The 118277-nt window shown below is 44.1% G+C and overlaps 2 protein-coding genes and 2 long non-coding RNA genes across 10 annotated transcripts; 2 read left to right on the plus strand and 2 right to left on the minus strand.

Moving 5' to 3' along the window:
* Positions 1 to 8908: 8908 nt before the first annotated feature.
* Positions 8909 to 102719, minus strand: GLYATL2 (glycine-N-acyltransferase like 2). 6 transcript variants are annotated; one of them, XM_069553238.1, is made up of 9 exons: positions 102688 to 102719; positions 102259 to 102376; positions 98836 to 98897; positions 48877 to 49117; positions 17337 to 17453; positions 14063 to 14170; positions 12804 to 12930; positions 12532 to 12709; positions 8909 to 9673 (listed from the first exon to the last, which is right to left on the minus strand). In XM_069553238.1, exons 5-9 carry the CDS (start codon positions 17412 to 17414, stop codon positions 9268 to 9270), a joined length of 897 nt encoding a protein of 298 aa, XP_069409339.1. In that variant the 5' UTR covers positions 17415 to 17453; positions 48877 to 49117; positions 98836 to 98897; positions 102259 to 102376; positions 102688 to 102719; the 3' UTR covers positions 8909 to 9267. The 6 variants fall into 6 exon arrangements, with proteins under 6 accessions (XP_069409339.1, XP_069409335.1, XP_069409336.1 ...); XM_069553234.1 differs by lacking the exon at positions 98836 to 98897 and adding an exon at positions 38958 to 39113 and having other exon boundaries at positions 17337 to 17625; positions 102259 to 102709; XM_069553235.1 differs by lacking the exon at positions 98836 to 98897 and adding an exon at positions 38958 to 39113 and having other exon boundaries at positions 102259 to 102708.
* On the plus strand, positions 77703 to 90298 carry FAM111B (FAM111 trypsin like peptidase B). Of its 2 annotated transcripts, none has more exons than XM_069553232.1 (3): positions 77703 to 77822; positions 79350 to 79465; positions 86560 to 90298. In XM_069553232.1, the coding sequence occupies exons 2-3, from the start codon at positions 79385 to 79387 to the stop codon at positions 88690 to 88692; spliced, it is 2214 nt and encodes a 737-aa protein (XP_069409333.1). In that variant the 5' UTR covers positions 77703 to 77822; positions 79350 to 79384; the 3' UTR covers positions 88693 to 90298. The 2 variants fall into 2 exon arrangements, with proteins under 2 accessions (XP_069409333.1, XP_069409334.1); XM_069553233.1 differs by having other exon boundaries at positions 77724 to 77822; positions 79353 to 79465.
* A 509-nt stretch (positions 102720 to 103228) lies between the features above and the next one.
* Positions 103229 to 105038, minus strand: LOC138420089 (uncharacterized). Its single transcript, XR_011249185.1, has 2 exons — positions 104833 to 105038; positions 103229 to 103870 (listed from the first exon to the last, which is right to left on the minus strand). It is a non-coding gene; the product is annotated as an uncharacterized lncRNA (long non-coding RNA).
* On the plus strand, positions 104778 to 113585 carry LOC138420090 (uncharacterized). Its single transcript, XR_011249186.1, has 3 exons — positions 104778 to 105032; positions 107318 to 107414; positions 111421 to 113585. It is a non-coding gene; the product is annotated as an uncharacterized lncRNA (long non-coding RNA).
* The last annotated feature ends 4692 nt before the right edge of the window (positions 113586 to 118277 follow it).

The following is a 118277-nucleotide window of genomic DNA, read 5'->3' on the forward strand; positions in this document are numbered from 1 at the left end:
TGAGGTGTTCATTGGAAGAACTGATGCTAAAGCTGAAACTCCAGTACTTTGGCCACCTCATGCGAAGAGTTGACTCATTGGAAAAGACCCTGATGTCGGGAGGGATTGGGGACAGGAGGAGAAGGGGATGACAGAGGAGGAGATGGCTGGATACCATCACCGACTCGATGGACATGAATTTGAGTGAACTCCGAGACTTGGTGATGGACAGGGAGGCCTGGAGTGCTGTGATTTATGGGGTCGCAAGGAGTTGGACTGGACTGAGTGACTGAACTGAACTGAACTGAACTAGGTGGCTCATAGCTTTTCTTCCAAGGAGCAAGTGTCTTTTAATTTCATGGCTGCAGTCACCATCTGTAGTGATTTTGGAGCACAAGAAAATAAAGTCTGTCACTGTTTCCACTGTTCCCCTATCTATTTCCCATGAAGTGATGGGACCGGATGCCATGATTAATTTTCTGAATATTGAGCTTTAAGCCAACTTTTTCACTCTCCACTTTCACTTTCATCAAGAGGCTTTTTAGTTCCTCTTCACTTTCTGCCATAAGGGTGGTGTCATCTGCATATCTGAGGTTATTGATATTTCTCCCAGCAATCTTGATTCCAGCTTGTGCTTCTTCCAGCCCAGCGTTTCTCATGAGGTACTCTGCATATAAGTTGAATAAGCAGTGTGACAATATACAGCCTTGATGTACTCCTTTTCCTATTTGGAACCAGTCTGTTGTTCCATGTCCAGTTCTAACTGTTGCTTCCTGATCTGCATACAGGTTTCTCAAGAGGCAGGTCAGGTGGTCTGGTATTCCCATCTCTTTCAAAAATTTCCACAAGAAATACCTGGAGTAACAGGCAAATTTGTCCTTGGAGTACGGAATGAAACAGGGAAAAGGCTAATAGAGTTTTGTGAAAAGAATGCACTGGTCATAGCAAACAGCTTCTTCCAACAACACAAGAGAAGACATTACCAGATGGTCAACACCGAAATCAGATTGATTATATTCTTTGCTGCCAAAGATGGAGAAGCTCTATACAGTCAGCAAAAACAAGACTGGGAGCTGACTGTGGCTCAGATCATGAACTCCTTATTACCAAATACAGACTTAAATTGAAGAAAGTGGGGAAAACCATGAGACCATTCAGGTATGACCTAAACCAAATCCCTTATGATTATACAGTGGAAGTGAGAAATAGATTTAAGGGACTAGATCTGATAGACAGAGTGCCTGATGAACTATGGACAGAGGTTTATGACACTGTACAGGAGACAGGGATCAAGACCATCCCCATGGAAAAGAAATGCAAGAAAGCAAAATGGCTGTCTGGGGAGGTCTTACAAACAGCTGTGAAAAGAAGAGAAGTGAAAAAGGCAAAGGAGAAAAGGAAAGATACAAGCATCTGAATGCAGAGTTCCAAAGAATAGCAAAGAGAGATAAGAAAGCCTTCCTCAGTGATCAATGCAAAGAAATAGAGGAAAACAACAGAATGGGAAAGACTACAGATCTCTTCAAGAAAATTAGAGATACCAAGGGAATATTTCATACAAATATAGGCTCGATAAAGGACAGAAATGGTATGGACCTAACAGAAGCAGAAGCTATTAAGAAGAGGTGGCAAGAATACACAGAAGAACTGTACAAAAAAGGTCTTCATGACCCAGATAATCACGATGGTGTGATCACTCACCTAGAGCCAGACATCCTGGAATGTGAAGTCAAGTGGGCCTTAGAAAGCATCACTAAAAACAAAGTTAGTAGAGGTGATGGAATTCCAGTTGAGCTATTTCAAATCCTGAAAGATGATGTTGTGAAAGTGCTGCACTCAATGTGCCAGCAAATTTGGAAAACTCAGCAGTGGCCACAGGACTGGAAAAGGTCAGTTTTCATTGCAATCCCAAAGAAAGGCAATGCCAAAGAATGCTCAAACTACCACACAATTGCACTCATCTCACATGCTAGTAAAGTAAAGCTCAAAATTCTCGAAGTCAGACTTCAGCAATACATGAACCATGAACACCCTGATGTTCAAGCTGGTTTTAGAAAAGGCAGAGGAACCAGAGATCAAATTGCCAACATCCACTGGATCATGGAAAAAGCAAGAGAGTTCCAGAAAATCATCTACTTCAGCTTTATTGACTGTGCCAAAGCCTTTGACTGTGTGGACCAACCTAGATAGCATATGAAAAAGCAGAGACATTACTTTACTGACAAAGGTCTGTCTAGTCAAAGCTATGGTTTTTCAGTAGTCATGTATGGATGTGAGAGTTGGACTATAAAGAAAGCTGAGTACCGAAGAATTGATGTTTTTGAACTGTGGTGTTGGAGAAGACTCTCAAGAGTCCCCTGGGCTGCAAGGAGTTGCAACCAGTCCATCCTAAAGGATATCAGTCCTGAGTGTTCATTGGAAGGACTGACGTTGAAGCTGAAATTCCAGTACTTTGGCCGCCTGATGTGAAGAGCTGACTCATTGGAAAAGACCCTGATGCTGGGAGAGATTGAAGGCAGGAGAAGGTGACGACAGAGGATGATATGGTTGGATTGCATCACCGACTCAATGGACATGAGTTTGAGTAAGCTCTTGGGGTTGCTGATGGACAGGGAAGCCCAGCGTGCTGCAGTCCACGGTGTCACAAAGAGTTGGACACGACTGACCGACTGAACTGATAAGATCACAGGCCTTGGAGAAGGAAATGGCACCCCACTCCAGTATTCTTGCCTGGAGAATCCTGTGGTCAAAGGATCCTGGTAGGCTATGGTCCATGTGGCTGCAGAGAGCCAGACCCAACTGAAGTGATGCAGCATGCATGCCTGAGATAGCCATAGAGACAGTCCTGCCCTAGGGGTGGCTCTTGGCCCAAGCTGGCTGCCCTGTTGGGTCTTAGATGGCAATGCCAGGCCAAGTCCTGTGCCCCAGAAACTAACACAGGATTTTCTAAGTGATCCGTAGAAGGAGGGGAAGTCCCGAGCCCTGGTGTCAGGAACTGGGGCGGGGCAGGAAGGGAAGGTGGTGGAAGGGGTGGGTGTATTAGTGGAGCAGCAGGAGTGGCTGAGACATCTAGTTCAGCCCCAGGAGTTAAGGTTTGAAGCTCCGTATCCTCAGTCTCATTCCCTTCGTTTTCTCTCTTTCCCTGACGTAACAGCCACAGGCTTGCACATAAAGGGTCTCATTCTTCCTTGCTTCTTCACAAGAGAGCCGCAGGGGAAGCTCTGTAAGGCTGTAAATAGCCATTGGTCCTTTCTAACCATTAAAAGGATACACTTTTGCTTTGGCACCAAGCAACCAGGTGGAATTCTAGGATGGGGGCTTTTGGTGATTTTAAGAACCAAGTGGAACCTTTCTCTTTTCCCTGGGAGTATGCCACTCTTGGACGGGAGGAGCTTTTCCCCCCTGTTCCTTTCCTCCATTTGACATCAGTAAAAGTTTTGAATATCACGAAATTGATTTGGCTGTAAATGGAGAAAAATTTCCTGTTGCTTAGTCATTACGTCGCGTCTGAGCCTCTTGCAGCCCCATGAACTGTAGCCGGCCATGCTCCTCTGCCCATGGGATTCTCCAGGGGCAAGAACACTGGAGCGGGTTGCCATGCCTCCTCCAGAGCATCTTCCCAAACCAGGCACTGAACCTGCACCTCCTGCGCTGGCAGCCAGATTCCTCACCCCTGAGCCACCCAAGAAGCCCTGGAGCAACAGCACCAAACAAAAAGAGACGGAAACCCTTAAAGGACAAACAGAAAATCCTAGATACATCTTCGAGTCTGGTCTTGTGGTTTTACATATACCAACCACACCGGAGAGCACAAACTATGTAGTTAACATGGCCAGGTGGACAGTACGTGGTAACAGGGCCCCGTGCTGACCTCACCTAAAACCCCTCTTGGAGACCCTAACACATGCTGCGGCCGTGCTTTGTTACAATAAAATATCCCCCTTTCAGTCAGGGGTTCATGGCCCTCATTAGGTCGCTTACCCAAAGTGTGCCCGGGGGAATCTTCTTCACGGGTAGTGAAACATTCCCCTCTTTTAAAGCCAAATTCAAGACCACAAAACACAAATGGCACACAAATGCTAGCCTCAGAGAAAAAAACGAAAACAGAGACTGGGTCACAAACGGGGTAAAGTTCAGCAGCTCTTTCCTCTTCCCCACGGGGCACGCCTCCTCAAATACGAAACCACTGACTCATTCTGGAGGAAAAGCCCCTACAGAGAGGAAATAAAGCTTCGGGGGGCGCACACTGGGGCGGCCTACCCCACTGCAGGCCGTTTGTCCTCTCCCCTATGTTGATTCCTTCCTCCAACTGCCAAGCGCTGGGTCAGCCAGTGCCACCTTGGGGAATTGTGAAGCAACAACTGGCATCCGCAGCTGCTTAGAGTCTCACCCAGAAACCTCCCAGGGTGGCGAGGGGGCTGGGGCATCTGGCCACAGGCAGCAAGGCCCCTGGTTGGCTCCGCAGGGTGTGTTACCTAATGCAAGCTCGCACTGCTTGCCGTCTTGTAGCCGTGAGTTCCGGGAACGCTCGCTCAGGACGATGCCGAGTGGAGTGTGGTCTATTACAGCGGCGGGCCCGAGGCAGAGTCTCCTCCTAGCCAGGGACCCCGACCGGTTTCTGCGAAAACCTTATATACCCTAAGTGTACATGCCCAAACCCACCTCCCCAAACTCCCTGAAACTAGTCTGAGCAAAGGAAAAGAAAGATACAATCAGTTAACCGGTGTACCTTAAGCCTAGGGAGTTAACACTGGACAGTTATCAATAGGCCTGTGGTCATACCCCAGTAAGCATAATGGAATGTATGATTCTATTTGGTCACACAGATCATTAGGGTATTCTTTTAGGCGATGGACAGTCTAGGTACGAGCCCTGGGGCTCTTCCTTCCTGGTGCCTGGTTTTCCAGTTGGTATGTTGTTTCCATAGATCCTGGGTGTATAACTCACAGTCCACAGTCCGGCCCAGGATGGAGTCCTGCTTTCAGGATGGAGGCCTGTTCTGTTTCCTCCTTCATTAGCACTGTATGCCAACAAATCGAGAAACAAGTTGTTGGGACAAGGAAGAATGACTTTATTCAGAAAGCCAGCAGACCAGAAAGATGATGGACTCAGACCCCGAAGAATCCTCTTTCCTGAGTTAGGATTCAGGCTGTTTTCATGCTAAAAGGGAAGGGAGTCAAGTCAACCATTTCCTGGTTCCAATCAGACTCAGAAGGGATGTTGTTCCTTCCTTCCTGCAGCCACTCACAGGTGGGCCTAGTCGGGGATGTTTCCTGTGAGCTAAACAAAGGTATTTTAGTTTAACACTCCTTATCTTGGAGGCAGGGTTCCCAGAGATGGGCCATTATATATAATTCAAGCTTACATGCAACATCCCTTTAGTGGTTAACTTGCAGAATACAAACGTTCTTCCCTAGCACAATAAGATGACATTTTAAAAATGCTGAAAGCCTGAAATTTCATATCAAACGAAATATCCTTGCAAATATCCACACAAGCAAAAAAAAAAGTTTCAGATAAACAAGGCATATCTGCCCTACAAGAAAAAAATGGTCTGTAAACCAAAAGGAAATTAAATTCAAAGATATTTTGGAACTGCAGTTAGAGAGACTATTGACAATATAAGTGGTTTAAAGCTATGTTTCTTTCTTTTCTTAAATTCTTTACAAACAATCGACTGTTTTAAATTCAAATATAGTAACTGTTCGGGGCTTCCTTCGTGACTCAGAGGCAAAAGAACCCACCTGACAAAGCAGAAGACACAGGTTTGATTCCTGAGTCGGGCAGAGCCCTTGGAGTAGGAACGGCAACCCACTCCAGTGCTCTTGCCTGGAGAGTCACGTGAACAGAGAAGCCAGCAGGCTACAGTCCACGGGGTCACCAAAGGGTCGGACACGACTCAGAGACTGAACAGTAAGAACATAATAACTGTGCAGCAGTTACAGTAAACGCAGGAGATGATGCTTTAACAATAGCACAAAAGGGGCAAATGGAATTGTTTCACCTTCGATATGAAACGGGATAACATTAATTAAAGACGGAATGTCTTGGAGAAGTGAAGTCAGTCAGGCCCTCCTGGCCCACTGTCTCACGGCCTCACACTGCGTGTCTATGCTCTGTGAGCAGCGATACTGCTCACCCTGGGGGCACCAGGCCACAGGCCACTCTTGTCTGCCTTAGTGTATCAGTAGTCTTTGAAGCAGAGAAGGCGATGGCACCCACTCCAGTGCTCTTGCCTGGAAAGTCCCATGGATGGAGGAGCCTGGAGGGCTGCAATCCATGGGGTCGCTAAGAGTCAGACATGACTGAGAGACTTCACTTTCCCTTTTCGCTTTTCACTTTCATGCATTGGAGAAGGAAATGGCAACCCACTCCATTGTTCTTGCCTGGAGAATCCCAGGGACAGGGGAGCTTGATGGGCTGCTGTCTATGGGGTCGCACAGAGTCGGACACGACTGAAGTGACTTAGCAGCAGCAGCAGCAGTCTTTGAAGACTCGCTGCCGCTGCTGTTGCTGCTGCTTCCTGGGGAGAATAAATGTGTCTGAAGTCCCCACAGCTCCTTGAGTCTTCTTCCAGCTTCCCTGATCTGCAGTTCCGTTCAGCCACTCAGCCGACTCTTTGCGACCCCATGGACTACAGCATGCCAGGCTTCCCTGTTCATCACCAACTCCCAAAGTTTACTCAAACTCATGTCTGTTGAGTCACTAATGCCATCCAACCATCTCATCCTCCGTCATCCCCTTCTCTTCCCACCTTCAATCTTTCCCAGCATCAGGGTCTTTTCCAATGAGTCAGCTCTTCGCATCAGGGGGCCAAAGTATTGGAGTTTCACCTTCACCATCAGTCCTTCCAGGGGACACCCAGGAATGATCTCCTTTACAATGGACTGGTTGGTTCTCCTTGCAGTCCAAGGGGTTCTGAAGAGTCTTCTCCCACACCACAGTTCAAAAGCATCAATTCTTCCATGCTCAGCTTTCTTTATAGTCCAACTCTCACATCCACACATGACTACTGGAAAAACCATAACCTTGATGAGACAGCCCTTTGTTGACAAAGTAATGTCTCTGCTTTTTAATATGCTGTCTAGGTTGGTCATAACTTTTCTTTCAAGGAGTAAGTGTCTTTTAATCTCACGGCTGCAGTCATCATCTGCAGTGATTTTAGAGCCTCAAAAAATAAAGTCAGCCACTGTTTGCACTGTTTGCCCATCTATTTGCCATGAAGTGATGGGACCGGATGTCATGATCTTCGTTTTCTGAATGTTGAGCTTTAAGCCAACTTTTTCACTCTCCTCTTTCACTTTCATCAAGAGGCTCTTTAGTTCTTCTTCACTTTCTGCCATAAGGGTGGTGTCATCTGCATATTTGAGGTTATTAATATTTCTCCCAGCATTTGGCATGGACCAAATGTCTTATGGACTTCTTGGATAGGACCAAATACCCTGCAAGGGCAATGACAAGTGTCCTTGTAAGAGGGACACAGAAGGAGATTAGAATACATCAGAGGAGACTATGTAAAGATGATGGAAGTACGGAGAAAAAGTAAAGTGAGGTAGGATCACAAGCCTAGGGATGTGGGAAACTTCTTCAGGCTCAAAAGGCAAGGACATAGATTCTCCCCTAAAGACTCCAGAAGCTGGCTTTGCCAACGCTTTTATTTTTATCCCATAAGACCCATTTAGGGCTTCCCTGGTAGCTCAGAAAACAAAGACTCCTCCTGCAATGAAGGAGATTGGGTTTGATCCCTGGGTCAGGAAGATCCCCAGAGAAGGAAATGGCCACCCACTCCAGTATTCCGGCCTGGAGGATTCTATGGACAGCGGAACCTGGAGGGCTACAGTCCATGGGGTCACAAAGAGTTGGACACGACTGAGCAACTAATGTTTTCACACTTTCACTTTCAAGACCCATTTTAAGTTTCTGACTACCAGAAACATAAGGTAATAATGGTTGCTTTAAGTCACTAAGTTTTAAAAATAGTTTTAATTGCAGTATAGCTGATTTACATGGTTTACAATTTTGGGTTAGTTTCAGGTGTACAGCAAGGTGACTCTGTTATATGTTTACGTATATCCACTCTCCTTAGATTCTTTTTCCATGCAGGCCATCACAAAGTGTCAAGTAGAGTTCCCTGGCTCTACAGTAGATCCTTACTAGTTATCTATTTTATATATAGGCGTGTGTGTATGTCAGCCCCAATCTCCCAATTTCTCTTTCTCCTCCCTTATCCCCTGGTGACTATAAGTTTGCTTTCTGTATCTGTGACTCTATTTGTTTGCTAGATAAGTTCATTTGTATCCCTTTTTAGGATTTACCACATATACATACATCATGTGGTATTTGTTTTCCTGTGTCTGACTTACTTCAGTCAGTGTGACAGCCTTCAGATCCACCCAGTTTGTTGCTAACGGCATTGTTTTCCTTTCCATGGCTGAGCAGTGCGCTGGCGCGCATTCTTACCGCATCTTCTTCATCCACTCCTCTGCTGATGGACATTTAGGCGGCTCCCGTGTCTTGGCTACTGTGAATAGTGCTGCAGTGAACACTGGGGTGCATGCGTGTCTTTTAAATTTTTGTTCTCTCGGGATATATGTCCAGGAGTGGGACTGGTGGATCATACGGTAGATCACGTCACTGGATCATCAGTCACTAAATTTGTGGTGATTTGTTACAACAACAGTAGGAAACTGATACAGCATAGATCTACAATCTTACGGAAATATGAAGTTAGACTATACAACTCAACTGAACCAAGTTTCTGTGATAAAAAGCTCGTCAGAAAACCAAACTTTCACTGATGGCCACATAATTTAATTCAGTATAGTGCCTCAAAGGACTTTTGAGGGCACCCAAGACCAACAGCAGTGATGCTGAAGCGTTTTGAGAGATCCTTTGGGAACCTATGTAGGAAGAAGAGAAGAACACCAAAGAGACTTTCAAAGGAGACATTTTATTCTCAAATTAGAAGCATGAAAAAGCAAAATTCTTCCCTGAAAGAAGCCTTCTTCAAAGAAGAAAATGGGAAATGTTAGCACTAATGATTGACACTGGGTAATTTCAACTCTGAGACATTTCTCACCGTAAAGGAAAAGCATGACAGCAAGGAGCCAAGCTTCTAATGTTTTGGAATACAAGAGAAAGAAGAGAAAACTATTACAGAAGTGTGGCCTGGGCAGTGCCTGAGCCCCAGATAAGTGGATGGTTTTTGCTGCTCGTGTAGACTACATTTGTTTGCACTGATGTTTTTTTTCCCCTGATAAGGAACACTTGAAATGGACAGTAGCACCATCAATATTTCTTCGGGGTGCATTTCCATTGGTGCCAGCCACAAAGAGCATTCCTGAACCCAAAACTGAGCAATACCTGTTGAGTTTTTTCTTTATCTTCTGCCACGTGGATATAAAATGGCATTTTTTTGGAAAAAAAATATGCTATGCTGTGGCAACCCATTTGCCACATGTGGCCTTGGCCTCGGTATTTGGGGAAAGTGTAACCCATTCTTATCTCACAGGACTGTTCTGTCAGAAACCAAGAGATGGGGTTCCCTTCTGCACTCAGAATACCAAATCCCGCAAAATTCTGGAGACAGCGCTCAATATATTTCAAGCTCTTCTCATTTTTTCCCAACTCCCAGTGCTCATTCACGAGCTTTGCGTGCGAGACATCCAAGAAGATGCTCTGAAAGGTTTCTTTCCTGCCAAGAAAAAAATGTGCATTTATTCAGTCAACATTTAGAAAGCATCAGGATAGCAGGAAACATGACACTTCCCTTTCCTTAAGGATCCACAGCCCAGAGGAAGAAATAGGTGTACCCTTCACACACACACACACACACACACACACACACACACACAACTATTTATATGCCTGCTTAAAAATGTTCCCAAATAATTGAAAGTGAGAAAATCCTCAGTCATTTATGATACATTTAATAGCAGAGAGTCGGCTAGATATAGTATAGCGTATCTCAAAAAGCCCAACCAAACACCCCAACAAAGGAGAATAACAGTATATGTTCCTAAAAGAACAAGGACTGTTAGCCGTGCAACCTTCTATGTGGCTGAATTTTCTTTAAAGCTTCTTGCATAAAAAATGCAGGATTGAGAGGTGCAAGCTACGATGTATAAAAGGGATAGGCTACAAGGGTATACAGTGCAAGGAAACATATTCATTATGCTGAGATGACTTTTAAATGAAATTTAGCCTAAAGAATTATGGAGCCTCTTCTATACTGTACACCTGAAACTAATATGATGTAAATCAACTAACTTCCATTTAAAAATTTAGATTTCAAATTATACTTCACAAAATATCTAAATGCACAAGATAATGTTTCTTCCAACAGATAGTTCAACAAAATGTACATCATAGGGAGATGAGAGCCATGTTGATCTTATGGCTTCATGTGTCCCAAAACCCATCAGCACATACCACTAGAGAAGTACAAAAATGCAGTTTCAGGAGCAGAAACATAGGAAAAAAGGATATTGGATTTTTGTGTGTGTGGTAATAATCAGGATTTCAGCCCTGATTCTATTATTGGACAAGTTACTCGAGACTGTGTTTTCTCATCTGCAAAATCAGAATAACATCTTCTGCGGGAAGGAGTGGCTGGCGCAGAAGGAAGATCTCAAAGAAGTTTGACCCCTTCTCAAGGGGGAAGGGTTTCCAGGACTTGTCAGTTTCAAAGTCACGTCACATTTTCCACTGGGTGGGGTCACGAGGGCTCTCAACTGCCCACACATGGGTGAGGCTTTCTCTCTGTCATCCTCAAACTGACTCTGGTGCTACTTCCTCAAAGATCTCCAGCATCCTCACATGACTTCCTCCTGTGCTACAGTTAAAGCCAGAGGGGCAAGACATCCAAATATATATTGGGTTTAGAGGAAATAAAGAACTGCCTTAGGACAGGCACTTCATTCCAGATGTCCAGTCATAATGTCAAGTATTATTTAATCCCTATCTACCATTTTTCTGCATGCAAACATTTCTTTTATGATTCTCACGGGAACACAGTTGAGCCAGAGCAGGGTTCAAATATTATTGACTCCCCTGGCTAAATCGATTCTACGTGTTTAGTGTATATTTAGATTTTATTTATTTTTTGATGTAGCGATACAATTGTTAAGCATAGATGGATGTCAGTGGGAAATAATTGTCTCCTTTTTCTCTGATTCCTTATCACACAGTCCCCTTCCCCAGAGGCAACTAGTGGTATGATACATTTGTGTAACTGTCCAGAGGCATTGCTTGGAACTCTAGATGCGCTCTGCTGTGAGGACACACTGTCTACACGATCCTGCCCATCTTAGTTGTTGCTGATGTTGTTGCTTTACTAAGAATATGTTTTTGTTGTTGCTGTTGCTTCAGAATATATTTTTGTTATTGTTTCCTTCTTAGTTCACAGAGGGCTGCTGCATTCTTGTCAACGGCTGTACATTATTCCAGCGTTTGGACTGTACCATAGGAAATCTACCCATGTCCCTACTGAAGGATGGGTTTTTTAATATGCTATGCTATCATATGTTCGTACATCACGCACACCAACCAATTTGGTAAAATCTTCCATTTAATGCACGTATGGTTTTACCAAGGCACTTCAATTCTAGGAGTTCAGTTTTCAGTAATACTTATACAACTTGTGTGATGATCTATTTGTGAAGACATTTATTGCAGAATTTTTGTTATCAGGAAGAACTGGAGAGAAATCAAGTGTGTAAATACGGGCACACAGAATTGCACATCTCCCTCTTGTGGTAATCTATGCAGCTGTCAAAATAAATGAAGGGTGCCTGTATGAGCTTACGTGAAAGATGTGTGTAACACATTGCTGGGTGAAAAGGGTGAATGGCAGTGTAGTCATGCATCTGGTGTAGAGAAAAAACGAACAAGACGACTCTCACATGCAGAGTTCTAAAAGCAATGCTAAGAGTATCTACCCACGGACAGAAATCCAAGTGGGCAAGCCTTCACTTTTTACTTTGCATATTTGTATCCTTTGCATAGGGCTTCCCTGGTGGATCGGTGGTAAAGAATTTTGCAATGCAGGAGATGCAGGTTTGATCCCTGGGTTGGGAAGATCCTTTGGAGAAGGAAATGGCAACCCACTCTAATTTTCTTTCCTGGGAAACCAGTGGAGAGAGGAGCCTGGCAGGCTACAGTCCATTGGGGTTGCAAAAGAGTCAAGTACAACTTGGCAGCTACACACACACACACACACACACACACACACGGAGTTTGCATAGTATGAAGTATTTTTCCGTGTGTGTGTCAAAAAATGAATAGTTTCAGTAAAAGTTTTTCAATTCCACCATGATGTCCAATATTCTTCTGGGAGCACTCTTGTGAGATCTAAGGAAGTTGAAAAGAACCTGCTCTAACGAAGCTCCTGCCCAAGCTCAGCAGACATTACCTAACACAGTTCCCTTTCTCACCTGCGAAGCTCTGAACACCATGATTATTTAGCCTCAGATCCTACATTTACAAGTCCGGCCCATAGTGCAACTGAACTATTCTATCAGAAATTTCAGAAGCAAAAGGTAAAAATCTCACCTTTTATCTTCAAGCACTTTGGGAGTTTTTAATAACTTCATCAAATCCATCTTGTCACCACTCGATGCTTCGAGTGTTGGTTTTTCAAACACAAAAAGCATGGTTCTCAGATAATCCACCTGTGCTGATTTTGAAGCTGCAACTTTCTGTAATGCCTCACCCAAGCTCTCTTGACAACCTGTGGAGAGGAGAAAAGCAAGCATCACTTCACCCCCTTTCATATCTACTATGAATTAAATGAGACATCTTTGGCTTTAATTTAGACCAGTCACCTTGGATCTGGAAGGCTTGTTCCCAGTTGATGACCTGCGGGCACGCTAGGACTTCCTCTAACTTGTCAGGAGCTTTGGTGAAGATGTGGTAAGTGTTGGTATAATGATCCAGGTCATCCTTCATCTCCTGACGTAACAAATACCAATCACATTTACACAGTGATGTCGTCCACAAAATGCTCTGCCTGTGTCCCAAGTGCTAGAGACTAATTTGCTGGATGGGCTTTGGTGCTGTTGTGTGAGAGAGGTGCAGACATTTCCGTGGACTCCCCTGTAGAAGAAGCCACTGGAAGGGGCTCCTTCCTGGTGGTGCCCTGGAGTCAGCTGCCCTTGGGGCGCCGGGCAAGCAGTCCCAGTGTCTGAGATGGAAAGTGCAGCAGAAAGAGTGGGTGTTCAAGGCCCCAAAGAATGGGGGCTTGCAGGGTGGAGGGAGGCACACAGAACAGGGCTGGGGTCCAGGCTCCTGGTCTGTGAGAAGGTGACGCCTCGGCTAATTCTGAAAGTGAATCCCCAGGCGGCACTAGTGGCAAAGAACCCCCCTGCCGGTGCAGGAGATGTAAGAGATGCGGGTTCAATCCCTGGGTTGGGAAGATCCCCTGGAGGAGGGCAGTGCACCCCACTCCAGTATTCTGGCCTGGAGAATCCCATGGACAGGGGAGCCCGGCTCGCCCCCGGGGGCCGCTGCAGGCGATGCTGCGTTTAGCACTCCTGTATGGATAAGGGGGGTGTTAAGGTATCGCTACTCTGGGAAGGATGGGATTCGCGACTCACACTCCCCTGAAAGATGAAGACGCTCTTATGAAACAAACATGGCCTCTACTGTTTCACAACCCTCTGACATCGTCATTTTTGTCAACTTCTTCTGTGTCAGGAAAGCAGCGGTCTTAGACCCCACACTCAGCACTGCTCAAAGTACTGTCGGGTTGCGGTCATCGAGTCATAAGGAAAGCAGAACACTTCCTGACCGTTTGCAACCGCAGGCATCTAGGATGAGGAGGATGCCTCTCATCGGAGGCTCGACAGGAGAGAGCTGACTGAATGGAATTCTAGAGCAACTTCCAGGTCCCGGACCATTGGCTCTGAGGTCCACTCCCGCGCTTCGTCTCGCCATCCTGCCCTCTCCTCCAAGCAACCCTTCCCAAATCTGCATGCATCAGGCGTGTCAAGATCCTCCCCCAGCCCCTGCCGGCCCCTGGCTGCAGCCCCTCGTCCCCATCCTGAGGGTGAGCGGCCTGACCCTCAGGAACCAGGGGCCTCACCTCCTTCTGAGGCCGTATGATGACTGTCTGATACTCTGGCCAGGCGTCCACCAGCACCTCCAGGTTGAATGGGTTTTTATTTCTAATGTGGAAAAGGGTGCCATACACCTACAAAGCAGAAACAAAGCAGGAGAGGATGAAATTTCTCTTTGAGACAGGGTCTTGCCGGTGGCACGGAAGTAAAAGCAGGAGTTAGAAGGACTTGATGGGGGACTTCCCTCATGGTCCAGGGGCTATGACCCCCAGCCCCCAGTGCAGGGGACCCAGGTTCGATCCCTGGTCAGGGAACTGGATCCCACATGGTGCAGCTAAGGGCTCACATGCTGCTGCGAGAGATCCCATGCACTGCAACTGAGGCCCGGTGCAGCCACAGAAACAAATAAACGTGTTTTAAAAGGACTTGAAACGGCAGGACTGGTGTTTCCAGGATGGCACGTTGGGCTATTCGTCTAAAGACATACTGTAGAACGGTGCAGGAAGGATCCCCCCAAATCCAAGTGAACAACAAATGAACTGGCTTCTCTAACATGTATTCATTCATTTTTTGAAAAATCCATACTATTGATATTTTTCCTATTTTAAACATTAATACCACACCATTGATTCAGCATCTGTCTATTATATACTAAATTTGTGTCAAATATGGAGAATTCAAAGGTGGATATGATGTAGCCGCTGCCTTCAAGTTAAGTCTACAAGGGCAAAGAAATACACAGTCTGTCTTAAAAAACCACGTGTTCTGATTGGTCTGTGCACATGGTCAGGTGGGGTCGCAAAAAGGCAAAGTCACTACCCGTCCAGAAGTGGTGGGAGACTTACAGAAAAACTAACATTTAAATTGGACCATGATACTTCTGCAAAGTGCACTTTTAGAAGAGGTACTTTTGCTTATGAGAAGAAACCAGTGAGTCCTCTAAGAATAATAGAAGGGAGTGTCCACTCCTTTTCCAGCCAGTTTGAGTTAGGAGCGGTTACCTCGTAGCAGAGCAGTGCTCACATCTAGGTGGTTCACCCAGGGGACAGAGAGGCTGACCACGGGGCTCACGTTGCGGATGCTGGTAGCACTGAGAGCTGGAGAGGGCGGAGGCCTCAGCAGAGAAATGCAAAGACTGATGTGAATGTTAAGTTAATGTGAAATCTTGGCAGAGAACGTTTTAATAAATAGATGCCTTACGAGTGTTTAAAAGATGCTTCCATATTTCAAAATATAAGATGTGTGTTTGACATTGTGTCTGGGAAGGAAGGGCTGGAACCTGGAGCCTTTGGGACCTGCTGTTCCCAGCCTTCGCAGGACTGCTTGATCCTCATAAGCCCAGATGTTGGCCCAAAAGCAAAATTTGAAAGTTATTTTGTAAGCCATTTTGATGTCCTTGACCCACAGCATGCCTGCTAAGAAGCAAGAGGCATTGTTGCCTGGATGAATAGACGGTGTGTTTCAGGCCTGAGACGTCTGAGTCAAAGAGCTTGATTTTCATTGAGCATTTCTCTGGTGATTTTTCTAGTTATCCCTGATAATTCTGTATACTGTGCATGGTGGGTTTTTTTTTTTTTTTTTCGAAATGAGGTGTGTCCAGGTTTTAAACCTAACAACTACTTTTGGGGACTTGCCCACATCTCTGGGATTTGAATGGGGGCTGTGTCCTGTTTCACTGCCTTTTAAGTTTACATTTAACATGTTCCTCTTCTCTGCTCCCCTTGCCCACTGGGGACTCCTCTTTGGCTCCTTAAACTTTGCTGCTTAGAGCGGAAGTCCAGCAGGCAGGCGGTCATACTGCAAGTTCTTTCTGGACCTCTGGCAAAGGGAGTGATCCGTGACGGCCACCACTCCTTGGGATCTGCGAGGCTGGGCGCTTTTGGTGCCGCTGCCCACAGCCCTCCACTGTTACCGGAATGCTTTGCCAGTGCACCAATCTCTTCGGAGATAAAAATGTTAGCGTGTGGCTAAACGTTAATTTTCTTTTGCAGAAAATAGAGTACCATGTCTGAATTAATTATTAATATCTAAAATATTTCATTCCTTAACCTCTCATTTGCTTTGCTCACAGCCGACTCAGTTCCTTTGTTTGGCAGAATTCTGCGATGTGTGTGTCGCCACTGTTGAGACTGTTCGGCTCCTGATATACGTGTATTGATTTGTTTCTGGTGGTAGCTTGTCCTGAAATGTGTGTAGCAAGCAGGTATTTTATGATAAGATTGTTGTGTAGTGCATGCTCTGTGTGGAATTCAGAGGAAAACCCAGATTCAGTGATTAACAATGCCAAAAAATGCAAGTAACTAGCCATTGCTCAAACAACAGTGGTGCTATTTCTCTTTTGCGGCCTTTTAGACTTTTGTTGCCCTAAAATTCCATTTTGTTGGGAACCCATTTCCCACCTGCTCTTTCTTGACAGGGTTTTTTTCTATTTTTAAACTGTTTCTAAATAAAATTCTGTATTTTTTAAAAATAAATAAATACATAAATTGGACCATGAAAAATAAATGAACCTGGTGAAGTAAAGAGAAGAGGAAGACAAGCAATTTCCGTTAGGAGAAGGAGCGTGATTGGAGGCTTGAAGGTGTTGAGATTTGATCCCACCTGCTGAACTGTGAGGGGTCAGTGATCGTAACACACAGTACATCTTCCCTGTTGGGAAATGAAGAGACATTTTTGATAAACGTTTGTATATCCAGTTAAGGAGTATGGGCTTTAATGCTTTGGACATGAGCCACCACTAGCATTTTAAAGCAAGGGAGTGATATGATCATATGCGTGTCAGATAGATACTCTGGTTACCAAGTTGCAGGTGACCAATAGCTTGGGACAGTTAAGGAAGTCCACTACACATAGCAGCAGAATCGATTCAAAAGATATTGTAGGGTATTTCCTGGTGATCTAGTGGCTCAGACCCTGAGCTCCCAGCGTGGCGGGGAGCAGGCTCGACCCCTGGTCAGGGAGCTAGACCCTGCATGCCGCAGCTAAGACCCAGTGCAGATAAATGAGCAAAAATCGATTTTAAAACGATATTGTGCATGTATGGCTGAGTCCCTGTGCTGTTCACCTGAAACTGCCATGACATCGCTAATCAGCTATACCCCGATACAAAATAAAAAGGTTTATTAAAAGATACTGAAGAATCCCCAGGGAAGTAAAGGAGGTGATTGGACATGGGTGTTAAGTTAGTCCCAGGCAGGAGGAATCTTGGACTTGCACCTCCATCTGCCCTGGAAAGTCCTGACCCCGAGTCTGTCTTCACACCTTAGTCCTCTCTGCCCCCATCTCCCCCTACTCCCTTACCTTCAAGGACTCAGGGATGCTCTCTTCCAAGGACTCATACAAAATCTGAAGTTGCTGGGGTTCACGAAGCACAAACATCTTACGTAGCACCCAAGCCCCTTCCCTGAGGAAGACACTCTGAGGAAAGAAACACACCAACAAGAACACCTGGAGATCTGAGACAGGTATCCCGGAAGAGCAAGAAGTCCCCAAGGACAGCCACGCATTGCTCCAGGTACAGTATCGTACCCAAGGTTGTGCCCAAGTACCAACTGGCAAAATCCAGAAACTGGAACTGTATGTTAGCAACCTTGAAAACAGAGAAAACCTTGTATTCAATAATTCCACTTCTAGGAACTCATACCAAGGAGATAATAGCAGACACCTATAAGAATGTAAACATAAGAAAATTTACTGAAACAACGTAGTATATAAGTAAGATACACTTATGAACACTCTTCAGTCTCTTACACACAAACATCTGACTGCATATATAATTATATTATATATGTATATTACATGTACTCGATCAAGGAATATAGAATACTTAAAGACATTATACAAGAGTAACCATATTTTCTAAAAATTAACAAATACAAGAAATTCCAAGCAATTTTGATGGCTTATAGGAGAGGCAGCAAATTTTTTTAAATCTTGACAATCCTGAAAAATCCAACATCCTGTGTATGTGTGTTCAGTCACGTCCAACTCTTTGCGACCCCATGGACTGCAGCCTGCCGGGCTCCTCTGTCCTTGGAGTTTTCCAGGCAAGAATACTGGAGCAGGTTGCTATTTCCTTCTCCAGGAGATCTTCCCAACCCAGAGATCGAACCCATATCTCTTGTATCTCCTGCAGTGGCAGGCAGATTCTTTACCACTAGTGCCCCCTGAGAAGCCTTGCATGTGTGTGGGGGAAAAAAGTGAAAGTGTTAGTTGCTAAGTTGTGTCTGACTCTTTGTGACCCCATGGACGGGAGCTCCTCTGTCCATGGAATTCTCCAGGCAAGAAATACTGGAGGGGGTAGTCATTCCCTTCTCCAGGGGATCTTCCCGACCCAGGGATCAAACCCAGGCCTCCTGTACTGCAAGCAAACTCCACTGTCTGTGCCACCAGGGAAGCCCATACGTGCGTATAGCCGAAACAAGACAAACGGAAACGGAATAGCCAAGAACGCGATCGCTGGAGTGGGCAGTCACGTTACTTGAATGTCTCTGAGCTTCACTTTCTTTGTCTATAAAATAGGCATAATAATAACTCCTTTGTAGGCTGTTTTGAGGATTATGTCATCACAAAATGTATGTGATGTGTTTTGCTAAGTGAGAGATGGTATGTGTGTGTGTAAGTATGTGTAAGTGTGTGTGTGTATATGTGTGTATATATACATACATATATATATATATATATATATATATATATATACTTGAGGGAAAATGAGAAGATCTTCAAATTCAAGCAAGGGAAAATAGGATTTGAATGGCTTCTGGTGTTCGTTAGTGAAAATACAGACTGGGAATACACACAGGGATTCCCCACCATTGCTTAAGACCAGGTTCAGATGAAAACCCTCACTGGAAGGGGTAATTATCCACACAGGTGAGCTCAGCACCCAGAGACTAGAGGCAGAAGAGACAGATTGAAACAAACCAGGGTTAGATTTTCCAGGCTTAGACCAGCAAAAAAGATAAGTGGCAAAGTAAATATTTGAGAATGAGATGATGACACTCAACTGAATTTGTGGGATCTAGGTGAGAGAAGGGGTTTCCCTGATGCCTTGGATGGTAAAGAACCCACCTGCAATGCAGGAGATCCGGGTTCAATCCCTGGGCTGGGATGGTTTCCTGGAGCAGAGAAAGGAAAGGCAACCCACGCCAGCATGCTTGCCCGGAGAATCTACATGGACAGAGGAGCTTGGCCGGCTACCGTCCACGGGGTCGCAAAGAGTTGGACACAGCTGAGCAAAACTAACACTTTTACTTTCAGGAGAGAGAAAGAAAGAAGTAAAGTAGGAGACAGGTCCAACCAAGTGGGAGAAGATGCAGAGTGTACGGTGAATTTACTTTATGAGGCTAAGAGAACAGCAGTGGCGATGGACAGGGGAATATATTCATAGAATAGGGGGTTGGAATGAGGAATTAGGCTGTTAGAGGTGAGGCTGTCAGAGGTAGATCAGTTCTGGGTAGATGGCTGCAGGCTTCAAGATGACAGAGTAGGAGTCGGGAAGGGACTGGGAGCTGCAGGTGCCAGACCCGTCACCAGAATGTGGCTGGCGTTTGAGGGTCAAGTGCCAAATATATCAATAAACAGAGCGAGGCCTGGCAGAAAGCAGCCTGAAAGAGTAAAGCTTCATCTTAGCCATGTGGCCCGGCACTCAAAGGAAGATGTTTGCTATGCAAGTAACACTTTCAAAGCATGGGTTGAAGACCAGGGGCATGCAGACTCTCATCTTTACTCAGGATTCCTATGGGTGCCTGAAGGGTGGCAGGGAAAGGCGCGGGTTGATCAGTAGTCTATAATTCAGGGAAAGGATCTCAGAAGCCTGACAGTTCAAACCACTGGCTTTGTACTCAAAATCCTTTATTTTCAAAGGACTTTCTAACTCCAGGGACCTGTAATTTCCTTGAGAAATTCGTTCTCAGCCCTGGGACACTGGTGAGTGCTCTTCCAAGGTCTGCAGGGGGGAAATGAATGAACAAACACACGTTCTCTAGAATCGGGCTTCCCTGGCGCCTCAGCTGGTAAAGAATCCGCTTGCAAGGCAGGAGACCCTGGTTTAATTCCTGGGTTGGGAAGATCCCCTGGAGAAGGGATAGGCTACACACTCCAGTATTCTTGGGCTTCCCTGGTGGCTCAGCTGGTAAAGAATCCGCCTGCAATGTGGCAGACCCGGGTTCAATCCCTGGGTTGGGAAGATCCCCCAAAGAAGGGAAAGGCAACCTGCTCCAGTATTCTGGCCTGGAGAATCCCACAGACTGTAACATGAATGAACAAACACACATTCTTTAGGATAGGACCCTAATTAATTGAAAGGTTGAGAAGAGACAAGAGTTTGGCTGTCTGAAACAGTTCTGCTTACCTGCAGCTTCTTTGTCGACGTGTGTGCAGAGCACCTTCTGCAGTTGCTCACTGTGACAATGGAGAAATTTCTCTAAAGGCCACAAATAGGCTCACCCACAATAAATCCCAACTGATTCAGATTGTCCCTGTTTAGCATAAAGCTCCAAGTTGCGGATTCTTATTGAGCAAACTAGAGATCCTGTTCGTGTACAGGAACGAAGTCAGTGGCTTTGTGCACCAGAGGAAGACTGGGAACATGTCCCGTACTGAGCAGATTCCACGTTTATAAGTTTCCCGCCACAGCTCCCACACTGGCACTTGTAGCCAATTGGCTAATCCAAAGCAGTAATAATAAGGTAATATGCAAAAATGACCTAGCTGCAGCAATATTCAAATACATCATTTGGGCAAACAAAAGATGGAAATTTTGGCTTCTTTGTGAAATACTCAGCCTCGAGACTTTAAGCACTTGTGACCTCAGCACCTCCAGAGGTTGAGATTCCTTGCTTCCAATGCAGGTGGCACAGGTTTGATCCTTGGTTGGGGAACTAGAATCCCACAAGCCACATGGCATGGCCAAAGATAAATAAATGTATATATATATATATATATATATATATATATATATATATATATAAAATTAATTTTAAAAGTTAAAACTTAAAAATTCTTAAAGGAATATGATCTACTTTAGCATTTTGGAGACCCTGAAATAGAGGAAAAGGATACTAAGTAGTCAAAATCTTACCCATTTTCTGGAATGTTGTGAACCAACTTGAGAAGTTTTAATCATTCAGGAAATGAGAAAGGTAAATTCTATTGTCACACAAACAAGGAAGATGATGTTGAAAGGCAACATCGTCCCTGAGGTCAGAAAGCTAGCCAGCATTAATGCCTCGAGCTGAAGCCAAAGGCCAGGATCTGTTACGAAACTATGATTCTTCAGTAAGTGATCCCTCACCCCTGGCTAGGTCATGTCTCCTTACAAACCTACCTCATTCACTTCAGGTAACATATTAAAAACCACTAATGAGGATTTAGAACTCATGATTAATGCAAAGCAATAGAGGAAAACAACAGAATGGGAGAGACTAAAGATCTCTTCAAGAAAATTAGAGATACCAAGGAACATTTCATGCAAAGATGGGCTCGATACAGGACAGAAATGGTCTGGACCTAACACAAGCAGAAGAGATTAAGAAGAGGTGGCAAGAATACACAGAAGAATTGTACAAAAAAGAGCTTCATGACCCGGATAATCACAATGGTGTGATCACTCATCTAGAGCCAGACATCCTGGAATGTGAAGTCAAGTGGGCCTTTAGAAAGCATCACTACGAACAAAGCTAGTGGAGGTGATGGCATTCCAGTTGAGCTATTTCAAATACTGAAAGATGATGCTGTGAAAGTGCTGCACTCAATACGCCAGCAAATGTGGAAAACTCAGCAGTGGCCACAGGATTGGAAAAGGTCAATTTTCATTCCAATCCCAAAGAAAGGGAATGCCAAAGAATGCTCAAACTACCGCACAGTTGCACTCATCTCACATGCTAGTAAAGTAATGCTCAAAATTCTCCAAGCCAGGCTTCAACAATATGTGAACCGAGAACTTCCAGATGTTCAAGCTGGTTTTAGAAAAGGAAGAGGAACCAGAGATCAAATTGCCAACATCTGCTGGATCATGGAAAAAGCAAGAGAGTTCCAGAAAAACATCTATTTCTGCATTACTTACTATGCCAAAGCCTTTGACTGTGTGGATCACAATAAAGTGTGGAAAATTCTGAAAGAGATGGGAATACCAGACCACCTGACCTGCCTCTTGAGAAACCTGTATGCAGATCAGGAAGCAACAGTTAGAACTGGACATGGAACAACAGACTGGTTCCAAATAGGAAAAGGAGTATGTCAAGGCTGTATATTGTCACCCTGCTTATTTAACTTCTATGCAGAGTACATCATGAGAAAGGCTGGACTGGAAGAAACACAACCTGGAATCAAGATTGCTGGGAGAAATATCAGTCACCTCAGATATGCAGATGACACCACCCTTATGGCAGAAAGTGAAGAGGAACTCAAAAGCCTCTTAATGAAATTGAAAGTGGAGAGTGAAAAAGTTGTCTTAAAGCTCAACATTCAGAAAACGAAGATCATGGCATCTGGTCCCATCACTTCATGGGAAAGAGATGGGGAAAGAGTGGAAACAGTGTCAGACTTTATTTTTTGGGGCTCCAAAATCCCTGCAGATGGTGACAGCAGCCATGAAATTAAAAGATGCTTACTCCTTGGAAGAAAATTTATGACCAACCTAGATAGCATATTCAAACGCAGAGACATTACTTTGCCAACTAAGGTCCGTCTAGTCAAGGCTATGGTTTTTCCGGTAGTCATGTACGGATGTGAGAGTTGGACTGTGAAGAAGGCTGAGCGCCGAAGAATTGATGCTTTTGAACTGTGGTGTTGAAGAAGACTCTTGAGAGTCCCTTGGACTGCGAGGAGATCCAACCAGTCCATTCTGAAGGAGATCAGTCCTGGGTGTTCTTTGAAAGGAATGATGCTAAAGCTGAAACTCCAGTACTTTGGCCACCTCATGCGAAGAGTTGACTCGTTGGAAAAGACTTTGATGCTGGGAGGGATTGGGGGCAGGAGGAGAAGGGGATGACAGAGGATGAGATGGCTGGATGGCATCACTGACTCGATGGATGTGAGTCTGAGTGAACTCTGGGAGTTGGTGATGGACAGGGAGGCGTGGTATGCTGCGATTCATGGGGTTTCAAAGAGTCGGACATGACTGAGCGACTGAACTGAACTGAACTGAAGTGATCTATGTGCTTGCTAAGGAAGGCACCATTTCTTTTTTTTTCCTCTTGCCTATTTCAGTAATTCCATTTTTTAATCAAAAATTGTTCACACAACCTATGAAAGAATTTTTACATATTTGCAATTTTGTGTGATTAACTTGTTAACAAAGTTGCTCATAGTTACACAATGTATTAATTCATCCTCTATTAAAAAATTGTCTACTTCATGCCAGGAAATGCATAATTTTTTATGTTAAGATCGCACTGTGGATAGCTGAGGTTTGCTCTCTTTTGAATATCACACTAAGTATTTTCAAAAAGGTACAATCACATTTAAAGTCACCAGCAGTTCAAGCTCCTCCGGTTGAACAACTTTTGCTGAGAGTTCAGAGGTACAGAGTCTGCTGCCTGACCCGAACTTATGAATTGAGAATCTGGCTCTTCTCTTGAATCAGCAAGAGGAACTTCTTTAGAAATTCTGATAGAGAACAGATTTATCAAGAGGTCTCCCAGCCCAAGTGTCCTACTGTCTTTTTAGAAGCTGGCAGGGAAGACTCTGGAGAAGGAAACGGCACCCACTCCAGTGTTCTCGCCTGGAAAATCCCATGGACAGAGGAGCCAAGCGGGCTACAGTCCACGGGGTCACAAAGAGTCCAACACAACTTAGGGACAAAACCATCACTATCAGAGAAGACCCTGGTCCTTGAAAGACCGTAAAAAACTGTCCTAAGGTTTGAAAGCAAGAGGAGCTCCAGGTGAATTCTCTAAGAAACCAGGAATTTAGTGCCAGCCCAAAGCAGTGTGCAAACATGCCATCACCATCTCAAGGTGACCTCGAAGGAGTCCACTCTAATATATGTCTGGGTTGAGTGACCCTTTGACCTTTGAAAAGTTTAAAGAAAGTGAATGTGAAGTCACTGTGTCATGTCCAAGTCTTTGCGACCCCGTGGACTGTAGCCCACCTGGCTCCTCCGTCCATGGGATTCTCCAGGCAAGAGTAATGGAGTGGGCTGCCATTTCCTTCTCCAGGAGATCTTCCAAACTCCGGGATTGAACCTGGGTCTCCCGCAGTGTAGGCAGACGCTTTACCGTCTGAGCCACCAGGGAAGTCCACCTTTGACCTTTAAGTCCCTCCAAAGTACTCGAGGAGATCTTGTAAAGTCAAGTCTCCTCCGGATCTTAGGGGTTTTTATAGACGAGTGCTGACTGCCGCTCAGATGTGCACTCCTTCTTGAGGCAGCTGCCGCATCTCAGTGTCACATTGCCAAGGGTTAAGGCCAGGACATCAGTGTGTAAGCAGAGTCCCAGAGACCCCTGAGACACTATGAGAGAATGCGGGGGGTGAGTCTGCACCAGCCTTCCACAGCCACCCTGCCTTACAGTCCCCAAGCTCAGAGAGAGTCTGAGCCTCCCAGAGGTTCAGAGAAGCCCAGTTCACTGCCTTTCATCATGATATTAGGCATATTAAAGATGCGATATTAGGCATATTAAAAGTAAGACAGATACAAACAATTTTTAAATTATAGCAGCTTTATTATATAGCTTTAAATGTGTTGTTTTGTTGTTCAGGCGCTCAGTCGTGTCTGACTCTTTGCAACCCCATGGACTGCAGCATGCCAGGCCTCCCTGTCCATCACCATCTCCCAGAGCTTGCTCAGACTCATGTCCATTGAGTCGGTGATGCCATCCAACCATCTCATCCTCTGTCATCCCCTTCTCCTCCTGCCTTCAATATTTCTCAGCATCAGAGTCTTTTCCAATGAGTTGGCTCTTTGCATCAGGTGGCCAAAAGTATTGGAGCTTCAGCATCAGTCCTTCCAATGAATATTCAGGGATAATTTCCTCTAGGATTTACTGGGCTTGATCTCCTTGCTGTCCACCTGTACATTCCATATATTTATGCCTTTGGCAACAAAAAAGAGCAAGGGTTACTACCATGGAACGCTTGTGAGTGTTTTGGCTCACAAGACCAGCACAGGACTTGTGGAATGTTAATTCAGAGTGGACTCTAGACAGGGCATTGTGATAGTGAATATTTTGTTTCAGTTCTGTCAGCGTCCCTGTGTATATCACCTCATTGGGAAGTCACACCTGAAGACTGAGTTTGGGACTCTTTGTGAAAGTGGGGCCAATCCCATGAGCCCCCCACCCCATCCCACTATCCATTCATGATGGACCTGCAGAGCCCCCGAGGGGGGAAGTTCAGGCTAGACAGCCGGGAGGGGCCACGGATTGGAAGGGAGAGAGGTCACTGGAAACACAGCCTGAAGTTGTCGAAGCTGAGTAGTGTGGGTGTCATGCCTGTGAAAGCACAGCTCACTGCCACCCTCCAGACAGCCCGCCTTTCCTCTAGAGACCAGGCTACCATAATCATTTCAAGAAGTTATCCTGTGACTAAGAGCAAAGAACTAATATAATGTGATGAGTGGGTTTCCCTGGTGGCTCAGTCAGTAAGGAACCCACCCGCAATGCAGGAGACCCAAATTCAACCTCTGTGTCGGGAAGATCCCCTGGAGAAGGGAATAGCAATCCATTCCCAGTATCCTTGCCTGGAGAATCCCATGGATAGAGGAGCCTGGTGGGCTACAGTCCATTGGGTCACGAAGAGTCACACACCACTGAGCGACTAACACACATGGATATCAGAACCACACTGGTCCCAGAAAGCCCTGAGGCAGTGATACATAAACCCTTTCGTTCCCATCCCCAGGCTAGATGCATCAGAAAAGGTGACTTGAAGTGTCTTCAGAATGACCACTCTTAGATGACAGACTGTCCTTTAAGACACCCTCCCTGCTGTCTAGGGTCTGGGTAGACCCTAGCCCTCTGCACCCTGTAAGCCCGGGCTGAGCTCCAGAGAGACTCCAGAGCTGATGGTGAAGGCTGCTACAAGGAAGACTACTCTGGCCAGGGGATCAGAGAGCCTGGCAAGCTCAACAGCCCTGCAAACAGAAGGCAAGTCCAGCAGGAAGCTGCACTCCTGGCCAAGACCCCGAGACGGCGTGTGGAAGAAGTCCAGGCCCGGAGGCAGATTCAAAGTAGCACTGGCACTGCGGGCAGACAGGGAAGGGCAGATCCTGTGTCAGCCCCCACCTCACCTACAATAAATCATCTTTAGAGCCTTAGTTTCCCCATCTATAAAATAAGGGTGGCTTGGGCTCTTGGGAGTACTAAATAAGATGTTGTATATGACGGTAGCTAACAAATAAGAGTGGCTTGATAAAAAGCTGGTTCTTACATGTTTCTAGAAGAAACTTTTAGCCATTTGTGATTCTCAGTTTTAATTCTTGAGATGAAATCTCCAGGTGGTTCCGTGGTTTTAAACATCCCCCTGCAGTGCCAGAGATGTGGGAGATGTAGTTTCGATCCCCAGCTTGGGAAGATCCCCTGGAGGAAGGCATGGCAACCCACTCATTTTAGCCTGGAGAATCCTATGGACAGAGGAGCCTGGCGGGCTACAGTCCATGGGGTCACAAAGAATCAGACGCAACTGAGGTGACTGAGCATGCACACAAGCATGCAATCTAAGGAAATAACTGGCTGTTACAAAGATGTGAAAGCAGGGGAGCTTCATCACAGAAAGATTAGGAAAAACGAAAAGTCAGAAAACCATTTAAATGTCCAGCCATTGGAAAGTGGTTACATAAGTTATGTTGTACCCTGTCAGTGGTGTTAGCAAACCTGTCCCACGCCAAGAGACTATGGTCACAAATATGTTGTTAAATGAAGGAAGCAGGTTGCAAAATAATATGGAGAGTGTATCAGTCTTGTAGAAATGTTGCCTATATGATTTTTACTTCTCATCAAGGACTTCCCTCTGGATCTTGTTCCATGATCAACACATTGCCCCTCCCCCAAGATTAGGCAGCTGCCTACACATGACTGGACCCCACATATACACACAGGTCCTGAGCACACCTCAGCTCTATAGAAGAAATCTGAGGGCAAACGTCTCCCTCCCGCTGAAGGACAGGACCACCTCAACATGTGCGGAGCTCAGGACAAAAATATAAGTCCACATAGCATGCACTAAATAGTCTGGCCACAAAAAAAACCCGTTGTATCAGGGATTTTGTTCTTGTTGTTGCTGTTGCTATATCATGTCCAATTCTTTTGCCACCCCCTGGACTGTAGCCTACCAGGCTTCTCTGTCCATGGGATTCTCCAGGCAAGAATACCAGAGCGGATGGCCATGCCCTCCTCCAGGGGATATTCCTGACCCAAGGATCGAACCTGGGTCTCCTGCATTGTCAGGCAGATTCTTTACCCCTGAGCCACCTGAGAAGCATATGGTCAATTAATCTATGACAAAAGAGGCAAGAATATACAAAAGGGAAATACACCCCTTCGGTGAGTACCATTGTGGAAACTGGACAGCTACAAGCAAAAGAATCAAAGTGGACTACTTTCTCATCCATATTTTTAAAAACTCAAAATGGATCAAAGACTTAAACATAGGATGTGAAACCATAAAAATTCCTAGTAGAAAACATAGGCGGTACACTGTTTGACACTGGTCTCAACAATCAGGCAAGAAAAACAAACTCAAAAATAAATAAATAGGACTATATCAAACTAAAAAGCTTTTGCACAGTAAAGGAAACTATCAATAAAATGTAAAGGCAGCCGACTGAGTGGGAAAAAATATTTTCTGATGATATATCTGATAAAGTGTTAGCGTCCAGAATATATAAAGAACTCATGCAACTCAACATGAAAACACAAATGTCAGTATGAATCAGCCATGGATTCCACGCTGATGGGCGGTTGGTAGAAGCCAACACAATACTGTAAAACAATTATCCTTCAATGAAAAATAAATAAATTTTAAAAACTGAATTTTCTTTACACATATATTATTGAAGTATAGTTAACTTACAATGTTTCGAGTGCCTAGCAAGGTGATTCAGTAATACATACACACCTATATTATTTTTCAGACTATTTTCCATTGTAGGTTATCACAAGATATGATTACAGGTCTCTGTGCTATACAGTGAACTTCTGTTGCTTGACAAACAATCTGATTTTAAAACGGGCAGAAGAAATAGATATCTTTCCAAAGAAAAAATACAGAGGGCTAGCAGATAAAATGCTCAAAATCATAAATCATTAAGGAAATGCAAATCAAAACCACGGTGAGATATCATCCTATACCTGTCAGAATGGCTGTCATCTAAGAGACAACAAATAAGAAGAGTTGGCAAGCGTGTGGGGAAAAGCGACTCCTCAAACATTGTTAGTAGAAATGTAAATTGGTATAGCCATTTTGGAAAATGGTATGAAACTTCCTCAAAAATTTTAAAATGGAACTATCATATAATCCAGCAATGCCACTTTTGGGATTTTTCTGAAGAAAATAAAAATACTAAACCAAAAACATATATGCACTCCTATGCTCATTGTAGCATTATTTACAGTATAGCCAAGATATGGATGAGATGGTTGGATGGCGTCATCGACTCGATGGTCATGAGTCTGAGTAAGCTCTGGGAGATGGTGAAGGACAGTGAAACCTGGCGAGCTACAGTCCATGGGGTTGCAAAGAGTTGGACACGACTGAGCGACTGAACAACAATATATGGAAGCAACCTAAGTGTCTATCAATAGATGAATGGATTAAGAAAATGTGGCATATATATATATACACATATATACATAAACCAGCCACCAGAAAAGAGTGAATTCTCACCATCTGCGAAAGCATGGATGGACCTACAAGGTGTTATGCTAAGTGGAATAAGTCAGAAATAGAAAGAAAATATTGTATGATTTTACTCATTTGTGAAATCTAAAAAACTAAACGAATGAACAAACATAAAAACACAGAAACAGAATCATAGATGCAGGGAACTTTGGCGGTTTGCCAGAGTTGGGAGACGGGCAGAGAATGAGTGAAGTAGATGAGGGAGATTAAGAAGTACAAACTGCCAGTTGCGAACAAAAAAAAGTGAGTCCTAGCAATGTGCAGCATGGGGAATATAGTCAAAATGTAATAATTCTGTATGGTGATAGATGGTAACTAGACTTGTTGTGGTGACCATTTTTAACTCAAGAGAAATATCAAATCGCTATTTTGTGCATATTGGAAAAGACCCTGATGCTGGGAAAGAGTGAGGGCAGGAGGAGAACAGGATGACAGAGGATGAGATGGCTGGATGGCATCACCGACTCAATGCACATGAGTTTGAGCAAGCTCTGGGAATTGGTGGTGGACAGGGAGGCCTGGCGTGCTGCAGTTCATGTGGTTGCAAAGAGTGGGACATGAATGGGCGACTGAGTGAAAATAATCTTGTGCACGTAACCAACATAGTATTGTCAATCAATTATACTTCAATTAAAAAGTAATAATAAAATAAAGTGAAACAATAAATAAATAGGAATATCCAGTGAGGTTAGAGGAAAACCAAGATAGCATATTGTCTTGAAAGCCAAATGAAGAAAAGTCATCCCAGGATGTCCATCATGTCAGGAGTTGTTAAGAGATTAAGATGAAATGCAAAAATGGATCATTGGATTTAATAACACAGAGATTGCATGATCTTGACAAAAGACTTTCAGTGAAACCATAGCAGTAAAACCCAATTAGATAAGGTTCAGGAGAGGGACTGGGGAGAGTGTGTGTAAACCATATTTCCAGTGAATTTTTTTTTCAAAGGGAACCAAAAAAAAAAAAACTGGGGAAGTAACTGGAAGAAAGAATGGGTACCAAGAGAAGGTTTTATTTTTTACAATCAGAAGAATACATCACGTAACTATGCTGACAGGAATATCCAGTAGAGGAGAAAAAATGACGCAGAAGAAAGATGTAAACCTTCTTGAAGCAATATGCTTAGTTAGACAAATGGAGTAAAATATGACATTCAAGGAGTGGACTGGCTCCAGACAACTGCGTGGCTTGTCCATCAGTGGTACCCAGAGAATGGACATTGCGTGAATGAAAAGTAGGGATTCGTGGCAGAAGCAGTCGATGGTGGTTCTCTTCTGAGAGTTTAAATTTTTTTAGCGGGCTCAGAAGTAAGGTCATTTCCCAAGAGGGAATAGGGGGAAGAGGTGTGGGTCTGAGCAGAAAGGAGTTAGGAAACAGCTATCTAAGTAGGTATTGCATGAATGTATGGATGAGTGAATGAAACAAGGGTAATATGAGCGCCTGGCAGTCGCAAGAACTCACTTGAAGGTGTGTGGTCATGAATTTGAAATAAGACTATTCAGTGTGAACCTGTGGCTTCCCAGCCGCATTCAGCTGTACAAGTCTAGGCTCAGGATAGGAGGAAGGTGGCCTTCCATCAGGCTTGCAGTTTTGCCCGTTGAGTGTGAAAATGGTGTGGAGAGGGGTGAGGTGATTGATGGCAGATGGCGGCGAGTGATCATAACTTATGCTTATGAGCAGGAAGCAATGTGATGTGAGAGCGGATGTGAGAGTGAAAGACGCCCCATTGTGTCCGACTCTTTGGGACCCCATGGACTATAGTCCCTGGAATTCTCCAGGCCAGAATACTGGAGCGGGTAGCCTTTCCCTTCTCCAAGGGATCTTCCCAACCCAGGGATTGACCCCGGGTCTCCTGTAGTGCAGAAAGATTCCTTACCAGCTGAGCCACAAGGGAAGACCAAGAACACTGGAGCAGATAGCAGCGTCCCTTTGCCAGGGGATCTTCCCGACCCAGGGATTGAACCGGGGTCTCCTGCAGTGCCGGCGGATTCTTTACCAGCTGAGCTATGAGGGAAGCCCAAAGTGGGTGTTGCTGCTGCTGCTGCTGCTACTGCTGCTAAGTCGCTTCAGTCGTGTCTGACTCTGTGACCTCATAGACGGCAGCCCCACAGGCTCCCCTGTCCCTGGGATTCTCCAGGCAAGAACAGTGGAGTCGGTTGCCATTTCCTTCTCCAATGCATGAAAGTGAAAAGTGAAAGTGAAGTCACTCAGTCGTGTCCGACTCCCAGCGACCCCATGGACTGCAGCTCACCAGGCTCCTCCGTCCATGGGATTTTCCAGGCAAGAGTACTGGAGTGGGGTGCCATTGCCTTCTCTGGAAAGTGGGTGTAGGAGAGGGCAAAGGTGAGGGTCTGGAGGGCCTGGCAGGGCTGCCATGATATTAGAGTCTGGGATCTTCGAGAAATGAGCTGAAAAGGAAGTAGCTGCTAAAGAATGGAAAATACAAAGTCATGATTGTGGAAGTGTGTCCTTACTGGTAATAACAAGGTTTTGCATATGACCACAAATAGGTAGTTGAAGGAAGATGGAGAAAAAAGATTATTGAAAAAAGATAGTTTCAAGGACCTGAGAGGCCAGCTGTTAGATATACCCTTCCCACATTTGTTGGAATCACCAAGAGTTAAAACAGTGAATGTCCTAGGGCAAGTGTCCATAAACCAGGACCTAAAATCCCTGAGAAATGAGGGGTAACACACTTGGGATGGGTAGATGAAAGCAACAGAGAGGATCATGGGTTATGCAAGCTGATTCCATGAGATTCAAAACTAGAAAATTTTAGGGAGTCACTAGAGAGAATGGTGAGAAAGCAACAACAGAGAACAGAAGGACGAGTACCCCACCTCCTGACCAATGGTTGGAGGGCCATGGAGGAAAAGTCACTTCCCATTTAAAGGCGCTGGAAGGGAAGCAATGCCCTCAGGGGACAGCTGGGAGCTCAAAGGGGACGCAGGCTATTCACAGAAGAGGTGCGGGTTTCGGAGAGGCTACTGACAGTTGACCATGCATTACAGGAGCCTTGGTGGAAGGTGTTTTGGAGCTGGAGAAAGATGGGAGGGAGAGTGGAGCCTTACAGAGATTAGAATAGAGAGATGGCAAATGTTCTGAGAGTCTGGACTCCTTGAACTGACTAACACGAAACAGTATGAAGGGTTTCATGAGATTAGTTTCGGTGTATTTAAGGCATATGGGCTTCCCTGGTGGCTCAGATGGTAAAGAATCCACCAGCAGTGGAGACCCAGGTTCAATACCTGGGTCAGGAAGATCCCCTAGAGAAGGAAATGGCAACCCACTCCAGTATTCTTGCCTGGAGACTCCCATGGACAGAGGAGCCTGGAGGGCTCCAGTCCACAGGATTGCAAAGAGCTGGACATGACTGAGTGACTAACACTGTGAATATGACTATTTTTGTTTGTTTGTTTGTTGTCTTCTTTGGCACTTTGGTCAAAAATGTCTTCGAAACAACATGAAGTTTAGATGTAAGCTGAAGAGCTCTTATGAGTATATTCTTTTTTTAAATTTTACTTTACAATACTGTATTGGTTTTGCCATACATCAACATGAAGCCACCATAGGTGTACACATGTTCCCAATCCTGAACCTCGCTCCCACATCCCTCCCCATACCATCTCTCTGGGTCAACCCAGTGCACCAGCCCCAAGCATCCTGTATCCTACATTGAACCTAGACTGGCGCTTCATTTCTTACATGATATCATACATGTTTCAATGCCATTCTCCCAAATCATCCCACCCTTTCCCTCTCCCACAGAGTCCAAAAGTCTGTTCTATACAACTGTGTCTCTTTTGCTGTCTCACATACAGCGTTATCATTACCATCTTTCTAAATTCCATATATATGTGTTAGTATACTGTATTGGTGTTTTTCTTTCTGGCTTACTTCACTCTGTATAATCGGCTCCAGTTTCATCCACTTCATTAGAACGGATTCAAATGTATTCTTTTTAATGGCTGAGTAATACTCCATTGTGTATATGTACCACAGCTTTCTTATCCATTCGTCTGCTGATGGACATCTAGGTTGCTTCCATGTCCTGGCTATTATAAACAGTGCTGCAATGAACATTGGGGTACATGTGTCTCTTTCAATTCTGGTTTTCTCAGTGTGTATGCCCAGCAGTGGGATTGCTGGGTCATAAGGCAGTTATATTTCCAGTTTTTTTAAGGAATCTCCACATTGTTCTCCATAGTGGCTGTACTAGTTTGCATTCCCACCAACAGTGTAGGAGGGTTCCCTTTTCTCCACACCCTCTCCAGCATTTATTGCTTGTAGACTTTTGGATCGCTGCCATTCTGACTGGTGTGAAATGGTACCTCATTGTGGTCTTGGTTTGCATTACTCTGATAACGAGTGATATTGAGCATCTTTTCATGTGTTTGTTAGCCATCTGTATGTCTTCTCTGGAGAAATGTCTATTTAGTTCTTTGGCCCATTTTTTGATTGGGTCGTTTATTTTACTGGAATTGAGCTGCATGAGTTGCTTGTACATTTTTGAGATTAGTTGTTTGTCAGTTGCTTCATTTGCTATTATCTTCTCCCATTCCAAAGGCTGTCTTTTCACCTTGCTTATAGTTTTCTTTGTTGTGCAGAAGCTTTTAATTTTAATTAGATCCCACTTGTTTATTTTTGCTTTTATTTCCAGTATTCTGGGAGGTGGATCATAGAGGATCCTGCTGTGATTTATGTCAGAGAGTGTTTTGCCTATGTTCTCCTCTAGGAGTTTTATACTTTCTGGTCTTACGCTTAGATCTTTAATCCATTTTGAGTTTAGTTTTGTGTGCGGTGTTAGAAAGTGATCTAGTTTCATTCTTTTACAAGTGGTTGACCAGTTTTCCCAGCACCACTTGTTAAAGAGATTGTCTTTACTCCATTGTATATTCTTGCCTCCTTTGTCGAAGATAAGGTGTCCGTAGGTGCATGGATTTATCTCTGGGCTTTCTATTTTGTTCCATTGATCTATATTTCTGTCTCTGTGCCAGTACCATACTGTCTTGATGACTGTGGCTTTGTAGTAGAGCCTGAAGTCAGGGAGGTTGATTCCCCCAGTTCCATTCTTCTTTCTCAAGATTGCTTTGGCTATTCGAGGCTTTTTGTATTTCCATACAAATCTTGAAATTATTTGTTCTAGTTCTGTGAAAAATACTGCTGGTAGCTTGATAGGGATTGCATTGAATCTGTAGATTGCTTTGGGTAGTATACTCATTTTCACTATATTGATTCTTCCGATCCATGAACATGGTATATTTCTCCATCTATTAGTGTCCTCTTTGATTTCTTTCATCAGTGTTTTATAGTTTTCAATATATAGGTCTTTAGTTTCTTTAGGTAGATATATTCCTAAGTATTTTATTCTTTTCGTTGCAATGGTGAATGGAATTATTTCCTTAATTTCTTTTTCTACTTTCTCATTATTAGTGTATAGGAATGCAAGGGATTTCTGTGTGTTGATTTTATATCCTGAAACTTTACTATATTCATTGATTAGCTCTAGTAATTTTGTGGTGGAGTCTTTAGGGTTTTCTATGTAGAGGATCATGTCATCTGCAAACAGAATTTTACTTCTTCTTTTCCAATCTGGATTCCTTTTATTTCTTTTTCTGCTCTGATTGCTGTGGCCAGAACTTCCAGAACTATGTTGAATAGTAGCGGTGAAAGTGGGCACCCTTGTTTTCTTCCTGACTTTAGAGGAAATGCTTTCCATTTTTCACCATTGAGGATAATGTTTGCTGTGGGTTTGTCATATACAGCTTTTATTATGTTGAGGTATATTCCTTCTATTCCTGCTTTCTGGAGAGTTTTTTTTTTATCATAAATGGATGTTGAATTTTCTCAAAGGCTTTCTCTGTGTCTATTGAGATAACCATAAGGCTTTTATTTCTCAATTTGTTAATGTGGTGAATTACATTGATTGATTTGCAGATATTGGAGAACCTTTGCATCCCTGGGATAAAGCCCACTTGGTCATGGTGCATAATCTTATTAATGTGTTGTTGGATTCTGATTGCTAGAATTTTGTTGAGGATTTTTGCATCTATGTTCATCAGTGATATTGGCCTGTAATTTTCTTTTTTGTGGCATCTTTGTCAGGTTTTGGTATTAGGGTAATGTTGGCCTCATAGAATGAGTTTGGAAGTTTACTTTTGTCTGCAATTTTCTGGAAGAGTTTGAGCAGGATAGGTGTTAGCTCTTCTCTAAATTTTTGGTAGAATTCAGCTGTGAAGCCATCTGGACCTGGGCTTTTGTTTGCTGGAAGATTTCTGATTACAGTTTCAATTTCCATGCTTGTGATGGGTCTGTTAAGATTTTCTATTTCTCCCTGGTTCTGTTTTGGAAAGTTGCACTTTTTTAAGAATTTGTCCATTTCTTCCATGTTGTCCATTTTATTGGCATATAATTGCTGATAGTAGTCTCTTATGATCCTTTGTATTTCTGTGTTGTCTGTTGTGATCTCTCCATTTTCATTTCTAATTTTATTGATTTGATTCTTCTCCCTTTGTTTCTTGATGAGTCTGGCTAATGGTTTGTCAATTTTATTTATCCTTTCAAAGAACCAGCTTTTGGCTTTGTTGATTTTTGCTATGGTCTCTTTTGTTTCTTTTGCATTTATTTCTGCCCTAATTTTAAAGATTTCTTTCCTTCTACTAACCCTGGGGTTCTCCATTTCTTCCTTTTCTAGTTGCTTTAGGTGTAAAGTTAGGTTATTTATTTGACTTTTTTGTTTCTTGAGGTATGCCATGTATTGCTATGAACTTTCCCCTTAGCACTGCTTTTATAGTGTCCCACAGGTTTTGGGTTGTTGTGTTTTCATTTTCATTCATTTCTATGCATATTTTGATTTCTTCTGTGACTTGTTGGTTATTCAGAAGCATGTTGTTCATCCTCCATATGTTGGAATTTTTAATAGTTTTTCTCCTGTAATTGAGATCTAATCTTACTGCACTATGGTCAGAAAAGATGCTTGGAATGATTTCATTCTTTTTGAATTTATCAAGGCTAGATTTATGGCCCAGGATGTGATCTATCCTGGAGAAGGTTCTGTGAGCACTTGAGAAAAAGGTGAAATTCATTGTTTTGGGGTGAAATGTCCTATAGATATCAATTAGGTCTAACTGTCGATTGTATCATTTAAAGTTTGCATTTCTTTGTTAATTTTCTGTTTAGTTGATCTATCCATAGGTGTGAGTGGGGTATTAAAGTCTCCCATTATTATTGTGTTATTGTTAATTTCCCCTTTCATACTTGTTAGCATTTGTCTTACATATTGCGGTGCTCCTATGTTGGGTGCATATATATTTATAGTTGTTATATCTTCTTCTTGGATTGATCCTTTGATCATTATGTAGTATCCTTCTCTGTCTCTTTTCACAGCCTTTGTTTTAAAGTCTATTTTATCTGATATGAGTATTTTTACTCCTGCTTTCTTTTGGTCTCTATTTGCATGGTGTATCTTTTTCCAGCCCTTCACTTTCAATCTGTATGTGTCCCTTGTTTTGAGGTGGGTCTCTTGTAGGCAACATATATAACGGTCTTTTTTCTTGTATCCATTCAGCCAGTCTTTGTCTTTTGGTTGGGGCATTCAACCCATTTACGTTTAAGGTAATTATTGATAAGTAGGATCCCGTTGCCATTTACTTTATTGCTTTGGGTTCGGGTTTTTATGCCCTTTTTGTGTTTCCTGTCTAGAGAATATCTTTTAGCATTTGTTGGAGAGCTGGTTTGGTGGTGCTGAATTCTCTCAGCTTTTGCTTGTCTGTAAAGCTGTTGATTTCTCCTTCGTATTTGAATGAGATTCTTGCTGGGTACAGTAATCTGAGCTGTAGGTTATTTTCTTTCATCACTTTAAGTATGTCTTGCCATTCCCTCCTGGCCTGAAGAGTTTCTATTGAAAGATCAGCTGTTATCCTAATGAGAATTTCCTTGTGTGTTATTTGTTGTTTTTCCCTTGCTGCTTTTAATATTTGTTCTTTGTGTTTGATCTTTGTTAATTTGATTAATATGTGTCTTGGGGTGTTTCGCCTTGGATTTATCCTGTTTGGGACTCTGGGTTTCTTGGACTTGGGTGATTATTTCCTTCCCCATTTCAGGGAAGTTTTCAACTATTATCTCCTCAAGTATTTTCTCATGGTCTTTCTTTTTGTCTTCTTCTTCTGCAACTCTTATAATTTGAATGTTGGAGCATTTCATTTTGTCTTGGAGGTCTCTGAGATTGTCCTCATTTCTTTTAATTCATTTTTCTTTTTTCCTCTCTGATTCATTTATTTCTACCATTCTGTCTTCTATTTTGCTAATCCTATCTTCTACCTCCGTTATTCTACTATTTGTTGCCTCCAGAGTGTTTCTGATCTCATTTATTGCATTATTCATTATATATTGACTCTTTTTTATTTCTTCTAGGGCCTTGTTAAACCTTTCTTGCATCTTCTCAATCCTTGTCTCCAGGCTATTTATCTGTGATTCCATTTTTATTTCAAGATTTTGGATCATTTTCACTATCAATATTTGGAATTCTTTCTCAGGTAGATTCCCTATCTCTTCCTCTTTTGTTTGGTTTGGTGGGCATTTCTCCTGTTCCTTTACCAGCTGGGTATTCCTCTGTCTCTTCATCTTGGTTATATTGTTGCGTTTGGGGTGGCCTTTATATATTCTGGGGATTTGTGGATTTCTCTTTATTATGGGGTGTCCTCACTGTGGGTGGGGTTGTATCAGTGGCTTGTCAAGGTTTCCTGGTTAGGGAAGCTTGTGTCAGTGTTCTGGTCAGTGGAGCTGGATTTCTTCTCTCTGGAGTGCAGTGAAGTGTCCAGTAATGAGTTATGAGATGTCAGTGGTTTTGGAGTAGTTTTGAGCTGCCTGTATATTGAAGCTCAGGGCTGTGTTCCTGTGTTGCTGGAGAATTTGTGTGGTATGTCTCGCTCTGGAACTTGTTGGCCCTTGGGTGGTGCTTGGTTTCAGTTGTAAGTATGGAGGTGTTTGATGAGCTCCTATCGTTAATGTTCCCTGAATTCAGGAGTTCTCTGATGTTCTCATGATTTGGACTTAAGCCTCCTGATTCTGGTTTTCAGTTTTATTTTTACAGTAGCCTCAAGACTTCTCCATCTATACAGCACCGATGATAAAACATCTAGGTTAAAGATGAAAAGTTTCTCCACATTGAGGGACACCCGGAGAGGTTCACAGAGTTACATGGAGAAGAGAAGAGGGAGGGGTGAGTTAGAGGTGACTCAGATGAGATGAGGTGGAATCAAAAGAGGAGAGAGCAAGCTAGCCAGTAATCACTTCCTTATGTGTGCTCCACTGTCTGGACTGCTCAGAGATGTTCACAGAGTTATACAGAGAAGAGGAGAGGGAGGAAGGAGACACAGGTGGCCAGGAGGATAAAAGAGGGGAATGAAAAGGAGAGAGACAGATCCAGCCAGTAATCAGTTCCCTAAGTGTTTTCCACTGTCAGGAACACACAGAGATTCACAGAGTTGGGTAGAGAAGAGAAGGGGAAGGGAGGAGACAGAGGGGACCTGGTGGAGAAAAAGGAGAGTCCAAAGGAAGTGAGAGCAGTCAAGCCAGTAATCTCACTTTCAAGTAAAAATGGATACTAAAGTTTGGGTTTTTGAAGGTATAAACTTGATAACAAATACCAAAAAACAAAGATTAAAAATCTAGCATAGAGGTTGGATTTTCAAAAATACAATATTAAAGAAAAGAAGAAGAAGAAAAAAAAACAAGGTCACAAGAATCATTAATATATATATATATATATATATATGAAGTTTGCTTTAAAAATAGGGTCTTTTTTTGAAAAGTAATAATAGGTTATAAAAATGAAAATTAAAGGAGTAATAGAGGACTTAAAAATTTTAAAAAGTTAACAAAAAAGAAGAAAAAGAAAAGAAAAAAAAGAATGATCGTACAAATAGTAAAGATAAATCTAGGACTTTCTCTGGTGTTGTTGTGGGCAGTGTGGGGTCAGTTCATTTTTGGATAGTTCCTTGGTCCGGCTTATATTTCTCAAGATCTATAGGCCCCTTCCTATGTAGTTGGTACTAACTACAGGGTTTTAATCTATTGCACCTGTCACTTCCAGGGCGGTTCCCTCTGTTTTAGCTTCTTCTGTTTGCTGGTCTCTTCAGTGTCTGATTTCTGCCCTGACGCAAGGGGGGCAGTGGTGCGCCGGGGTCCAGCCCCCGCAGGATCCAGGGAAACCCGAAGGAGAAACGGCGTCGGCAACTGATTTGGAGAGAGAAGGAAAGAAAGTTGAAGATAAGAAAATAGAGAACCAATAAAACTTGGTTTACATAGAGAACCAATAAAACTTCAAGACAAGTTTGCCCTGTTCACAGAGGCCACAGGTGCCTTCCCGCTCTCCTGAGGGAGTGAAGACGCAGAATGTCTTCCTGTTCAGGTCTTAGAAACCCGGGCAGATAAGTGAAAGCAGGGAGCCCCCATGCTCCAAGGGATCAGCCTGAAAAAGAGAGAAAGAGGGGAGAGAGAGAGAGAGAGAAAGATAGAGAGAAGAAAAAACATGGGGTGACCAAGCTTCTGCGAGGCCCAAAAGCTTTATTTTTTAAAAGGTGCTTTTATACCTTGCCTTATACATAGAGGGAAATGAAAGATGCAGGGTCATACAGAGTCAGCCCAAACATTCCAGCAGTTTTGCCCTTATCGAAACCAGGATTTTTCTGCATACCTTTTCCACAAAAGATGTTGTGTACAGTATCTTCTGGCCTTGGAGGCCTGTGAACATTTTATGACCCTCTTTTGATAAAGGCTGCTCAACCAGAAAACTTATTTTCCCTCAAAGTGTTTTTTCTTTATATTTTTATCTATGTCAGCCTCAGAAAATGCCAAACAGAATTATGTTTTTCACAGAGCAAAGGTGCAGTGAGTTACAAGAAAGAACCAATTAGCTCAAAAGTCTGATGTGGTTAAATTCAAGGCTACACTTGTTTTTCTAGCATTCTCACTATGTTAACTAATGCATTCCCAGGTGCACAGTGGATAAGAGATATGGGAACTTAGCAACAAACATTGGCCCAATAATGAAATCCTACATCAGCACTAGCACTACTCTAATAACTTTTAACTCTTTCAAAGACTCTATGTTTTACGCTTTCCGTGCCTCTCACAGTTGGGAGGCTGTAAATAATCACATGCATAGCTGTAAGAGTCTGGATATACCTGCTGAGCAAGCTAGAATGCTAACAGAGGGGGTTTGATTTGAAATATTACTCTCATGTCCAGGAGACTTATTAGCTATAGCCCTAAGTTGATTTTCTCCAGAGAAAGGTGGTCAGGGTTAGCCCCCTGTTAATGTCAGAGGAGATGGGGAAAGTCATGAAACAGTAAAACAGACAGATTCTGGTGTTGGGGTAGATGCTCGAGAAAGCCTAGGGAGCCCCTTGAGTTCTGAAGCCTTGCTTAACAGTCCTCTTCCACATGACCTTGTCCTGGGGGGGATCTCCCATGGCGGCTCCTGGCAGTGGTGGGCACTTTTTTTAGGCTCACTTGTTCAGTCGCGCTGTGGGGAGGGAGGGATGCTGCAAACAAATAACACAGGCGTGTGCTCGCAGTGTCTCAGCCACACTGGGCCTGCCCCGGCTCGTGGCACACACAGCTCAGGCTCCTGGTTGCTCCACCGGGAATCGTCTGAGGCTGGCCCTGGGCTGCACGCACCTCCCCGGTCTAAGCCGCTCAGGCTCAGGCACACAGGTAGTCCTCAGAGGCGCAGACTCAGTTGGGCCTGTGTTTTGTGCCCTTCACAAGTCCAAGTAGCTCAGGTGTTTGGCAAGCACAGTCGCTGCGACTTATCGCCTCTCCTGTCCGTGCTGCTCAGTTTTCTGGGTGTACAACTGGCGCATGAGTATATTCTTTTCGATGGTATTTACATAGGGAAGAGGGAAGAAAGGCTGAGAGATTTGGTTTTCTCTAGAGTTGAGACAGTTTCAAGTCCAAAGTGAAGGACAATGGCCCCAAACCCAGTTAACCTTGCCCAGAGCCATGGATTCGGACAGTAATCATGGAGAGTTTGGGGAAGCTCATTACAAGAAAAAAAACTGCATGACTTATAGATATAAAAAATTTCTTGTTGAAGGATAGGCTGATTTTTTTTTTAAGGACAAACACTACCATAGAATATTTTATGAAATATCCTTTTTGTATTTAACCAGTGGCTTGCTCACAGAATACACAGTCAACAAATTTTTTTTTAAACAGGGTGTTTTTTTTTTCCTAATTATAAAAGTAATGCAAGATTATTGTCAAAAGTGGAAACTCAAAAAAGTATAAAACTAAAACTAGCCTTAATTCTACTACCCTTCTGAAGTACTATTAACATCTTTTTATATCTATACAGGTATATAATCATATGCAACTCATTTATATTGAGTCTGTAGTTCTATTTACTACCGTCTTCTCTTAACATTGTATCATAGTAAGCTTCATTAATGGCACCCCACTCCAGTACTTGTGCCTGGAAAATCCCAAGGATGGAGGAGCCTGGTAGGCTGCAGTCCATGGGGTTGCTAAGAGTTGGGCATGACTGAGCGACTTCACTTTCACTTTTCACTTTCATGCATTGGAGAAGGAAATGGCAACCCACTCCAGTGTTCTTGCCTGGAGAATCCCAGGGACGGGGGAGCCTGCTGGGCTGCCGTCTATGGTGTCGCACAGAGTCGAACACGACTGAAATGACTTAGCAGTAGCAAGAAGTATTTTTAGGGCTTCCCAGGTGGTGCTAGTGGTAAATAAAGAACCCACCTGCCAATGCTGAAGACAAAGACACCTGGGTTGGATCCCTGGGTTGGGAAGATCCCTGGAGAGGGCATGGCAAGCCACTCCAGTGTTCTTGCCTGGAGAATCCCGTGGACAGAGAAGTGTGGCAGGCTCCAGTGCACAGGGTTGCAAAGAGTCAACCATGACTGAAGCAACTTAGCACACATGCACACACACACAGGAAGTATTCTTAAGCCTACCTTTAAAGCCCACATAATGAGCTGTCTTATAATGTAAACATGCCATAATTTACTTAACCATTTCTCTACTTTGGAAATGTAGGGTGCTTCCAAAATTTTGCTCTTATTAAACAATAAGTGCTTCAGGACATCTTTGTATCTCATTGTGTTTTTGTGGCTATAATTTATTTAGGATAAGTTTCTGGAAGTGAGATTTCTGGGTTAAAGGAGAGGAGTAATGCTGAGATTTTTTGATACGTTCTTTCTAGAAAAGATGTAATTATTCATAAAGCTATCAAAAGTCCTTTCTAGGGTGTAATAATTATCTTTATTACTAATAATTAATGGTGGTGACATTTGTTGTTCATTTTCATTTACAAATCATTTTTGTGTTAGTTGTTTATATACATTATATCGTTCAATGCTCAAAACAACCCTGTAAGGGAGGGTATAGTAAATTTTTTTTTTTTTTTGCTTGCCCTTGTCAGGTTTTTCCACTTTTCTGCTAACACCTCATTTCCCGTAGCTAGTCATCTCCGTTGCCTATAGTTTTAGTGGGCTTCTCAGCCACAGTTCCCTTCTCTTCCCTAGCCCAGTGGGGGTGGGCGTGAGTCCCACACTAGTCTAGACAGATCTTTGGAAGCTGAGTCTTGAGGGCTGAGGCACATGGATGGAGAGAATGGAATTGACTCACCCCTGTAAGAATGTCCCAGAGAAGTCCCCAGATAGGCAAGGCCTGCCTGGCTACTCTCCTCAGCAAGGTATGGGAATTAAGTTTTCCTTGGGTTCTGACAGCTGCCCACTATTTCGATAATCTATTTTTCTTGCTTGCTTCGCGATGAGCCAGAACCAGTTTCTGTTATCTGCAACCAAAGGGTCTAGGAGGCACTTGACACTTGAGAGTTCCCATGGTGGGGAGGAACTGTTGGGACTGGATTCTGAGCCTAGAGGGTCATCTTCCCGAGTCTGAGCTTCTCCCCATTATGCTGCATTTACAGTGGATCTGGCCCCACTCTAACAAGTTGCCAACCACTCTGTAGCCTAGAGGGCTTCCCAAGTGGCTCTGGTGGTGAAAAGCCCGCCTGCCAATGCAGGAGACTCAGGAGGTGTGGGTTTGATCTCTGGGTGAGGAAGATCTCCTGGAGTAGGAAATGGTGACCCACTCTGTATTCTTGCCTGGGAAATACCATGGACAGAGAAGCCTGGCGGGCTACCATCCTTGAAGTCACAAAGAGTCGGACATGACTTAATCACACGCACACAGTGCATCTAGTCTAGAATTTTGATAATTTTTTAGGAGAAAGGAGATTTAGCTGTACAAAGTTATAATAATGAAAAGGAAAATAGGACCTTTTTTCACAATCCTTATTGTTACGGTATCTTACATGTTTTTCTAATTTGTATGGAAATTAAAAAATATATCCATTGTATTAAAGAAATTCTGAAATAAGAAGTAAATCATCCATGCGACAGGACCCCAAAATAATTTTCATGTTCATTTGTTCCCTTCAAGCACTGGTCCACATGTTTATATTTCTTGCATAGATATCATGTACAAGCTATCACATATGCTGCTTTTTACTAATATAATCATGATAGTTGCTTTTAAATATAGTCTTCTCAATGACTACTGCCTGCGTGATAGTCATGTCTATTAACTGCCTTTTACAAATTCATGCTTATTCTTCAGAGGACTATAAACTTCTTAAGAAAATTGTTTACACCCATCTCTGTGTTGGAAACACTAATGCTAAACACTAACAACTAATCTAAAGATGACTGGGTTTTTTCTGCAAACTATTTTATAACTTTCAGTTCAGTTCAGTCGTTCAGTCGTGTCCGACTCTTTGCAACCCCACTAATCGCAGCATGCGAGGCCTCCCTGTCCATCACCAAGTCCCAGAGTTCACTCAAACTCACGTCCATCGAGTCAGTGATGCCATCCAGCCATCTCATCCTCTGTCGTCCCCTTCTCCTCCTGCCCCCAATCCCTACTTTAGGACATGTTTAAATCAAAAGGTATAACTTAACTATATGTTTAACTTTAATCCCTTGTTAGTTTAAATTTTTCCTGTTTGCTTTGAGATTGGAAGTTGTATCATCTGGAATCTCAGAGTATGGGGTCAGCTGCCTTTTAATAAGTTCTGCTAACTCGAGGTACAGTTTGGAGGATCTTTAGTGGAGTTTGTGGCTTCTGCAAACATTCACTTCTTGGGACCTCAGTTCCCAGAGTCAGAGATTGGGATCTGGTGTGGCCAACAAGATTTCACCAGTTTAGAAGGATGGGAAGAGAGTTGCTTCTTCGTGCACGTTGGTCTCCTGCACTCGGAAACCCTCCGATGTGTGATAAGGAGAGCCCTCTTGGAACACGAATGGATAGAGGACACAGCAAGAAATGAAGCCTGGAGACTCCGCTGAGGTCTAACTGTGATGGCCTCAAACATAAAGCTGAGGTGCGAGATCCAGTCCTGATACATGAAGAATGGGCGTGGGGCGCGGTCCCACTCCTGAGAGCATCCAAATGCATAGAGTAGGAACAAATGCGGCCAAAGACGTGAAAGACTCGCGCAGCAGAACCTACAAAGCCCTGCTGAAAACACGAGTGAGGATCTGAGGAGGCGGAAAGACTCCCTGTGCTCCTGGACGCAAAAGAACCAATGCTGTGCGATGCCACTTACGTGAGGCTTCCGGAGCAGACAAACTCATAGAGGCAGGCAGCAAGCGGAATCAGGGTGATGCTCCGGGGGAGGGGGCGGGGCGATGGGGATTGTTTTGGGGGTACAAAGTTTCCCTTGAGGGCGATGACAAAGTGTTGCAACTGAGTAATGGTCGCACAACATTGTGTAGGTACTTAATGTTGCTAAATTGTACACTTAAAAGTAGTTTACAGAACTTCCCTGGTGGCCCACTGGTTAAAAATCCACTTGCTGAGGCAGGGGCCACAGTTTCGATCCCATGCCCTGGAGCATTCACAACCAGCAACAGACCTTGCCCTGGCCATAGAGAAAGCCTGCCTACAGCAACGAGGACCCAGTGCAGGCAAAAATAAAAGACATAAATTCGGCAGCACATGCGTGGAAATAGACATATTTATTTTAAAAATAGTGGTTTAAAGGACTTCCCTGGTGGTCCAGGGGTCAAGAATTCACCCGCCAACCCAGGGGACATGGGTTTGATCCCTGGTTGGGGTACTAAGAACCGACATGCGGAAGGGCAACTGAGCCTGCGCACTGCAGCTAGAGAGAGCTTGCCTGCCACGGTGAGGACCCAGTGTAGCCACAATAGCAATAATGATAAAAGGTATGTTTATCTAGCTTCAAAGGCAAGTTGGGTGTTGTGTATATTTTATCTCAATAAAAAGTACGAGCTGGGAGGGAGGTCTACCCACGTTTTTAAGCAGTTTTCTCATTTAGGAAAAAAAAAATTGACTGTGAGGATAGAGGAAACTTTTTATTTGGGTCGAAGTTGGAAGCAGGGGCCAGAGAGAGGAGGGAACGGCAACGTCCTGACACGAGGAGGGGACCCGGACCCGAGGCGTGGCCGGGGGATGCGGCCAGTGCTGGGGTCACGAGGCAGAGTGAAGGATGTGGCAGTGATGGGTGTGGGGGATAGACGGTCATTCTTCACAAGCGTCAGTTCAAACAGGATGCTCCCTCTGTCTGGGGACTGATAAAGCAAGCTTGAGCTTCCATGGAAACTTTCAAGCCCTTGACTGAAAGTCTGAAGGAGAAAAGTGATAGTGGGAGACACAGGAATGGGTGATTTTAGCTAAACCGGGGAGGCACAGAGACCAGGAAAAGTACTTGGAGGTGGAAAAAAAATGATATGGCCACAAAAAAGGATGAAATCGTGCCATGTGTGGTGACGTGGGTGGACCTAGAGATGGTCATACTAAGTGACATAAGTCAGACACGGAAAGACACGTCTCACACGACACTGTTTACATGTGGATTCCAAAAAAGGGCACAGATGAACTTATTTATAGAGCAGAAGATTCACAAGTAGAAAAAAAAAAGCCCTTAAAATTTTAAGGGTGTGGAGGAATAAATTAGGAGATTGGGGTTGATATATACACACTCCTATACATAAAATAGTTAATTAATAAGAACCTGCTGTACAGTACAGGGAACTCTCTATTCAGTACACTGTGATGGCCTATATGGGAAAAGGATCTTAAAAAAAATTACTATATGTATGAGTGTGTGCGTGTGTGTGTGCTTGCTAAGTCACTCAGTTGTGTCTGACTCTTTGCAACCCTATGAACCATAGACCGCCAGGCTCCTCTGTTCATGGGATTCTCCAGACAAGAATATTGGAGTGGTTTGCCATGCCTTCCACCAGGGGATCTTCCCGCCCAGGGATGAACCCATGTCTCCTGTGTCTTCTGCACTGACAGGCAGATTCTTTATTGCTAGTGCCACATGGGAAGCCCCAGCTATATGTATTCAGTTCAGTTCAGTTCAGTTGCTCAGTCGTGTCTGACTCTTTGCGACCCCATGAATTGCAGCACGCCAGGCCTCCCTGTCCATCACCAACTCCCGGAGTTCATTCAAACTCACTTCCATCGAGTCAGTGATGCCATCCAGCCATCTCATCCTTTGTCATCCCCTTCTCCTCCTGCCCCCACTCCCTCCCAGCATCAGAGTCTTTTCCAATGAGTCAACTCTTTGCATGAGGTGGCCAAAGTACTGGAGTTTCAGCTTTAGCATCATTCCTATATGTATATATATATATATATATATATATATATATATAACTAAATCACTTTACTGTACACTTGAAACTAACGCAACATTATAAATCAACTATACTCCAAAAATCTTTTTAATCTACAAAAATAGACACAAAATTTTATATTAAACATGTTAGATATAAAAAAATAATTTTTAAACTTTGCTCCAAAAACATTTTTTAAAATATTTAATTGGAAGACAATTACTTTACACTGCTGTGTTGGTTTCAGCTGCACGGACGGCTCAAATCATCCATAAGTAAATACACATAGCTCTCCCTCCCCATGGGCCTCCCTGTCACTCCCCACCTTGCCACCCCTCTCAGTGGTCACAGAGGATGGAGCAGAGCTCCCTGTGTTGCATAGCTGCGTCCAACTAGCCATTTCTTTTACACACGATAGTGTATAGATGTCAATGCTACTGTCTCAATTTGTCCCACCAAAAGCCAAAAAATTCAAACATCTAGGTTAGCTAATTGGCTAATGACTGCTTCCACTGTCCAATCCATAGATTTTTTCTCTCATATTTCACATCACTGGGTATAATTGCTAAATCTGAAAAATGGCATGCTGAGAGTGTAACCAACACAAAAACCCAGCATCTGTTAATTATTTTGTGCTAGGTCTAATGCTAAGTATTTTATACGCATGATACCATGTAACACTATAGCTCTGAAAATAATGCATTCTACCTTCCAATGTACTAATTAGAAAACACTTTGGAACGCTGATTGATTAAACAACTTACAAAGAAGCAAGAGGCAAAGCTACAGTTTGAACCCAGCTTGAGCTTTGGACGGCTGTCTGCTATGCCAGTAGCCGTCTCAAGTTACTAAAGCTCTGCCTCACCTGAGGGAACTGTGAATGGTGTGAATTCCATGGAAAGTGAAGCCGCTCAGTCCTGCCCGACTCTTTGTGACCCCATGGACAGTAGCCTGCACCAGGCTCCTCCATCCATGGGATTTTCCAGGCAAGAGGACTAGAGTGGGTTGCCATTTCCTTCTCCAGGGAATCTTCCCTACCCAAGGATGGAACCCAGGTCTCCCGCATTGTAGAGAGACGCTTTACCGTCTGAGCCACCAGGGAAGTCCCTGGGCATGTGTTCAAAACTTTATTTTTCAAATATTGTAATGAAACTAAGACAACTTCTGAAATGGTGGACCTTTGTGTGTGTGTGTGTGTGTGTGTGTGTGTGTGTTAGTTGCTCAGTCGTGTCCAACTCTTGTGACCCCATGGACTGTAGCCCACCAGGCTCCCCAATCCATGAAAATCTCCAGGCAAGAATACTGGGGTGGGTAGCCATTGAAGGAATCTTTTGGGCCTAGAAAAGAAAACAACAGTCTCAAAGGCCCTTGCTGAATCGTCTAACTTTGGAGAAAACAAAACAGAACTTTAGGTCCTGCCCTGATGCTCCAGGCTGGTTGCATCTATCTGGGACTTATCACCCCTTGTCCAGAAACCTTCCACCCCCTACTCCTGCCCAGAAGACTTATCACGCCCTGTCTGGAAACCTTCCAACACCTACACCTGCCCAGAAGACTTATCACCCCCAGCCCAAGCACAAATGCCATCTCAACTAAAGAATACCCCAAACGTCCTGCCTGATTAATGTTTCCCTTATCGCTTCCACAAGCCTCCCTATAAATATAGAGCCTCCCTGACCCCTCTCCGGGCTCAGCCTGGTCGTTAGGCAGACTGTCGCCCCTCCTTGCCTGAATAAAGGTAACCTACTTCTGTTGAGGTCGTCTTTCCTCTTTCTGCCTCAGCCCGAACTGTACCTTACAGCCATTCCCTTCTCCAGGGGATCTTCCTGATCCAGGGATCAAACCTGGTCTCCTGCATTGCAGGTAGATTCTTTACCATTTGAGCCATCAGGGAGGCCTAGATGGGCCTTCAAGAATAGGTTTATCAACTCCAGCATGAAGTTTTCATTTTTTAACAGCCCTGGAAGGGGTGATAGTCTCTATTCCAAGTAAAGGACGACTTGCCAGGCATCAGATAACTAAGACACAGGAAAAGTGTTTCATGGTGCTGAGGGGTTCTGTTGTGGGTATTTGGAAATCTCACAGAATGTTTAATATCCATTCCATTAGGGAGAAAGAGTGTGAATTTTGGAGTCATGCATACATGGTTTGAAAATCTAAGTCTGCCTTTCATTTCTGAACAAACTTGAGGAAGTTACTTAGTCTTGGTGAGCTCTGATGTCTTCAAAGTGATGGTGATCATAACAGCCTCATGAAAATTACTTAGTGGACATGTTTAAAGTGCATTTTTGAATTTCTCTGGTCCCCGAACATACTCCGTTTACCTCTCATCTTTTCAGAATTTCTCCTTGAAGAGTTCAAAGACTGGAGCATCCCATGAAATCCTTCTGCTGGGTGACTCCCAGAAGCTGCCGACCTTATACAAATCCTTCTCTAGGAGCATCTCTGGGTCTCTCAAGGTGCGGAGTGGCAGACTGTGGCGTGGAGTGGAGCACCAAGGACGAGAAAAGAGCAGCCTCTGAATTCTGGTCTTTTTGGTCCCTGACTCTTGGCAGAGGGCTGGAGCTGCAAAAGAGAATGGAGCAATATTCCACTGTATATATGCATCACATCGTCTTTATCCACTCCTCTGTTGACGGACATTTAGGTTGCTTCCATGTCCTGGCTATTGCAGTGTTACTCAACCATAAAAAGGAACAAAACTGGGTCATTTGTAGAGACAGAGATGGACTTAGAAACCGGCACGCAGAGCTAATTAAGTCAGAAAGATAAAAAGAAATATTGTATATGAATGCATATATGCAGAATCTGGAAAATTATGTACATGATCTTTTTTTGCGAAACAGAAATAGAGACGCAGAGGCAGAGAACAAATGAATGGACACCGAGGGGAGAAGATGGAGCTGGGACGGGCTTGGAGGCTGGGGTCAACACACGTGCACTGCTGATACTGTGCACAGAACAGGTGACCAGCGAGCACCTGCCGTACAGCACAGGGAGCTTTACTCAGGCTCAGCGGCGGCCTGCACGGAAAGGAAATGCAGTGCGGGGGGACATGTGTGCACGCAGTGGGTTCACTGGCAGTCCAGTAGAAACCAACACCACACTGGAAAGCAACGATGCTCCATGCTTTTGTTTTAAAGAGGGCAGAGGGGGAATCATACCTAAGACTGCGGCTTCTTGTCAGGAGGAGGCCCCTGGGCCCAGCTGGTAGGCTTTGCCAGTCACTTGGAGAGGCAGTGGAGGGCAGGGGCCAAGGGCGGAACTCTGAGAGCCAGACTGAATGGGCATAGACTCCAAGTCTGCCACTTTATAGCTGGTCAGCTTTGGACAGGAGAAGGCAATGGCAGCCGACTCCAGTACTTCTTGCCTGGAAAATCCCATGGACGGAGGAGCCTGGGGAGCTGCAGTCCGTGGGGTCGCTGAGGGTCGCACACGACTGAGCGACTTCACTTTGACTTTTCACTTTCATGCACTGGAGAAGGAAATGGCAACCCGCTCCAGTGTTCTTGCCTGGAGAATCCCGGGGATGGGGAGCCTGGTGGGCTGCCGCCTATGGGGTCGCACAGAGTCAGACACAACTGAAGCGACTTAGCAGCAGCAGCAGCAGGCGCCCAGTTAGTGGACAGAGACTGATCGTTATCAGGAGGACACCTGTGAGTTCTTATATTCCACCCGCCTGCTGGGGACTTCATTCCCATCAGCATGTTCTGAAGACACAGCTCATCAGTCCTGTCACGGATGTGGTCCTCCTTCAAGGGCATGGCCCTGTTGACCATGTCAACTTTGAGGCACTGGTGGGCTTTTCATCAGAGTCTTTCAACCAGTTTTTTAAAACCAAATCAACTTTTATATAGTCTGATTTTTTTTTCAAAGTATAGGACACATAGAAATCACTTGAACTACACTGCTGTTATCACCTCTTACCCTAAGTCTTGACCCAAAATGTATTCTGAAGTTGGATCATCTTCCTTTGTGTGACCAAATTCCACATTACTCTGTGGTGTTACAAAAATTCATATAGAAACTACTTTACATATAGAATTTACATATAGAAACTAATTTATGTATAGAAACTACTCAGACACTACCCAAATTTCGGTGTCCCACAAACCGTAGGGATGTCATCCAAAAGAATGTCAACATTCTGTTGCAAACTGAAGTATTTAAAGATGAAACAGTCCATTAGTAAAAATGTGATGATACAGAGGAAACAAGATTGGTCATATTTGATAATTGTTGAAGCTGAGTCATGGGCACATTGAGGAGTTATTATATTTTTCTACTTGATGTAACATATTTTCCAATACAAAATGTAAAAAAAGAATTTTTTTTTTTAATTTAAAGAACCGAAAAGTCTGTTAACTTCCTCACAGCTTTGGAACAGTATCTAGGAAGAGCAGAGCTAACACTGGACTAGTCCTTATGATTATCTTGACCTCTCACCAGCTGATCTTGGGAAGGCACAGTCTTTCTACTGAGCTTCAGCCCTTTCAGTTGAACAGTAGAGGGTTCATCATGCACCCAAGTCCAGTGGAAAGATAATTTAAACCGCAGGTCTTAAAGTCTTCCCCAGATATAATGAATAAGAACCCTCAGGGGTGAGATGCAGGAAAATTTATCTAAAAAGGTATAAATGGTTTTCTTTGTCCGTTTTTAGTCACAAAGATAGTATATACTGATTATACAAGTAGAATGACCCAATGTTTTCTTTGAAAAGTTAATGATCTCGCTCCTTCCCTCCTAGCCTCTCCTTGCCCCTGCCGTTGAGATAACTAGTGTCCTTGTTATACCAATACATAGAGGGGTGCCTCTTGTTTCATGATTTTCATTTGCCTCTGATTTAGCATGGACATCCCTTAGGGTCAGTCAATACAGCTCTAACTCCCTCCTTTGAGTAACTGGGTAATATTCAAGTGAATGCTCGGGACAGTTTAATTGACCATTCTGCTGTTCTTTGCCACTGTAAACAGAGCTTCAGTAAACATCCTTGTACACATTTGTTTACATCCTGGAAGATTTTTTTCTCTATGGAATTAATTCCAAAAAGTGGTATTATCAAATCAAAGTACATGTGCGTTTTAAATTCCAGAAAGTACCACCAGATTTCTTTCCCAAAATATGACTATAACTTTATTTCCATCAGCAATAAATGGAAGAAATATTTCCCTACATTCTCACCAGTACTAGATGATATCCCTCTTAAATTTATACCAAATTTATGGATGACAAATGGCATCTTATTATAGATTTAATTTCCATTTTCCTGACTAGTGAAATTGGGCATATTTTCATATGTTTATCAGTCATTTGGGATTGACTCCTGAGCTTTCTGCTTCCATCTTTTGACCCTTTTAATACTAGGCTATTTTGTCATTCTTATGTGGCTCAGTTGATAAAGAACCTGTCTGCAGTGTGGGAGACCTGGGTTCGATCCCTGAGTTGGGAAGATCCCTTGGAGAAGGGAAAGGCTACCCACTCTAGTATTCTGGCCTGGAGAATTCCATAGACTGTATAGTCCATGGGGTCACAAACAGTCAGACACGACTGAGTGACTTTCACTCTTTCAAAATTCTGTAAAAGAATTTTGACTATTAAATGTACCAACATTTGCAAGTATGCTACAAATTTTCCCCCTAATTTATAATTATTTCTTAACAGTGGAGTCTTTGGCACGTGGAAACTTGTAATTTCAATCCTCAAATATCTTTCTCACTATGACTTGAGTTTTTTTCTTTTTTTAATTAGGAATACTTTTACTACTCCAAGGCTATACAAATATTTTCCTATTTTTTCCTTTATTTTTTACATTTTAACCTTTGTTTCATTAGGAATATATTTTTAATAACATTGATTGAATTTATTTTATATCTTTCTTCCATACGGCTAGCTAATTGTGTATACTATTTATTAATTAAATAATTCCACTGAAACTTAAATATTTCTTTTGCTGTATAACACACTTGTATATTTTTTAATCCATTTATGAATTTGTTTCTAGTCTTTTCTTAAGCTATTTCAGTGCCTTTACAGTAAGTTTTAATATCTCATAAAATAAATCTCTGTCCACTATTCTTTTTTTTCAGTTTTTGTCTTTTATGGACTTAAGAGCTGTAGGACTTGCACTAATTTTTCTAGCTCCCCACCAATTACACCAGCTACCAATTGCAATAATGATTGGAATTGGATTCACTTTTAATTGAAATCAATTATGGAAAGATTAATATTTTCATGATACTAAACATTTTCTTCTAGAAACATGGTATATACATCAATTTTCTTGTTCTTTTTTCATACCATTTGGTAAAATTTTAATGTTTTTCTTGGGTTAGCCAAATGATTTTCCATTAAACTTATCCTTGGATATTTTATGCTATTTGTCACTACAGTAGATGGAATTATTTTTCCCTCTCCATTTCTGACTATTATTAGTTTTTAATTTTTGTCCTCTTAATTTTCAAAACATGTCACAAGATCCCTTAAGATCCTGTTTGTTAGTTAGGTGTTGTTTTTTTTTTTTTTTTTTGCCAAGGTCTCTCGGATTTTGTAAATACAGGCATTATTGCAAGTTCAGCTCCAGATTATCACAATAAAAATATTGTGAAGCTCAGTTCCTCACCTGGAAGCTGGCATGAAATAGGTCACCTAGACGATGAATTTGAGAAGTTCAAAAACATGTGCTCACCGATCCTGTGGCTTTTCTTTAATATTGTTCATCCTTACACATCTTCAGTTCTCATAAACTAGTCTGGGAGTGGGGAGGAGACAGATGCATTCACTGGGATGAATGAAGGTTGTCAGTAGTCTGCAAAGGTAGGAATCTAATCAGGAAAGTGAGTGCTGGAGCGCTCTAGCGCCTGGACAGTGTCTGGGTAGTACGGGGGGGGCACGCCTTGCCTTGCTTGTTTCTGCAGTGAGGATCTGAACTGGAAGCCTGACCGACTGGGCGCTTCTTGTTCTGGGCTGGCGAGTGATGGCTGGAAACCAGGTCAGGGCAAGAGGAGGCTTCACTGCCCCTCCTCGCACACAGACCTGCCTGTGAACTGTCTGCCAGGCCCCGCAGACCCACTTGCAAAACGGCCAAGCCCCTGGATGCAAACCGAAGCAAGGGCGTCCTGAGACAGCCGGCGGCGTGTTACATGGAATATGTGCATCGAAAGAATATTCTGCTTTACCCTTCTGTGCTGAAACAGAATGAAAAATCCCGAAGGTCTACGACATTGTCTGGTTCCTTTGTGGCCTCTTGTGCAGGCATCAGTGGACCTGCCACCCACAGAAATTTGTTCCGTTTGTTCAGACAATGAAGCTGTTTGCCATCTTGGGAAAGTCCTTTCTTAATATTGAAGTCGACACCACAGAACAGCTTCCTTTCCCTCACAAAGGCTTATCAGGCAGTCATGATATGCCATGAACCCTGCTAACGTGGAGATGTAATGTTAACAGACACAGCCACCATCCTGAGGAGCGCAAAGCCGGGCAGGCGTGGTGGTGGTTATGACACAGAGAGGGACTCTACGGCTGGTACCACCAAGCCCTCTGCCTGCCTTTTGTCTGCGGAAAGTCTTTAGCCAAAGAGTAAGTTTAATCCGAGAAGGAAGAAAGCGCAGTAGCAAAAAAGAGCAAGCAGAACAAACTAATAAGAGTTTAGTTAGGAAGCAAAGTCAAGGACCTTCAGTTCCTTCTCAAGGGCTAGAAATGATATTCCGAGCTGTATCCTGGGAGCTGTCCTGCAGATACTAAAACCCCCGCCAGGTGGAAGGGGTCACCCACATGATGAGCAGGACGTGGCCGTGAAATAAGCTGCCACAGTTCTGAGAATTGGCCTCAAAGAAATGGGAATTAACTGGCCCTGGAACTGAAGATTAGCTGTACTTAAAACGACCAAGGTGGCGATGGGCAGACCCCCGATGAGCAACCTCAAGGTGACTGTCGGGCTGGCTGCACTGCGTCTCTTGTAGCCCCCCCCACCCCCCCTCCCCCCATCTATAAACGCTCCTGCCGCCGACTGTCCCTGGGGCAGAATCAGCATTTAGACAGGAGCCCACCCCGCCCCCAGTTGCCTGCATCCAAAATACAGCAAGCTTTCCTTTCCCCCAACTTGGCTTCTTTATTGGCTTTTGAGCAGTGAGCAGCCAGACCCTACTTTTGGAAACAGTGACAGAGTCTTTCAAAATGTATTGTGAGCTGTTGGGAAGGGAAGGAGGTACCGGTAAGTATGTGACTAGGAGGGCTTCCCAGGCGGTTCGGCGGTAAAGAATCTACCTGCCAATGCAGGACATAGAAGCAGGAGACGCAGGTTCGATCCCTGTGTCAGGAAGATCCCCTGGTGGAGGAAATGGCAACCCACTCCAGTCTTCTTGCCTGGCAATCTCACGAACGGAGGAGCCCGGCGGGCTGCAGTCCCCGGGGTCGCAGAGCGCTGGACACGACCGAGGGGCTGTGCACTCGAAGGTGCCTGTGGGCCCGGGAAGCACAGGCCACAGTTACCACTGGGAATCGGAACTCCTTACCGGCCTCAACTGATGCACTCATTGTCTGCAAGACAGATAAGGGACTTTTCTCAGTCGTCAGTCGACTATACCTGGTCTGTATGGATTGTTTAGGACTTTATGAGGCAGAGCTACACCAGAGAACTGGAAGTCAGGGTCATCATTTTGACTGCTAAGTCACTTCAGTCGTGTCCGACTCTGTGCGACCCCATAGACGGCAGCCCACCAGGCTCCCCCGTCCCTGGGATTCTCCAGGCAAGAACACTGGAGTGGGTTGCCATGCCCTTCCCCAGTGCATGAAAGTGAAAAGTGAAAGTGAAGTTGCTCAGTCGTGTCTGACTCTTAGCGACCCCCTGGACTGCAGCCCACCAGGCTCCTCCATCCAGGGGATTCTCCAGGCAAGCAACGTGAAATTTCTTCCCTCCTCACCGTACTCCTTCCCCGACCCCTGCAGCCATAAGCTCATTCTCTACGTCTATGAGTCTGTTTTTTCTCTGTGTTGTAATTACGTCCATTTGTATCATTTCTTTTTAGATTCCACATACAAAGTTGTCATAAAAGATAGTTAGGGAGTTCGGGATGGACATGTACACACTGCTATATTCATAATGGTTAACCAACAAGGACCTACTGTATGGCACAGGGGACTCTATTCAGTATATGTGGCAGGCTGGATGAGAGGGGAGCTTGGGGGAGAATGGATCCATGTACATGTATGGCTGAGTCCCTTCCATGTTCACCTGAAACTATCGCAACATTTTTTGTTAATCAGCTATGCCTCAATATAAAAGAAAAAGTTTAAGAAGAAGAGGTGAAATCCCAAACAGGTGGCTTCCTGAGGCTCACGTGACCTGTTCATGCAGTTATTAATAACTGTCTGGAACGGCCACGTGGGAAATGGAAACCAGAGAGTGGAGCCTGGGGGACTTTGGACCTCTTCACAGAGGGGATGGCTGCTGTGATTCCTTCTTCTACACTTCATTAGTCATCCGTGAAGCATGGTGCTGGCCAACACACTTCCTGGTTGGTTGTTCAGCCCAATGTGCTTGTGCCAGGAGTAAGATCTGATATCAGGAGAATTCTGGGAAGAAGTAATAACTACGGTGAGGACTGAAGATTGAGTATGAATGCGCCAGATTAAAAAAAAAGTGATGGGAAATCCTAGATGAAGGAGAGAACTTGTTCCAGGCACGAGCCGTTTCTAACTAAAAACTTGTATTATCCACTCAGAATCCCTGATCTACAAAAAATAGTAGACACTTCAGGAACAGCACAGACATAGCAATGGCCTCTTTTGGCTTTTTTCCTGACATTGCAACGTGGGTCATTGTGGACATTGCAACTACTGCTTAAAAAAGAAATCTTAACTGAATTGCCTTTGAGTGACTAGCCAATTCCCATCTCTCTATGAAAGGCTTCCCAGGTGGCACTAGTGGTAAAAAGCCAGCCTGCCAATACAGGAGAGGAGAGACATGTGAGTAGGGAAGATCCCCTGGAGGAGGGCACGGCAACCCACTCCAGTATTCTTGCCTGGAGAATCCCATGGACAGAGGAGCCTGGTGGGATATGGTCCTTAGGGTCTCAAGGAGTCAGACACATCTAAAATGACTTAGCACATCTCTCTATAAAAAATAGTAAACCTCTACAGAATTTACCGTTCACATTTGGTATGAGCTTAAAGGATGAGGTTCCAGCAATTAAAGAATTATATCAGTTAACAAGCTTTTTGTAAAAATTTCAAACCACCTAGAAGGCTATGGTAGGTTTGTCACTCAGCATAGTATAAATAAATCCACTCAGATTATTAAACTCCTAAGGCCTGGCTGAATGTTATACTGACTGAATGAAAGCACACACTGAGAAAGAAAGGAAAGAGATCGTTTTGGATTTCGAAGGGTATAGAAGTCTCAGATAAAAAAATAAATAAATGAACCAGGAAGTTAGTGCTATATGAAAACAACTATATTCTGGCAATCAATATTCAGAAAACATGAGAGGTGAAAGAAGAGAAAGCAAATAGATCTGTCTGTTTCAAAATGATGCCTCAGGCAGGTCTTAAATCCAGAGAATAATATTTATTCAAAGATTTAGGCTCAAAGGCTCCAATTAAGGCAGTGATTCGAAAACCGATCATGTGCCTGAAATAAACAACAACAAAAAAGTGGGAAATGGAGTTTTTTTTTAATATGGCAAAACTAAGCATATAATTATCAATGCATGTATTTTAGTGTGTGTTAGTTGCTCAGTTGGGTCCAACTCCTTGTGGCCCTGTGGACTGAAGCCCACCAGGCTCCTCTGACCGTGGAATTCTCCAGGCAAGAATACGGAGTGGATAGCTATTTCCTTCTCCAGGGGATCTTCATGACCCAGGGATCAAACCTGGCTCTCCTGCATTGCAGGGAGATTCTTTACTGTTTGAGCCACCGGGGAAGCCCCATAATTATCAATAATCACAGTTAAAATAGATGAATTAATTTTCCTACTAAAAATGCAGGTCTCTTATATATTGAGTTAAAAACAAAGTCCAAGAAGCACATATTAGTCTGCTCAGGTTGCAGAATCCCATAGCCTGGGCAGCCTAAACAACAGAAATTTATTTCTCACAGTTCTTGAGTCTGAAAAGCCCAAGGTCAAGGTGCCAGCAAGGTAGATTCATGCTGAGCCTTTTCTCTTGGCTTGCTGCTGAACGCCATCTCACTATGTCCTCATGCGGAAGAGAAAGAGGAAGATGGCGAGAGGGCTCTGATCTCTCTTTTTCTGCTGAGAAGGACACCAATCCCATCATGGGGACTCCACCCTCATGACCTCAACTAAACATCCAAAAATCATCACCCTGGAGGTTAGGGCTTCAATCCATAAATGAGGGAGGGGAAGGCAGAAAAACATTCAATCCACGCATCTGCAACAAGCAACATGTAAGGGTTAAAAGGATGGAAAACAGATGCACTCGACAAATGTTAAACCGAAAGCAAGTTAATAACATCAGTATCTGAAGGAGAAAAAAGAACTTGAACATTTGATGAGCACAGAGTCCTCCCCACAAGATGGGTTATGAAATCTTCCTAACAACACAAGACAGCTATGGAATATACAGACGTGCAAAGAGTGATTGGTAAGTCCACAATCAAAGGGGGAGAATTCAGGACCCTTTCTGCAGAAAGCAACAGATGGAGTAAATTTTAAGTTGGATTTACACCACACCATTATAACTCGAGGTTTTCATGATTTCTGGTTTTCTACTTATGTGTTTGAGAACTGTTCATGTGTTTGTCCATCATAGTTGACCGAGGATGCATATCCACACGTAGAGCACTGGGCACTTGTTTCTAAGTCTTAGTTCTGGTCCCTGCTTGTGATTGTCAGCTGTCTATTGAGCAGGATCTGTATCTCTACTCCAGTGCTGACAGCCGTTCCTTTCACCTACAGATAAATGCTGCTTAGGAGAAATCGGGATGTGAGGATGGAGGAAAGACAGGGGCTTACTAGACATCCTAGGCCATCTCCCACCCAACCACTTACTTCTGTCATGCCAAACGTGAACTTGTTTTTGCTTTCACAGCTCCTGTCTCCACAACAGTCTGCTCCAGTCTGGGGTTTCTGATCAAAATTTCAGACTCAATGGTGGTGTTTTGGGGACAGATTATGGTCTTTGTCTCCTTTTATTTTTCCCATTATCTTATGTAATTATTGGTGTTCAGTTCACCACCTCGACCCCCTCTCCACCTGGCCTTCTTTCTCTGCACTCCTCCCCCGAGGCTGGTCCCACCCTCCACATCATACCAGCTCCTTTGTATTTACCTTATTCCGCTGCCCTTACAGTCAGATGAACCTGGGCCAATCCTACTTTACTGTGGATACGAAATAGTACCTGAGTCTTGGGCTTTACATATGAGTCTTCCCAAGAACTAGTGAACAATCTTTTATTTTACCTTCAGGGAGGGCTTCAGCTTGGGAATATGGGGAGAAGACAGTGGACTATCTCTGATACACCCTTTTAGAGTCTTTTGAAAGGGGAGTGGAGATAGGTTACCAGGGACCTTCCCACCTTCCTCCCTCTCCTGAAGAAGCACTTGTTTTCACAGAGTAAAAATAGGGGCAGTCCGACATAAGTTCTTGGCAACCGAGGCTTATCTTGTCTCCATGGGATGAGCAGCCAATGTGAGATGTGTTTAAAAATTTAAGAATGATGCCCAGCATTAATAATAAAAATACTTAAAACAGGTAAAAGCATTAACCTTTTAATCTTTAAAAAAGTGTATCTATTTGCTTTGGAGGAGCTGGGTCTTTGTTGCTGTGTGTGGGTTTCCTCCAGTTGTCGTTAGTGGGGACTACTCTCCACTGTGATGGGGGGGCTTCTCCTGTTGTGGACCACAGGCTCGAGGGAGCATGGACTTCAGCAGTTGTGACACGCAGGCTCAGCAGTTGCAGCTTGAGAGTTCTGGAGCGTGGGCTCAGTAGTTGTGGCACACGGGCTTAGTTGCTCCAGGGCATGTGGGATCTTCCAGACCAGGGATCAAACCCATGTTCCCTGCGTTGGCAGGCAGATTCCTAACCACTGGACCACCAAAGGAGCACCAGCACCAACCGTTGCAAACAGTTTGTCTTCCCGCAGGCTACTCCAGGCCCTGGAGACCGTAACACCTCGCCAGCATCCTAACAGCCACTCACCTGTCCCCACCTGAACACACACACCTCTGCTAGCCTCTTTATCTCCTGATCTCATCCAAACTTAGTCTAAATATTTAGCTTTGTGTGTCCCCAAATCATGCGTTATAGAGGTTTTGCAAATCCCTTTTTGGCATAGTCACTGAATGTCTAAAAACTATTCGTGACAAATATATCTAAGGTAAGACTTCATTTCCTGCCAGATCAGCCACTCTTCTTACATATCTCAGTTCAGTTCAGTTCAGTCGCTCAGTCGTGTCCGACTCTTTGTGACCCCATGAATCGCAGCACGCCAGGACTCCCTGTCAATCACCAACTCCCGGAGCTCGCTCAGACTCATGTCCATCAAGTCAGTGATGCCATCCAACCATCTCATCCTGGGTTGTCCCCTTCTCCTCCTGTCCCCAATCGCTCCCGGCATCAGAGTCTTTTCCAATGAGTCAACTCTTTGCATGAGGTGGCCAAAGTACTGGAGTTTCAGCTTTAGCATCATTCCTTCCAAAGAACACACAGGGTTGGTCTCCTTCAAAATGGACTGGTTGGATCTCCTTGCAGTCCAAGGGACCCTCAAGAGTCTTCTCCAACACCATAGTTCAAAAGCATCAATTCTTCGGCACTCAGCCTTCTTCACAGTCCAACTCTCACATCCATACATGACCACTGGAAAAACCATAGCCTTGACTAGACGGACATTAGTCGGCAAAGTAATGTCTCTGCTTTTCAAAATGCTGTCTAGGTTGGTCATAACTTTTCTTCCAAGGAGTAATCGTCTTTTAATTTGTGGCTGCAGTCACCATCTGCAGGGATTTTGGAGCCCCCCAAAATAAAGTCTGACACTGTTTCCACAGTTTCCCCATCTATTTCCCATGAAGTGATGGGACCGGATGCCATGATCTTCGTTTTCTGAATGTTGAGCTTTAAGTCAACTTTTTCACTCTCCTCTTTCACTTTCATCAAGAGGCTTTTTAGTTCCTCTTCACTTTCTGCCATAAGGGTGGTGTCATCTGCATATCTGAGGTGATTGATATTTCTCCCGGCAATCTTAATTCCAGCTTGTGCTTCTTCCAGTCCAGCATTTCTCATGATGTACTCTGTATATAAGTTAAATAAGCAGGGTCACAATATATAGCCTTGATGCACTCCTTTTCCTATTTGGAACCAGTCTGTTGTTCCATGTCCAGTTCTAACTGTTGCTTCCTGACCTGCATACAGGTTTCTCAAGAAGCAGGTCAGGTGGTCTGGTATTCCCATCTCTCTCAGAATTTTCCACAGTTTGTTGTGATCCACACAGTCAAAGGCTTTGGCATAGTCAATAAAGCAGAAATAGATGTTTTTCTGGAACTCTCTTGCTTTTTCCATGATCCAGCAGATGTTGGCAATTTGATCTCTGGTTCCTCTGCCTTTTCTAAAACCAGCTTGAACATCTGGAAGTTCACGGTTCACGTATTGTTGAAGTCTGGCTTGGAGAATTTTGAGCATTACTTTACTAGCATGTGAGATGAGTGCAATTGTGCGGTAGTTTGAGCATTCTTTGGCATTGCCTTTCTTTGGGATTGGAATGAAAACTGACCTTTTCCAGTCCTGTGGCCACTGCTGAGTTTTCCAAACTTGCTGGCATATTGAGTGCAGCACTTTCACAGCATCATCTTTCAGGATTTGAAACAGCTCAACTGGAATGCCATCACCTCCACTAGCTTTGTTCGTAGTGATGCTTTCTAAGGCCCACTTGACTTCACATTCCAGGATGTCTGGCTCTAGATGAGTGAGCACACCATCGTGATTATCTGGGTCATGAAGATCTTTTTTGTACAGTTCTTCCGTGTATTCTTGCCACCTCTTCTTAATATCTTCTGCTTCTGTTAGGTCCATACCATTTCTGTCCTTTATCGAGCGCATCTTTGCATGAAATGTTCCCTGGGTATCTCTAATTTTCTTGAAGAGATCGCTATTCTTCCCCATTCTGTTCTTTTCCTCTATTTCTTTGCATTGATCGCTGAAGAAGGCTTTCTTATCTCTTCTTGCTATTCTTTGGAACTCTGCATTCAGATGCTTATATCTTTCCTTTTCTCCTTTGCTTTTTGCCTTTCTTCTTTTCACAGCTATTTGTAAGGCCTCCCCAGACAGCCCTTTTGCTTTTTTGCATTTGTTTTCCATGGGGATGGTCTAGATCCCTGTCTCCTGTACAATGTCACGAACCTCCATCCATAGTTCATCAGGCACTCTATCTGTCAGATCTAGACCCTTGAATCTATTTCTCACTTCCACTGTATAATCAAAACGGATTTGATTTAGGTCATACCTGAATGGTCTAGCGGTTTTCCCTACTTTCTTCAATTTAAGTCTGAATTTGGCAATAAGGAGTTAATGATCTGAGCCACAGTGAGCTCCCGGTCTTGTTTTTGTTGACTGTATAGAGCTTCTTCATCTTTGGCTTACATATCTCAGTGGCCATGTAATATGTTGAAAAGCAGTTATCATGCTTATATAGTCATTGATTATCCCAGAAAAGGTAGTTTCTTGAAAATGAATTTATTTCCCCTGTATACACTTTTTCTCTTTTGATAATTGTAGTCTGTGTCTGGAGAAGAGATGGGCTACCCCCTCTAGTATTCCTGGGCTTCTGCTGTGGCTCAGCTGGTAAAGAATCTGCCAGCAATAAGGGAGACCTAGGTTCAATCCCTGGGTTGGGAAGATCCCCTGGAGAAGGGAAAGGCTACCCATTCCAGTATTCTGGCCTTTGTCTTAGATTAATTGATCTTAAGTGTGTAGGTTTTTTCCTGAGCTCTCTATTTCATTAATATGTGTCTATTTTTGTGCCAGTACCATGCTGTTTTGACTACTGTAGCTCTGTAGTATAGTCTGAAGTCAGAGTACTTGATATTTCCAGTTTTGTTCTTTTTCCTCAAGATTGTTTTGCAATTCAGGGTCTTTTGTAGTTCCACATAAATTTTAGGATTGTTTATTCCAGTTTTGTGGAAAATGTTATGGGTATTTTCATAGGGATTAAATTTTAAATTTGTAGATTGCTTTGAGTAGTGTGGCCATTTTAATAATATTAATTCTTCCATCCAAGAACACAAAATAACTTTCCATGTATTCATATCATCTTCAATTTCCCTCATTAATGTTTTAAAGTTGTCAGAATATAAGTCTTTCTTTTCCTTAATTAAGTTTATTCTTAGGTATTTTATTCTTTTTGATGTGATTTTAAATGGGATCATTTTATTGTTTTGTCTTTCTCATGGTTTATTATCAATATAAAGGAAAGTAACAAATGCTACCTTCAGTAAGGAATCTTATGAGTTTTCCTATTCACATTCTCTTCTTAGTGTTTATTCAATCAGTAGTGCTCATGGTTGAACACAAATTTCTCTACTATTATATGTAAACAAAGTACCAGTATTCTCACTCTGCTCCCACTTGCATCCCAATAAGATAACATCTCCCCAAAATATTCATTCTCCTATTCTTGTCCTTCCTTTTACCCAGAAGAGTGTGATGGTAAGACAAAATGCCTCTACAGTTCTATCTGTGGTCCCCTTGAGCCATAGTCCGGCTGTTTCAGCTCCAGATATCATGAAATTTTCCTTGCAGTCAGTCACTTTCATTTAAAGACTCCTTCATTAAAAGTTTTATTACCCATTCCCAGAGAGTCTATCACTGTTCATTTAAATTTAACTATATAGGTAATTTCTATATATATAGCAAGTCTTCAACAGTACATGAACTGAGAACTTCCAGATGTTCAAGCTGGATTTAGAAAAGGCAGAGGAACCAGAGATCAAATTGCCAGCATCTGCTGAATCATAGAAAAAGCAAAAGAATTCCAGAGAGACATCTACTTCTGCTTTATTGACTATGCCAAAACCTTTGACTATGTGGATCACAACAAACTGTGGAAAATTCTGAAAGAGATGGAAATGCAGGCCACCTTGCCTGCCTCCTGAGAAATCTGTATTCAGCTCAAGAAGCAACCATTGGAACTGGACACGGAACAACGGACTGGTTCCAAATTGGGAAAGGAGTATATCAAGGCTGTATACTGTCACCCTGATTATTTAACTTATATGCTCAGTACATCATGAAAAACGCTGGGCTGGATGAAGCACAAGCCTGAATCAAGATTGCTGGGAGAAATATCAATAACCTCAGATATGCAGATGACACCACCCTTATGGCAGAAAGTGAAGAGGAACTAAAGAGCCTCTTGATGAAAGTGAAACAGGATAGTTAAAGCTGGCTCAAAACTCAACATTCAGAAAATGAAGATCATGGCATCTGGTCCCATCACTTCATGGCAAATAGATGGGGAAACAGTGGAAAAAGTGACAGACTTTATTTTCTTTGTCTCCAAAATCACTGCAGATGGTGACTGCAGCCGTGAAATTAAAAGACACTTGCTCCTTGGAAGAAAAGATATGACCAACCAAGACAACATATTTAAAAAAAACAGAGATATTACTTTGCCAACAAAGAGCCGTCTAGTCAAAGCTATGGTTTTTCCAGTAGTCATGTATGGATGTGAGAGTTGGACCATAAAGAAAGCTGAACACCTTTCATTGGAAGGACTGAAACTGAAGCTGAAGCTCCAGTACTTTGGCCACTGGATGCAAAGAGCCAACTCATTGGAAAAGACCTTGATACTGGGAAAGATTAAAGACGTGAGGAGAGGGTACGACAGAGGATGCGATGGTTGGATGGTGTCACCAACTGAAAAGACATGAGTTTGAGCTCCGGGAGATGGTGAAGGCCAGGAAATCCTGCAGTGCTGCAGTCCATGGGGCTGCAAAGAGTCAGTCATGACTGTGACTGAAGAGCAACATAGATAAAGGGCCTCCCTGGAGGCTCATGGGTTCGATCCCTGGGTAGGGAAGTTCCCCTGGGAAAAAGACTCCTTTTTCCCCACTTCAGTATTCTTGCCTGGACAATCTCATGGACAATGGAGCCTAGTGGGCTACAATCCATGGAGTCACAAAAGAGCTGGGCATGACTGAGCTACTAAACAACAACAACACACACAGATAAAATGTGCCACAATTTGTTATGTTTGCCACTATTTGCTCTTCTTTTTTTCTGCGGCAATCTGAGGTTTCTGTTCCTATTTATTTAATATTTGGTTAGAATTCTCACTCTATTTTCTGCATATGAGTGATATATGATATACTTAGTGATATAATTTCTGAAGTCTTCCAAATCCACAATATCTTTCTTTGACCCGTGGGGGACTGACAGCCTGTGACCTCATGTTTTAGACTGACCAATTTTTTTTTTTCCTTTTTATGAGGAGGAAATTGAGGCTCAAAGAAAGAAGGTAACCTGTTTAGGTCATCTTGCTATTAAGAAGTGGATGACTAGTAAAGGGGTTGCAAGGGAGAGAGAGTGACTAAAATAGGGATTAGCAATCAAAGGTTAAGCTAGGGCTTAACCCAACTTCAAGTTGATGAAATGGCATAAGACTGCAGAGATGGCTGGAGGCGAGGCTGGCATGAGTGTGCACCACGTCAGTACAGGGAAGCTCATGCACATCTACACACCCCACTTTATAGCTTGCTGTTTGCCCTAGGTCTTCACGAGTGTGTGACTGATTTTCAAACTTTGGTGCACCTGAGGCTCACTGATCATAAACTATAATAAATAGTCTCTATGCTCTGTGTAGTTTCTCAATACATTCTGTGTATATAACACAGAAGCTGGCAACCAGGCCGGATTCATCATTTCTTAGTTCAGGACACAGTCTGGGTAAGAAGCTCCATCCAAGATCAACTCATGGGTGTCCTTGGCTCCTGTGTTTGGGAGGGACGTTGGACAGTAGGGGAACAAGGTATTCAACCATCCCGTTCACTCTTTTCTTCAGAGGCAAATCCAGTAACGGACATTAGGTCTTTGGGCTCCTAACCCGGAACAGTTTGTGCAGTCACAGACGCCTTCGCATGCCTTAAGTGAGAAGAAGCTGAGAGAAAAAAACAGCTGAGTCTTTCTTTGTGTGTCAAGCCTTCACTTAAGGTGCAATTCCTCTAAAAATCAGAGAGAAGGGGAGAGTATAGACAATGCGGGGAGGAAAAAGCCCGGGTGATCCTGGCCCTGAGGATTGCAAGACTGCAGGACTCAGCAGGGGCATGGAGTAACTGTCACCCATATTCCCTTCACATCCACCCCTGTGCGAGGGGGCTTCAGGGGGCACTGGACCCCCAACCCTCTGGCTCTGTTGCTTTCTTCTCAAAGTCCCCAGTGTTCAAGACTCCTTCCTGCTCTTCTTAGAGCTTACATTCTGATGCAAGGAAACAATAACTAAACTAATAAAAAAAATAATCTTACTATACAGTGAAGTGCAGTATATGAAAAATTGGCATAAGAGGACAGACGATGACAGAGGGGGAGAGAAGAATATTTTATAGGGGTGGTCAGGGAGGATGTCTCTGAAAACCTCGCATTTGACACAGCTCCAAAGAAAGACAGGAGAGAGTCAGGCATGCATGTACTGGGCAGGGGCGGGGATGGGGGTGGATTCCAGATGATGGAAGCTCTCCAGGAAGTACCCAATATGTCCACTAGAGTAAAAAAAAAAATAAGTCAACTTCCATTTATGTTTTTATAAAAAAAAAGAAAAGAAAAGAAAGAAACTGAAATAACATTTAGCATATTAATTATAGCGATTACTACCTTCCTCAAAGCCACCCAAAAGGCAAAGGATAGATTTTATTTATGTCTTTGTCTTTAGACTCTACCATTTTATCTGGAATATACTAGACATCAACATTTCATGTATAGTTTTTTTTTTTTGTAATCTCCGTGTATATATTTTTATAGCCTCTACTTTAAAGCAGAGTTCCTTTTTTTTTTTTTTAATAGCAACTAGGCCTAAGCCTTGAAGACTAAGTGAAATTCGCTCAGTCATGTCCAACTCTTTGCGATCCCAAGGACTATACAATCTATGGAATTCTCCAGGCCAGAATACTGGAGTGGGTAGCCTTTCTGATCTCCAGGGCATTTTTTCCAACCCAGGGATCGAACTCAGCTCTCCCACGTTGCAGGCGGATTCTTTACCAGCTGAGCCACAAGGGAAGCCAAACAATATTGGAGTGCTTCTCCAGCGGATCTTCCGGGCTCAGGAATTGAACCGGGGTCTCCTGTGTTGCAGGCAGATTCTTTTCCAACTGAGCCATCAGGGAAGCCTTGAGGATGGGTCCCTAATAAATGAACAGATGAACAAATGGTTGGAAGGATGAAACAGTATGAGAAGAGATGAATTACTGGAACTGCATGCATTGAAATGCTGCAAAGGCAGCCTTGGCACCTTAAAAGACTTTGGGCGTTGGCATCTGACAGGAATTGAAATCATTCAAGGATTGCCCTCGGGGAATTTATTCACTTTGTTCCCTAATCTGTGAAACAGGAAATGGGTGAAAGTGAAAGGTGATTAACTGAGACAATCCTGTAGAAAAGGCCAAAATGCAGAGTCCGGCATTGAGTGGACAGTTCCTATCTTTCATCTCACTCTCCTCTCTTCAACCTCACGGCCAAGCAGCCCGCTCCACACTGTCAGTTAGGGGAAACAGCAGCTAAGACATGAGAGGTGGCTTGCAGGCTTTGCTCCCATGTTGCTTTTACCAAATAGACAAGGACCCAGAGTGATGAAAACACAAGTTTGACAGAGACAGGTGAGCTGAGCCTAGGTTAACTGAGAGGAAGGTAAGTTGAGGGTGGGGGTGGGGGGGAAAGCTGAGCCAACATGAGCTAGTGCAACCTTGGACTAACAGTGGTACTCTTGGGGAGGACGTGGCTCAGCGTCTGTCACCTCCACCTCTCCGTTCCCTGCCACAACTGCAGCACCCTAAAGGCGTGGGAGACTGTAGGGAGAAATATCAACAGCCTCAGACACGCAGATGACACCACCCTTAGGGCAGAAAGCGAAGAGGCGCTAAAGAGCCTCCTGATGACAGTGAAAGAGGAGAGTGGAAAAGCAGCTTAAAGCTCAACGTTCAGAAAACTAAGGTCATGGCATCCGGTCCCATCACTTCATGGCAAATAGATGAGGAAACAATGGAAACAGTGAGAGACTTTATTTTGGGGGGCTCCAAAATCACTGCAGATGGTGACTGCAGCCGTGTAATTGAAAGACGCTTGCTCCTTGGAAGAAAAGCTATGACCAACATTAACAGCTTATTGAAAAACAGAGACATTATTCTGCCAACAAAGGTCCTTCTGGTCAAGGCTATGGTTTTTCCACTGGTCATGTATGGATGTGAGAGTTGGACTATAAAGAAAGCTGAGCGCTGAAGAATCGGTGCTTTTGTACTGTGGTGTTGGAGAAGACTCTTGAAAGTTCCTTAAACTTCAAAGAGATCCAACCAGTCCATCCTAAAGGAAATCAGTCCTGGAAAGACTGATGCTGAAGCTGAAACTCCAATGCTTTGGCCACCTGATGCGAAGAGCTGACCCTTTGGAAAAGACCCTGATGCTCGGAAAGATTGAAGGCAGGAGAAAGGGACGTCAGAGGACGAGGTGGTTGGATGGCATCACCGACTGGATGGACATGAGTTTGAGGAAACTCCGGGCGTTGGTGATGGACAGGGAGGCTTGGCGTGCTGCAGTCCTTGGGGTCACAAAGGGTCGGACAGGACTGAGCGACTGAACTGACCCAAGTCGCGGGGCAGAGCGCGGAAGCCTGGCCAGCCGCCCCGAGCTGCCATTGAGCGTCGTGACTGTCAGTCCGCGCTCAGCTGCGCTTGCCCCGCCTCCGTGCCCCGCCCCGTCCCCGGGGGGATCCTCCCGCGTCGTCTGCAGGCCGTCTACGGGTGTCCATCCGCCGGGAAGCAGCTCTGCCCGCAGCGAATGCTCGCTTGGCTTGCGCGAGTGCCGGGCAGGGGCCGGGAAGGGGCTGCCAGCGCAGACCTCGGTCACAGGCCCCGTGCGGGAGGGTCCCGGAGGGACAGCCTGGGGCAGCAGGAAGCGAGACGGGAGGGAAGCAGTCCGGGAGGCGCTGGGGTGGGCCAGGGCAGTGGAAGCTGATTAGAACCACGGCGGAGAAGCAAAGTGGGGGGCGCGGGGCAGCGCTAAGGTCACGGGCCTGCTGCCTGCGTGCTTAGGGAATCAGCCTGGCTCTGCTGGTAGCTGTGTGCCTGCAGGCCAGTTGCTTGATGTCGCTGGCCACATTTTTCTTTTGAAGTGGGGATGACTGAAGTTGCTCCCTGGGGTGTTATGAGGATGAAATTAATGTTTGTGAAGCCCATAGTTTTTGTTCAGTGAAAACGGATGGTCGCCAGCGGCATTGGCATCACCTTTTGAGAAATGCAGGTCACCCCACCCGGCCACACCCCAGCCTTATGACCTCAGGAGCTCACAGGAGCTCAGAAATGTGTTTCGACAAGATTACTACAGGATCCCCGCAAAGTGCTGATCTGAGCTTCTCAGGCAGATCTGTTGATGCCTCTACTGATTAAAAGATGCAGATTACCGATCCTCACCTGGTGAATTTACGCTGAGACTGAGTCCCAGAATCTGTGGTTTATTAAAAGCTACTCATGTGATTGGGTTTGAAAGCAAATGGTTGGAGAATCACAAATGAATAGATCGTTTTAATTCACATATAGGGAATCAAGACACCCGCCCCCATCCCACCCCCACCCCGCACCCCAAAACGCTTGCCTAAGGTCTCCGTTCAGGGTCCTAAGAATCTGTAAAGCTCTAAGGTTAAACTCCGCCCCGACACCCCTCCGCCTCTGCCCCAACTAGTCCAGTGGCCTCAAAGTATCTTGTTTCCTAATAAGTGAATTGGGGGCAAAAGTCAAACCTAGCTCAAGGGGTGACTGTGAAGATCAAATATGACCCAGAAAAGTCCCCTCTGGGAATATGGATTGGACAGAAGTGTTCATCCATGTCTGGCCCCAGAGCCTGCAATTCCTGCAGGTGCCCGGGACCCTGCAATTCCCTCCATAAAATAAGCTTCCTTGGAAACTCAAGTCAGCAAGTGAGGGGCTTCGGGGAGATATCCAGGCCTCTTAGTTTGGCCTGAGTCTGGTCCAGCCCAGTTCTGGGCCATCCCCAGAACAGAGACAGGAGCTCAGAGGATGGTTTCCAAGTCACAGTGTGCCTGCGAGGATGCATGAGTAAAACCATCCAGCTCACACTGCCTCTTGGCTCCAGGCAATGGCTCCAAGTAATGTCCACCTCCATAGTTCTTTTCCTGGTGAGGAAAAACTCCCTGCTTGCTGGCAACCTCCTCGGAGCATCTGGTGTCCTGCAAGAGAGGGCTTTGCCGCCCCGCAAGTGCATTGTCTTCCTAGGACAGGATGGACCAGCGGTCTCTGTAGACAGTTTAGCTGCCAGGCCTTCAGGGCTGACCCTATGGTGCTGCTAGAAATTTAGAGCCCCTACCCACCTCCTCTTTTAAGAAGGGGACAGGGTTGGAGGGAGGTTCAAGAGGGAGGGGGACATATGTATACCTCTGACTGATTCATGTTGATATAGGGCAGAAAGCAGCATTGTAAAGCAATTATCCTCCAGTCAAAAAAAAATTTTGAATGTTAAAGTAAAAAAAATAAATGGAAATAGATTCACAGACGTAGAAAACAAACTTACAGTTACCAGAGGGGCTGCATGAGTGCTGAGTCACGTGCGACTCTTTCCTCTTCCAGGGGGTCTTCCGATCCAGGGGTGGAGCCTCGGCTCCGGTGTCTCCTGCATGGGGTGGATTCTTTACCTGCTGAGCCATCAGGACACCCCTACCAAATGGGGTCGTGGGGGATAAACTACAAGTTTGGGACTAACATATACACACTACTGCTATACATAAAATAGGTAAACCACAAGGACCTACTGTATAGCACAGGGAACTAGATTCGATAACTTATAATAACCTATGATGGAAAAGAATCTGAAAAATTATATGTGTGTGTGTGTGTGTGTGTGTGTATAACTGAATCATTTTGCTCTACACTTGGAACTAGCACAACATAGTCACATAATGCGGGAAGATCCCCTGGAGAAGGACATGGCAACCCATCCCAGTATTCTTGCCTGAAGAATCCCATGGACAGAGAAGCCCAGTGGGCCACAGTCCATGGACTCTCAAGAGTTGCACACAACTTAGCAACTAAACCTCCACATTCACATGATTGTGAATTAATTATGCTTCAATTAAAAAATTAAAAGTAAAAAAAAATTTTTTTTTAAGAATAAAAGGGAGGGGACAGCTTCTAAGTTGAACTGTGGTGGGCCCACTGTAAACTTATGGGCGAGGAGGAGGAGACCATCCCACTGGGCTCTGCATATTCCAGGACCAGCTCTGGAACAGAATGTCCAGGCCTTCAACCCCGGTTCTTCCCCAGAGGCCAGATCTCCAGCCCTTCACACTGTGTTGCCTTTGTACATCTAATGACAGTTTTCCCTCTTCAGTTCAGTTCAGTCACTCAGTTGTGTCAGACTCTCTGCGACCCCATGAACCGCAGCAGGCCAGGCCTCCCTGTCCATCACCAAGTCCCGGAGACCACCCAAACCCATGTCCATTGAGTCAGTGATGCCATCCAACCATCTCATCCCCTGTTGTCCCTTTCTCCTCCTGCCTTCAATCTTTCCTAGCATCAGGGTGTCCCCCATAAAACTCCTGCTTATCCCTCATCCATCAGGTTTGAATTTAAATCAATGTCTCTCTCTCGCTTCTTCTTAACTTCTCCCTTTCTCTCTTTCTCTCGCATATTCTCCTCAGGTAGAGGAAAGGTGTTTTCTTGGCTCCTAGAACATGTTGTTTTTAACTCTAAATACAGAAATCAGCCCATGCTGTTAGGACTATTGAATGTGGGTGGAGCTTCCCAGGTGGCGCTAGTGGTAAAGAACTGTCCCTACCAGTACAGGAGACACAAGAGACCCAGGCTTGACCCCTGGGTCAGGGAGATCCCTTGGAGAAGGAAAGGGCAACCCACGCCAGTATTCTTGCCTGGGAACCCACTGACAGGGGAGCTTGGCAGGCTACAGTCCACAGGGTCACAAAAAGCTGGACATGACTGAAGCGACTGAACATCATGCATGAAGTAGAGACATCTTTCAAGGCGTGAGCAGTCTTTATCTCATTATGGGTTTGGTGGTGGTGGTTTAGTCGCTAAGATGTCTCCGATTCTTATGACCCCATGGACTGTACTTTGCCAGGCCCCTCTGTCCATGAGATTCTCCAGGCAAGAATACTGGAGTGGGTTGACATTTCCTTCTCCAGGGGATGTTCCCAACCCAGGAATCGAACCAGGTCTCATGTACTGCAGGCAGATTCTTTACCAACTGAGCTACGAGGGAGGCCCCATTATGGGTTTAACAACCCCATGGACTGCAGCATGCCAGGCTTCCCTGTCCTTTACCCACTCCCAGAGCTTTCTCAAATGCATGTCCATCAAGTCAGCAATGCCATCCAACCATCTCATCCTTTGTCGTCCCCTTCTCCTCCTGCCCTCAATCTTTCCCAGCATCAGGTTCTTTTCCAATTAGTGCGTTATTCACATCAGGTGGTCAAAGTACTGGAGTTTCAGCTTTAGCATCATTCCTTCCAAAGAAATCCCAGGGCTGATCTCCTTCAGAATGGACTGGATCTCCTTGCAGTCCAAGGGACTCTCAAGAGTCTTCTCCAACACCACAGTTCAAAAGCGTCAATTCTTTGGTGCTCAGCTTTCTTTATAGTTCAACTCTCACATCCATACATGACCACTGGAAAAAAACATAGCCTTGACTAGACAGACCTTTGTTGGCAAAGTAATGTCTATGCTTTGTAATATGCTGGGAGGTCATAACTTTTCTTCCAAGGAGCAAGTGTCTTTTAATTTCATGGCTGCATGTTGAGGCTGGCTGAACAAACCAGGGTTTCCCGAAAGTGCAATACAGAGAAAGAATGAGAAAGACACAAGAATTGAAAGCAAGGATCAGGAGACCAACACCGCTCCTAGGTGAAGGTGCCCAAACTAATCAAGTCAGCTTTATTACATGTTTTCAGGCAGGGGAGTCTGTGCAAGGGAGAACGTGCTCTCAGAAGCATATGGAGCCACAAGGCTGTTAAGATAGGCTAGAAATGTAACATAAAGATGAACTAAGAAAGATTTACTTGTACTAATGATTTAAGTTGCTGTCTCAATAACAAATCTCCAGATGCAAAAAACATTTGACTCAGAGATGCCAGGTCATGGAAGAGTCTGATAATGGCTTTCCACCTCCAGGCACACATCCTGCTTTCAAGATGTTTTTCTGTTGCCTCTGGGCTTAATCCAAGAGTCCTATGTCTTGAGGTGTCTGGTCAGCGAGGTTGATAATGCTTTCGCATGCCTTTCCTGGGGTCTGCTTTTTCTCTCTTGTACTTGCTTCCTACAGCAGCAGTCACCATCTGCAGTGATTTTGGAACGCAAAAAATAAAGTCAGCCACTGTTTCCCCATCTATCTGCCATGAAGTGATGGGACTGGATGCCATGATCTTAGTTTTCTGAATGTCGAGTTTTAAGTCAACTTTTTCACTCTCCTCCTTTACTTTCATCAAGAGGCTCTTTAGTTCTTCTTCACTTCCCTGGTGGCTCAGACAGTAAAGTGTCTCTCTCCCAATGCGGGAGACCTGGGTTCAATCCCTGGGTCAGGAAGATCGCCTGGAGAAGGAAATGGCAACCCACTCCAGTCCTCTTGCCTGGAGAATCCCATGGATGGAGGAGCCTGGTGGGCTACAGTCCATGGGGTTGCAAAGAGTAGGACATGACTGAGCAACTTCACTTTCACTCTTTGCCATAAGGGTGGGGTCATCTGTGTATCTGAGGTTATTGATATTTCTCCTTGCAATCTTGATTCCAGCTTGTGCTTCATTCAGCCCAGCATTTCACATGATGTACTCTGCATATAAGTTAAACAAGCAGGGTGACAATATACAGCCTTGACTTACTCCTTTCCCAATTTTGAACCAGTCTGTTGTTCCATGTCCAGTTCTAACTGTTGCTTTGTGACCTGCATACAGATTTCTCAGGAGCCAGATAAGGTGGTCTGGTATTCCCATCACTTGAAAAATTTTCCATAGTTTGTTGTGACACACAGTCAAAGGCTTTGGTGGACTCAATAAAGCAGAAGTAGATGTTTTTCTGGAACTCTCTTGTTTTTCTGATGATCCAGTGGGATTTTGGCAATTTGACCTCTGGTTCCTCTGCCTTTTCTAAAACCAGCTTGAACATCTGGAAGTTCACAGCTCATGTACTGTTGAAACCTGGCTTGGAGAATTTTGAGCATTACTTTACTAGTGTGTGAGAGGAGTGCAACTGTGTGGTAGTTTGAGCATTCTTTGGCATTGACTTTCTTTGGGATTGGAATGAAAACTGACCTTTTCCAGTCCTCTGGCTACTGCTGAGTTTTCCAAATTTGCTGGCATATTGAGTGCAGCACTTTCACAGCATCATCTTTTAGGATTTGAAATAGCTCAACTGGAATTCCATCACCTCCACTAGCTTTGTTCCTAGTGATGCTTCCTAAGACTCACTTGAGTTCGCATCCCAGGATGTCTGGCTCTAGGTAGGTGATCACACCACCATGGTTATCTGGGTCATGAAGATCTTTTGTGTACAGTTCTTCGTGTATTCTTGCCACGTCTTCTTAACATTGTCTGCTTCTGTTAGGCCCATACCATTTCTGTCCTTTATTGTGCCCATCTTTGCCTGAAATGTTCCCTTGGTATCTCTAATTTTTCTGAAGAGATCTCTAGTCTTTCCTATTCTATTGTTTTCCTCTATTTCTTTGCATTGATCACTGAGGAAGTGTTCTATTCTATTCTTTGGAACTTTGCATTCAAATGGGTACATCTTTCTTTTTTTCCTTTGCTTTTCGTTTCTCTTCTTTTCACAGCTATTTGTAAGACCTCCTCAGACAACCATTTTGCCTTTTTGCATTTCTTTTTCTTGGGGATGGTCTTGACCCCTGCCTCCTGTACAATGTCATGAACCTCCGTCCATAGTTCTCCAGGCACCTGTCTTTCAGATGTAATCCCTTGAACCTATTTCTCACTTCCACTGTATAATCAAAAGGTATCTGATTTAGGTCATACCTGGTCTAGTGGTTTTCCCTACTTTCCTCAATTTAAGTCTGAATTTGGCAATAAGGCGTTCATGATCTGAGCCACAGTCAGCTCCCAGTCTTGTTTTTGCTGACTGAATAGAGCTGCTCCATCTTTGGCTGCAAAGATTATAATCAATTTGATTTTGGTGTTGGCTATCTGATGATGTCCATGTGTACAATCTTCTCTTATTTTGTTGTTTGCTATGACCAGTGCTTTCTCTTGGCAAAATTGTTAGCCTTTGCCCTGCTTCTTTTTGAAGGTCACAAACAAAACCTTGTGTGCACCAGGACCCAGGAGAAAGGAGCAGTGACCCCACAAGAGACTGACCCAGACTTGCTAGCGAGTGTCCAGGAGTCCCCAGCGGAGGCATGGATCAGCAGTTGTTTGGTCTCAGGTCAAACAACAGGGAGGGAACACAGCCTCGTCCATCAGTAGAAAATTGAATTAAAGATTTACTGATTATTATATATGAAACACATCTCCAGTCCATATTTGATGCATGAGACAGGGTGCTGAGGGCTGGTACACTGGGATGACCCTGAAGGGAGGGATGGGATGGGGAGGGGGTGGGAGGGGGGGTTCAGGATGGGGAACACATGTACACCCATGGCTGATTCATGTCAATGTATGGTAAAACCACTACAATATTGTAAAGTAATTAGCCTACAATTAAAATAAATTAATTAATTTAAAAAATAGATTTACTGAGCATGGCCCTGCCATCAGAACAAGACCCACTTTCCCCCTGTCTCTCCCATCAGGAAGCTTCCATAAGCCTCTTATCCTTTGCCTTTTCACTGCATCTCAAATGTTCTTAGTTAATGGCCAAAGTCATTACCATCATGAAGTTGAAGCTTCTCTGTCTTTCTTTATGTCTCTGTCCTTCTTTCACTTTAGTCTGTTATCCCTTGCCGTGGTCAGTTCTATGCCCCTTCCTGACCCTCCCTGGGTATTCACGATCACGTATTGAATGTGAATTCTTTCATTTCACTCGACATTCAGTTGGAGTGGATTAGTATCTCTAAGTCAACGTGTCAAAATTAGAATTCACAGACACACACGGCAGCAGCAGCTCCTTCCCTGGATTTCTCACACCAGTTAAGGGAGACTTTATCCTTACTCCATTTACTCAAGTCAAAAGCCCAGAAATCATCACTGAACCCTCTTTTTTCTCTTGTTTCTTGAACCTCCCATCCATACCCAAAGCTCATGGGCTTGCCCTTCAAAATAAATACAAGGACTTCCTCCATTTATTCAGTGGACTCTAGGTTTCCACTGAAGGGGGCATGGGTCCAATCCCTGGTCAGGTAACTAAGATTCCCCCACCCCTTGAAGTGCAGCCAAAAAAAAAAAAAACCAAAACCATGTAGAATCCAATCAGTATTCACACCTCCACCACTACCAGTGCAAGCTGTGCCTCCCACATTGGTGGAAGGTTGGAAGAGCCTCCTCCTAATTGCTTTCTTCATCTGCATCCACTCTTGGCCCCTAGAGTTTCTGGTCCACACAGCTGCCAGTGGTTTTTTTTTTTTTTTTAAGTCAGGTTATATTACACCCTTGTTTCAAACTGTTAGAATAAATCTTCAATTTATAATAAAATCCAGTCCACAAGGTGCTTAGTGGCAATGGCAAATACATGTGCTCCTTAGGTACGTCCCTTTCCAGGACAAATTTTCTGTCCCTAGAAATGTCAGGCAACTTGAATAGTACCATTCTCTACTGCTTCTTCCTTTTTACAAGTCTTTAACATCTCCAGGGGCTACAGACATATGAGAATCTGTAAGTCCCTTGTGCAATAATTCATTCTCCATCTACCTATGTTACTGTTAATATCAGTCACCTGTATGCTCTAAAACGATTTAAGGGATAACAGCGATTTGATGAAACTCTCATAGTTTTCCTCTTTTCTCCTAGCTTTTTACAGTAACACTTCTAAAGTTTACTCTCTCCAAATTCCACGGAGTACCTGGAATTTAAGCAGTGATTATAGTTTCTCTGTATATATTTTACATTAAGCCAAGTTAGGAAAAGCTTTCAGTACTATTCCAACATCATCAACTTTTACATAAACATCTATTTCAAACGAGTTGTCACCATCTTCACGTATCAGCTGTGTTCTCCCCTTCTTTGACCAGCTTTTCCAAAATACTGAAGGCATCCCCTCCTATTGTTCCTTAAACTGTACGATGTTTTCTCAAGCCCCTTCTTCGGTCGTCAGTTTGGAAATGCCTAACTCTGGAGCCCTCCCTTGAGAATGGAAAATTCTGCATATACCCACGCAGGGCCTGGGAACCAGGACAGCTGGTCTCTTCCTCCCGGCTGGAGGATCCGTGTGCAACGAGTTCTAAGCTAAGCTGGCTCCTTCCTTAGGGACAGAAAGTCGGCTGCCTGCTTTGGACCATTTCTACGCTGGAAGCTGACGAAGCTCACCGCGCCGACGTCCCCACGGGCTGGGTGGGGAGCCTCTCCAGAGCCCAGTCCACAGCCGCCGCCCGCCCGACAGTGGCCGAAGAGGCGTGACAGCCGAGCTCCCTGCGCCGCCGGGCCGAGCTGTGGAGCCCAGCGGCTCCGGAGGCCGAGCGCTTTGCCCCGCGCTCCGCGCAGCCGCCGTGTAACCGGCCCTGAGGGGACCTAACCCTAACCCTAACCCTGACAGCAGCGGACGCGGATGGGCGGGCTGGATGAAGGGACAGGACGGCTCGAAACCCGAGCCGGAACGAGGACGCGGACTGTGGCAAGAGTGCGGAGTCTCGCGCGAATGGACCGGCCGGAGGCGGCGGCCTCCTGACGCGCGGGGCGCGCGTCTTCCTACGCGCGAACCGCCCCGCCACCCTCTCCGGCCGCCGCTCTCAGTGGCTCGGCCAATCGGCTTCTGCACGGGGCGAGCTTCTGTCCAATGAGAGAGACGACCTCTGCAACCTGGCCTCCCATTGGCCAGACGATTGGGGATAACTGCGTTCCGCTTTCGCGCGGGAAGAATTCCCGCCGAGCGCCGTCCTCGCAGCCGGGATCGCGGATTCCCGTCACGCCATCACCCTCACCGCTGGGACAGATTCTCCGCTCTGTGAGTGGCTCCTCTGATCTTGAGGAGGACGTGGAGTTCCCTATTCCAGTTAACTTGGGCGTGGAAGTGGGGTGGTGGTGGTTAAAGGTGATTTAATAGTGGAAATTCCCATAACTGCATTCCAAGCATAGTGCGGATGGGATTCAGGTATCTTCTTGTTTAAAAAAAAATTCAGAGGGGAGAATTCTCAGGACCAGTCAATACAAGTTTGAGCCAAGCTCCTTAATTTACAAATGAGGAAACAGATTTCTGAAAGGAGTATCACCTCGCGAAAGTTTGGTGGATTGTGGAGGTTCTTTCCTGGCCCCGGGTAGTTCTTCCGTTGCTGTTGTGATCAGTTCTCAGCTGAATGCTGAGTGTTCATATATCCGGGCTTCCCTCTGTGCAGCTCTCTCTTTTCTGTGTCTTTTGAACTCTGCCACCTTGGTCTTTCAGCTGTCTCCTCAAGTCAGCAATGCCAGCGGGCCCTGCCTGGCTGCCCCTCGTGACACCCTGGCCTGGAATCTCTCAAGGCAGTCAGCGGGAGTCATCACAGGATGCCCTTCATTTGTCACTGCCCCGGATTGCATGATGTCTGCTGCATGATGTCTAGTTCCTTTCAAATTCCTGTTCCATCTGTTTAGCTTATTGTCTTCTTTTGCTTTCAGACTGAAGGGCAAGTCAGGTCCTTGTCACTTTGTTTGGCCAGAAATTAAAGATAATAACCATTTTAATGTTCTTGTCTACTAGTTCTATCATCTGAGTCACTTTTGGATATGTTTCTGTTCATTGATTTCTCTCCTCATTGTGAATCTTATTTTTCTGCTGCTTTTTATGCCTCAGAATTGTACTGGATATCAAACTTTGTCAATTTCACATATATGGGTGCTAGAAATGTTTCTATTCCTATCAACATTTTTGAGCATTGTTCTAGTTGTGTTAGTGGAAAAGTTTTACGCTTCCAAAGCTTGCTTTTAAATTTTGTCAGGTGGGACCAGAGCAGTCTTTGGTCTACAGCTAATTTTGTCCCACTTTAGCGGCGGTACCTTTGTCAATATGTTATGAATTATGAAGTTTTCCAGTTTGCTTTTGGGAACACAAATCATTGTCAGCTGAGCAAGAGAAACAGAAAGTACTCTCAGCTGAGTGAGGGACACAGACCACTAGTCAGCTGAAATGTCAGGGGTGCCCACTACAGATCTCTGACACTCTGTGTAACTGTAGCTCTCTAGTACTCTAGCCCTGCAAACTCCAGCCTCCTGGGGCCACCAGAACTCTTAGTTTGTCTTCTCAACTTGGGGAAAGTGCCAGGCTTTGCTTGTGTCTCCCTTCCCTGAGATACAGCCTGGAGATGCTCCCCAGGCAGCAAGCTAGATGTCTCTAGGTCCTGCCTCTGATTTCTCTCTCTCTCTCTTAGGGGTCAGAGATCACTGTTGTGCCCTGCCTGATAACCAGTGTTTGAAACTTATTATTTCATATATCTTGTGTTTTATTGTTTTAGTCATTAAGGGGTTGGTAAATTCAATCCTGTTTCTCTGTCTTGGCCAGTAGTGGAAGAAAGTCATATTCTCCTGGGACTCATCATGAATTTCATAAAGACTGAAGAGAATACATCATTCAGTGCTACAGGAAATGACGAAGGTACCAGACCTGAAGCATCAAAGGTGTGTGTACTTGTAAACAACTTTGCTGGGATGGCACTCTAACTATAGAACTGTCTTAGGATCCTTGAAGGGGATAAGTGTATAAAGAATGGCAATTATAACCCCTTCTCATGTATTGTTTAAAATATATTTAGGGAGATCATACATATAAGTGTTTGTGTAAAAACAAAATGATAGTATATGAATTAACAAAGCAAAGAATACCTTGTTAAACAGCAAGGTGACAGTATTGACACTCAGTATCACTGGAAATATAGATAGGCAAAAATAATAAGATAGTTAATGTGTACTGAGAAATTACTGTGTACTTGGAATTAGTCTTGTCACTTCCTATGGATTATCTCCTTTAACATTTAATAAAACTCTTTGCAATAGATATTATCATCCCTAAATAGAGAAACTGACCCTCATTTTTCTTAAAATTGCAAAAGTAATGGACTTCAGAGCAAGGATTTGAACCCAGGCAATCAGGCTTCAGAACCCAATTTTGGACCAACACATGGTTTTACTCAAAGTATGCAAAATAGTAATACTAAATCAAAATATAAACAAGTGCTTTTAGAGTGCAGAGAAAAGAGGGTTTAATTGAGACTCAAGAAATTAAAGTTATGTCATATGAGAAATATCTTAAAGAATGGCCACAATTTCACAAGGTAGGTGGATCAAATATAAGGGAATAGTCTGGGTAAAGTCATGTACACAAGCAAAACTGTTTGAGGAATAGTATAGCTAGATTTGACGGTATGTAAGGAGAATTCAAGAACATAGTAGGCAAGTAATACTGGGAATACAGTTTAGTACAAGGTCACAGTAGACTATCAGTAAAAACGTTTTGTCGGGAAAATCATCTAACTTTGAAATAACAAAAATGATTCATTGGATTAAAGGTAAATGAAGTTTAAAATTGATTTTCTTTATGCACTAACCACATTTCAAGTGCTCAGAAGCCATATGTGGCTCATGGCTGCCATATTGAACAAAGCAGATATAGAATATTTCCATCATTGCAGAAAGTTGCAAACTGCTACTCTAGGTTAAGGAACTCTGTCTTTCTCAAAGTGTGGTCTGTATACCAGCAGTATTGATACCACCTAATAGCTTCTTCCCCACGTCCAAGGTAAGAGAAACCCAGGTAAAACAGTAGGTGCTGCGAGAGGCATCAGAGGGCAGACACACAAACCATAATCACAGAAAACTAGTCAATCTAATCACACAGACCACAGCCTTGTTTAACTCAAGGAAACTAAGCCATGCTGTGTGGGGCCACCCAAGACGGGGGCGGTGGGGGGGGGTCATGGTGGAGAGGTCTGACAGAATGTGGTCCACTGGAGAAGGGAATGGCAAACCACTTCAGTATTCTTGCTTTGAGAACCCCATGAACAGTATGAAAAGGCAAAATGATAGGATACTGAGAGAGGAACTCCCCAGGTCGGTAGGTGCCGAATATGTTACTGGAGATCAGTGGAGAAATAACTCCAGAAAGAAAGAAGGGCTGGAGCCAAAGCAAAAACAGTACCCAGTTGTGGATGTGACTGGTGATAGAAGCAAGGTCCAATGCTGTAAGGAGCAATATTGCATAGGAACCTGGAATGTTAGGTCCAAGAATCAAGGCAAATTGGAAGTAGTCAAACAGGAGATGGCAAGAGTGAACGTCGACATTCTAGGAATCAACAAAATAAAATGGATTGGAATTTAACTCAGATGACCATTATATCTACTGTGGTCAGGAATCCCTCAGAAGAACAAAAGAGTCCGGAATGCAGTACTTGGATGCAATCTCAAAAATGATCTCTTTTCATTTCCAAGGAAAACCATTCAATATCATAATAATCCAAGACTATGCCCCAACCAGTAACACTGAAGAAGCTGAAGTTGAACGATTCTATGAAGACCTACAAGACCTTTTAGGACTAACACCCAAAAAAGATTTCCTTTTCATTATAGGGAACTGGAATGCAAAAGTAGGAAGTCAAGAAACACCTGTGGTAACAGGCAAATTTGGCCTTGGAATACAGAATGAAGCAGGGCAAAGGCTAATAAAGTTTTGCCAAGAGAACACACTGGTCATAGCAAACACCCTCTTCCAACAACACAAGAGAAGACTCTACGTATGGACATCACCAGATGGTCAACATTGAAATCAGATTGATTAAATTCTTTGCAATCAAAGATGGAGCAGCTCTATACAGTCAGCAAAAACAAGACTAGGACCTGACTGTGGCTCAGATCATGAACTCCTTATTGCCAAATTCAGACTTAAAATTGAAGAAAGCAGGGAAAACCACTAGACGATTCAAGTATGACCTAAATTAAATTCCTTATGACTATACAATGGAAGTGAGAAATAGATTTAAGGGCCTAGATCTGATAGATAGAGTGCCTGATGAACTATGGATGGAGGTTCGTGACATTGTATAGGAGACAGGGATCAAGACCATCCCCATAGAAAACAAATGCAAAAAAGCAAAGTGGCTGTCTGCGGAGGCCTTACAAATAGCTGTGAAAAGAAAAGAAGCGAAAAGCAAAGGAGAAAAGGAAAGATATAAGCATCTGAATGCAGAGTTCCAAAGATAGCAAGGAGAGATAAGAAAGCCTTCCTCAGAGATCAGCGCAAAGAAATAAAGGAAAAGAACCTAATGGGAAAGACTAGAGATCTCTTCAAGAAAATTAGAGATACCAAGGGAACATTTCATGCAAAGATGGGCTCGATAAAGGACAGAAATGGTATGGACCTAACAGAAGCAGAAGATATTAAGAAGAGGTGGCAAGAATACACAGAAGAACTGTACAAAAAAGATCTTCACAACCCAGATAACCACTATGGTGTGATCACTCATCTAGAGCCAGACATCCTGGAATGTGAAGTCAAGTGGGCCTTAGAAAGCATCACTACGAACAAAGCTAGTGGAGGTGATGGAATTCCAGTTGAGCTATTTCAAATCCTGAAAGATGATGCTGTGAAAGTGCTGCACTCAATATGCCAGCAAATTTGGAAAACTTAGCAGTGGCCACAGGACTGGAAAGGTCCGTTTTCATTCCAATCCCAAAGAAAGTCAATGCCAAAGAATGCTCAAACTACTGCACAATTGCACTCACCTCACACACTAGTAAAGTAATGCTCAAAATTCTCCAAGCCAGGCTTCAGCAGTACATGAACCGTGATATTCAAGCTGGTTTTAGAAAAGGCAGAGGAACCAGAGATCAAATTGCCAACATCTGCTGGATCATGGAAAAAGCAAGAGAGTTCCAGAAAATCATCTATTTCTGCTTTATTGACTATGCCAAAGCCTTTGACTGTGTGGATCACAAGAAACTGTGGAGAATTCTGAAAGAGATGGGAATACCAGACCACCTGACCTGCTTCTTGAGAAACCTTATCTGCAGGTCAGGAAGCAACAGTTAGAACTGGACATGGAATAACAGACTGGTTCCAAATAGGAAAAGGAGTACGTCAAGATTGTATATTGTCAGCCTGCTTATTTAACTTATATGCAGAAAACATCATGAGAAATGCTGGGCTGGAAGAAGCACAAGCTGGAATTAAGATTGCCGGGAGAAATATCAGTCACCTCATATGAAGGAAGATATGCAGATGACACCACCCTTATGGCAGAAAGTGAAGAGGAACTCAAAAGCTTCTTGATGAAAGTGAAAAAAGAGAGTGAAAAAGTTGGCTTCAAGCTCAACATTCAGAAAACGAAGATCATGGCATCTGGTCCCATCGCTTCATGGGAAATAGATGGGGGAACAGTGGAAACAGTGTCAGACTTTATTTTTCTGGGCTCTAAAATCACTGCAGATGGTGACTGCAGCCATGAAATTAAAAGACGCTTATTCCTTGGAAGGAAAGTTATGACCAACCTAGATAGCATATTCAAAAGCAGAGACATTACTTTGCTAACAAAGGTCCATCTAGTCAAGGCTATGGTTTTTCCAGTGGTCATGTATGGATGTGATAGTTGGACTGTGAAGAAAGCTAAGCACCAAAGAATTGATGCTTTTGAACTGTGGTGTTAGAGAAGACTCTTGAGAGTCCCTTAGACTGCAAGGAGATCCAATCAGTCCATTCTAAAAGAAATCAGTCCTGGGTGTTCTTTGGTAGGACTGATGCTAAAGCTGAAACTCCAATATTTTGGGCACCTCATGAGAAGAGTTGACTCATTGGAAAAGACTCTGATGCTGGGAGGGATTGGGGGCAGGAGGAGAAGGGGATGACAGAGGATGAGATGGCTGGATGGCATTACCGACTGGATGGATGTGAGTTTGAGTGAACTCTGGGAGTTGGTGATGGACAGGGAGGCCTGGTGTGCTGCAGTCCATGGGGTTGCAAAGAGTCGGACACGACTGAGCAACTGAACTGAACTAAACTGATACAAAAAGCAATCCACAAACTCAGAAAGTGAAAGAAAGTGAATCATGTCCTACTCTTTGTGACCCGATGAGCTGTAGCTTGCCAGGCACTTCTGTCCATGAGATTTCCCAGGCAAGAATACTGGAGTGGGTTGCCATTTCCTTCTCCAGGGGATCTTCCCAATCCAAGAATCCAACCTGGGTCTCCTGCTTTGCAGGCAGATTCTTTACCATCTGAGCCACATGGGAAGTCCACAAACTCAGGGAATACATTTTTAATACTTATGATGAATAAATAATATGTGTCTAGGATATATAAAGTACTTTCAATAATAAAAAGAAAAATAATCCAATAGAAAGATGGGTAAAAGACATGAATAGGCAGAAATTATTAAACTTATTAGACTACCAATAAGATGCCATTTCAGGGGAAGGATAAATTGGGAGATTTGGAGTGACATATGCACACTACTGTATATAAAGGTGGGCTTCCCTGGTGGCTCAGACAGTAAAGAATCTGCCTGCAGTGCAGGAGACCCGGGTTCAGTCCCTGCCTGGGGAAGATCCCCTGGCAGAGAGCATGGCAACACACTCCAGTATTCTTGCCTGGAGAATCCCCATGGACAGAGGAGCCTGGTGGGCTACAGTCCATGGCGTTGCAGAGTCGGACATGACTAAGCGACTAAGCACATATGTAAAGTAGATAACTAATAATAGCCTGCTGTATACATGGGGAATTCTCCTCATTGCTCTGTAATGGTCTACATGGGAAAAGAATCTTAACAAAAAGAGTGGATATATATGTATGTATACATGGTTAGCTTTGCTGTACCCCTGAAAATAACACAACATTGTAAATCAACTATACCCCAGTGAAATTTTTTTTTGAAAGATGCCATTTCACATTCACAAGATTGGCAAACTTTAAAAGTTGGGCAATACCATGTTTTGATAAGGATGTGGAGGCAATGAGAACTCCTGTTTCCCACTGGCAGAGGTGTAAAGTGGTACAACCATTTAGTAAATAATTTGACAGTATTTAATAAAGGTGAGTATGCATATTGCATAAGTTGAGAAATTCAGCTCCTAAGTCTGTTCCCAAGAGACACTCTTGCATGTGTGCCCCAGAAAACATATTAATAGATATTCATAGCAGAACTGTACTACTGTAGTTAGTAGGGAAAAGAAAACCTAGAAATAACTGAAATGCACACAGCCAGTTAATTTCTTCAGTGGATTCTGTTTAACTGTGAAAGTGAATTTAAAGCTCCATCGACTGGAAAGAACGTCAAAAGAATAGTGAAACAAATCACAGAAGACATATTCATATATGTGAGACAGCAAAAGAGACACAGATGTATTGAACAGTCTTTTGGACTCTGTGGGAGAGGGTAAGGGTGGGATGATATGGGAAAATGGCATTGAAACATGTAAAGTATCATATGTGAAATGAACCACCAGTCTAGGTTCGATGCATGATACAGGGTGCTCAGGGCTGGTGCACTGGGATGACCCAGAGGGATGGGATGGGGAGGGAGGTGGGAGGGGGGTTCAGGATGGGGAACAAATGTACACCCATGGCAGATTCAAGTCAATGTATGGCAAAACCAATACAGTATTGTGAAGTAAAATAAATAAATAAACTAAAGAAAAAAGGATATATTCAAAAGATGCATTTGTGCAAAAATAAAAAACAGACAAAGCTAAAGATTATGCTACTTATATGTATGTGTTAGTTGCTCAGTCCTAGCCAACTCTGCGACCCCATGAACTGTAGCCCACCAGGCTCCTCTGTCCATGGAATTCTCCAGGCAGAAATACTGCAGTGAGTTGCCATTTCCTTTTCCAGGGTATCTTCCCAACCCAGGGATTGAACCCTTGTCTCCTGCATGCAGGCAGTTCCTTTGCCATCTGAGCCACTATACGTATATGTCCTTAAATAATCTGTTGCCAGCAGATTATCAAAATGCTTTTTCCTAGGCTATTGCCAACTGATTGTATAGGTATAATATGTTTTGAATATGGATTTGTGTATCTGTCCAATCCTGTGATTTATTAATCATGTTAGTATCTTTCCTTAGTGCTGTCGATACCATGTACAGAATAAACTGGACAGTAAATATTTTACAGGAATTTTTTAAAAGGTGGTACTTCAGATGTCCAAGTGATGTGTTAAACCGGCTTTGTTAGTAAGTAAATAAATATAAATGTAAAAAATAGTCAAGCTAGATCTCCGAGTTACCAAACTTTTAAAATAGTAGTACTCAAATCCTTTTGAAGAATTTGCCATAATACTGATTTCCTTGGGCAATAGGAAAGAATGGGGAGGGTGAATTGATGTGACCTTCGGAGAAAGCACTTTGGCAGTGTATGTGGTGAAGTACATTTATAATCTATTTCCACTGCTGGTAATATAGCATAGGAAAATATTTTAAGACTTTGGACAAAATGTTTTGTGTATAGAAAAGTGTGTCATATTTAGAATAGTAAAAAAATTAGAAATAATCTAAAGAGCCAGCAACAGAAGAATGGATTGAAAACCACTGTACAGTGAACTATCATAGAGCCCCTCAAACTGCGTTTTCAAAGGTTGTTTAATGATACGCAAGAGCACTGACAGACTGCTTAGTGAAACGTGAACTCGTATACAGTACATGGTATATTTTGATTTTATAATTCAAAAGGCATGGAACATTATTATTAAAGGTGATCCTCACTAAATTTTTAATCTTTCCTTTTCTAAGGATACTGTCATAGAGGAGGCGTGTTCGGGCACACCTGTTGATCAGTCTCTGTCTGACATACGAGAATGTAACAGCACCATTAAAGTTAAAAGCGAAGTCAGCGAGCATGAAACATCCTCTGAACGACAGAACCCACACGTGAGCACCAGTGAAAAATGTCGTTTCACCTTTAGTTTGAATGAACGCCGCAGAAAGTCAGACCGTAGTGTGTTTACAGCATTTGGTGGGCCCAATGAGAATATCTGTTCAGTTCTGAGTGCTCATGACCATTTCAGTGAAAGGATGAAGAAACATGTATATGAGAACATCATTGTTTATGAAGAAAAAACAATACAAGCGCATATAAATTTAGGAATGCCTCTCAGATGCCTACCTAGTGGTTCCCATTTGAAAATAACATTTGGTCAAAAAAGGAGTAACCAGGAAGATGATCAGATATTACGCCTCTGTAAAAATCCAGATGCTGAATGCATTCGTTTTCACATTGTTGCTATTGGGAAGACCATAAAGAAGATTCTTAAGATTAAGGAACTTCATGAACCAGGAACTACAGTTCTCGTCTATGCCTTGAAGGGTGAGACTATCAAAGAAGCCCTTTGCAATGATGGCCGATTTCGCTCAGATCTAGACATACTTAAATGGAGAGTAACAGAAGGTTACAATAAAATTTATGGAAAACAGTCCATGGTGGATGAAGTATCTGGAAAAGTCTTAGAACTGGACATTCCTAAAAAGCTGTCTGTCAAGAAATGTACCCATAAAAAAATTAAACCAGAAGATGAAAATGCCACTGAAGGTATCAGTCCACAGGCTTTAACACAGTCTAAGAGCAAAGTCGACGAACCAAAGAAAGATGGAGAAACTGAAGATGCAGAACACAACAGAGAAAAAATTCTCCCATGTCAGAGTCTAGGGCTTGATATTAAACAGAAGACATGCCGGTCCATTTCCAAAATTAAACATTATTACAATAGTATTCCCTACAAAAGACTTAGGAGAAAAACCACACAAGTTAGGCGAAGGCTCTCTCTAGGTAAGCAATATGATATTCAGAAAATCCAAAGGGAGACAACTAATCTCTGGGTAAAGAATTTACAAATATTGAACAAAGTTATGATGCCTCAGTATCCAAATTTTAATAAAGAGGCACTTCGGATACAAAAGTATTTTCAGGAAGAACAGAAGAGAATGAAACTGTCAACGTTTAAACAATTCAGAGTGTATAAAAATTACTTTGGAAAAGTGACTGAAAATTCTGTTTCAGTTGCAGTCTGTGAACGTCTTGTTCATCTTAGTAAGTCAGTTGGATTCATAAAATGGGACAATAATGGAAACACAGGCAATGCTACTTGCTTTGTTTTCAACAAAAATTTTATTTTCACCTGTAGACATGTTTTACACTTCATTGTGGGAGAAGGTACAGATCCAGAGTCATGGCCAGGTATAATAAGCACATGTGCCAAGGTCACTTTTGCTTATAAAGAGTTCTGCCCTAACTATGTTGATTGGCTTTCCTTTGAGCCATGGTTTCTGATGTCTGATGAAACTCTAGATTATGCCATTTTAAAACTAAGTGAAAATGGAAATGGATTTCCTCCAGGCCTGTCAAAACTGATTTTGCCTCAGCCATCTAGTGGTTTACTTTATTTAATTGGTCACCCAGAAGGCCAGATCAAGAAAATAGATGGTTGTTCTGTGATTTCTCTAGAGCAACGGTTAGAGAGGTGCAAAGAACATTATTCAGATGGGGTAGTACCAGGATCCTGTTCAGACATTTATAATGCTTTCCCTATGTTTACCCAGAGAAGTTTCCTGTCAGACGTTTGCAGCACTAACACACTTAGTTATGATACTTGTTTTTTTAGTGGGTCTTCTGGCTCCCCAGTGTTTAATGCATCTGGCAGGTTGGTTGCTATGCACTCCTTTGGGTATGTTTATAACTGTGTAAATAAGCCTTATGCCTTTATTGAATTTGGCTATTCTATGGAATCTATTCTTTGTGATATTAAACAGAAAGATGAGAACTTGTACAAATCATTACAAGAAGAGAAAAATGAGAGCCACAATGAAGAGAAAGGTAACAAACAAGAACTGTCACTTCAAGAAAATCAGGTTGAATCCATGCAATATTAGGAAAAGGATGCTGCTTTCAAAAGCACATGCCAGTGATTTAAAGTATTGGGATGGCCGAAAGTTGGTTTGGTTTTTTTTCTGTATGATGGCTCTAGTAGTGCTTAGTTGTCTTAAATGACATTTGAAACAATTTCATTAGATTGTATTATTGTCACAGCTGTTGTATCAGCAGGCATTTTTAAAAAAACATCAAAATTAATGAATTTTTGTGTAGCCATTTTAATATTGAAGATGAAAGAACACATTGTTGGCATATTATGCTTTATTATTTCAAGTAAGGTTAAAATTATTGAAATTTAAAAAAGATTTGTGCAGTGTATGGAGAAGGTGCTGTGACTGATCATATGTGTCAAAAGTGGCTTGCTAATTTGTGTGCTGGAGATTTCTCACTGGACAATGCTCCATGTTCTGATAAGACAAATTGATGTTAATAGTGATCCAATCTAGACATTAACTGAGAGCAATCAGTGTTATATCATGCAGGAGATAGCTGGCATACTGAAAATATCCAAATCAAGCATTGAAAATCATTTGCACCAGCTTGGTTATGTTCATCACTTTGAAGTTTGGGTTCCACATAAGTTAAGCGAGAAAAACCTTCTTGACTTCATTTCCATATGGAATTTTCTACTGACACCTAACAAAAACTTTCCATTAAAACAAATTGTAATGGGTGGTGAAAAGTGGATACTGTACAACAATATGGAATGGAAGGGATCATGGAGCAAGTGAAATGAATTGCCACCAACCCCACCAAAGGCCAGTCTCTGTCCAAAGAAGTAATGTGTGTATATGGTGGGACTAGAAGGGTGTCCTCTATTATGAGCTCCCTCTGGAAGACCAGATGATTAATTCCAATAAGTACTGCTCTGAATTAGGCCACCTGAAGGCAGCACTTGCATGAAGTATCCAGAATTAGTCAACAGACAACGCATCCTCTTACATCAGGATGACACAGACTGCATGTTTCTTTGATAACCAGGCAAAAATCGTTGCAGCCTAGCTGAGAAGTTCTGATTCATCCACCATCCTCATCAGACATTGCAACTTCAGATGTCCATTTGTTTTGGTCTTTACAGAGTTCTCTTAATGGAAGAAATTCAGTTCCCGGGAAGACTATAAAAGGCATCTGGAACAGTTCTTTGATCAAAAAGATGAAAAGTATTGGGAAGATGGAATTATAAATTTGCCTGAAAAATGGCAAAAGGCAGTAAATACATTATTCAATAAAGTTTTTGGTGAAAATGAAAAAAAAATTTTTTTTTTGGCCAACTCAACATTTGGGGCTGTTTCTTTAAAGTATAATGTATATTATTTCTCAATTAGAAAAAACTTTAAGAGAATCATGTGGATGTACAAAACACATATTAGAGCTCAAATGAGCATTGTTTTTTTTTTTTTTCTCTCATTGGCTTTTTTCTTTTCAGCAATCTCAAGCATCACTTAAAATACTTCAGTTCGGTGGTACAGTACTTACTGGATGTGAGGTAGACTACAGGATGTATTGTACAACACAGGAAATAGAGCCAATATTTTATAACTGTAAATGGAGTATAATCTTTAAAATTGTATAAAAATTTTTTTAAAATATAATCAGATTGTGAAATGTTGTATTTGTTCTACTTGACCAGATGCCTAGCCTAAATTCTAATACTGTGGAAGAAAAGGAAAATGGATATTGGGTAAACTAGCAGTCTTACTTATTTATTTTTGGGGGCTCCAGAATCACTGAAGATGATGACTGCAGCCATGAAATTAAGACGCTTGCTCCTTGGAAGAAAAGTCATGACTAACCATATTAAAAACCATATTTAACCATAGCATATTAAAAAGTAGAGACATTACTTTGCCAGCAAAAGTCTGTCTAGTAAAAGCTATGGTTTTTCCAGTAGTCCAGAGTTGGACTATAAAGGAAGCTGAGCACTGAAGAATTGATGTTTTTGAACGGTGGTGTTGGAGAAGACTCTTGGAAGTCCCTTGGACTGCAAGGAGATCCATACAGTCTATCCTAAAGGATATCAGTCCTGAATAGTCATTGGAAGGACTGATGCTGAAGCTGAAATTCCAATACTTCGGCCACATGATGCGAAGAACTGACTCGTTTGAAAAGACCCTGATGCTGGCAGAGATCAAAGGCGGGAGGAGAAGGGGACGACAGAGGATGAGATGGTTGGATGGCATAACTGACTCAATGGACATGAGTTTGAGTAAACTCTGTTAGTTGGTGATGGACAGGGAAGCCTGGTGTGCTGCAGTCCATGGGGTCGCAAGGAGTCAGACACGACTGAGTGACTGGACTGAACTGAGCAACCTTAATCACAGTCCTACCCATTCAGCCCCCCTAGTACCTTATATACACTTCCTTCCACACATGAAGCACACCTACTCACTCTCCAGGATAGTCCAGCATTGCTGGGTAACGTGTGTTTCTCTTCATCACACCTGAAAGCCACTCCTCACGGCCCCGAGACATATCAGCCCATTCCTCCTCATGCTACTCACACACCTGATGTCCCAGAGTGGAGTATGGCCAGAATCCAGGAACTTAAATTTTTATTCAAAAAAGGATAATGGAAAATCTGGCAGTTACAACCCCATAACAATGATCAAATTCTTGTAGGAATTGCCAGGATGCCCTGCTCCAGTAGGGAGTTTGAGTTACGACTAGTTCATGTTACAACTCTTGGTTCTGCTCATTGGAGTTGGAACACAAAACCCCAAATTTTGTTTTTCAGGGTGTTCTTTCCTGTCTGTTTTCTCCTGTGGCCATTTCCTTCTCTTTGCAATGCATAGTTTTGTTAAGTTAGGGTTTACGTACAATAAAGTACATCTTTCTTCTGCTCAGGTCTGTGAATTCTGACAAGTGCGTATGCTCAAGTGACTGCTACCCAATTAAAATGCCAAGCAGCAGCTTTAATATAGATGCGCTGCTATCAGCACACTTATGAAATTATAGTGATCATTTCAGTCAGCCTGTACCTCCCCCAGACTTCTCCTTAATTTGTTATTTTTTTTTTAGTTTTTTATTTTTAAAATTTTAAAATCTTTAATTCTTACATGCGTTCCCAAACATGAACCCCCCTCCCACCTCCCTCCCTATAACATCTCTCTGGGTCATCCCCATGCACCAGCCCCAAGCATGCTGCATCCTGCGTCAGACATAGACTGGCAATTGAATTCTTACATGATAGTATACATGTTAGAATGTCATTCTCCCAAATCAACCCACCCTCTCCCTCTCCCTCTGAGTCCAAAAGTCCGTTATACACATCTGTGTCTCTTTCCCTGTCTTGCATACAGGGTCGTCATTGCCATCTTCCTAAATTCCATATATATGTGTTAGTATACTGTATTGGTGTTTTTCTTTCTGGCTTACTTCACTCTGTATAATCGGCTCCAGTTTCATCCATCTCATCAGAACTGATTCAAATGAATTCTTTTTAACGGCTGAGTAATACTCCATTGTGTATATGTACCACAGCTTTCTTATCCATTCATCTGCTGATGGACATCTAGGTTGTTTCCATGTCCTGGCTATTATAAACAGTGCTGCGATGAACATTGGGGTACATGTGTCTCTTTCAATTCTGGTTTCCTCGGTGTGTATGCCCAGAAGTGGGATTGCTGGGTCATAAGGTAGTTCTATTTGCAATTTTTTAAGGAATCTCCACACTGTTCTCCATAGTGGCTGTACTAGTTTGCATTCCCACCAACAGTGTAGGAGGGTTCCCTTTTCTCCACACCCTCTCCAGCATTTATTGCTTGCAGATTTTTGGATCGCAGCCATTCTGACTGGTGTGAAGTGGTACCTCATTGTGGTTTTGATTTGCATTTCTCTAATAATGAGTGATGTTGAGCATCTTTTCATAATTTGTTAATTTTTGTTTGTTTTGCATCTGGATCGTTTGAATCAGAATCCAGTTTCCACAGTGTATTTGGTCATGTAAGTCTCTTGAGTTGCTTTTAATGTGTAAATTCCCGCTTCCTATCTCTCTTTTTCAGACATTTATTTATTGGAGAAACTAGGTCATATGTGTCCTGTAGAATATTCTACATTCTGGACTCCGCTGTTTCATCTCTATCATGTCACTGAATATGTAGCTGTACTCCCTGTATTTCCTGTAAACTGGTAGTTAGATCTAGAGGGTTGATTATATTCAGTTTGGACTTTTTGCTACTTCCTGCATGGTGTCAAGGGATATTTGGTCTTCCTGTTATATTTACTATGGGTCAGTATCTGATCTTTATTTTCCTTAGCATCATGAAATTAAGTATAAATCCTTCTGGCTTCCTGTAACCTAGTGTTGAATACAGAATCTCTGGAAAGTATACCATTTCAAAGTACTAAGCCAACATCATTTCCCATCTTTTTGAATTAACTTTGAAATGCTCTCCCACAAATATCCCCTGTTTTTTTGATGATGGAGTTTAATTCTAAAAATTCTTCCTGCATAAAACTTTTTTCTCACATATTCTGCAAATTACCTTCAGGTCATAGTAACTTTAAATCTGGTGTGGCAATTAATGTTGTATGTCAACTTGACTGGGCCACAAGGTGACTGGATATTTAGTCAAACGTTATTCTAGGTTTTTCTGAGAGGGTGATTTTGCATAAGATTAAGATTAAAGCAGATAGCCCTTCTTAATATGGGTGGGCCTCGTCCAATCAGTTGAAGGTCTGAATACAACAAAAAGACTGACCCTCACCCGATTTAAGAGAGAATTCCTCCTGTATGACTGTCTTTGAACTGGGACACTGGATTTTTCCTGCCTTTGGACTTGAAACGTCGTTTCTTCCTGGGTCTCAAGCCTGCCTTGTTCTCAGAACTTCAGACGCTGACTGGAATACACCATGGGATATCTCATGCCTCTGGTTTGCAGGTTCACCTGCAGATGTTGGGGCTTTCCAGCCTCCACAAACATGTGAGCCAATAACATAATAAATGCATACATGCATTCATACATAATCTCAAGCCAATTACCTGTAATAAGTAAATGTGCATATCCTGTTGGTTCTGCTTTACTGGGGAACCCTAACACACTAACAGGACCACTGCAGTGAAGCATAGGGCATGAGAGAAATTTGTTAGCTTTCTCCTACCAGACAGGGGAGCAGCAGAGAGAAGGTCATTCAAGATTCCGTTCAGTTCAGTCGCTCAGTCGTGTCTGACTCTTTGTGACCCCATGGACTGCAGCACGCCAGGCCTCCCTGTCCATCACCAACTCCCTGAGTTTATCCAAACTCGGCTCCATTGAGTCAGTGGTGTCATCCAACCATCTCATCCTCTGCTGTCCCCTTCCCCTCCTGCCTTCAGTCTTTCTCAACATCAGGGTCTTTTCCATTGAGTCACTTCTTCACATCAGGTGCCCAAAGTATTGGAGTTTCAGCTTCATCATGAGTCCTTCCAATGAATATTCAGGACTGATTTCCTTTAGGATGGACTGGTTGGATCTCTTTGCAGCCCAAGGGACTGTCAAGAGTCTTCTCCAACACCACAGTTCAAACACATTAACTAATTCTTCGGTTCTCAGCTTCCTTTATGGTCCAAACTCACATCCAAACATGACTACTGGAAAAACCACAGCTTTGACTGGATGGACTTTTGTTCACAAAGTAATGTCTCTGCTTTTTAATGTGCCAACTAGGTTGGTCATGACTTTTCTTCTAAGGAGCAAGCATCTTTTAATTTTATGGCTGCAGTTGCCTACTGCAGCGATTTTGGAGCCCCAAAAAATGGTCTGTCACTGTTTCTATTGCTTCCCCATCTATTTCCCATGAAGTGATGGGACCAGATGCCATGATCTTCATTTTCTGAATGTTGAGCTTTAAGCCAACTTTTTCGCTCTCCTCTTTCACTTTCATTAAGAGGCTCTTTAGTTCTTCTTCACTTTCTGCCATAAGGGTGGTGTCATCTGCATATCTGAGGTTATTGATATTTGTCCCAGCAATCTTGATTCTAGCTTGCGCTTCATCCCACCCAACGTTTCTCATGATGTACTCGGCATATGGGTTAAATAAGCATGCTGACAATATACAGCCTTGAGGTACTCCTTTCCCAATTTTGAACCAGTCTGTTGTTCCATATCCAATTCTAACTGTTGCTTCGTGACCTGCATACACACTTCACAGGACACAGGTCAGGTCTGGTATTCCCACCTCTTAAAAATTTTGCAGTTTCTTGTGATCCACACAGTCAAAGGCTTTGGCATAGTCAAAACAGAAGGAGATGGTTTTCTGGAACTCTCTTACTTTTTCCATGATCCAATGGATGTTGGCAATTTGTTCTTTGATTCCTCTGCCTTTTCTAAACCTCGCTTGAACATCTGGAAGTTCTTGGTTCACGTACTGTTGAAGCCTTACATGGAGAATTTTGAGCATTACTCTGCTAGTGTGTGAGATGAAGGCAATTGTGTGGTAGTCTGAACATTCTTTGGCGTTGCCTTTCTTTGGGATTAGAATGAAAACTGACCTTTTCCAACCTGTGGCCACTGCTGAGTTTTTCAAATTTGCTGGCCTATTGAGTGCAGCACTTTCACAGAATCATCTTTTAGGATTTGAAAGAGCTCAACTGGAATTCCATCACCTCCACTAGCTTTGTTCATAGTGATGCTTCCTAAGGCCCACTTGACTTCACATTCCAGAATGTCTGGCTATGGATGAGGGATCACATCGTGATTATCTGAGTCATGAAGATCTTTTGTGTATAGTGCTTCTGTGTATTCTTGCCACCTCTTCTTAATATTGTCTGCTTCTGTTAGGTCCATACCATTTCTGTCCTTAATTATGCCCATCGTTGCATGAAAATATCCCTTAGTATCTTGAATTTTCTTGAAGAGATCTCTGGTCTTTTCCATTCTATTGTTTTCCTCTGTTTCTTTGCACTGATCCCTGAGGAAGGCTTTCTTATCACTCCTTTCTATTCTCTGGAACTCTGCATTCAAATAGGTACATCTTTCCTTTTCTCCTTTGCCTTTCACTTCTCTTCTTTTCACAGCTATTTGTAAGGCCTCCTCAGAAAACCATTTTGCCGTTCTTTTTCTTGGGGATGGTCTTGATCCCTGCCTCCTGTATAATGTCACGAACCTCTGTCCATAGTTCTTCAGGCACCTGTCTTTCAGATCTAATCCCTTGAATCTGTTTCTCACTTCCACTGTATAATCGTAAGGGATGATTTCGGTCATACCTGAATGGTCTAGTGGTTTTCCCTACTTTCCTCAATTTAAGTCTGAATTTGGCAATTAGGCGTTCATGATCTGAGTCACAGTCAGCTCCCAGTCTTATTTTTGCTGACTGTATAGAGCTTCTCCATCTTTGGCTGCAAAGAATATAATCAATCTGATTTCAGTATTGACCATCTGGTGATGTCCACGTGTAGAGTCTTCTCTCAACATTAGTGATTGATATTTTCCAAGTCTTAGAAGCCTCCCAAATACTGCAACTCCAGTTCTAGGAAGCTTATCCTTTGTAAATGAAGGTTCTAAATTTCACGTATAAGACAGGAGAGATTTTGAATTTAACCGCTATTGGAATTTAACAACATGAAAGATTAGTCTCAGAATTCTGGTACTGGTGGAATGGGTATTCAAACCAATCTTCCCACCCTGCATACACATGCAGGCACACTGAATAACCTGAAAATATAGACAAAAAATAGGAAACACTTGTGTGAAGATATCAAAGCATTATGAGGAAGTACAGGACCAATATTCAAGTGAGATAGTAGATTCAAAGGGTGAGCTCTGTTGTTCATGTTGCTTTTACCTTAGAGGCACCTGCCATTTTCAGAGGAGATGGTTGAGCATCTGACTAGCTAACCAGACATTTGAAACAAATCATGAAGCTGAGGGAAGCAGAGGCAAAAGTTAGAATTTAAGGCCTGTCAAGTGGTGGAGGGGTCTAGTAAACACTGCAAAATTTTATATGGGAACAAAACATTGCCTGTCAGTATAAGAATGTCCCCCAAATATCCCAACCTTCACAGCGACTCAAGTCGGAAAACATTCTCGACCCCAACTAAGTTAGGGTGATCTAACCTGGACGATCCCTGGTGACTCAGACAATAAAGGATCCGCCTACAATGCGGGAGACCTGGGTTCGATTCCTGGGTTGGGAAGATCCCCTGGAAGACAGCGTGGAAACCCACACCAGTATTCTCGCCTGGAGAATCCCAATGGACAGAGGAGCCTGGGGGGCTACATACAGTCCATGGGGTTGCAAAGAGCTGGACACAACTGAAGCAGCTAAGCACAGCACAGCACAGCACAGCCTAGGTTAGGTTAGTGACTCCCACCCAGCCATCTCCCAGAATGAATGGCAACGTCTCTTTGGAGGAAGGTTATATTATCCTGAGTCTCATTTTTTTTCCCCCTACAAGATTTGCTACCAAAAAATGAAATCTTAGACTTGAAAGAGCTTTTATGGGAAGTCTATCAAGAAAATTGGCAGAGAGGCAGACTTGATGAGAAAAAATGTGATGATATTCTTCACTAATAATGATAATCTAAGAATAATGATATTCTTCTAATCTAATCTAATCTAATCTAATCTAATCTAATCTAATACCAATATGTGAAGGCTTCCCTGGTGGGCCAGTGGTTGAGAAGCCTCCTACCAATGCAAGGGACACAAGTTCGATCCCTGATCTGGGAAGATCCCACGTTCTGCAGGACAACAAGCCCATGTGCCCAGGCCACCACAGTGAGAGGCCCACACCCTGCAACTAGAAAGTAGCCCCCACTGGTCAAAACCAGAGAAGGCCCACATGCAGCAACAGAGACGGGGGCAGCCCAAAATAAATAATAATAACGAGATACACACGATAATTATTTACTGGGTTATAATTATTAATAGTCCAAGAGCCCACAGTACTTATTCAACAGGCAAGCGTTCTTTCCTAACAACTACTTGAATAACAGAGAATTAGGTTCTCTCAACATCTGACTCATTCTTTCTCTGCCAGGCCATGTGGACTGACATTTCCTGCTTTAGTATTTACTGAAACTGAAAAGAACAACTTCACAACAAAAAGCGTGCTATAACTTTAACCAGAAGGATACTTTAAGACATTTTTAGAACGGTGGATCCTCTTGGCAAATCCTGGAAGCCCACGGCTCCTCCTGCTGCAACCACACTCAAAGATGGCAAATCACATGATCCTGACGTTGCAACTAAATCTACACTGAACATTATTCAGGGAAGCTCCAAATTAGCTGAATCAGATCCTCAGACTTATTTTTTTTAACTGATGCACAGGTGAAGACCGCCTCTCTCAATGCCCCGTGCCACTGCTTGCACGTGCCTGCCTTGTGACCACTACCCCTTCCTCTGAACCAAAGATGGGTCCAATTGAGTGGGCCAGACAAACAGTGGTTCTAAGTGGTTCTAGTAACATTCTCCACGAAAACTGTAAGTATAGCCTATCACTGGGTTAAACAGAAATCAGAGACATAGACCCTAGGATAGTTCTTAGACACAGGTCAATGAGAGATGCGGAACAGCTAACCCATAAAGCACGCTGATGGGAATCCTAACCCAACAGATAATTGTGCTGGAACCAGCTTGTTGCTGTTGAGTCGCTCAGTCGTGTCTGACCCCATGTACTGTAGCCCGCCAGGCTCTTCTGTTTATGGGACTTCCCAGGCAAGAATACTGGAGTGGATTTCCATTTCCTTCTCCAGGGGGATCTTCCAGACTCAGGGAGTGAACCCAAGTCTCCTGCATTAGCAGGCAGATTCTCTACCACTGAGTCCCCGGTAAAGCCCCATATAAACCAGCTAAAGATGAGGCCCCTATGGGGAGGGTTCCTCCAGCACTCTCCTTCCTGTCTTTGCTGCACAATCCTTGTGGACTTCATCCAACCTTGCAAAGGGCAGAAAAGAAGGAAGATCAGAAAATGGCCCACATCTTGCTGGTGAAATACATGCCCGTCCAGCCTCATTGAGCATATTGGCTGCAGCCCTTTTTGTTTGCTTGGTCAGCTGGACAATTAAGTAGAACTAAAAGACCACCTCAATGGACATGGGTTTGAAGAAACTCCAGGAGACAGTGAAGGACAGGGAAGCCTGGCGTGCTGCAGTCCATGGGGTTGCAAAGAGTCAGACACGACTGAGAGACTGAAAAACAGCAAAAAGACATCCACTCACCATGAAAGCTGGCTATTGAGTCTATCACTGCAATCATGTGGTTCAGCTGTTTGCAGTATTGCCTGCAAGGGAGGAGAGGGTGGGAAAATACATCAACTGCCAGGCTTCGGGGCATAGAAATGAAAGGGAACGTCGCCCAGCCTGTCCGACTCTTTGTGACCCCATGGACTATACAGTCCATGGGATTCTCCAGGCCAGAATACTGGAGTGGGCAGCCGTTCCCTTCTCCAGGGGATCTTCCCACCCAGGGATTGAACCCATGTCTCCCGCATTGCAGGCAGATTCTTTACCAGCTGAGCCATAAGAGAAGCCCAAGAATACTGGGGTGGGTAGTCTATATCTTCTCCAGGGGATCTTCCCGACCCAGGAATCAAACCAAGGTCTCCTGCATTGCAGGCGGGTTCTTTACCAACTGAGCTATCACGGAAGCCCTCAGGGGATAGAACATGTCTACAACTGGCTTTGACACCAGCCTGCTTTTGCTGTTGTTGCTACTATAAAAAGGCTAGGAAGGAAGGTTGGTGTTTCGTGGCCCATGTGCTTTGTGTGTGGAAGTTTTGAATCAGTACTTTTTAATGGAGACAGCTTGGCCAAAACTCTGTTACAGAATTTGGGGACGCATTAAAACAAAGTTTAAGGAGGAAAAGAAACTTCTGAATATGTAATATATTATATATGTAATATAACTTAAAATGTATCTAAGGACTCAGCCTACTCTTTTCAGGGCCAGAAATACTTTGCAGGTATTTGGAAAGAAGAAAACATAGTCGGTCCTATGTATCTGCCTATCCATAGATTCAACCAAAGGATGGAAAATAGTTGAAAAAAAAATTCTGTGAAATTCCAAAAAGCAAAACTTGAACTTGCCACTCATCTTCAACTATTTACATAGCACCTAAATTATATCTGGGCTTCCCTGGTGGCTCAGACAGTAAAGAAGGAACCTGCTTGGGTCAGGAAGATCCCCTGGAGAAGGAAATGGCAACCACTCCAGTATTCTTGCTGGGAAGTTCCATGGACGGAGGAGACTCGCAGGCTACAGACCACGGGGTCACAAGAGAGTCCGACACGACTGAGTGACCAGCACCACCGAGTTAATGCAGGTAAATTCCTTAATTCTGGTCCAAGAATCCCTTTCCATTTTTACAGTAATCCGCGGTATCACTAGTGATGGTGAAACGGGTATTTAAGACCTCCTCCACCTACCGACTCGATGGATATATGTTTGAGCAAGCCCCGGAAGTTGGTGATGGACAGGCAGGCCTGGAGTGCTGCAGTCTATGGGGTCGCAAAGAGTCGGACATGACTGAGTGACTGGACTGAACTGAACTGAACTACCTGGTGAAGGTGAGGCAGGTCATGAGTAAACTGAAAGGAGGCTGAGTCAGCCCCAAGAGGCCAAACCAATCCCAGACTGCCTGAAGTGGAACAGACTGGATGGGAAAGGGCTGAGGTGGGGTGGTTGTCCTGGAGACTGAGCTAACAACAGGAAGGAACAAAGTTCTAGAGGTGAAAGCCTTGGGGCCAGGTTCTTCCTCTGCAAAATGGGGGTGCTAGAAGTTGTCCCCACTTTGCAAAGGTGCTGTGAGGATTTAAACATTGTTAAGAGTTGACTCACTGGAAAAGACTGATGCTGGGAGGTATTGGGGGCAGGAGGAGAAGGGGACGACAGAGGATGAGATGGCTGAATGGCATCACCGACTGATAGACCTGGATAGACCTGAGTTTGGGTGAACTCTGGGAGCTGGTGATGGACAGGGAGGCCTGGCTTGCTGCGGTTCATGGGGTCACAAAGAGTCGGACACAATTGAGCGACTGACCTGAACTGAACTGAGAACATAGAACAGTACCTGACATAGAGAGCAGGGCAACGTTTGCTCGTTAGCAACTGGCTTTAAGGATGATGGAACCCACACAAACTGGTGCAGTATTATTTTTTTTTTTACTTTGTCCCCTAAGACAAAGGAAACAAAAGCAAAAAGAGACAAATCGGACTCAATTAAACTTAAAGCTTTTCCACAGCAAAAGCATGGACAAATGAAAAAAAAAAAAAAAACCCTACTTGAATGGGGGGAAAATAGTTTTAAATGATATGACTGATAAGGGGTTAATATCCAGAATATATAAATAGCTCATATAACTCAGTATTAAAAAAAAAAAAAAAACCTGACTTAAAAATGACAGAAGAACTGAATATTTTTCAAAAGAAGATTTACAGATGGCTGATAGGCACATGGAAAGATGTTCAACATCAGTAATACTCAGTAAAGTGCAAATCAAAACCGCCATGAGATATCACCTGGTACCTGTCAGAATGGTTGTCATCAAAAGTCTACAAATAACAGGGACTTCCCTGGTGATACAGTGGGCAGGAATCTGCCTGCCAATGCAGGGGACAGCCATGAGCACCTGAAAGCCCATGTACCACAACTGCTGAGCCCATGGGGAACAGAAATTACTGAGCCCAGGTGCTGCAACTACCCAGGCCCACGCACCTGGAGCTCGCGCTCTGCAACAAGAGAAGACACCACAGTGAGAAGCCTGAGTGCCTCGAGAAAGAGCAGCCTCCACTCGCTGCCACTGGAGAAAGCTCTCACACAGCCATAAATAAATAAATGCATGAGTTTTAAGTCTGCAAATAACAGACATTGGTGAGGATGTGGAGAAAGGGGAACCAACTCGATGGACATGCATTTGAGCAAGCTCCAGGAGTTGGTGATGGACAAGGAAGCCTGGCATGCTGCAGCCCATGGGGTCGCAGAGTCAGACACGACTGAGAGACTGAACTGAACTGTACGCTGTTGATGGGAATCTAAATTAGTGCAACCACTATGGGAAACAGTACGGAGTTTCCTCAAAACTAAACATAGGACTGCCATGTGATCCAGCTGGTCATATATCCAAACAAAATGAAGACGCTGACTTGAAAAGGTACAATATGTGTCCTCCAGTGTTCATGACAGTGTTATTTACAGTAGCCAAGATATGGAAGCAATCTATGTCGACAGACAAATGGGTAAAGATGTGGTATATATATTGAAATATTACTCAGCCATAAAAAAGATTGAAATTCTGCCATTTGCAACCACATGCATGGATCTAGAGGGTATTATGCTTAATGAAGTCAGACAGAGAAAGACAAACCATATGATATCATTTATATGTGGAATCTAAAACATAAAACAGTGAGTATGAGAAAACAGATTACAGGTACAGAGATCAAACTAGAGGTTACTAGTGTTGAGAAGGAAGGGGGAAGGGGCAAGACAGGGATAGTTCAAGAAGCACAAACTACTATGTTATATACCTGAAACTAATATAATATTATAAATCAACTCTACTTCAATAAGAAAGTAAAATGAATAAAGATGATCTAACCCAGAGCTTTGTACTAGGGTGACATATTTTTTCGCATTTACTCACCTATTTGGCCATGCTGGGTCTTAGTTCCAGTGCACGGGATCTCCGATCTTCATCGTGGCACACCAGATCTTCAGTCGTGGCACTCAGTGCTCAGTTGTGGCCTGTGAAATCCACATCCCTGACCAGGGATCAAACCTGGGCCCCTTGCATTGGGACCATGGACTCTTAACTGGACCCCCAGGGAAAAGATGCAGGTTATCAGGCCTCACTCCAACTTGTTAAACCATAACATATTGTGTGGGCTCTGTGAATTTGCATTTCTAAAAGTTGGGGAATCTCTGGTCTGGGACAATCTTTTAAATCGCAAATGGAGGACCTGAAGGGTACCTCACCTCTCCACAGAGCTCCAGAAGGCTGTGAGGCTCTGTGAGTTAAAGCCTTAAAACTCTTTTCTCTTCCAACTAGTTCCGTGGCCTCTAGGAAATTTACCTGATTTCTCCTCTGTGAAATGGGCAAAAGGCAAAAATAAAAAGAAGAAGAAGGAGAGGAAGAAGGAAGTGAAAAACCACAGGAAATGACTCACATTTGCACACATTCTCAGTAGACTAACTGGCTGTATTTATTACCATCAGAGGTCTTCTCACTTTACAAGTAGTGGCTTCAGCAATATCAGTGCTTGTTTCAAAAAGGATGACTTCACTCATGTTCATAGTATTCTGAGATCCATTTCTCAATTTCCATGCAATATCTCAAATTTCTTAATTTCCAGACAATATCTCAATATCTCAAATCCTATCAAGTATTAATAAGTCAGATCAAAATCAGGATGCTGTTCAGTGTTTAGAAGTCATCAGGATAGCTCAGCTCGTTCAGCAATTTCAACCCTAGTATTCTTTATGGGTGGCTTAGCATTAAAGAATCTACCTGCAGTTGAGGAGAGATGCAGGTTTGGGAAGATCCCCTGGAGGAGGAACTGGCAACCCACTCCAGTGTTCTTGCCTGCAAGGGGTCACAAACCAGTCCACACTACTTAGAAACTAAAACAGCTACATTCTTTATTACGTTTTACTTGTCGCTAAATATTTGCTGCTTCAGAATCCACAATAAAAAAATAAAAGAATCGGCTGGATACTAATTCTCTGGTGATTGTTGCACTCTCTACTCTCAGAGATCCAGAAACCTATAATGATTTCAGAGGAGGACAGTAAGAGGTGGAAACTTTTGCCCAAGTTGGTTTCATTGTTGCTGTTGCCCTTTTAAAAGTTACTCTATCCAAACCCCAGAGGACTCACAGAAGAGGAAGCGGTAACAAACTGCTTTAAGGATATTGAATGCACGTTAAGTCCAGTTCGCCCAAAACATCACACAGATTGTAGTCACCAATAACACTCTTCAACCCTGTCATCTTATATACAGTGGAGACTCCTCTGTCAAACTGCATCCAAGTTGTCAGCTTTGCGACTTCGATCCCTTCTCAATCACAGGGTGGAATACTGTAAGCAAGCCCTTTCGGACAGAGATGTGTGACGGCCAGCTTTGAGATGCACACTCCCGGTAAACGTCTGCACTTTCAGAGGCACATTTGGAGAATCGATTTGTGACGAGGTCGTCCACGCCCCCTGCATCCGCGGTTTCTTCCTAATTGTCCTCGTCGTGGGTCCGATCCCGGCTGCTGGGAAGGACACCCCAGGAAAGTGCCCGGGTGGCCCCGGCCCCGATGCCCCCACCCACCCGCCGCGTCCGCCGTGCGCCCCAGCGGGCGGAGCTGAGCCTCAAATGCTCCGCTTGTGAAGTGTCTCCAACCACCCTGTTTCAGCTTTCCCAGCTGTCAAAAGAATAGAGGAACGCGGAGAGGCAGGGGCCGGGGTGGGGAGCGGTGGGCGGGAGGCCTAGGCTGAAAGAAGCCGGGAGGAAATCTTCAAAGGGACCGCTGAGCAACGGTTCGAAAGTCAGCAGTTCCGAAATCTTAGCCCACCTCCCTCCAGGACTGCCCTTCTGAGCAAAGCCTGCGGAGCTGAGGGGACTGCGCTTCCCAAGGGAGCAGACACCTGGGCGCGGCACCCTAGCCCTGGGCGAGGGGCTCAGCGAGCGGGCCGAGCCCTGGGCGGCCAGGCAGGGCCCCGGCCCGGGCCCGGTAGGAAGGGGCTGGGCCGAGCTGGGGCAGACGGGTCGTGTGGGGAGCCCAGAAGGTACGGGCTGTTATCTCAGTGGCTGCGTACATCACGCAGTTTGCGGGTGGGAGCTGGCCTGCGGGCCTGGAGGAAGTCCGGGGTCTGCACTCTCTGAGTCCTGCCCCCGGATAAGGCCACGGCCAGGCTCTGGGGGGTCCCGGCCAGAGAAGAGTGCGGAGGGGCCTAGGGTAGGGGAGCAGAAAAGGGAAAAGCAAGGAGGGAGGGAGGGGAGGGGAGGGGAGGGGAGGGGAAGGGAGGGAGGGAGAGGGGGAGGGGAGGGAGAGGGGGAGGGGAGGGAGGGAGAGGGGGAGGGGAGGGAGGGAGAGGGGGAGGGGAGGGAGGGAGAGGGGGAGGGGAGGGAGGGAGAGGGGGAGGAAGGGGGAGGGGAGGAGGGGGGAGGGAGGGGGCACAGAGGAGGAAGGGGAAGCCCGGGCAGAAAGGCAGTCTGAGAACCATCGCTCACCTTGCCAGCAGTGAACTGAGGCTCAGAGAGGCTGAAGGGAGTTTGTTGGTAAGCACAGGCCCAGGAAACGATAAAGCCAGCGCCCAGGCTCTGCTGTGAAACAGTGAGTAGAATCAGCACGGTCTGTAGGTAACTTCTTGGCCAGAAATGCAGGAGCTAGAAGCTGAACTAAGCGCTGAGCTGAAGAAGCCAACCAGGAAGTAAGCACTCTACAAGTCTCTGTTTTCTTAGATAAATCAATGTTGTTGTTTCTTAGAACAGAGCAGACTCAAAAATTAAAGACAACTTCTGTATCCTTCAATTGCATCTTGGTCTGAGTAAATGAGTTTTGTGATGATATAAGAAAAAGTCCAAAATTTTTAAAGAGGGAAAGTGGCAATTAGGATGAACACGTCATGATGTTTCTAACTGTAAATTAATGTAGTGAAACACAAGAGTGATCTAAACAAGCAAACAAAAAGGGCACATTACCCTATGTGGTGAGTATACAGAGGCTCAGTGTACCATTTGGAGAAGGCAATAGCACCCCACTCCAGTACTCTTGCCTGGAAAATCCCATGGATGGAGGAGCCTGGTAGGCTGCAGTCCATGGGGTCGCTAAGAGTTGGACACGACTGAGCGACTTCACTTTCACGGATTGGAGAAGGAAATAGCAACCCACTCCAGTGTTCTTGCCTGGAGAATCCCAGGGACAGAGGAGCCTGGTGGGCTGCTGTCTCTGGGGTCCCACAGAGTCGGACGCGACTGAAGCGACTCAGCAGCAGCAGCAGCAGCATTGTTTTATTTCTCTGTTTGAATATGTTCATAATCAAATGTTATGAGAAATATACTTTCTGGGGCTTTGTGATCTCGAGTAAATGGTTTGACCTGTCTGGGTGTTCAAAGTCTTTATCAGTGACATAGGATTAGTGTATCTCAGAGGGCTGTAAACATTACATGGCGCAGTCTATGAAAAGCAGTTCTAAAGCAGGGCAGAGCTCCCAGGCCACCTCATTCACTCACTGACCATGCCTTTGTGAATGTTTCTCTGCTGAGGGCTTGCCCTGTGCCAGGTTTGTGACACATGGGGAAGCACCTCTTTAAAAACTAAAGAGAGTGAAAGTGAAAGTGAAGTCGCTCAGTCGTGTCCGCCTCTTTGCGACCCCGTGGACTGTACCCTACCAGGCTCCTCTGTCCATGGGATTTTCCAGGCAATAGTACTGGAGTGGATTGCCACTTCCTTCTCCAGGGGATCTTCCCAAACCAGGGATTGAACCCTGGTCTCCCGCATTGTAGACAGACACTTTACCGTCTGAGCCAAGCTACAGCTAAAGTTTCGCACTGTCTTCTCAGGCAGACTCTCACTTTAAGTTTGTTTTGTCTTCATGGCACAACAGAGTTCTCTTCCTACCCGTCCTCCTATAATGATATCATCTCGGTGTTGTCTCCGTCTTAAATAGAGGCTGAATTTTAACATAGGTGTATCTAGAACACACTTTTCAATTCTCCAAGAGAAAATCCATCTGTAAGGTATTTATCCTGGCATCTGAATTCCATCTCTGCTTTGTAGGTCTGGCCTTGGGCAAGTCATCTAAGTTATACTTTCTGCGCCTGCAAAATGAAGGTATACCTACATGGTATAATCACACTGGCAATTAGAGATAATTTTTATAAAGTCTTCGGTGTGCTGCTCTATAAAAAGAAGGTTTTATTGTTCAGTTCAGTCACTCAGTCGTGTCCGACTCTTTGCGACCCCATGCATCCCAGCACGCCAGGCCTCCCTGTCCATCACCAACTCCCGGAGTTCACTCAGGCTCATGTCCATCGAGCCAGTGATGCCATCCAGCCATCTCATCCTCTGTCGTCCCCTTCTCCTCCTGCCCCCAATCCCTCCCAGCATCAGTCTTTTCCAATGAGTCAACTCTTCGCATGAGATGGCCAAAGTACTGGAGTTTCAGCTTCGGTATCAGTCCTTCCAAAGAAATCCCAGAACCAATCTCCTTCAGAATGGACTGGTTGGATGTCCTTGCAGTCCAAGGGACTCTCAAGAGTCTTCTCCAACACCATAGTTCAAAAGCATCAATTCTTCGGCACTCAGCTTTCTTCACAGTCCAACTCTCACATCCATACATGACCACCGGAAAAACCATAGCCTTGGCTAGACGGACCTTTGTTGGCAAAGTAATGTCTCTGCTTTTCAATAGGCTATCTAGGTTGGTCATAACTTTTCTTCCAAGAAATAAGTGTCTTTTAATTTCATGGCTGCAGTCACCATCTGCAGTGATTTTGGAGCCCAAAAAAATAAAGTCTGACACTGTTTCCACTGTTTCCCCATCTATTTCCCATGAAGTGATGGGACCAGATGCCATGATCTTCGTAAGGAAAGTGAGGGTGGAGCTGAAAGGACAGGTGCGTCAGGGGGTCCCTGTTAATCTTAGTCTCTATACAATTAATGATAGCCATGAAGATCCTGCTGTAACTTGATGCTTTCTGAAACATATTTCAGCTGTGTTCATCTTCAAGCCATCGTGAGCTCTGAGCAGCCCATCACAGAAGGACTCAGTTGGAAAGAGTAAGCGCTATACTGACAGTATGTTTCTAAGGTATGTTTATAAAGGCTATTGGTGGAATATACCAGTATAGACTTAGCCATCCTTGAAACTGGGCTTCATAGACCTTCTTGCCGACAAATGACTTCATGGTACGTAGGAAACAGTAAATAATTTAAAATCTGCCTCATCCATTTTATTCTCCTTGTTTTAGTTGGACTAACATGGCTGATCTATTCAGTAACAAGCATACTCTATATTTGCACAGAGTTTCACAGTTTATAAAGCAATTTTTCAGATGTTTGTTCTTACCATAACCTTATTGGCAAGAAGACAGAATTTTACTTTCCTCAATTTGTTAATGAGAAGTGAGGAAAAGGGAGTTGTTGCCTAAGGCAGAAGTGGAATGAAGACTTGGCCTTAAGTTTATAGAAGTTAAGTCATGGCTCTCCCTACTAACTGGACTCTGTTATTATGTCAGATCATCATCTCTTTTGCTATGACCAGTGCATTTTCTTAGCAAAACTCTATTAGTCTTTGCCCCGCTTCATTCCACATTCCAAGGCCAAATTTGCCTGTTACTCCAGGTGTTTCTTGACTTCCTACTTTTGCATTCCAGTCCCCTATAATGAAAAGGACATCTTTTTTGGGTGTTAGTTCTAAAAGATCTTGTAGGTCTTCATAAAACCGTTCAACTTCATTTTCTTCAGTGTTACTGGTTGGGGCATAGACTTGGATAACTGTGATATTGAACGGTTTGCCTTGGAGACGAACAGAGATCATTCTGTCGTTTTTGAGATTGCATCCAAGTACTGCATATCGGACTCTTTTTGTTGACTGTGATGGCTACTCCATTTCTTCTGAGGGATTCCTGCCTGCAGTAGTAGATGTAATGGTTTTCTGAGTTAAATTCACCCGTTCCAGTCCATTTTAGTTTGCTGATTCCTAGAAGGTCGACATTCACCGTTGCTATCTCTTGTTTGACCACTTCCAATTTGCCTTGATTCATGGACCTGACATTCCAGGTTCCTATGCAATATTGCTCTTTACAGCATCGGACCTTGCTTCTATCACCAGTCACATCCACAGCTGGGTATTGTTTTTGCTTGGGCTCCATCCCTTCATTCTTTCTGGAGTTATTTCTCCACTGATCTCCAGTAGCATATTGGGCACCTACTGATCTGGGGAGTTCCTCTTTTGGTATCCTATCATTTTGCCTTTTCCTACTGTTCATGGGGTTCTTAAGGCAAGCATACTGAAGTGGTTTGCCATTCCCTTCTCCAGTGGACCACATTCTGTCAACAATACAAGAGAAGACTTTACACATGGACATCACCAGATGGTCAACACCGAAATCAGATTGATTATATTCTTTGCAGCCAAAGATGGAGAAGCTCTATACAGTCAACAAAAACAAGACCAGGAGCTGACTGTGGCTCAGATCATGAACTCCTTATTGCCAAATTCAGACTTAAATTGAAGAAAGCAGGGAAAACTGCTAGACCATTCAGATATGACCTAAATCAAATCCCTTATGATTATACAGTGGAAGTGAGTAACAGATTTAAGAGTCTAGATCTGATAGAGTGCCTGAGGAACTATGGAATGAGGTTCGTGACATTGTACAGGAGACAGGGATCAAGGCCATCCCCATGGAAAAGAAATGCAAAAAAGCAAAATGGCTGTCTGGGGAGACCTTACAAATAGCTGTGAAAAGAAGAGAGGCGAAAAGCAAAGGAGAAAAGGAAAGATATAAGCATCTGAATGCAGAGTTCCAAAGAATAGCAAGAAGAGATAAGAAAGCCTTCTTCAGCGATCAATGCAAAGAAATAGAGGAAAACAACAGAATGGGAAAGACCAGAGATCTCTTCAAGAAAATTAGAGATACCCAGGGAACATTTCATGCAAAGATGCGCTCGATAAAGGACAGAAATGGTTTGGACCTAACAGAAGCAGAAGATATTAAGAAGAGGTGGCAAGAATACACAGAAGAACTGTACAAAAAAGATCACAGCCCAGATAATCATGATAATGTGATCACTCATCTAGAGCCAGACATCCTGGAATATGAAGTCAAGTGGGCCTTAGAAAGCATCACTACGAACAAAGCTAGTGGAGGTGATGGAATTCCAGTTGAGCTGTTTCAAATCCTGAAAGATGATGCTGTGAAAGTGCTACACTCAATATGCCAGCAAGTTTGGAAAACTCAGCAGTGGCCACAGGACTGGAAAAGGTCAGTTTTCATTCCAATTCCAAAGAAAGGCAATGCCAAAGAATGCTCAAACTACCACACAATTGCACTCATCTCACATGCTAGTGAAGTAATGCTCAAAATTCTCCAAGCCAGGCTTCAGCAATACGTGAACCATGAAATCCCCAATGTTCCAGCTGGTTTTAGAAAAGGCAGAGGAACCAGAGATCAAATTGCCAACATCTGCTGGATCATGGAAAAAGCAAGAGAGTTCCAGAAAAACATCTATTTCTGCTTTACTCACTATGCCAAAGCCTTTGACTGTGTAAAGTCACAGTCAAAAGTCACAGTTTATTGATCACAATAAACTGTGGAAAATTCTGAAAGAGATGGGAATATCAGACCACCTCACCTGCATCTTGAGAAATCTGTATGCAGGTCCGGAAGCAATAGTTAGAACTGGACATGGAACAACAGACTGGTTCCAAATAGGAAAAGGAGTACGTTAAGGCTGTATATTGTCACCCTGCTTATTTAACTTCTATGCAGAGTACATCATGAGAAACGCTGGACTGGAATAAACACAAACTGGAATCAAGATTGCCGGGAGAAATATCAATAACCTCAGACATGCAGATGACACCACCCTTATGGCAGAAAGTGAAGAGGAACTAAAAAGCCTCTTGATGAAAGTGAAAGAGGAGAGTGAAAAAGTTGGCTTAAAGCTCAACATTCAGAAAACGAAGATCATGGCATTTGGTCCCATCACTTCATGGGAAATAGATGGGGAAACAGTAGAAACAGTGTCAGACTTTATTTTTTGGGGCTCCAAAATCATTGCAGATGGTGACTGCAGCCATGAAATTAAAAGACAGTTACTCCTTGGAAGAAAAGTTATGACCAACCTAGATAGCATATTCAAAGGCAGAGACATAACTTTGCCGACTAATGTCCGTCTAGTCAAGGCTATGGTTTTTCCAGTGGTCATGTATGGATGTGAGAGTTGGACTGTGAAGAAGGCTGAGCGCCAAAGAATTGATGCTTTTGAACTATGGTGTTGGAGAAGACTCTTGAGGGTCCCTTGGACTGCAAGGAGATCCAACCAGTCCATTCTGAACGAGATCAACCCTGGGATTTCTTTGGAAGGACTGATGCTGAAGCTGAAGCTTCAGTACTTTGGCCACCTCATGCGAAGAGTTGACTCATTGGAAAAGACTCTGATGCTGGGAGGGATTGGGGGCAGGAGGAGAAGGGGACGACAGAGGATGAGATGGCTGGATGGCATCACTGACTTGATGGACGAGAATCTGAGTGAACTCCGGGAGATGGTGATGGACAGGGAGGCCTGGCGTGCTGTGATTCATGGGGTCACAAAGAGTTGGACACGACTGAGTGACTGAACTAAACTGAACTGAATCATCTCTTTTTCTGAGTCTACAGTGCTCCTTGAATTTTCCGACAAGAAGACTGAGAATTTTTTGGTACAAATCATCACCATGCTCGAAAAAAAGTAAAAATTTTGAAGTTGAAAATTATAACCAAGACCCGCAGTAATGAACACTCTAAGAGAGCCGGCAGATTTAAGTCTCTCTGTTTTTGATGCACTTGGGAAAACGTTGTTTCTTTCCTCATATTTCCCCGACAACACTGCAGCAGTGTAGCGGTGGGAAGAACTTATCTAACCGATAAGATAGGAAACTCGGCTTACATGTGAATCCCAACTCAAATTCTGATTTAATTATATTCACTGGCCTTTTCATATTCACTCTGCATTTCCATGAAAAACTTTGTGAATGGTATGCAGCAAAGAGGAATAGAAAAGACTGTTGTTGCGTTCATAATTTTAAAGTATTTAACTTTTCTGTTTAGGTCGGTGAAAACCAGCAGGATAATTCCAATACTTCTCAAATGGAGATGGACTCTAAGACAAGTTCAGAGAATATAGACAACACCCAGGCTGAAGGACCCCAGAAGAGACAGTTTATGTTATCCTGGATGTAAACAGCAAGCAAAACAAGGGAAGGAACACAGGCTCCGTGTAGTGATGGGAGAGCCTATGGGAGGCCCTCAGCACTCTGAGGTTGTCGGAAAGGCAGTGAAAACTCATCCTGGCAGAGAAAGGCTGGTATACAGTGCAGAAGGAATTGGCGCATTCTTAAGCCTTGGAATGCCTCTCAGGTGTTCTGAAAACCGCCATGTGAGTTACCTTTTCTCCAAAGCAAATCGAGACAGGGAAAGAGGGGCAGGTATTAAGGATTAAGTGTTCCTTTCTCCTTCCTGCCGCAGGCCCTCTTGTTAACAGTCTGGATGGCAAGAGGAAGGATTAAAACAAGTCATCCCAGTGGTTCCTTGTTGTTACTCAGGCTGTTCCCTCTCCTCCAGGCAGGAACATTTCCGACGAGGGCTCAGCAGGAAAGAATCTGCCTGTGATGCAGGAGGCACAGGAGACTAGGGCTTGTTCCCCGAGTCAGGAAGATCCCCTGGAGGAGGAAATGACAACCCACTCCAGTATCGCCTGGGAAATCCCCAGGACAGAGGCGCCCAGCGGACTACAGTCTCGGGAGTCACAGAGAGTCAGGCCTGACTGGCATGACTGAGTGACTGAGCATCGAGACAGGAGCAGGAAGCGAGGTTCTCACAACAGTGGGGCAGCAAGCCTCGTGGCCGGCAGAGAAGCCACGTGGCTCTGTGCCGGGGTCCAGCCCCGGTGGATCCAGGCAATTCGAAGCGGGGACGGCTTTGGCGTGTTAAGACTTATTTGTTTATTGATATAAGATTAGATTAAGAAACAAGTGTAGTAGGAAAATTAAGTAGAGAGAAGCGGCTGATTAACTTGGGTTACGTGGAAGACCAATAAAGCTCCAGACAAGGAGCTTGCACCATCTATGTTAGGCCACCGGCGTCCATTTGAATATCGGAGAGTGCCCCGCCTTGGGCTCTCTCTCTTATGGATCTTAAAAGCTGGGACAAATAAGTAGACATAGTGAGCCTCCACGTCCCAGATGGGAATTCAGCCTGAAATTAGAGTAAAGAGGAGACACGGGGGAAACCAGTCCAGCGACTGGCTCTCCTTCTATTGTCCTTCAAGGCCTTTTATGCTTTTGATTATACATAGAGATCAGTGGGTAATACAAAATTATGTAGCGTTTGCCTCCCAGACTCTTTCTGCATATTTTTTGTATACAAAGGTCTCAGGTGATTTACATTATCTTCTGGCCAAGAGGCTTGTTAACACTTTTTGGCTCTCTTCCTTAATGAATGTTAATTTCGTTTCCCCTGAAGTGTTTTTCTTTAATCTGCATCTCCTTAAAGCGTTAAAGTTACATCTCTACGGAACAAAGGCGCAGTGGGTTATAACAAAGAAGGTGCTTAACTCAAAGATCTAATGCTGCTAATACCAGGTCTACTACTTGTTTTTCTATATACCAACTATATCTAAAAATAAAGGATATGAAAATTTGGCAGCAAGCATTGGCTCAACAAATGAAACCTTTAATCAGTCCTATTCTAAAGATTTTGACTCCTCGGAAGCCCCTACATTCCTAGGATGTTTTAAGCTTCCTGTGCCTCCTGCGGTCAGGAGGCCTCAAACAATCACATGCACAGCTGTATGAGTCCTGCAGGCAAGCTGGGAAGCCATCAGAGGGGTTTTTGGATTGAAACACCCTTTCAAATGCAGAAGACTAAAGCCCTGAATTGACTTTTTCCAGAGAATGTCAGAAGAGTGGAAAAGCAGGCAGATCTTATTTTTGGGGGGGCAGATGCTCAGGAAATTCCAGAGGGAAAACCTGACGTCTGATTAGCCTTGCCATCAGAGCTCTGCCACATGACCTTGTCACGGGTGGAATTCCTCACGCTGGCTCCTGGCAGCTCTGACTTCTGAGTGCAGGAGTCCCCAGAGCTGAAATCGACAGTGCCTTCCTTTAAACCTTACTGTTTGCTGTCTGCCTTTGAGTGAACTAAAACAGGAGTCTTTTGCTTGAACCCAAACTACCCACCAGCCACACAGAGACAGAAATAAATGCATGCTGTCACTCCTGGTCTCTCCCTGCCTGTCTCCATTAACCTCAGATGCCTTTGGGGAAACTTAGAGATGGAGCTGAGACTTCTTTGTCCCCCCCAGGGGACCAAAGACCATACCCCCTTGTGTGAATGTACTGGGGATTTCAGGGAGGGGAGGAATTAAACTTCCAGGCACCCAAGTCCCTTTCTTGCCCTGAGAGGGGAGAAGATTCTGGCCCAGGTGCAGGCAGTCAGAGGCACCAAGGACTGAGGGGTGGCATGAAGGCACGTGTGTGGAGTCAGAAGGAAGTCCCTGAACCTGGTTTTCACGAGACACTGAGAGGTGCACGAGAGAGCAACCAACAGTGGCACATGGGCAATAACCCTGCTGCCGCCGCTGCTGAGTCGCTTCAGTCGTGTCCGACTCTGTGCAACCCCATAGATGGTAGCCCACCAGGCTCCCCCGTCCCTGGGATTCTCCAGGCAAGAGCACTGGAGTGGGGTGCCATTGCCTTCTCCAATAATCCTGCAGAAAGGGGCTAACGGAGGAAGAGACCGACAGTTCGCTTCTCTCTCTCTCTTGCGTCAGCTGTCCTCTCTCTTCCACCCAAGCCAGACTTTCCCATCAGCTCATCACAAACAGAAGGGGGGAAGGTGGAAGTAGCGGCAGCTCTTATTTTCTTGGGCTCCCAAATCACTGCAGACGGTGACTGCAGCCGTGACATTAAAAGACGTTTGCTCCTTGAATTGAAAGCGATGACCAACCTGCTGCTGCTGAGTCACTTCAGTCGTGTCTGACTCTGTGCGACCCCATAGACAGCAGCCCAACAGGCTCCCCCGTCCCTGGGATTCTCCAGGTAAGAACACTGGAGTGGGTTGCCATTTCCTTCTCCAATGACCCACCCAGACAGTGTATTAAAAAGCAGAGCCATCACTTTGCTGACAAAGGTCCGCATAGTCAAAGCTATGGTTTTTCCAGTAGTTGCCTGTGGATGTGAGAGTTCGACCATAAAGAAGGCTGAGTGCCAGAGAATTGATGTTTCTGAACCACGGTGTTGGAGAAGATTCTTGAGAGTGCCTTGGTCTGCAAGGAGATCAACCAGTCGTTCCGAAAGGAGATCAGCCCTGAACGTCCGCCGGAGGGACTGACGCTGAAGCGCCAGTGCTTTGGCCCCCGCCAGCTTCCCACGCCGCCCCGAACGTCCCTGGGCAGCTTTCATTGCGCCCCTGGTTTGCACTGTGATTCTGTAGGAGGAAAGACACCTAATCCGCTCGGTGGGGCTCCGGTGCGACGTGGGGTGGGGAAGGAACTGTGAGCTCCTGGAGGAGGCTCTCGGGATGGACTCGGCACACTTTTGTCCGCTGTGTCTGTGCGTGTGTGCGCTCAGGCGTGTCCGACTCTGTGCGGCCCCATGGACTGCAGCCCTCCAAGCTCTCTGTCCATGGGGTTCTCCAGGCAAGGATACTGGAGTGGGCTGCCGTTTCCTCCTCTGGGATCTTCCCCACCCAGGGATCGAACCTGCATCTCTTGCCTCTCTTGCGTTGGCAGTCGGATTATTTACCGCTAGCGCCGCCTGTGAACTGCTGTGGAATCGGTGCCTTGCACGCCTGAACTCCCATCTCATAAACACCAGACAGATTTCTCAGGAACTACTTCACGTGAGACGTGTAGACCGTCTCCAAACCATTTCCCTGTCCTGTCTGGATATTCCAGCAAAAATTAATCCAGAATCCCTAAAGGAGAACGGGAGTTCCCAGTTTAGCTTAAAAACACTGGAAGCTGGCCTGCACGCGCAGTTTCCCGGTACCACATCGCCACCTGCTGGACGGAGCCGCAAAACGCACACGTTCCAAACCGAGGCCGCGGTCCTCTTGCAGCCGGAAGACGCTGAAACTGACCAGGGGAATTTCCATCTGCTGTCTTCTTTGCGGAGCTGTCCAGCTCTGAATCTCGGACTGTCAACGGAAGGATCCAAAGACACTAGCAGGTCAAATGCAAATGGTATATTCAGGAGCTCCGTCAGCCCCCAGCACAGGCATCACTTTGGATTTACCGTGAAAAAATGGCACTTGCCTTCCTGGGAGAAAACTTCTCCCCCACTTCATTCCCCATCAGGATGTTTTGTTTTGTTTTGTTTTGTTTTTGCCCTCCAGGGAAAGGTCACTCTGTCTTCTGATAGTGTGAAATCAAATCATCTTCATCTTGTGAGAGATGAAACTGACTTGAAATGGAGTTACAAAATATTAAGGCTTTGTCTACCTCTGGTCCACTCCACTCTAGAGTTTAACCTTCTGGGGGTCCAGCCGAGAGCCTGGGATGTTTATTAATGTCCTTCCCGTGTCAAATTCTGAGCCCCATTGTTTATCTCATCAGCACCGTAAGTCTTTGAGGAAACTTTTTGCTGACTTACCTACCTCCACTGGAGTGGGAGGGGAGCCAGGAAACTAGTGCAAGCTTTAAGGCCCTGAAGAGCACAGAAAGAGCGGCCTCTGTCACGTAGGCCTTTGACTTGTCAGTCTGTCCCCTGCAGAAACCTAGCAAGTCCTGAAGAATGAAAGTCTCTTTCCTCCAAGTCAGCCAAGTGGCAGGTCCATCTGTAGCTTCTATGCCAGATGCAGCATCTTTGCAAAAGAAATGAGCATGGTCTCGGGTATATGGTTGTGGTCACTGATTGGATGAGTGTGGTGTGTGTTTTTTTCGCCCCTTTCACTATTAGAAAAGGGGATCAGAAACATTTGAACTTACACAAAGAGACAACAGTATATGTTATTTAGTTTTGCCCCAAGAAACTGTATTAACACATTTTCCTTTTGTTAGTGAGAGGGTGAGGGTGATGTGTGATTCCCACAGACCATCATATTAGTCAGCTCTATCGATGATGGTTAGAAAGACCCTGACGCTGGGAGGGATTAGGGGCAGGAGGAGAAGGGGATGACAGAGCATGAGATGGCTTGATGGCATCACCGACTCAATGGACGTGAGCCTGAGTGAACTCCGGGAGTTGGTGATGGACAGGGAGGCCTGGCATGCTGCAGTCCATGGGGTCGCAAAGAGTCGGACACGACTGAGCGACTGAACTGAACTGAACTGATCAATGGTATTGTGCTAATCGAGCCAGAGAAGCTGAAGTAGTCATCACTTTAGAGGCCCTGGCTCACATGCATTTCAGATGCTGGGAGGTAATTCTATGAAGAACCTGCTAAATCAGGGGCACGCCAGGATGTCTCCTCTTTAAACAATGGTATATCCCACTGTACAGGAGGGGGCCACAGTGCCTCTGGTTCCTGGGGGTAGCATATTTTGCAGCTGGGTATACTGCTTCTGCCCATTTGTACAGTGACAAAATAGGCTGCCAGCTTTGAGTGGGACTTAGATTAGGGACAGGTTTTGCACAAGATGCAGTCTGTGGTGAAAACAGCGTTGCTACTTGGATGATCCAGCCGAGCTGACCCTGTGGTATTAGAAGTATCAGATGTGGAAGAAGATTCTGTGTGGAGTTCACAGCACTTGTGGGAGAGTCACAGTGCAGACCCCTGTGGCTCTGCAGCAAGGCCACGCCATTTTCAGTGGAAGGTGTAAGTTTTCAGAATAACACCTTCTGGTGTTCTAGTGGACCCTGGCTTAAATGGAGCACCTGATCGTGAGACGCCTTGTGACGATTCGTTCAGAACGGCCCGTTGTGTGGTGAGTTCTGCAGGTTTGCCAAGTCATAATTCAGGTGTGGCCAAAAACTCCCTCTTGTAATTCGGAAGTGGTGTACCCAGAGCTGAGCGTGAGCGAGAGAAAACATCACAAGTGAGCGGCATGGGCACCGTGGGGGGCATTCCTGCAGAGACATCCGTGGCCGCACTCCTGGAACCTGTGAAAAGGCAGAAACGTTACCTTGCCAACCAAGGTCCCTCTGATCAAAGCTTTGGTTTTTCCAGTAGTCATGTAGGGAGGTGAGAGTTGGACCGTAAAGAAGGCTGAGCGCCAAAGAATTGAAGCTTTTAAACTGTGGCATTGGGGAAGACTCTTGAGAGTCCCTTGGACTACAAGGAGATCCAACCAGTCCATCCTAAAGGAGATCAGTCTTGGGTGTTCATTGGAAGGACTGATGTTGAAGCTGAAATTCCAATACTTTGGCCACCTGATGTGAAGAGCTGCCTCACTGGAAAAGACCCTGATGCTGGGAAAGATTGAGGGCAGGAGGAGAAGGGGACGACAGAGGATGAGATGGTTGGATGGCATCATCGACTCAATGGACATGAGTTTGAGTGAACTCCAGGAGATGGTGATGGGGTTGCAAGCTGAACTGATGAATATGTTATTTGGTAAATGGTAAATGTGAGGCATCTCTGATTGACCATTTTTAGCTTCTTAGCTTCCTGTTGGGCAAGACTGTTATAATGTATAAGTTCAAAAGTTTCCAAAGACCACCTTTCAGTTCAATAATTTGCTAAAAGATTAGTAGAGCTCAAAAGACCATTATGCTTACGCCATGTTTTATTACAGTGAAGGAATACAGACAAAAACCAGCAAATGAAAGCGGTTTAGTCTAGGCATGCACGGCTGGTTCAGCATCCAAAGCCTTGTCCATGTGATTCATCCCATGAGCTGACTAATGAGGGAAAGCCATATGATCGTAACAGCAGATGCAGTAAAAACCATTTGACAAAACCCAACACCCATTTGTAAAAACTGTCAGCCAACTAGACACGGAGGGCAATTTTCTCAAGTTGAT

This window comes from Ovis canadensis, chromosome 15 (genome assembly GCF_042477335.2).
Source record: "Ovis canadensis isolate MfBH-ARS-UI-01 breed Bighorn chromosome 15, ARS-UI_OviCan_v2, whole genome shotgun sequence".
NCBI classification, from domain to species: domain Eukaryota; kingdom Metazoa; phylum Chordata; class Mammalia; order Artiodactyla; family Bovidae; genus Ovis; species Ovis canadensis.

Coding starts and splice junctions, on each gene's coding strand:
- GLYATL2 (XM_069553238.1), bottom strand. CDS start 17,414: ATGTTTGTGCTTCGTGAACCCCAGCAACTTCAGATTTTGTATGAGTCC. Junction 12,931..14,062: donor TCATACGGCCTCAGAAGGAG/GTGAGGCCCCTG, acceptor TTGTTACGTCAG/GAGATGAAGGATGACCTGGA. Junction 12,710..12,803: donor ACAAGCCTTCCAGATCCAAG/GTGACTGGTCTA, acceptor TCCTCTCCACAG/GTTGTCAAGAGAGCTTGGGT.
- FAM111B (XM_069553232.1), top strand. CDS start 79,385: ATGAATTTCATAAAGACTGAAGAGAATACATCATTCAGTGCTACAGGA. Junction 79,466..86,559: donor CCAGACCTGAAGCATCAAAG/GTGTGTGTACTT, acceptor TCCTTTTCTAAG/GATACTGTCATAGAGGAGGC.